Source organism: Corythoichthys intestinalis, chromosome 1 (genome assembly GCF_030265065.1).
Source record: "Corythoichthys intestinalis isolate RoL2023-P3 chromosome 1, ASM3026506v1, whole genome shotgun sequence".
Classification (NCBI taxonomy): domain Eukaryota; kingdom Metazoa; phylum Chordata; class Actinopteri; order Syngnathiformes; family Syngnathidae; genus Corythoichthys; species Corythoichthys intestinalis.
Window position 1 is genome coordinate 10553884 of NC_080395.1, and position 144179 is coordinate 10698062.

The 144179-nt window shown below is 39.7% G+C and overlaps 8 protein-coding genes across 10 annotated transcripts; all 8 read right to left on the reverse strand.

Annotated features, from left to right (window-relative positions):
• Positions 1-4998: 4998 nt before the first annotated feature.
• Positions 4999-14106, reverse strand: LOC130921431 (zinc finger protein OZF-like). The gene is made up of 2 exons (XM_057845320.1): positions 14023-14106; positions 4999-6287 (listed from the first exon to the last, which is right to left on the reverse strand). The coding sequence occupies exon 2, from the start codon at positions 6273-6275 to the stop codon at positions 5202-5204; it is 1074 nt and encodes a 357-aa protein (XP_057701303.1). The 5' UTR covers positions 6276-6287; positions 14023-14106; the 3' UTR covers positions 4999-5201.
• Positions 14107-14151: 45 nt separating this feature from the next.
• Positions 14152-57222, reverse strand: LOC130920591 (gastrula zinc finger protein XlCGF8.2DB-like). Its single transcript, XM_057843917.1, has 2 exons — positions 57209-57222; positions 14152-16873 (listed from the first exon to the last, which is right to left on the reverse strand). The coding sequence occupies exon 2, from the start codon at positions 16790-16792 to the stop codon at positions 15662-15664; it is 1131 nt and encodes a 376-aa protein (XP_057699900.1). The 5' UTR covers positions 16793-16873; positions 57209-57222; the 3' UTR covers positions 14152-15661.
• LOC130920581 (gastrula zinc finger protein XlCGF57.1-like) lies at positions 29502-40203 on the reverse strand. Of its 2 annotated transcripts, XM_057843898.1 has the most exons (2): positions 38002-40203; positions 29502-33472 (listed from the first exon to the last, which is right to left on the reverse strand). In XM_057843898.1, exons 1-2 carry the CDS (start codon positions 38428-38430, stop codon positions 32084-32086), a joined length of 1818 nt encoding a protein of 605 aa, XP_057699881.1. In that variant the 5' UTR covers positions 38431-40203; the 3' UTR covers positions 29502-32083. The 2 variants fall into 2 exon arrangements, with proteins under 2 accessions (XP_057699881.1, XP_057699887.1); XM_057843904.1 differs by lacking the exon at positions 38002-40203 and having other exon boundaries at positions 29502-36156.
• LOC130920565 (oocyte zinc finger protein XlCOF6-like) lies at positions 47957-60486 on the reverse strand. Of its 2 annotated transcripts, none has more exons than XM_057843880.1 (2): positions 60299-60486; positions 47957-52029 (listed from the first exon to the last, which is right to left on the reverse strand). In XM_057843880.1, exons 1-2 carry the CDS (start codon positions 60374-60376, stop codon positions 49774-49776), a joined length of 2334 nt encoding a protein of 777 aa, XP_057699863.1. In that variant the 5' UTR covers positions 60377-60486; the 3' UTR covers positions 47957-49773. The 2 variants fall into 2 exon arrangements, with proteins under 2 accessions (XP_057699863.1, XP_057699869.1); XM_057843886.1 differs by lacking the exon at positions 60299-60486 and adding an exon at positions 60128-60261.
• A 939-nt stretch (positions 60487-61425) lies between these two features.
• LOC130916202 (gastrula zinc finger protein XlCGF8.2DB-like) lies at positions 61426-76623 on the reverse strand. The gene is made up of 2 exons (XM_057836759.1): positions 76555-76623; positions 61426-63269 (listed from the first exon to the last, which is right to left on the reverse strand). Exon 2 carries the CDS (start codon positions 63265-63267, stop codon positions 62143-62145), a length of 1125 nt encoding a protein of 374 aa, XP_057692742.1. The 5' UTR covers positions 63268-63269; positions 76555-76623; the 3' UTR covers positions 61426-62142.
• A 2880-nt stretch (positions 76624-79503) lies between these two features.
• LOC130927033 (gastrula zinc finger protein xLCGF3.1-like) lies at positions 79504-97050 on the reverse strand. Its single transcript, XM_057852514.1, has 2 exons — positions 96984-97050; positions 79504-83714 (listed from the first exon to the last, which is right to left on the reverse strand). The coding sequence occupies exon 2, from the start codon at positions 83703-83705 to the stop codon at positions 82638-82640; it is 1068 nt and encodes a 355-aa protein (XP_057708497.1). The 5' UTR covers positions 83706-83714; positions 96984-97050; the 3' UTR covers positions 79504-82637.
• Positions 97051-106034: 8984 nt separating this feature from the next.
• LOC130923269 (oocyte zinc finger protein XlCOF6.1-like) lies at positions 106035-118275 on the reverse strand. The gene is made up of 2 exons (XM_057848826.1): positions 118197-118275; positions 106035-110522 (listed from the first exon to the last, which is right to left on the reverse strand). Exon 2 carries the CDS (start codon positions 110508-110510, stop codon positions 109308-109310), a length of 1203 nt encoding a protein of 400 aa, XP_057704809.1. The 5' UTR covers positions 110511-110522; positions 118197-118275; the 3' UTR covers positions 106035-109307.
• A 13050-nt stretch (positions 118276-131325) lies between these two features.
• LOC130923272 (gastrula zinc finger protein XlCGF8.2DB-like) lies at positions 131326-141567 on the reverse strand. Its single transcript, XM_057848839.1, has 2 exons — positions 141267-141567; positions 131326-133924 (listed from the first exon to the last, which is right to left on the reverse strand). The coding sequence occupies exon 2, from the start codon at positions 133910-133912 to the stop codon at positions 132773-132775; it is 1140 nt and encodes a 379-aa protein (XP_057704822.1). The 5' UTR covers positions 133913-133924; positions 141267-141567; the 3' UTR covers positions 131326-132772.
• Positions 141568-144179: the final 2612 nt, after the last annotated feature.

The window sequence follows — 144179 nt, forward strand, 5'->3', positions numbered from 1 at the left end:
CAGACCACTGCAAATCTACCAAGACCCGGCCGTCCTTCCAAACTTTCTTCTCAAACAAGGAGAAAACTGATCAGAGATGCAGCCAAGAGGCCCATGATCACTCTGGATGAACTGCAGAGATCTACAGCTGAGGTGGGAGAGTCTGTCCATAGGACAACAATCAGTCGTACACTGCACAAATCTGGCCTTTATGGAAGAGTGGCAAGAAGAAAGCGTTTAAAGTTTGCCACAAGCCACCTGGGAGACACACCAAACATGTGGAAGAAGGTGCTCTGGTCAGATGAAACCAAAATTGAACTGTTTGGCCACAATGCAAAACGATATGTTTGACGTAAAAGCAACATAGCTCATCACCCTGAACACACCATCCCACTGTCAAACATGGTGGTGGCAGCATCATGGTTTGGGCCTGCTTTTGTTCAGCAGGGACAGGGAAGATGGTTAAAATTGACGGGAAGATGGATGCAGCCAAATACAGGAACATTCTGGAAGAAAACCTGTTGGTATCTGCACAAGACCTGAGACTGGGACGGAGATTTATCTTCCAACAGGACAATGATCCAAAACATAAAGCCAAATCTACAATGGAATGGTTCAAAAATAAACGTATTCAGGTGTTAGAATGGCCAAGTCAAAGTCCAGACCTGAATCCAATCGAGAATCTGTGGAAAGAGCTGAAGACTGCTGTTCACAAACACTCTCCATCCAACCTCACTGAGCTCGAGCTGTTTTGCAAGGAAGAATGGGCAAGAATGTCAGTCTCTCCATGTGCAAAAGTGATAGAAACATACCCCAAGCGACTTGCAGCTGTATATGGAGCAAAAGGTGGCGCTACAAAGTATTAACGCAAGGGGGGCGAATAATATTGCACGCCCTACTTTTCAGTTTTTTATTTGTTAAAAAAGTTTAAATTATCCAATAAATTTTGTTCCACTTCACGATTGTGTCCCACTTGTTGTAGATTCTTGACAAAAAATTAAAATCTGATATCTTTATGTTTGAACCTTGAAATGTGGCGAAAGGTTGCAAGGTTTAATGGGGCCGAATACTTTTGCAAGGCACTGTATTTATGACACATACTTGTTTCCTGACTGGTCCTCATAGTTTTGCCTGTAGGTATAGTAGGCTGTCTGAAGAACGTCTGTGTGCAAGCAGACGGGCTGAAATCCAGGGTGCTGGGTGATACACTGGACCCCAACCCATCTTCTCTCCTGTTTACCACAGCAAACACACTCGTCCACGGTGGGCATCACTGCACAGTATTCACATGAACATCTTAAAAATCCCCCAACATATTTAAATGCGGAAAATGCAGTGAGTAGTGAAAGACTTTTTGTAAGAAAAATATAGGAAAAATAATGTTCCCAGGTGTCCACAAATAAAATTCAAAAAATGAAAATGTCTTACTATATTAAATGAACAGATATATGTGAATAAAACACAATATACCTAAACAGTTTGGGCTCGATGCGAGAGCTGCCTGACAGGCTGACTCCGCTGACGTCATCAGCAAGATGGCGGTGCCAGAGGGCTATAATGGGAGGAGGGGCTGAACGGCAGATTCAAAGACGCATTTCTCGTCACCTGCGCTTCTCCAAATTGTCGTATATAGTCAAATCGTCTCAAAATATGATTTTAATTCCAATAATAATGCTATTTAAGATTTTTTTTTTGGGGTGTCACAGGCACTGAAATAAATGAAGTATATAACTGCTTCAATATTTTCAGGGGGAAAATATTACATTTGTATATTTTTTATTCAATTCTATGCTATAAATGAATTGATAATACAATGGAAATTAAAAACAATTCAAAATACAATCAGATTACACATCAGCCACGTCCGCAAGTGACACTCAAAAATGGATTTTTATATTAAATAGAGAAGAGCTCTAATAATGGTTCACAATAGAGGAAGTTGGGGGGAAATGCATAGTAATAAAAAAGGTCAAGTAAATCTAAAATGATTCAGAGTGGAAAATAATACAACGCACAAGACAAATAAAGCCGTCTTTCCTGAAACCATTCAAATAAAGTTTGGAAACTGACCAAACAATAAACAAAAGGAAGCACAGCATCAAAGTTTTTCCAATAATAACACAGGCCTATTGTTGAAATAAATTGTTCTTGTATTTATCAGCCTTTTGTGTCCTAAAGGAAATGTTCAATATATACCTTTAAAATACTCATATTGAGAACCTTTAAAACTGTATGAACTTGCAAACTAGAAAATTTCTATATTCTGACACTTGTAATCCATTCAATGACCTCAAGTTAGTAACAAATACATAAATATTTCACACGCTAATTTGACTGTTTACAAGTGTAATACATATTATTTCAAAGCGCCTTTCAAGACACTCAAGATCACTTTATAACAGGGTTTAGAAAAGCAACAAATAGAGGAGACAAAAGCTGAATCGGAGTAAATCAAATAAGCAGGAAAGAAGTCATAATATAGACCCCACTCACCAACGTCACAGAATGACGTGTCGCTGTATCCGGCCGCCATATTGTCCGTCATTTTTTATCCGTATTCTCAATGGTCGTGCAATTTATAGAGCAATTCATGGAAGCCCCAGTGCTTTCAGACGCTGTAAACTCATTGGATGCGTTGCATAAAAGGCGTTATGTGGAAAAGCTTCAGTCTATCCATTCGCCAGATCCATATTTGATGCCTAAATCGATATTTTTCGACCCGCTGTCTTCGCCCTCTCTGCCTGACATCTGCTACCCTGATATCCACAACTATCTTGTCCACATAAAATCAGCCTATTCTCACGAAAGTTTGAATAACTTTAAGAGCAGCACTCTAAGCAACGTTACCCCGTGTGACCCTTTACTTCCAATTTTCCAAAATGGCGACAATCAACAAAAAAAAAAAAGTTGACTGCGATGGCCGACGCTTCAAGGATAGGTGGATATTGGACAATTTCTTCAATAAAACACGCAACAACTGTGTCTGCCTCATTTGCAAAGAGACAGTCGCTGTTTTCAAAGACTTCGATGTGACGCGATAATGATATTACCGAACAAGACACGCTGACATGTACGACAACATTACAGGGAAGATACGCAGCGAGAAATTATAGCAATTTGAAGCTAGTTTAATTTCACAGCAGTATTATTTCGCAAGAGCCCGAGTGTCGAAAGAGAACGCCACAAAGACGAGATTGTTGAAATTATGAATTAAAAAATAATAATAAAGCAAATGTGACACACAGAAGGGCTTGCTAATATTTGTTTAAATACATTGTTCTATGTAAATCAGCCAAGGTAGCCCCCCGCATTTTTACCACACCAAATCTGGCCCCCTTTGCAAAAGGTTTGGACACACCTGTTTAACCGATGATCCGTGGACGAGGCCAGCTTCTTTCACTTGGTACCAGCTAAATATTATTCAAAATATAATGACGGTGGAAGAAATAAGCATCTTGAATTTGAAACTGTATGTTGTCGGCGATTAGCCTGGCAATGATCTTAATTGTGGTTGTCAGCCCAAAACCCTCTAAATATATATTAAATGCATCTTACCAGATATAAAATGACTACGACGTAATCTGTGGTGATCGTTTGGTGCCCAGTTTTCTCGTCGAATTGCAACCAACCGCCACACACGCCTTCACCATTATGATTATTAATGTTAACAAGCAGAAAAACACGCCATAATGGGGAATTTACATAGCGGTAATGCGTAAACACGACGACCTGACGGACAATATGGCGCGGAGGCGTGGTTGTGACGTGAAGTGAGTGGGGTCTATAAAACAGATGATCATGCTTGATATGGCGTAACCTAACCTAAACTAAACCCAACTAATTTTGAAAAAAAAATCAAGAATATTGAATAGTTGTGAAAAGACCAGGACCTGCAAAATCATTTCAATAACTTTTTCAAAAGAGGCTCAAGGGGAAGTGAATAAGATAATTGAAAAGCTTTTTCCACTGTAAATGTGGCAGGAATGAGAATAGACCCTACTCACGTGACGTCACAGCCACGCCCCTGCGCCATGTTCTCCGTATACTCGTCATGTTAATGCATTAGCGCTTCGTAAATTCCTCCTATTATGGCATGTTTTTCTGCTCGTTAACATTAATAATCAAAATGGTGAAGTCGTGTGTGGCGGTCGGTTGCAAAAAGAGAGAAGATAAACAGAGACTTGAAGTTTTACCGTATTCCGAGAGACCCAGAGAGGAGAGCAAGATGGACTGCTGCAATTCGACGAAAAAACTGGGCACCAAACGACTACCACAGATTATGTAGTAGTCATTTTATATCTGGTAAGATGCAATTAATATATATTTAGAGGGTTTTGGGCTGACAACCACAATTAAGATCATTGCTAGGCTAATCGCCGACAACATACACTCAGACGTTGTGAATGAACAACCTGAAAATATATAATTATAAGGGGATAATAAGACAGTTGTCATACAATAATTTACAATTTCACTATTGAGGTCAAAAGCCAAAAAATAAATTCAACTAGGGACAATCTGGAGTAGTGCTATTGCACTTCATATTTATTACATATTATATATGTATGTAGTGAGAGTGCTATCGCTAAACTATTTAAACATTAAAAGCCCTAGCTCCATTGACAAATGACATGAAATACATTAGACTTGACAGTGGATGCTAGCAAGAACAAAAGATTTTGAATTGAAAATTTCGTAACTCACCTTCCCGAGCACAAGATTCCTGCCGAATTTTCGTGTACGAGGACCTGTTTCACCCAACCAGCAACGTAGCATTTATAAGCCCCCAAGCTCTTAAAGCTTTTTCAAACTTTCGTGAGAATAGGCCGATTTTGTGTGGACAAGATAGTTGTAAATACTGTATCAGGGTCAGGCGAAGACGGCGAAGACAGCGGGTCAAAAAACGTCGATTTAGGCATCAAATATGGATCTGGCGAATGGATAAACTGAAGCTTTTCCACGTAACGCCTTTTATGCAACGCATCCAATGAGTTTACGGTGTCAGATAACACCGGGGCTTCCATGAATTGCTGTATAACTTGCACGACTAATTGAAAACAATGAGAATAGGTCTAAAAATACGGACAATATGGCGTCATTTTGTGACGTAGGTGAGTAGGGTCTATATCTTGTCACATACTAAAATTCTTAAGTTTTTCCGCAGTGTGGCGTCTTCCGTGCGATACTAAATCTCCCCTCTGAGTGAATCTTTTACCATAAATTCAACTGTCAAAAGGTTTCCCTCTAGTGTGTGTTATTGCGTGTTTGTATAAAGATGCCCTGTGACAGAATCTTCTATGACAAATTGAGCAGGCAAAAGGCTTTTCTCCAGTGTGTGTACGTGTATGGTTTATCAAATTAGAACTATGAGAAAATCTTTTGTCGCAAAGTGTGCAGGCAAAAGGTTTTTCCCCAGTGTGGCTTCTTGTGTGCAATACTAAATCTCCTTTCCGAGTGAATCTTTTACCACAATGTGAGCAGCCAAAAGGCTTCTCTCCACTGTGTGTGCTTTTGTGTTTGTCCAAATTTCCCTTCTCGGCGAATCTTTGACCACAAAATTTGCAGACAAAGAGCTTTTCTCGACTGTGTGTACGATTATGTGTTGTTAAATGAGACTTCTGAGCAAATCTTTTGTTGCAATGTGTGCAGACAAAAGGCTTTTCTCCAGTGTGTGTACGCGTGTGGATTTCTAACAGTATCTTCTGACAAAACCTTTTATCGCAACGTGAGCAGGTGAAAGGCTTCTCTCCAGTGTGTGTTCTTGTGTGTGTGTTTAAACTTCCCTTCTGGGTAAATCTTTTACCACAATATGTGCAGGCAAAAGGCTTTACTCCAGTGTGTGTACGCTTATGCATTTCTAAATGAGTCTTCCGAGAAAATCCCTTGTAGCAAAATGTGCAGGCAAAGGGTTTCCCACCAGCACAGTTGAAGGATTTCAAAGCATTTTGGTCAAAGTCAACATCCTCCTCATTAGTATCAGTGTCAGAAGAGTGTGACGTTACGTCGTCGCTATCCGAAAGCGGAGCTAAGAAGCCGTCCTGTTGCGATCCTCCCTCTTCTTTTGTTGGCAGGTGTTGAAATGAGCTGTCGCTCGAAGGTGTCGCTGCTCCGTTCTCTTCGCTTGGATCTTCATCTTCTTTGCTCTTCACACCGACGATCCCTGCAATGATTTCATCTTCCTGTTCTTCTTTAACGGAGGGGGTGAGTGGCTCTTCCTGTTTGATGTACAACATCTCCGGCTCCTGTTTAAAGTGGAGGGGATTGTGTTTCTCAGGATGAAGATCTTCTTCAGTCATGTCTGCGGGACACTGGGTGGGAAGAAAAAAAAATCATGTAATTTCAAGTTTGCTGTGATTTATTCTCATTATTAATTTTATTCAGGGTTTTTTAACCGGTGTGCAGCGGCACACTAGTGAGCAAGGGCGTAGGTTTGGTCTCAATATTGGTAGGGACGATATAACAACACAACCTGCATGTACACTTTTTGCCGCGGACAGGACATTAATAAGACCTAACAGACTGGGTGAACGGCAGTCAGGGCTACATTTCTCACCAATAAGAACGTAATTTATTGATAGGCTAAGTGATTAATGCAAAATAAATCTGTATTCACTTATAGTTGGTCATTTTTCACCTGAAAAAAATGCTTTGAAATAATGTTTTCAACAATATCTATTGTTGAATTAAGAACATTTCTGACAAAAAAGTTTTTTTAAAGATTAAATATAGAATCTTTTTGCCTAAAATAAGTCTATTATTTTCAGGTAGCTATTTTTCTTATTTCAAGAAATCTGAGTAAAATTTACTTGAAGCACTGGCAGATAATTTCACTTATTTCTCGTAGATTTACACTGAAAACAAGGGAATTTACGTTTTTCATTTTGTCCGTTTTAAGGTGATGGTTTTTTGCAGTGCATACAGTTGTGATCAAAAGTTTACATACACTTGTGAAGAACATAATGTCATGGCTCTCTTGAGTTTCCAGTTATTTCTACAACTCAGATTTTTCTCCGATAGAGCGATTGGAACAGATACTTCTTTGTCACAAAAAACATTCATGAAGTTTGGTTCTTTTATGACTTTATTATGGGTTAACAGAAAAAGTGATCAAATCTGCTGGGTCAAAAATATACATACAGCAACACGAATTAGCAATTTCTTGTGAGTGATTATTGACTTGGAACAATCATTGACTTGAACAAGTCAGGAAAGTCACTTGGAGCCATTTCAAAGCAGCTGCAGGTCCCAAGAGCAACAGTGCAAACAATTGTTTGTAAGTATAAAGTGCATGGCACTGTTTTGTCACTGCCACGAACAGGAAGAAAACGCAAGCTATCACCTGCAGCTGAGAAAAAAATTGGTCAGGGGGGTGAAGATTAAACCGAGAATCGCCAAAAAGCAGATCTGCCAAGAATTAGAAGCTGCTGGAACACAGGTGTCAGTGTCCACAGTCAAGCGTGTTTTGCATCTCCATGGACTGAGAGGCTGCCGTGCAAGAAGGAAGCCCTTGCTCCAAAAGCGGCACCTTAAGGCTCGACTGAAGTTTGCTGTTGATCACATGGACAAAGATAAGTCCTTCTGGAGGAAAGTTCTGTGGTCAGACGAAACAAAAATAAATATATAAATAAATAAACAAAAATATATTTGTTTTATCCGATTACTCGATTAATTGATAGAATTTTCAGTCGATTACTCTACTAAAATATTCGATAGCTGCAGCCCTAATACAAAGCCAATATCCTGGCAACAGCTCTCAGTCTCGCTCTGTTTTTGTTTTTCATAGCAGTTCAAAAGCTCAGAATTATCAGACAGGGGGACTTTAGGCAATGTCTTTAATCGGATCAGGGCCGAACATCTCACTGACAATGCTTTGCAAACAAGTAGTATTAATGTCTCTGCCACTGTGTGGGACGTTTTGGATTTAGCAACAAAGTAACTGGCTTTGAGGGCTTTCTCATTATCTTTGTAGTTTTTCTCAAAAAAGTTGCCCGTCCCTCTTTATTTTCAAGAAGGTGAACAAAATAGTCCATCGACTTGTTTTGAAGCGACGGGTGTTTCGTTTGGAGATGACTTTTAAGCTTGCTCGGCTCCATGCCGCTATTAGAGAGCTGCTCGTGTCGCATTCAAGAACTGCTCGGATTTGTAGCCACCGGCCACCTTGCTGTCCTCGACATTGTGTTGTAATAAAACACGGGGAGGATTGGCCGTCGTCACATATGGATAAAATGGAAAGGAAACTTTTGTGTATATCAACACATGACCAGTCTAATCAAATGATGTACAGTAGACGAACTGGGGTCCACACTGCCTCGAACAGCAAGGTGGCTAATAGCTAGAAATCCGAGCAGTTTTTGAACAAGACACGAGCAATACCTTGCTCATCTGCGCACGACCGCAACCCTCTACCTACTCCTTCCTTTCTACTGCAACTCCACCTGACGACGTAAAAAAAAAAAAAAAAAGCGATATTGGATCATTTCTCGCGGCACATCTAACGATCTCTCACGGCACACCAGTCTACCGCGACACCGGTAGAAAAACACTGCTCTAAGCCAATCAGCGCATCCTTGTCATAGAGATGATAACAGAAGTAGGAAAATGGAAGATAGAGGTGTGCATCGCTACTGCCCTCACGATTCGATTCGATTACGATTCGGAGGGTCACGATTCGATTCGATTCAGAGGGTCACGATTCGATTCGGTTCGGCAATGCATCGCAATGCCTTAAAGCCTGGGATGCATTAAAATTCTAAAGCAAAGCATATTTTTCGTGAATCATGAGGCAACACAAGCGGTCAGACATTAGACAACTTTTTATTGGCTCTTGTGTCACTCCTGGTTGAAGTCAAATGAAAATACTTTTAGATATATATTTAAAAAAAAAAACAAAAAAAAAAAGATCACAGCATTTAATTGGTGCTTTGAATGAGACCAGGGCTTTCTCTTTTTTTTTTTTTACACACAGTAGCAGCCTTTCACACAGTGCAACATCTTAACTCCTGTGCAAAATCAGTAATAACAGTCACTGTATTTTAGTCACAACAACCCATCGATAAAAATATTCAAGTAAATATTAAAGAAAGCAACAAAGAAAATATTGTAGTGCAGCAGGATCTTTATCGCAATATCAATCCAGGGATCAGTTCAGTTGCAAACAAAACATCCAACTAAATTGCAATGTAGATCAAAAGTAAAATGTAGGCCTAGCCCACTATATATGTGCAATCAACTTAGAAATGCAATCAGTAACTACCACATAACAATAAAAAATAATGAATTAAAATGAAGTGCAGCAGCATTTTAGCAGCCATAACAATCAGTTTCAACATGAAGAAATATCTTTTTTTTTTCCAATTGAGAGAGTAGAGAGATAGTAGAGGTTAGATGGGGCCTAAAAAATCCAGCCCGACCCGACACGGCCCGGTAGTATTGAAGCCCAACCCGGCTTGGCGTGACGCGAAAAAAAAACAAAAAACGCAGCAGCAGCAGCAATTTATTTTCATTTCTTCGAGATGGCAGAAAAAACGCATGTTTCTTAATGTTTAAATAGTCCACATATTTTTGTGATCATTATAGAAGCATTTACACAACGAAATAACGCGGGGGAAGTTTAATATTAAAAAAAAAAAAACATGCTATTTTGCAGACACACAGAGGAGAAGATTCAAAAGGATCACATTTGTGTTGCCTTTGTGTGCATAAAAAAGTGTCTTTCGTAACGAATTCTCAGTTGGCAGAAAAAAAACTTAAGTTTTCTTAATGTTTAAATAGTCTACATATTTTTGCGATCATTATAAAATCATTTACTCAACGAAATAACGCTGGGAAAGTTTAATATATAAAAAAAAAAAAAAACGAGTTTGCAGACACACAGAGGAGAGGATTCAAAAGGATCACATTTGTGTTGCCTTTGTGTGCATAAATAAAAGTGTCTTTCGTTAACGAATCGCAAGCGCCACAGCGGAGCAGAAGAAGAAAAAGCGGGCGGCGCCACTGCTTCATGTGAGTGTACAAGCAAATGCACAATACGGAGAGCCTGCTCTCGGTTTTACCCCTTTTTTAAAATTTTTAATTTATTTTAAATATAATTTATTAGTCCGGCGCGGGGCGGCCCGACCCGACCCGAACGTGAATGCTGAACATTTTGGGCCCGACCCGTTCAGGTTCGGGCACAAGATCTAACCTCTAAGAGATAGGACATAACATAACAATGGCTGAAGCGGAGAAAGAGGGAGCAAGAAAGATTCTTGATGCACCTAAGACATTGAAAGCTGACATCTGGAGACATTTTGGCTTCTATGAGGCTGGTGGGAAACTTGACCAGAGTTATGCAGTGTGTAAAAAATGAAACATGACAGTAATAATACAAATGGGGAAACCAAATCCATTGCATCACCGGAATTGCGCAGGGAAGATTTTTGAACGTACTTATATATTTTAAAATGCGCTGAATCGATTCGACTTGTTGCCCGCATCGAATCGAATCGTCCATGCCCCGCATCGGGATGCATCGCCGCATCGATTATTGTTGACACCACTAATGGAAGATATTAAACTAAAAATGAAACTGAATTTTGTGATGGAATAGTAGATAGATAGATTGGTGATTCATACAAATAATATATTTTTAAAAAGTTGTTTTTTTCCTTTTTTTTTTTAAAGTGCCTTTTGCTCAGGGTCTGCAGAGAGGTGTGCCGTGGTCCGGTCGTGGACCGCGGTCCGCTAATTGAGGATCCGGGCTATGTGTCTTTTTTTTTTTTTTTTTTCGTAAAACTGATTCTCTATCCAGATGGAGAAGGCACACTTTAAATGTATTAAAGTGATATAGGCACCTTTGAGTGAACTTCCGAGTAAAATTCAAGTATCCCAAGGCCGGGGCGAGTGTCCTCTTTTTTGGAAATCAAAATATGGTCACCGTATTATACAATTAAATGTAATTACTCTAATGTTAGCCGAGCGACCCCCCGCCACCTAAAAATAAAATCTAAATCAGAAGTGGCGTTAAATTGCCTGTGACACGAAAAAGCATGTTTATTTTGTAATACACGCAGTATTTTATGCTCCTGAATGTAATGGACTGCTTGGATGTGTGTGGAAGCGATCGCTATATTTATTTAGTTTTTTGAATCCCGCCCCAAGAAAATGAGTGACTTCCGGCAACAGTCTGAGAAAGAGGGCGCTGTGACGTGTACGGAGGAAGGAGTCCTCTTCACTATACAGCCGTACTGTTGTATGAGAAAGACTAAGGATTCAGCTGATTTTGCGGATTAATACGTTTATTTTTTGCATCACGCCAGCCAAACGGCTACAGAAAAATCTTGCTGTAAGAGGGAGAGGCGTGTGCGCCTTTTTGGGGTTTCAAAAGGTTCCCATTCACCGGTGGATATTGGCCAAAACAAGCCCTACTACTGTGGGACCATTGGACTTACCAGGGATTGAGTAAAATATCGTGTTTTGTATTACAGTGGGGCAAATAAGTATTTAGTCAACCACCAATTGTGCAAATTCTCCTACTTGAAAAGATTTGAGAGCCCTGTAATTGTCAACATGGGTAAACCTCAACCATGAGAGACAGAATGTGGAAAAAAAGCGAAAATCACATTGTTTGAATTTTAAAGAATTTATTTCCAAATTACAGTGGAAAATAAGTATTTGGTCATCTACAAACAAGCACGATTTCTGGCTGTCAAAGAGGTCTAAATTATTCTAACGAGGTTCCACTCGTTACCTGTATTAATGGCTCCTGTTTTAACTCATTATCGGTATAAAAGACACCTGCCCACAACCTCAGTCAGTCACACTCCAAACTCCACTATGCCCAAGACCAAAGAGCTGTCGAAAGACAACAGAGACAAAATTGTTGACCTGCACCAGGCTAAAAAGACTGAATCTGCAATAGGTAAAATGCTTGGTGTAATGAAATCAACTGTGGGAGCAATTATTAGAAAATGGAAGACATACAAGACCACTGAGAATCTCCCTCGATCTGGGGCTCCATGCAAGATCTCACCCTGTGGCATCAAAATGATAACAAGAACGGTGAGCAAAAATCCCAGAACCACAAAGGCTACTATCAGTAACACAATGCACCGCCAGGACTCAAATCCTGCACTGCCAGACGTGCACTGCTGTAGCCAGTACACCTCCAGGCCCGTCTGCGGTTCGCTAGAGAGCGTTTGGATGATCCAGAAGAGGACTGGGAGAATGTGTTATGGTCAGATGAAACCAAAATAGAACTTTTTGGTAGAAACACAGATTTTCGTGTTTGGAGGAGAAAGAATACTGAATTGCATCCGAAGAACACCATGCCCACTGTGAAGCATGGAGGTGGAAACATCATGCTTTGGGGCCGTTTTTCTGCAAAGGGACCAGGACAACTGATCTGTGTAAAGGAAAGAATGAATGGGGCCATGTATTGAGAGATTTTGAGTGAAAATCTCCTTCCATCACCAAGGGCATTGGAGATGAGACGTGGCTGGGTCTTTCAGCATGACAATGATCCCAAACACACAGCCAAGAGAGTGTGAAGAGTTACAGAAAACGTTTGGCTTCCGTTATTGCCAACATTGCCAACAGACGGTACATAACAAAGTATTGAGATGAACTTTTGGTATTGAACAAATACTTATTTTCCACCATGATTTGCAAATAAATTCTTTAAAAATCAAACAATGGGATTTTCTGTTTTTTCCCCCCGCATTCTGTCTCTCATGGTTGAGGTTTACCCATGTTGAAAATTACAGGCCTCTCTAATATTTTCAAGTGGGAGAACTTGCACAATTAATGGTTGACTAAATACTTATTTGCCCCACCGTATGTGAAATATTGGGATCATTTTAATATGTAGGTGGCTTGCATTTTGTGACTGACATGCTCCCTGCCCCCTCGGCGGCTTGTCGCACATCCCCCCGCCGGGAGAGAACTATACTCGGCTTATTCCTCTCTTCATGTGTCCGGTTTTTCTGTCAATTTTTCCGACCGATCAGAAATTGCAACTTTGAGTTAAATATAGCCCTGAATACAGAAATTACAAAGTAAACACTACAAACTTTCTTTAAATAAAGGACTACTTATGTTTGATCATGGATGTGCATGTAAAAAGCTCTCCTCATTCACATTAGCTGCAGTAGCAAGGGAACGAGCTTTAAATTGCTCTCCGCCGGGCGGTTTGCCGATCGGCGGAGACAATCGACAACCCAGTCGCCATGTGAAATGATACGGGCTAGTTATGTGTCATTTTCTGCTTCGAAGACTTTGAAACATCACTCGGTTCGGGTTAGCGTGTCGGCTAGCTGTCACGCCTCTTGGTTTGTTTACATTCTCCGAAGCCAGGGAAGGGAAATGACATACGTCTGATTTAAGTGTCATAAAATATCGTTCGGGAGGTGCGACAGTAAAGGTGAAGTCAACAGTTTCGACCATTATGGAGTAATTTTGCCATGGCGTCTTGAATATGCATTTTTATTATTTCATATTCCATTTAGCACAAGACTTATTTGTCATGGCATGCCATTTATTTAGCAAATGGGGAAAATACTTGGATAAAAAGAATATCCTGTAAAAATATTGGAGTAGAGAGACTGAAACAATGACATTTTGCGGCTCTCTTCGTCATGTTTTCCTCATTGTGAATAATTCCCCCTCAGTGTGCTACATACTAAATCAGATGAAATCGTGACTCAGCTGACGTCATCCACCTGTTTGGGACTCTAGGGCCCTATAATGGTCGGCATGGCTAACCGGCAGATTAAAAGACTAATTTCTCGTCATCTTCGCTTTGCTAAATTGTTGTATATAGTCAAATCGTCTCAAAATATGATTCTATTTCACATAATGATCATATTTAAGACTTTTTTTCCCCCTCGTGTCGTACGCACTTTAAGCCAAAGCTTTCAAATTATGTTAACGTTTCGTGGCTAGCGAGTTAAGCTAACAAAAACAAAGTTGTACAACCATGGGAAGCTATTACATAAAGCCAAACGACTTCCACGAAGCCTTAAGACAGGACGGTTTAGTCCATTAAATTCTTACTTGGGTACTTACCCGATGAGAATGCTTTAAAGGAGCTTGTTTTGTTAGAAGAAGGGAACATGAAGGAATTGCAAGAGTGGCGAGGGTACATGGACGGACGCTGCGTCATGTGAACCGGAAGTAGAAACGTTCAGGCAATGATTTTTTTTTTTTTAATAAACTTTATTTACACAAAAACAAATACACGTAATGGGCGACCAATTCACAAACAACAGATTTACAACAAAAACAAAATAATAAATAAAATGGTCGGGTGTCATTTTTAAGACATGCCGTACTGTTTGCAAAGTCTTTTGGTCCTTATAGCTTTGGGATTCAAAGAGGAACTCAAATCGTCCAAATATAAAGAAAACCCAAATTGCGTCATAACTATCAGTGACTCAAATCTGAAGGCTCAGAACATAGTCCATAAATATATACAGTACTTTGAAAGTTCGGTCTTTCTCCAACTTACTGTACTGCTTCCGCTGCACTTCTCCCATCAAGGAACATAACAAGGAATTCGCTTCATTTTAAAACATTGAAGCTTCTCACGCTCACTTGGTTGAGCTTTACTCGAAAGCCATGAGCCGTAAGTTTTCAAAAATACGGAATAAAAGAAGAGTGCAAGGAAAAACGACATCGAGGCGCAAAGAACGGCCAGGAGAGGTCGCTGTTGGCAAGAAGCCGCCACTCAAAGCAAATTGTGTCAATGGAGTTTAATAAGTATATAACTGCTTCAATATTTTCAAGGGGATAAATACATTTGTATATTTTTTTCAATTCTGTTATAAATCAATTGATAATACAATGGAAATAAAAATAATTCAAAATACAATCAGATTACACACGTCGCCAAGTGACACTCAAAAAAATATCGAATAAAGAAGAGCTCTAATAATGGTTCACAATAGAGGAAGTTGGGGGGAAATGAATAGTAATAAAAAAGGTCAAGTAAATCTATAACGATTCAGAGTGGAAAATAATAACGCACAAGACAAATAAAGCCGTCTTTCCTGAAACCATTCAAATAAAGTTTGGAAACTGAACAAACAAACAAAAGGAAGCGCAGCATCAAAGTTTTTCCAATAATAACACAGGCCTATTATTGAAATAAATTGTTCTTGGATGCATCAGCCTTTTGTGTCCTAAAGGAAATATTCAATATATACCTTTAAAATACTCGTATTTAAAACTGTATGAACTCGCAAACTAGAAAATTTCTATATTCTGACACTTGTAATTATTGAATGACCTCAAGTTAGTGACAAATACATAAATACTTCATGCACTAATTTGACTGTTTACAAGTGTAATACATATTATTTCAAAGCGCCTATCAAGACACTCAAGATCACTTTACAACAGGGTTTAGAAAAGCAACAAATAGAGGAGACAAAAGCTAAACCGGAGTAAATCAAGCAGGAAAGAACTCATAATATAAAACAGATGATCATGCTTGATATGAAATAACCTAACCTAAACTAAACCCAACTAATTCGGTTTTTAAAAAAAAATCAAGAATATTGAATAGTTGTGAAAAAGACCAGGACCTGCAAAATCATTTCAATAACTTTTTCAAAAGAGGCTCAAGGGAAAGTGAATAAGATAATTGAAAAGCTTTTCCGTGCGATACTAAATCTCCCTTCTGAGTGAATCTTTTACCATAAATTCAACAGTCAAAAGGTTTCCCTCTAGTGTGTGTTATTGCGTGTTTGTTTAAAGACGCCTTCTGACAGAATCTTCTATGACAAATTGAGCAGGCAAAAGGCTTTTCACCAGTGTGTGTACGCGTATGTATTATCAAGTTAGACTTCTGAGAAAATCTTTTGTCGCAAAGTGTGCAGACAAAAGGTTTTTCCCCAGTGTGGCTTCTTGTGTGCAATATTAAATCTCCGTTCCGAATGAATCTTTTACCACAAAGTGAGCAGCCAAAAGGCTTCTCTCCACTGTGCGTGTTAGTGTGTTTGTCCAAATTTCCCTTCTCGGCGAATCTTTGACCACAAAATGTGCAAACAAAGGGCTTTTCTCCATTGTGTGTACGATTATGTGTGATTAAATGAGACTTCTGAGAAAATCTTTTGTCGCAAAGTGTGCAGACAAAAGGCTTCTCCCCAGTGTGGCTTCTTGTGTGTTTGATTAAATGTTCCTTCTGTGTGAATCTTTTGCCACAAAGTGAGCAACCAAAAGGCTTCTCTCCACTGTGTATGCTTGTGTGTTGGTTCAAAAGTCCCTTCTGGGTGAATCTTTTACCACAAAATGTGCAGACAAAAGGCTTTTCTCCAGTGTGTGTGCGATTATGTGCTATTAAATTAGACTTCTGTGTGAATCTTTTGCCACACAGCGAGCAGTCAAAAGGTTTCTCTCCAACGTGTGTACGCTTATGCACTTCTAAATTCGTCTTCCGAGAAAAGCCTTTGTCGCAAAGTGTGCAGGCAAACGGTTTCCCATCCGCACGTTCTTTTTTGTCTCTTTTCAATGATGACTTGTTTGAGGATTTCGAATTATTTTTGTTAACGTCAATATCCTCCTCATTAGTGTTAATGTCAGAAGAGCGTGACGTTACATCATCGCTGTCTGAGAGCGGAGCTAAGAGGCCGTCCGGTTGCGATTGTCCCTCTCCTTTTGTTGTCAGGTGCTGAACTGAGCCGCCGCTCGATTCTTTCGCTGCACCGCTCTCTTCGCTTGGACTTTCATCTACTTCACTTTTCACAATGACGGTCAATGGAAACTTTTCATCTTCTTGTTCTTCTTTTTTAACGTCGGAAGTTTCTGGCTCAGCATCCTGTTTGATGAACATCATGCTCGACTCCTCCTCCTGTTTAAAGTGGAGTGGATCGTGCTTCTCTGGGTGAAGAGCTTCTTCAGTGACGTCTGCGGGACACTGGTGGGGAAGAAAAAAAATCATGTGATTTTCTAAAGATTTTTAGCTCTCTCGGTTCTGCCGTGATTTTCACGTTAATTGATGGGGAAATTTCTAAACTGTATTATATGGGGCTTTGCAAGGCAAAAATTGATAATCAAATTGTTTGTCAATAATCCATTGAATTTAATCATGAACATAAAAGGTGGAAGTGGAAAAAAATAAATAAATAAAACAGGAGTGGGGAATAAGTTTGATTTTGACCGGGAGTGATTCCTCGTGACCGCGCCCCCTGATGTAGCTATAGAACCTACTCACGTGACGTCACAGCCACGCCCCCGCGCCATGTTGTCCGTATAATCGTCATGTTAATGCATTTGCGCTTCGTAAATTCCTCCTATTATGGCGTGTTTTTCTGCTCGTTAACATTAATAATCAAAATGGTGGAGTCGTGTGTGGCGGTCGGTTGCAAAAACAGAGAAGATAGACGGAGAGACTTGAATTTTTACCATATTCCGAGAGACCCGAAGAGGAGACCGAGATTGACTGCTGCAATTCGACGAGAAAACTGTGCTCCAAACGACTACCACAGATTATGTAGTAGTCATTTTATATCTGGTAAGATGCATTTAATATATATTTAAAGGGTTTTGGGCTGACAACCACAATTAAGATCATTGCTAGGCTAATCGCCGACAACATACACTCAGACGTTGTGAATGAACTACCTGAAAATATCTAATTATAAGGGGATAATCAGACAGTTGTCATACAATTAATTTACAATTTCACTATTGAGGTCAAAAGCCAAAAAATAAATTCAACTAGGGACAATCTGGAGTAGTGCTATCGCACTTCATATTTATTACATATTATATATGTATGTAGTGAGAGTGCTATCGCTAAACCATATAAACATTAAAAGCCCTAGCTCCATTGACAAATGATATGAAATACATTAGACTTGACAGTGGATGTTAGCAAGAACAAAAGATTTTGAATGGAAAATTTCGTAACTCACCTTCCGAGCACAATATTCCTGCCGAATTTTCATGTACGAGGACCTGTTTCACCCAACCAGCAACGTAGCATTTATAAGCCTCCAAGCTCTTAAAGTTTTTCAAACTTTCGTGAGCATAGGCTGATTTTGTGTGGACAAGATAGTTGTAAATATCAGGGTCAGGCAGAGACGGCGAAGGCAGAGGGTCGAAAAAACATCGAGTTAGGCATCAAATACGGATCTGGCGAATGGATAAACTGAAGCTTTTCCACGTAACGCCTTTTATGCAACGGATCCAATGAGTTTACAGCGTCAGATAACACCGGGGCTTCCATGAATTGCTCTATAACTTGCTCGACTAATTGAAAACAATGAGAATAGGTCTAAAAAATAGGTACAATACGGCGGCCGGAAACAGCGACACGCCCATTTTGTGACGTAGGTGAGTAGGGTCTATTAGCAGTGCAACGTTTTGCGGTTCAAAGCCGAACTGTACGGTTCGCCCTGTACGGTTCAATACGCCTTTATGAACCGTGCCTTTTCGGTTTTGCAATTAATTTGTACAAGTGAGCACTGATTTTTAAATGTGTACTTTTTCGTGCATTACGTCTTTTTCCTCCGTTCGGATTTTGCCACCGTTTCGGCAACGAGACAATGTGCGTAGCTATGTCAGTTGAATGACGCGGGAAAAAAAAGTCAGAGACAAGGAAAGGGAAGAGTGTTTGTTGTGACCCTGTAGCAAACGCGATGCTAGGCTAGGTGGCTCCAATATTTCCTGACTGTAGCCGACGCCGACAGCCTACAATCTACGCCCACTTGATGTTAATCTAGATATCACATGCATATAGAACTAGATTCGAAATGACAGACTGGGCGGCGTTAGTAAACAGCCGCCATCTTAAAGCAGTAAACCTCTCAGAAAGGCTCTGTTGTGAACCTTTCTAGTGAAACTAAGTCATTTTTTATCTAAAATACTTCTAAATCGGCAAAATCTTGACTTGAGTCTATCTTTAAAGGATGAAACAGTTTTAAATTTTCACATGTCGAAAGTAGACAGAAGGGAGCTAATGCAAAAACGGGAGCAATTTTATCAACTTTAACGGTTGATTCACAACATTAATTGACCTCCAAACATAACAAAGGTGTTTTTTTTTTTTTTGAAAAAATGAAAAATAAATAAAAATATAAAAGGTAACACCAGTTCCTTTGCCAAGTAACTTTTTTACTACTGTGTGTGTATTTCAGTAGTCAGTCACTACACTAGCCTAAGGGCTAAGAGGCATTTTAACAGTTGAAAATGTTTACATTTTAAGTGTTTATTTCATTTTCTTAAAAGAAAAATAAAGGCTTTTTTTTTTTTTTTTTAAAGCAAAACGCGAACCGAAACCAAGATCCCAAAACCGAGGTTCAAACCGAACCGTGGGCTAACTGAACCGTTGCACCCCTAGTAGCTATCAGAAACTACAAACAGAGACATGTTGCCATCCAGTACGATAACGCTACCTCGAATGTGATGGAGACCCATAAAATTGAAACAGCTACCAGAAGCCAAGCCACAATACAGGAGTTGACGACGCGTTGGTGCCCAAAAAAACCTCAACGTCAGTTGTATGGAGGTATTTTGGATACTAGAAGGACGACGTGGATCAAAAGCACACACAGTGCAACCTGTGCCGGAAAGCTGTTGTCACGAGCCAGGGGACCACTTCGAACCTGTTCCACCACCTACAGCACAACCACAATACGGAGTTCGAAGCAGTTAAACTGGCGAAGAACCAGGGCGACATTATAGGGGTGTGCCATCTTAGGCACCCTATGATTCGATTACGATTCAGGATGCTACAATTCGATTCTTGAACAAAGATCACGGCATTGACGATGATCACGGTTATCACGATTATCGATGCATCGTACATTAATAATTAATATAGTAGCCAAACAAATTTATGTCCGTTATTTATTTAAAATATCCTAATGATTCAGGAACGCTGCAAACATGCCCATACAACAAAAAGCTGCCCTTAAGCTGCTTTTTATTTATTTATTTTTTTCAAGAAAGTGCAAAACATTAACCATTTTAAAGGGAGTACTTATTTCTCTCAACAATACAATAAAATTTAAACAGGTGGAATAAATTCCACATTTTCTGGAAACAAAGTGTCTTCAGAAAAACTTCTTTTAACCAATATACTTTGTTTTTACAGATTTCTGTACTATTTCACATGTTTGTAGTGTTACCGCTGTACTTAATCATGGTTTTACAAGTTCTGCATATGAAATACTAGGAATGTAACGTACACAAAAATCTCGGTTCAGTACGTACCTCGGTTTTGAGGTCACGGTTCGGTTCATTTTCGATACAGTAAGAAAACAAAATGCAAAATATAAATGTGCTAGTTGTTTATTACACACCTTTGTGCTTTCAACAATAGGAACATTAGCCGAAACAAAGCTAGAACTCTGCTCAAAAAGTAGCGGGTATTTAAAGATAATCCAACAACAATTTGCCTTTCAGACCCGCGCATTGGTCAGCCTTCTTTCTGAAAGAAAGAAGAAAAAAAGTGCTGTGCTAAAGAGAAAAGCAATCCCAATGACAAAGATTTTAACATGTATTTTACAAATGAAATGCCTCAATGAATTTTATTTTTTCGTATGAACGGTTTACAAAAGCTTTATTGGGAGATTTTCTCAAGTTAAAGCGCCACACAGAAATTGATCAATTTAATTGTGTAAGCAGGATCTGTGTATTATTCTTATTATTTAATTACAGGTGTTTTAGGTCATTTCAATTTATTTTATTTAAATGGGCTATTATTTATTTTATTATGTGTTTATACTTTACAAATATGACGTAGCATATACATATTTTATGTTGTATAACTTTAGTTCCTATGTGAATATTAGCTCCTACTTGTTTTGTTGTGGTAGGAGGGTTTTGTATTGAACACGGGGGCCGTGTTGGTTATTATTAGAGCAGAGAAGACAGCAGTAAATCAACAAAGACAAGTCAACTGTGCCCCGATCTACCACTCAAGAGAACTGATGGACTCAAAAGGTGGGTTACGATTAGGGCTGGGCGATATGGCCTTAAACATGTATCACGATAAATTGAGCAGATTTATCTCGATAACGATAAATGACGATAAATTCGCCCAAGCGGACTGTTATATAATTTGAAAATCTGAATCAATGCATGAAATACAGATTAACTATTTCTTGTTGATTTATTTACCAGCATTCAATTTGATATACTGTATTTAACAATTGTACATGCAGTCTAAACATTAAATTTATAAAAATTAGGGCTGTCAAAATTATCGCGTTAACTGGCGTTAATTAATTTTTTAAATTAATCATGTTAAAATATTTGACGCAATTAACGCACTTGCCCAGCTCAGACATATTTAAATGTCACTGGAGTGAAAGGCCCACCTGTTAATTGTGTTTTGCGGAGTTTTGCTGCCCTCTGCTGGCGTTTGGGTGCGACTGATTTTATAGTGTAAGTAATTATTGCCATCAACAATGGCGGGCTACTAGTTTATTTTTTGATTGAAAATTTAACAAATTTTATTAAAACGAAAACATTAAGAGGGGTTTTAATATAAAATTTCTATAACTGATTTAGAACTGATTTATTGTTATAATAAACAAATACAGTCCTTATGTACCGCATGTTGAAAATATATATCCATCTTGCGTCTTATCTTTCCATTCCAACAATAATTTAGAGAAAAATATGGCATATTATATAGATGGTTTGAATTGCGATTAATTACGATTAATTAATTTTTAAGCTGTAATTAACTCGATTAAAAATTTTAATCGTTTGACAGCCCTAATAAAAATGTATTGTAAGCAATAAGAATCCAAGTATGAACATTTATAACAGCGTGTATGACTTGAACAATGTACATTGTCAAAATCAATATGCCTGTGCAAACATGTAATTGTAACAAATGACTTGCAGCTTGAACAGTACACTTCAAATAGACAACTTATTGTTAATGGCTGCTGTGATATAATTATTAAATACAAGTGTTTACTTTATGGTTTAAGGTTTTTTTTCCCCCCCAGTACATTTTTTCATAAATGCACGCACAATAAAAATAGCTGGGGCCATTTCTCGGTCATTATAAGTTTCGCCGTTGGATTGTACTTTATGCAGAATTCTTTACCATCACAAAAGCTATCAGAGGAATCACACACACAGACAGATACAAAATAACGCCACATAGTAATTGCTAGATGCAGTCCGTGCCCAATCCACTCATTAAGTTCAGCCGTTTCGACAAGGTTAGAACCACTATCCGACTCCATAACGTTCATTTGTAGCGTTAGCCGCTAGCTAGCGTTAGCCTGGCTACCAGTAGAAAGCACTGAAAGCACCATCTCCGGAAATCGTGAGAACAAAGGAGGACAGCGGGTGAAAGCCCGTCTGGATGCCACCAAGAGTCTACTAAATGTCGGTTGAAAGTTTGGTGAACCTCCCTTAAGCCACACTCCATCACGTTTTGCTTGTAGCGTTAGCTGCTAGCGTTAGCTTATCGGGCTTTTGTTTGATTGGCTTCCTGATGATCACGTGACTCCCTACGTAAGCACATTCACTGCTTTCTTAAAGGGGAATGAACATAGACGAACAACACAGAATCAAAGCGGGATGAAAAGACTATTTTCTTGTTTTATTAATTTACCGAATTTACCGACATGGTCAAAATTACGTCGGTCATCGTTAAGAATTTCGGTGACGGTAAATTTTCGGTTCACCGCCCTGCTCTAGTTACGATTGCATATTAGTTTGAAATCGACCAATCCACCGTATTTTTACACGACTGACTTCCGGCCCGATCCTAGCTACCGGTAGTAGTATTGACGCAGGAGGGTCGCGTCTCGCGTCAAATAATAAACTCGGCCGTTCTTTTCGCTTCTGGGACGCGTCTAACACGCGGCCGCACTGCGACTGGTGTGCATTGGCTGATTGACTTTAACGCCCGCGTTTCACTGCGTTCTCGCGGCGGCCACGTTGTCGTGCCGTTGACGTTTCTGGGTTATACTGCCCTACCGTGTTGGTCCTCATTTTAGTAGCGAAGACGGAGTAAATATATTCTTCACAAAGAAACTGGAACCCGATTGGCTCACAGCCTCGAAAAGTAAGGGTTACATTACGTCAGAAACTCGCTCGGTACGCCTCTGTTCTGAACCGAGCAGCACGTACCGAAACGGTCCAATACAAATACATGTTCCGTTACACCCTTATGAAATTAGCGGATTAGCTAATTAGCTTAGCGTTCGGCGCTAACTATTAACCTCTCAAAAACAACAACAATAAAGGCTAAACAGTACAAGAGGGTTCGTGTACTCATCTCTTATAGTTGCACACAGGTCTTAGCAACACACTCAGGACATTTTTCAATTGAAATGCCTTAAAACTACTCCTGGACATCTGAAAGACAAGGAGCAACGAACTATTTCTCTTCCCCTCTCACTCTAAAAAGTAACTTGCCTGGTTCATACTAGTGCTGCAACGATTAATCGATTAACTCGAGTATTCGATTAGAAAAAAAATATTCGAATTAAATTTTATTGCTTCGAGTATTCGTTTAATTAAAGTGGCATTGTAATGGTTTGTTTTGAAAGTGTTTGCATATAGTTTTATTGATTAGGGTGGATACACTGCCCTCTGGTCTGCCTCATTTCACATGGCTGAATCCAACTGCTCCCTGTTAAGACCAACGTAAGCTAAGTTTTTGTTTGAGCTAGTTTTTTAATGCATTCATAATTTAGTTTATAGGTATATTTAGCTGATTTGTGGGAATGTGTCTGAACCGTTTGTTAAGGGCATTGTTAAAAAAAATAAATAAATAAATAAAGTATTTTATAGCATTTAAGCTGGTGGACTTTTGCTATGTAAGTTAGCCAATTGTTCTTTTGAGGTACATAACTCCTCATTTTTTATTTTATTTTTTTTAATACCATTTGAGGCTCAGCTCAGGTATTTTAGTTTTTCATGTTCCTTATCCGATTACTCGATTATTCGAACTAACTAGTTCATCGATTAATCAACTACTAAAATAATCGATAGCTGCAGCCCTAGTTCATACACAAATTTATTTTCCAGTCTTTTAAAAAGGAGTAAATCTTTCTCTCAGTACCCGGCAGCATCCATCATAACGTGCGTGTGCCCGTTAACGGTGCCCGAGCAGCAGACGTGTCTTGAATTTCGTTCTGCTACAAGCGGCTGCCATTAAGTTATGAGGGAAAAATCATCGTTTTTGAAGCTTTATGAATCGTAATCGGATCGTCACGTGTCGAATCGCGATGCATGTAATAATCGATTTTTTGGAACTCCTCTCGGCGACAATGTATGTATGTGTATTACAGCTGTCCCGACTAGTCGACATAGTCGACGTCATCGATGACGTAAATCCGTCGACGAGCACAACATCCCGTCGACGGTTAATGAAGGGTTAAAAAAATATATGCGTGGAAAGTTAGAATGTCGGATGCTCTGTTTGCAAGCGGGGAAAGCGGCACAAAGCCAAAAAAAAGCGCACCAGAGTGTCCAAAACATTGCCTTATTTCAAAGAAACAAAGGAGAGTACACTCTTCTGTCCTGTCTCTTCAATGCCAAGCTTGGCTGCACGTCGGCCGTGAATAAACACCTCAAGCGCCTTCACGCAGTTTGTAATTTTTTTTTTTTTTTTTCATTTTTTGTACACCAGAGGGTGCTGTCGCCTTACTAAATAATAATGTTTCATTGACAATGGGCCTATAAGTGCTATTAGTATTGTTCTTAATGCTAATTGAAAGGTTTATTTCATGTTATGGTTTATTTTATGGTATAGAAAATTAGGTTAAAATAAGGTTAAAAGGTCATAAATACATACAGTATATACAGTGATTGCACTCAAGGGAGAGATTGTCAATGATAAGGTAATAAGGTAAAGGCAATTCATATAGGCAATTCATTGATATATAAATAAGGTTTAAAAGGAAAAAGGTGAAAAGTTTTTGTTAATTTCTAATTGTGTTGCTTTATTTGTGTGTACCGTAGCTCTTACAGTGTGTTTACATCAAGGATGGAATAAAAGTTGTAAACCATCAGTTTAAGAGACCATCTTTTCAATCGGGATGCTCCACTAGTTAATTCTATCAGCATTTGAACTCATTGTTTATTTGTGATTTATTATTGTTATTTACGTGTTTATTTGTACTTTAATAAATAATTTGAGTGTTCCAATATGTTTTTTGTGAATTGATAAGCATCAACAAAAATTTCATTGCTAAATTAGTAAAAAAAATAATAATAATAATTAATTATTAGATTAGTCGACTAATCGTAAAAATAGTCGGCTGACTAATCGGGAGAAAATTAGTCGTTTGGGACAGCCCTAATGTGTATATATATATATATTTGCTGCTGTTGAAGTGTAAAATACAGTGTTCAATAAATGATCCATTTTGTGCTGACATGGCTTCCTGGATCCCTTCATACAGCAATCTTCATCATTAAAAAATTGAAACGGTATTATATGAATACACTGTGGTCACGGTGTGTCATCCAAAGTATTTCCAAACAGCTATTCAAGTCATCTAGTGAAAATTTCTTAAAAAAAGGTATATATATTTTTTTCTAATATCGCAAACCCCCCAAAAAGACGCAATAATAGTTTTTTTCCAACATCGTTCAGGCCTAATGCCAACTATGATGCAGGTTGGACTTTCAGTAGCAAAATTAGTTGTGTGTTCCCCACCTCCACAACATTGACATCTTTTTACATTACTTGCAGTGGCTGATGCTGCTGACCCCAAAAAAACCTCTTCATATCCCTCCTCTTCAAAGGGGGCGGGATATTAACATGCATTTCTGTCGGGATTGTGTGAATGTGGGGGTTCTGGTCATCAACCAATAAACGTGCGTTTCAGGAGAAAAAAATGGACCGGCACTATTAAATAGCAAGTGAAAAGGGGTAAAAGTCTGAACATAGTGAAATTAATTCACTTAATAATGGTAGGGTCAATTGTATCCTAACAACACACGGGAAGACAATCTAAATTACCTTTACAGCTGAACTCATTGTATAATGCAAATAAAGTTGCTTAGAAGTTGGTTGGGACAATTTGAGCATCCTGAAAAGTTGGTAGTGTTATGTCCCTACCGTCCCTATGCAAACCTGCGACCTTGATTTTACTGAAACTTTTTTCGAATAGAAATTTGAAAAAAAATCCTTTTTAAAGGACATATGAGCTGATAGCACTCAAAAATAATAATAAGATAAATACTGTCAAAAACAACAGAACAGTGCGTATTGCAAATGTGCAAAATTAACAATTATTTTACAGAAAAATAAGCATGTCTGCTTTTTCAGGTAGGATACGTGATCTTTCTGGACTTACGGTGTCTCCAACAGTGGAGAACACCCTCTCAGATGGGGTGGAGAAAGCCTGCACACACAAAAAGTGTTCAGCTAGTCCAGACAGCAGGGGCAAAAGTATCTTTTTTGTTGTCCCAAATATTAACAAGTTTACAATTAGGTTGGTGTAATTACAAAAGGACGGTTGGATCTCATACAACATAAGAGAAATTTTAGCACAACCCTCCGTTAACTTGGATTTGTAAACTTCCTAGACATAGTTGGGGTACTCTATGGAAAGGCCTTTTGATACTGAGTAGAATAAAAGTGGTTTGGGACCAATGGGACCATCCTATCTCGAATTATGGGTGAAAATACGCTGATTGAATGTAGTCGTCTGGTAAATTTCAGGAAGTAATTTAGAACATCCACTTCCGTTAGTCGTAGCATCACAAAAATACCACCATCAGATGCGGAGGTATATACTTTTGGTGTGAAATCAGTAGTCAAATTGGCCTTACGACCCACTAAATTGAAATTACCCCCCCCCCCCCCAAAAAAAACAGACTACCAACCGAAATGAGTATTAAAACTGCTAATAAAATCGTTTAGATTTATTTTAGATGCATATATGTTATATTTTTCTTATAGAATACTCGACGAGGAATACGATCGACCTATTAATGGACTTTTTTTGGCAAAAAAAAGCACCATTCCTGTAAGTAGTCTCATGAATAATGACCTGGCCTGTAAAAATCGACGCATAATCACTTGGTGACGACTCTCCAGATTTTACTTGGTGAATGATCACTCTTTATAATCACCTGGTTTTTCTTGCTGAATCGAGCATGTGTAACATGCTTAATTAATTGACGTAGTTCGTGCTGGTTGGAATCTATAAAAGAATTGTTAGACAAACTGCCAAACGATTCCATTAAATTCAAACACACGGAACCGGTGTTCAGCCATTCATTCCTACGCGGCGAAACGTCCTACACCACAGGTGTCAAACCTATTCTAGAAAGGGCCAAGTGGGTGCAGGTTTGCTTTCCAACCAATGAAAAGGACACCTTTTCACCAATTAGATCTTTTACATGTGTACTCAGTTAAACTTTGTCAGGTGCTCCTTGTTTCAGCAGGAAGTTCATTGGTTAAAAACTCTCTGCGCGTTATCGGTTGGAACAAAATCCAGCACCCACTTGACCCTTTCTGGAATCGGTTTGACACCCGTGTCCTACACAATGCTCAGAGCACTTGCGCAGGCATCCACACGCCTGCGCACATCGGTTAAAAGCAGCGAGTACTCACTATTTGTTCTTATTTAGTTTTTTAGAACCTTTTCATCGCCTCAAAAATACTTTTTGCATGTATTACCCTCTCATACGTTTAACCATTGTTTTTTGTGTTAGCTTTGAAACAGTTGACCACATTAGTCACGTAGCGTAAACCGATGTACGTTTAACCATTGTTTTTTGTGTTGGCTTTGACACAGTTGACCTCATTAGTCACGTAGCGTATTTAAACCGATATAACTACGTTTAAGTATTTTCTCAATGCAGTTTTTAGTACGTTCTGCCTGTATACATCTAAACAAAACAAGTTTAGAGCGCACGGTAGTAGTTGGGGTGTCAAATTCGACTAATTCGACATTTCACCGATGTAGGATATTTTGGCAGACCACCGTTTCGATTTCTATCCCAACAAGGAAGTGACCCAAAAAGGCCCCGAAACTAGAGGTAAGATTGGGCCGGAAAAAATCCAGCACGACCTCGCCCCAATCAATTAACTTGATCTGCAGGTACGAGCCCGACCCCCCCTTGAAATCTTATGTTTTGTTTCATTATTATCATTATTATTATTATTGTTATTATTGTGAAGCAATGCCACGAAGTGCCACGAGTCTCGCAGTGTCATGTTCATGTCATGTTCGAATCTAAAGCAGGATTGCAAGCATACGAAAACGCCACAGCTAGTCTTCACTCAATAGTATTTTGTAGCATCTTTAAGACAAGTAGAAAAAAGTCCTATACAATTAAATGTAATCACTCTAATATTAACAGAACGAGCCCCCCTCTAAATAAAATCAACAAATCAGAAGTGGCGTTAAGCCAAAGCAATCGAAAGGCGTTAGCTTGTCTTGGCTAGCGAGCTGAGCTAAGCTAAAAAAAATAAGTTTTGCAAGCCTGCGGAGCTATTACACAAAGTCAAACGACTTCCACTAAGCCTTAAAATGGGACGCTTTGGTCTACTAAATTCTTATTTGGGTACTTACCCGATGAGAATACTTTGAAGGAGCTCGTTTGATTAGGAGACGGGAACAGAAAAATAACTGCATGCGTGGCGAGGGTACACGGACGTTGCGTCAAGTGAACCGGAAGTAGAAACTTCAGGCGCCGAAACTTCAGTGTAAAACGTCGAGCGTTTGTAACCAAAACTACTCCACATCAGTAGTCACCAAAAATATTGTGTAAATATGATAAACAAATCCGAATTTGAGTCATAACCAGGGGTGAAAGTGGCTAGAATTTCTTGCCGGAACTCCCTAACATAAAGTTCGGCACAGAGCCCCCCCCCCCCCCCCCCCCCCCCGGTGTGTGTGTGTGTGTGTGTGTGGGGGGGGGGGGGGCTTAAACCTCCTAAAATCACCAAAATGCAAGAACTTTAGGCACAGTTATAAATATAACACACAATAAAACACAACAGGTTTCACAGTGGTTAGCAGGTTCCCCTCACAGTTGTGATATCAAGGGTTCAATCCCGGGCTCCGGCCTTCCAGTGTGGAGTTTGTGTGTTCTGACCTTGCTTGCGTTGGTTTTCTCCTGGTGTGTGTGAAAGCAGGGCTATAAACAGGGCAAGCTGGAAATGGCTAAATTAAACTGAAAACATAACGAAATTAAAATGTCAATCATTACGTTCGGGTCGGGCCGGGGTTCTCGCTAAATTTTTAAAATGTATATATATTTATATACGTATACCAAAACGATGTATGGATGTTAAACAAAGGAATACTTGTTATCAAATAAATTATTTGGATAAAAAAAGACAAGCCGCTGTATGGTCATTGCAGAGCCAGAGCGTGCCATGCGCCCTCTTTTTGCTCTTTCTCCTCTGCGATGCAAAACCGCATCTGTTTATCTACATTTTACAAACTTTTCCAGCGTTATTTCGTTGTGTAAATGCATTTAAAATGATCAGAAAAATATGTAGACTATTTAAACATTAAGAAAAGTTGCGGGTTTTTTCTGCCAACTGAGAATTCGTTACAAAAGACATTTTGGCAGATCCGGCAGCTCTCGTGCATATATAATAATATAAAAACGTTGGGGGGGAAAGAAGGAGATGAGTCGTCGATGGCTTTCTCCACTTTATTGTGACAACAATAAGAAAACAAAATAATAGCGGATTGCCGCCACATTCGACCGCGAAGTTTTGCCTCTCGCTGATCTCTTCCTCGCCTCCTACTCCAGCGTCTCTTAAACGGATCGTGCATAGTGTCTTGTTATGAGCTTTTTGTTTACAAATGTATCCAACACAAGACGTGCTGACAACTTTCTCTTTATAAACACATGGAGCTAACAGTAAGAACACAGCTCGGCACAGCTCTCGGCGTTTTTTCACACAAGCGAACAGATTACAAAGCACCACTTCAGTGTTGTCCTGAGACTTCATTTCTCATGATTCACTGCGTGACTTGAGCCGCTCGCTGATTCGCTGCGAGATTGACTTAATGCCAACACGCTAAATTGTCACATGTCAGCGGCTCTCACGAAACACAAACTAGAAGGCTATCAAGCGATCACCGTGAAAGAAACGCCGAACCACACAAATGCAATGCAATGCCTGAAGCATGAAGGTGGAAATACATGATACAAATACAAATAAATGTGCACAAACTCACCGGCGGTGTGTCTCTTACCGATACGTGACCGTGAATTACCGCGACGCTATATGCATATCCACACCCCTTTCCCGATTGACAGTGGATTAACCCTTTCGGACAAGATCGTAGATGACGCACAATTTAAACACGCTTAACCTAGCGAACGCAACAACAACTATGATCGGGGATTGCCACGAGTTAACTTTCAGCTAACGTCGCTAGCTTATACTGTTCATTCCACGACAGTAGGCAGCTCTGCTTTGACAAAGTCATCAGTCAACTATCCAAAAATCACACTCACTTTATGGCAAATCCTTGATCATTAGCAGATCGGTTAAGGAAGCAGGCATTTTCGAAGTGTTTGCAGCAGAGGACACTACTCGATGATGGCGTGAAATTAATTCGCTTCGTGCGAACGAAAGATGTCCATTTACGTGCCCTGCTATCCTTTGGCCACTCATACAACTTTTCGTTTGAGTGAGAACAAAACATCGCCACACACCGCTGTGGCATCTTACCGAGAAGCAATGCAACAAACAATACTGTTCTATGGCGGACTTCCCTCGCAATTCTAAGTGTGACGTAATTTCCGAAGATTGCCGAAGTAAAGCATTTTCGTTGTCAAGGGTGTTGCTATGGGTTAAACAAAGAATCTGGAAGGGTTGCGTTAAAAAAAAAAAATATATATATATATATATATATATATATATGCTTCTAACCGTTTAGCCATTGACATTATTCAAAAACATGGTTGGCCAACCTTACTTCACATTACTGCTTTAAAGACTGGAATGGGGTACCGCACGCTACACGTCACTTCTGCTCATTAATATTTATGACGTTAGCTTCTGTGGCTCTTCCATTAGCTAAGGGGGAACAAGCTCTTGTTTGTCCCCAATAGGAAATGAATGGGAATAATGTACAACTGAGATGATAGATGACAGAGCTAAACCTACCAATTCTGTCCGAAAATGATGTCCCTGGTGCCAAATTCGCTGGTAAAGATGCGGAAGAACATGTTCAGTTAAAGAGATGGCTTGAGTGTCGACGGCTAAAAAAGACGGGGGAAAAAATCAAGCCGACCTAAGCTTCCCTTAGCTCTTAAGCTTTGCCTTTTTCTTACGCCACTGGCAATGACATTTTCCTGTTTGAAAAATCTATCCTTTACCACCATAAACCCCATTTTTCTTCAATATTATATCACCTGGTTGTCTTACATCTCTGACCGTTCTTTTGGGGGACATTGCTGTTTTGTGTAGCGCTCGCAAATGCTACTCGTTGACAGCCAACGAACACTTCATTTTTTCATTAATAACAAATCTTAATTCTATTAATTTATTTACACTTCCCCCTTATCAAAGTTGTTTCTTTACAACAGAAAAGGTAACAACGGTGGCAGTCAGATACTACTTTAATTTTGTTTTCAGGTCATTCATTGTCAGACATTGTACCTCATGGCCCAAACAAAATATTTACTGCATATGAAATGTGAACGGCTTCACTTTGCTGGCATTAAACTGGTCTTTTAGACGTCCGGGTCATAGTAGCATAGTCGCTCCATTCGTCACATTTTTTGTTTGCGGCAGAGTATGAAGAAAACATCCTTTATATGTCGTAATGTCTAGAGTCGTTTCTACAAGTTCCATAGTAGCAATGAATAATCGGCATGTCAGTTTTTAAAAGATTACCGGAGAAGGAAGGCCGAAATACAATGGTTTGCATGTGAAGGCGTGTATATGTCCTACTTACGCTTTACGATGTGACGTCATGGTCTAAAAATAGCCTGCGTGCGGTACACTATTCAAAGGTCTTTCCTCAGTGTGGCTACTTGCGTGCCATACTAAATGTTCCTTCCGAGTGAATCTTTTACCACAAATTCAGCAGCCAAAAGTTTTTTCTCCAGCGTGTGTTCTTGCATGTCTGTTTAAAGTTCCCAGCTGATGGAATCTTTTTCGACAAACTGAGCAGGTGAAAGGCTTCTCTCCAGTGTGGGTACGCTTTCACTTCTCTAAATGAGTCTTCCGAGACTCTCCTGTGTGTGTCCTTGCGTGTCTGTTTAAATCGTTCATCTCTGTAAATCTTTTACCACAACATGTGCACACAAAAGGTTTTTTTCTAGTGTGTTTACGCATATGCGTTATGACCGTACTCTTACGGAAAAATCTTTTGTGGCAAAGTGAGCAGGCGAAAGGCTTCTCTCCAGTGTGTGTTCTTGTATGTGTGTTTAAACTTCCCTTCTCAGTGAATCTTTTACCACAGCATGTGCAGACAAAAGGCTTCTCTCCAGTGTGTTTGCTTGTGTGTTTGTCCAAATTTCCCTTGTGGGTGAATCTTTTACCACAAGATATGCAGGCAAAAGGCTTTTCTCCAGTGTGTGCTCGCGTATGCTTTTCTAAATTAATCTTCTGTGAAAATCGTTTATCGCAAAGTGAGCAGGCGAAAGGCTTCTCTCCAGTGTGTGTTTTTACGTGTCTGTCTAAATTTTTCTTCTCGGTGAATCTTCTACCACAACATGCGCAGACAAAAGGCTTTTTTCCAGAGTGTGTACGCTGATGCACTTCTAAACATGTCTTCCGAGAAAATCCTTTGTTGCAAAGTGAGCAGGCGAAAGGCTTCTCTCCAGTGTGTGTTCTTGTATGCACGTTTAAACTTCCCTTCTGGGCGAATCTTTTACCACAACATGCGCAGACAAAAGGCTTTTCTCCAGAGTGTGTACGCTTATGCACTTCTAAATTAGTCTTCCGAGCAAATCCTTTATCGCAAAGTGAGCAGGCAAAAGGCTTCTCTCCAGTGTGTGTGTTTGCGTGTCTCTTTAAACTTCCCTTCTGGGCGAATCTTTTACCACAACAAGCGCAGACAAAAGGCTTTTCTCCGGAGTGTGTGCGCTTATGCACTTCTAAATGAGTGTTCCGAGAGAATCCTTTGTCGCAAAGTGTGCAGCGAAACGGTTTCCCACCCGCACATTCTATTGCGTCTCTTTTCAATGATGACCTGTTTAATGATTTCAAAGCATTTTGGTCAAAGTCAGAATCCTCCTCATTAGTGTCAGGGTCAGATGAGTGTGACGTTACGTCGTCGCTGTCCGAAAGAGGAGCTATGAAGCCGTCCGGTTGCGATCGTCCCTCTTCTATTGTTGTCAGGTGCTGCAATGAGCTGTCGCTCGAAGGTGTCGCTGCTCCACTCTCTTTGCTTGGACCTTCATTTTCTTCGCTCTTCACACTGACAGTGACTTTAAACTTGGTGATTTTCTCTTCCTGTTTTTCTTCTTTAATGTGGGGGGTGACTGGCTCTGCTTCCTGTTTGATGTACATCTCCGACGACTCCTGTTTTAAGTGGAGGGGATTGTGTTTCTCAGGATGAAAATCTTCTTCAGTCATGTCTGCAGGACACTGGGTGGAAAGAAAAAAAAATTGTGATTTGCTGAAGTCACGCTTTTGCTGTGATTTGTTCTCATTATTAATTTCATTCAAGGTTTTTTAACCGGTGTGCAGCGGCACACGAGTGAGAGTTTATCAGGTGTGTCGCAAGAAATTATCCAATATCACTTTTTTTTAACGTCATCGGGCGGGGTTGCAGTAGAAAGGAAGGCAGAGGTAGAAGGTTGCTGTTGTTTGCAGATAAGTGATGAAGCATTGAAGCTTCTTAGGCTCACTTGGTTTCGCTTTTCTCGCTAATCGTAAGCCCTGATTACAGGGTCCCCCCAGGATTGATAAATCTAAATTCAAGACTTTTAAGACCTTTTTTAATGCCATTTCAACTGAAAATTAATACTTTTCTCGCACCCATTATTTAGATCATATTGAATCATATTAAATAAAGCACTGAACATCAAATTTAACCTCAATTAATAAGTCTTTGATAAAAGTGCACTTACATTGAAGATACAATTAAAACTAGCGGTGTCAAACAATTAAAATTTTTAATAGAGTTAATTACAGCTTAAAATAAATTAATCGTAATTGCAATTAATCGCAATTCAAACCATCTATAAAATATGCCATATTTTTCTGTAAATTATTGTTGGCACAGAAAGATAAGACAAGATGGATATATACATTCAAAATACAGTACATAAGGACTATTTGTTTATGATAACAATAAATCAACAAGATGGCATTATTAACATTCTGTTAAAGCGATCCATGGATAGAAAGACTTGTCGTTCTTAAAAGATGTTAGTACAAGTTATAAAAATTTTATATTAAAACCCCTCTTCATGTTTTCAATAAAATTTGTAAAATTTCCAATCAAAAAATAAACTAGTAGCCCGCTATTGTTGATGTCAATAATTACTTACACAATGCTCATGGGTGCTGAAGCCTATAAAATCAGTCGCACCCAAGCGCCAGCAGAGGGCGGCAAAACTCCGAAAAACACAACAAGTACACCTTTCACTGTGCTGTCATTTTAATCTGTTTGAGCGGGGCATTTGTGCGTTAATTGCGTCAAATATTTTAACGGGATTAATTTAAAAAATTAATTACCACTCGTTAACTCAATAATTTTGACAGCCCTAATTAAAACACATTTAAAGGAACATTATAAAGTCTGTCAGAATTTATTTAAACACACACACGCACAAAATAATTATGGACAAAAAGAGGAGGAGGACAGGACTCAGACCAGCCATCTTCTGTAACAGGCTAGCCGCTAGTGCACCTGCCAAGACCCCAGTGAACATGGATAACTCTCGAGTTAAAACGGCGAAATTCACATTCATTCGAAATGCAAACCGAAATGTCTAAGCAGGTCCACTGCCTTCGCATGACCCATCAACTGCAACCTGGATGTAACTTGAGCCCCTATCACATACTCCAAAACAATGGGAATATCGCGGGACTTAAACGTGGAGCAGTTATGTGTGAAAACAATTTCCAGTGTCGACTGACATGGGAAGCACTGTGCGTGAAAGCAGGCGTTAAATTCCTGGGTCACAGCAGATGGCTGATGACTTAAATATCATAGCGGCGGCCGATGTCACTTCCTCCCTCTTCGCAGTAAGAGGAAAAGCGGTAAACAAACATCACAATTATAAAAATAGCAAGCTGGAAACAGCTAAATTAAACTGAAAACATGACCAAAATTAAAATGTCAATTATTACATCGGGCCGGGCCAGGGTTCTTTCTCGCTAACTTTTTGAAATAACTATATATTAACGATGTATGAATGATAAACTAAGGAATACTTGTTATAAATAATTTGGATAAAAAAAGAAGGCACTGTATGGTCATTGCAGAGCCAGAGCGTGCCTATATAACCTTTTTAATCTTCCCCTCTGCAAGTCCGCAAAACCACATGTTTATTTATATTTAACAAACTTTTCCAGCGTAATTTCGTTGTGTGAATAAATTTATAATGATCATAAAAAAAGGGAGTCTATTTAAACATTAGGAAAATGTGCGTTTTTTTCTACCAACTGAGAATTCGTTATAAAAGACAGGCTTTTATGCAGACATCGTCACAAATGTTATCACACAAAACGCGGGTCAGGCTTTAATACCTGCGGACCAGTTCAGGTCGGACTGGACTTTTTAGGCCCGATTTTACCTCTACTTTAAAGTCTTGATGAGCATAAATTGGCTGCAGTTACGAAGTCGGGAATGCTTCCGCCGGAAAAAAAACACGATTTGAGCAACATTATGTTTAACAAACTTTTCCAGCGTTATTTAATTGTGTAAATGCATTTATAATGGTCATAAAAATATGTAGACTATTTAAAAAATTAAGAAAATGTGCGGTTTTTTTCTGCCAACTGAAAATTCGTTACAAAAGACAGTTAAGACATCGGGAACGCTCCCTCTGGAACAAAACGCAATCTGACCAACATTGTGACAGCTGATGCCGACCAAAAATGACGTAATATCCAAAACAGATCACCAATGGACTCATTTGAAATATATGAATGGTGGTCTGTTTTGGTGTTCAGAATCCACAATACTTCTGCCTGCAGGGTTTTCATTCCACCGACGAACGGACGCATTCCTGATGAAGAGGTGGATGAATGCTCCGTTTTGCCGGTTGTGGTGGTTTGGAACACACGAGTTGCATTTCGATTTGTAGTGCAGTGCATCGTAAAAATTCTATGCCTCATCTTCGTTATGGATTCAAAAAAAAAAAAAAAAAAAAAAAAAAAAAAAAAAAAACTGATATAATTTGGGTTGCACTGAGATGTTCTTAAAAATTAAAACCACGGTGAAAAAATTCCAGACTTACAACAGCTAATTTAATACTTTTAATACCTTTAATAATGGAAAACTAAATTCAATGCTTTTTTAATACTTTTAATGACCCGCGGGTACCCTGTAATTACTAAAGATGATAATAACATCGGTTACCGATAACTGTCAGTTGATAATGGCTATTATGACGCCACACAGATAATCCAGACAAAAAAAATTCAACTGATAATAACTGATCGGCATCCCGATCGATCGGCTCCGATCACGTCATTTTGAACGTATCGGAATCGGCAAAAAAATATCGGGCATGCCTTTTTTTTATTAAATCATTTTGTAATTGTATTTAACGTTACAGACAAAATGTCTTACGCTCAGCCAGAGTCTTATAGTTTTGGCTTAAAGTAGGGCTGTCAAATTTATCGCGTCAATGGCGGTAATAACATTAAAATATTTAACGCAATTAACGCATGCGCTGCACTACCCACTCACGCATTGTCGCATTCAATCTATAATGGCACCGTATTATATATACACAAAGCTAAAAGGCAACGTAAAATGAGTAGAGAGAATTTTGGCAGCCTTTGAAGCCTTTTTTAATTGGCTAAAGCCTTACAATCCCTCTCTCAACGATTAGAAATATCATGGGAAGCAATGTGGGGAAGTAGAAGTTGATCTTTTTCTTAACACCCTATTTTATTTCCCAACACTGAGAAGATATATGGTATATATGGTTGCACTTCCCATCATGCATTTTGGCAGAAATTAAATGGCTGCAGTATCGTTTACTTAAAGCTCATAAAAATCTACTAGATGGCAATATTTAGTCACAATACACAAAGTCACTTTTATCCTTTAAGAATTACAAGTCTTTCTATGCGTGTATCCCTCTCACAGAAAGAATGTTAATAATGTAAATGCCATCTTGAGGATTTATTGTCATAATAAACAAATACAGTGCTTGTGTACTGTATGTTGAATGTATATCTTTGTCCGAGTTTTATCTTTTTTTTTTTTTTTAATGCATTGCCAAAATGTATAAGATCGGGAAAAATTATCGAGAATGATTGGAATTGAATCGGGAGCAAAAAAAAAAAAGCAATCGGATCAGGAAATATCTGGATCGGCAGATACTCAAACTAAAACGATCGGGATCGGATCGGGAGCAAAAAAACATGATCGGAACAACCCTACTAACAAGTTTATAATTAGGTTGGTGTCATCATATAAGGACGGTTGGACCTCATACATTATAAGAGGAATGTTAGCACAATCCTCCGTTAACTTGGATTTGTTAACTTCCCAGACATACTTGGGGTACTCTATTGAAAGGCCTTTTGATACTGAGTAGAATAAAAGAGACTTAGGACCAATGGGACCATCCTATCTCGAATGACAGGCGAAAATACGCTGATTGGCTGTAGTCGTCAGGTATATTTTGGGAAGTAATTTGGAACATCCACTTCTGTTAGTCGTAGCAAGACAAAAATACCACCGTCGGATGCGTATGTATATACTTTTGGTGTGAAATCAGTAGTCAGGTTGGCCCTACGGCCCACTAAATTCAAATTACCCCCCCCCCCAAAAAAAAAAAAACACTGATTGGTGGACTACCAACCGAAATGAGTATTAAAATTGCTTATAAAATCCTTTAGGATTATTTTAGATGCATATAGGTTTTTTTTTTTTTTTTCAACAAGGAATACGATAGACCCATAATGGACTTTTTGGGAAAAATCACCATTTCTGTAAGTACTGTAATATCCGGACAACAAGCCGCTACTTTTTTCCCCTCATTTTGGGTCCTGCGGCGTGTGCAATGATGCGGCCAATTTGTGTATTTTTCTGACGGCCGCCAGGGGCGCTCGAGCATGGAATGTGGGAGTGAGACACGTGGAATATATGTGTGGAGGAAGACGCTAGTTTGCACAATTACCGGTAGTTTAACTTTGTGCGTTGTGCATCCGCCTTTGTGCATGAGTAGAATTGGCATACCTGCATCATGGAAAATGCTTGAAGAAATTAAATTGGCCATCCGAGTTGTGTGGGAAGCTTTGATGACGAGCGGAGAGAGATCGTTTGCCAAGACTCGCCGCATGCAAACAGCAGCTTTTGCACAGGTTTGCCGGGGGAGCCTGGTAGTGTGAAGCGCTGTGAAAGAGTCCGCCATCACCAACGGGTTTCGAAGGGGCCATTCTGCTGCGTGACGAGGACAGCACGGGCTAGGAGTGAATTTGCCTCATTATGGGAGACATTGAAGGCGACAGCGAAGGAGACTGAGTAGGTGCGTGGCAAAGTGCATCTGAGCGTCTTCATATCCGACACTGAGGGTGAAGACTTCCATGGTTTGAATGCACAAGATGAAGATTGCTAACAAAGACAATTAGTGCTGCACCGCCATGCTGATGCTATGTAAATTCCGTGCCGCTGCTATATAACTGCCGTGTCTGTAGGCGCTGTTTGGAACGAAAGTTAAGGTGTGTTATTAAAATTTTGAAAACCGTATATTTCTTCATCAATGTCTCTTATCACTGAGTGGGCACACACGGCTTATAGGCAGGAGAGGCTTATGTATGTACAAAATGGTTTTTCCTTTAAAAATGTCCTGGGTGAGGCTTGTAATCAGAGGCGCCGAATGGTCTAGAAATTACAGTAGTCTCATGAATAATGAATGACATGGCCTGTGAAAATCAATGCATAATCACTTGGTGACGACTCCCCAGATTTTAGTTGGTGAATGATCACTATTTTAATAATCGTCTGGTTTTTCTTGCTGAATCGAGCGTATGTAACATGCTTAATTACTTGACGCAGTTCGTGCGGGTTGGAATCTATAAAAGAATCATTAGATGAACTGCCAAACGATTCCACTGAATTGAAATGCACGGAACCGGTGTTCGTCCATTCCTTACTACGCGGCGAAACGTACTACACAATGCTCAGCGCGCAATAATCCGTACCCATGCACACATCGGTTAGAAGATGTGAGTACTGAGTAGAGGTGTGCAAAATTTCCGATTCTTAGATTATTCGCGATTCGGCCGTGGAAGATTCGAGAACGATTCACAAACATCCAAATTCCGATTATTGAAATATGCCAAGTAAAGCGGAAGTACAACACACTCAGCGCGCCGCGCGGGCTTCGGGACAGAACGGAGCGGGAGTAGCTAAACATTATGCTTCTCATTAACCGGCCCCTTGGGTAACGCCAACGCTCAACTCACGGCTCTAGAGATAAAAAAAACACAACAACATACCTGCCTGCTGCCGAAAAGCTGCTACAAGTACAGCTAAGCTACATAATGTTACGGTAGATATCATTTATATAGGACTAGATGGATTATAGACGCGGTAGCAGCACATCTGCAAAAAGCTAGATGCGGGCGTTAGTAAACGGCCGCCATCTTAAAGCAGTAAACTTCCCTGCAATGCTGTTGTAGCGAACCTTCCAAGCAAACCTAATTAACTTTTTATCTAAAATACTCCTAAATCGGTAAAATATTGACTTGAATCTATCTTTAAAATAGTTTTAAAACTTTCACATGTCAAAAGTAGACAAAAGGGAATTTATGGAATAACGGGAGCAATTTTAACAACTTTAACGGTTGATTCACAACATTAAATTAATTGAATGTAGTTTAAAGCTGCTGATACAGAATGGGGACTGGAGTTTTTTTTATTTAATGTTATTTTTGTATATTTGTTTACTGCTATATGTTAACTTGATACTGAAATAGTAGTTTGGTTTAGCCTGAGAGTATTTTTGAACAATTTTGGAACTAATGTACAAAACTTTATTAAAAAAAAAAAAAAAGGAGGGGGGTGCATCAATAATCGTTTTATAATCGAATCGGAGCCTCTGAATCGTAATCGTAATCGAATCGTTTGGTGCCCAAAGATTCCCAGCTCTAGTACTGAGTACTCACTATTTTTGTTTTTATATAGTTTTTTAGAACCTTTCCATTGCCTCAAAAATACTTTTTGCATGTATTACCCTCTCATACTTTTAACCATTGTGTTTTTTTAGGGCTGTCAAAATTGTCGCGTTAACGGGCGGTAATTTTTTAATTAATCACGTTAAAATATTTACGCATGTGCGGAACGGCCAACGCACGCATTGCCGCGAACAGACTACAATGGCGCCGTTTTAAGTATATTGAGAGCAAAGAGGCAGAGACAAGCGTGTGGAGTGGACACAGGCATTCACACGAGCCGCGCTATTTATTGCGATAAGGTTTGGCATCTCTTCCACAACAACTATTGTGGCGAGCGACGTGGGGAAGAATGACAGGAAATGATCTTTTTCCTAACACCCTGTATTGTAAATAACGCAGAGAAGATATACCATTAGCAGCCACCACTGACAGTCATGTTTGCCCAACTTCCCATCATGCATTTGGGCAGTTAAATTAAGAACAGTTAAGTCGCTACAGTATCATTTAATGAAAGCGCAACAAAAATAATATTCCTATCTCTTGAAAAAAAATAATGTTCACAAAAAAGAAATGCGCTCAATGCAAAGAGAACTGGCATTCCCAATCAAAATAGCTATGCAAAATAAAACTCACAAACTCTTTTCATTTCTTTTAGCTCAACAAAACACTAGATGGCAATATTTAGTCACAATATCCAAACTATCAAAATTACTATAACTTGTACTCACATTTACCTTTTAAGAATTACAAATCTTCCGTGGATCCCTTTCACAGAAAGAATGTTTATAATGTTAATGCCATCTTGTGGATTTATTGTTATAATAAACAAATACAGTACTTATGTACAGTATGTTGAATGCATACATCCGTCTCGTCTTAGCTTTCCATTCCAACAATAATTTACAGAAAAATATGGCATATTTTAGAGATGGTTTGAATTGCGATTAATTATTAAGCTGTGATTAACGCGATTAAAAATTTTAATCATTTGACAGCCCTAATTTTTTTAAAGATTCCAATGTTATGGAGGTGGGGAACACACCACTAATTTTGCTACAACCTGCATCAGTTTGCTTAAGAATTACAAATCTTTCTAACCGTGGATCCCTTGGCAGAACACCGGTGTTCTGCCAAAATATCCTACATCGGCGAAACGTCCTACATTAGTCGAATTTGAGACCTAAAGTACTACCGTGCGCTCTAAACTTGTTTTGTTTAGATGCATACAGAAATAAGGTACTAAAAAAATGCCTGCAGAAAATACTTAAATGTAGTTATATCAAATAAGGACGGTTTAAACACGCTACGTGACTAATGTGGTCAACTGCTTCAAAGCCAACACAAAGAAACAGAATGGTTAAAAGTATGAGAGGGTAATACATGCAAAAAGTATCTTTGAGGCTGTGAAAAGGTTCTAAATAACTAAATAAAAACAAAAATAGTGAGTAATCGCCGCCCCTAACCGATGTGCGCATGCGTGTGAATGCATGCGCAAGCGCCCTGAGCATTGTGTAGGACGTTTCTCCATAGGAACCGGTTCTCGATTCCCATCCCTGCAAGGAAGTGACCTCAAAAGACCCCGAAACTAGAGGTAAGATTGGGCTGAAAAAAATTTAGCCCGACCCCGCCCCAATCAATTAACTTGATTTGCAGGCACGAGCCCGAACCCCCCCCTCCTGAAATTTTGTTTTATTTTTATTATTATTGAGAAGCAATGCCATGAGTCTCGCAGTGTCCAATGTTCTAATCTAAAGCAGGATTGCAAGCATACGAAAACGCCACAGCTAGTCTTCACTCAATAGTATTTTGTAGCATCTTTAAGACAAGTACAAAAAAGTCCTATTCAATTAAATGTAATCACGCTAATGTTAACAGAACGAGCCCCCCTCTAAACAAAATCAACAAATCAGAAGTGGCGTTAAGCCAAAGCAATCTAAATTCGTTAGTGTGTCTTGGCTCGCAAGCTAAGCTAAAAAAAAAAATGTTTAGCAAGCCTGCGGAGCTATTACACAAAGTCAAACGACTTCCACTAAGCCTTAAAATGGGACGTTTTTGTCTATTAAATTATTACTTGGGCACTTACCTGATGACAATGTCTTGAAGGAGCTTGTTTTGTGAGAAGAAGGGAACATGAAAGAATTGCAAGAGTGGCGAGTGTACACAGACGTTGCGTCAAGTGAACCGGAAGTAGAAACGTTCAGACGCTGAAACTTCAGTGTCATATATGGAAGCGTTTGCACTTTGCAGGGCCGTGAGTGTTTGGAACGAAAAGTGCTTCACATCACTCAACTCGAAAAATATTCAATAAAGATGTTAAACAAATCCGAATTTGAGTCATAACTATCAATGCTTCAATTTTGAAGGCTCAGAACTCTAAAATCTAAATCTTTACTTTGAAATTTCGTTTTTTTTTACCCCAACTTACTGGAGCCCACGGTTCCCGCTGCACTTCTATCAATGAACTCGCTTCATTTTAAAGCATTGAAGCATTTCAGGCACACTTGGTTTAGCTTTACTCGCTAGCCATGAGCACGAGTTATTCCAAAAATACGAAAAAAAGGAAGAGTGCAAGGAAATATTACATCGAGCCGCAAAGAACGTCCAGGAGAAGTCACTGTTGGAAAGAAGCCGCCACTCAAAGCAGTTTGCGTCACTTGACTAAAATTTAAAATATACATGTTTCAACATTTACTAGGAAAAAAAACCCATAAAATAATACAAACAGACTACACATTGGCGTTGTCACAAAGTGACACTCAAAAAATGATTTTTATTTTAGAGAAGAGCTATATAAAATGGTTCACAATAGAGGAAGTATAGGGGGAAATGACAGTGATAAACAAGGGTGTTGGTTGGGGCTCAGCATTGGTAGGAACGATATAACAGCATAACATGCATGTACACTTTTTGCTGGGGACGGGACATTAATAAGACCAAACAGATTGGGTAAACGGGGGTCAGGGCTACTTTTCTCACGAATATGAACCTAGTTAATTGATAGGCTAACTGATCATCGCAAAATAAATCTGTATTGAGTTATACCAGTGCTTCTCAATTATTTTCTGTTACACCCCTCATAGGAAGACACTATGCCCTCATGCGCTGGTCCTCATGGAAAACGCATTCTCCAAAAAACTACTGCTTTTGTCCACCAGCGTCGCTAAAATCAACCAAAACTGTAAAGTTACCAAGTGTTCCTTTAATACCACATAAACAAAACGAAAATGAAAATTGGGTAGAAGGGGGTAAACTTCAATTCACTACATTTCTCACAGTTTAATTAACGTCAACAGCAGAAAATACATACAAAAGTGGAGGAAACTTCTCTCTAAGCAGCTTCCTACTCGAGTGTTGCCGGTTAGCAAATTCACACAGTGTAATGTTAAGCAAACTGATGCAGGTTGTAGCAAAATTTGTGTTTTCCCCACCTCCATAAAATTGAAGTCTTTTTACATTACTTATATTAGCTATTGCTGGCTGAAAAAAACCTAATATCCCTCCTCTATGCAGGGGGAGGATGAGGCGGCATGTTGGCGACATTTTTTATTTTCGTCGGGTCAGTGCGTGTGTTTGTGTGTGTGGGGGTCAAGTCATCAGCCAATTAAACGTGAGTTTGAGGGGGAGAGATGGACTAGCACATTCAGCAAGTAAAAAAGTGGGAAATATAAGTCTGAACATAATGGAAAGAATTCACTTAATAATGGTAGGGTCAAGTGTATCCATACAACATATGGGAAGGCAAGTGAAATTACCTTCTATAACCTAACTAAAATGCAAATCAGGTTGCTTAAAAGTTGGTGGGGACAATTTGAACATCCTGAAAAGTTGGTAGTGTTATGTCCCTACCGTCGCTTTGCAAACCTACGCCCTTGGTAATAAAACAAAAAAGGTCAAGTAATTCTATCATGGATTAGGGTGGAAATTGGTACAATGCACAAGACTAATAAAGCCATCTTCCCTGAAACCATTGAAATAAAGTTTGGAAACTGAAAAAACAAAAACAAAGGGAAGCACAGAGTCAAAGATGTTAAAATAATAACACAGGACTACTGTTTCAATAAATTGTTCTTGGATACATCAGCCTTTGTGTCCTGAAGGAAATTTTCCATTCAGATACTTTTAAAAATATTTTTACTCAGAACATTTAAACTGTATGAACTGGCAAACTAGAGACAATTTCTATATATTCTGACACTTGCAATGCACTCAAAGCCTCAATTTATCTACAAATAGTATGCATATTTCATGCACAAATTTGACTATTAACCAGTGGAATACATTTTATTTCAAAGTGCCTTTCAAGAAACTCAAGGTCAATTTACAATAGTTTACAAAAGTAACAAAATGATGAGACGAAAGCCAAATATTAGTTAAAAAAAAAAAAAAAAGCAGAAAAATCATAAAACAGAAGATCAAGTTTGATATGGAGTAACCTAACCTATACTAAACCCAATTCCTTCAATTAAAAAAAAAAAAAAAAAAAAAAATCAGGAATATTGGATATTTGTAGGGCTGCAGCTATCGATTCTTTTAGTAGTCGATTAATCGATGAACGACTTAGGTTTTTCCAGCCAACTGAAAATTCGTTACAAAAGACAGTTAAGACATCGGGAACGCTCCCTCTGGAACAAAACACAATATGACCAACATTGTGACAGCCGATGCCGACCAAAAATGACGTAATATCCAAAACAGATTACCAATGGACTCATTTGAAGTATATGAATGGTGGTCTGTTTGGTGTTCAGAATCCACAATACTTCTGCCTGCAGGGTTTTCGTTCCACCGACAAACGGACGCATTCCCGATGCAGAGGTGGATGGATTCTCCGTTTTGCCGGTTGTGGTGGTTTGGCACGCACGAGTTGCATTTCGATTTGTAGTGCAGTGCATCGTAAAAATTCTATGCCTCATCTTCGTTATGGATTCAAAAAAAAAAAAAAAAAAAACCGTCACGGATATAATTTAGGTTGCACTGAGATGTTCTTGAAAACAAGCAGCACCTGACAAAGTTTAACTGATTAGACATGTAAAAGATCTAATTGGTGAAAAGGTGTCCTCTTCATTGGTTGGAAAGCAAACCTGCACCCACTTGGCCCTTTCTGGAATCAGTTTGACACCTGTGCTTTATACTATTGTTGATGAACAGGAATTAGCTGCAGGTGCGATGTCGTGAACGCCCCTACAGCCGGCTCTGTAACAACACAAAATCTGACCAGGAGCAGAACGTAACATAGGACCTGCAAAATCATTTCACCAACACCTTCAAAAGAGGCTCAAGGGAAAGTGAATAAGAAAATTGAAAAGCTTTTTGAGCTGTAAACGTGTGGCACGAATTTGAATATCTTGTTAAAGACTGCAATGGTGTACCGCATGCTACACGTCACTACCGCTAATTAATATTTATGACGTTAGCTTCTGTGGCTCTGCTAGTAGCTAAGGGGGAACAAGCTCGTTTGTCCCCAATAGGAAATGAATGGGAATAGTGTATGACGGAGATGTTTACAGAGCTAAACCTACAAATTCTGTCCGAAAATGATGTCCCTGGTGCCGAATTGGCAGGTAAAGATGTGGAAGAACATAAAAATGTTCAGTTAAAGAGATGGCTTGAGAATCGACTGCTGAAAAAGACAGGGAAAAAACGAGCCGACCTAAGCTTCCCTTAGCTTTTTCTTCGACACCTTTTTCTTACGCCACTGACAATGACATTTTCCTGTTTGAACAATCTATCCTTTACCACCATAAAACCCATCTTTCTTTAATATTATATCCCCTGGTTGTCTTACATCTCTGACCGTTCTTTTGGGGGACATTGTTGTTTTGTGTCGCGATCGCAAATGCTACTCGTTGACAGCCAACGAACACTTCATTTTTTTCATTAATAACAAATCTTGATTCTATTAATTTATTTACACTTCCCCCTTACCAAAGTTGTTTCTTTACAAAAGAAAAGGTAACACCGGTGGCAGTCAGATACTACTTTAATTTTTTTTCTTCAGGTCATTCATTGTGAGACAGAAGCAGCACGAAAAACGCCGCGCTAAAAAAATAACTCAAAATATCAAAATGGCTTACCTCATGGCCCAAACAATATGTTTACTAGAGCTGGAAATCTTTGGGCACCTAACGATTCGATTACGATTCAGAGGGTCCGATTCGATTATAAAACGATTATTGATGCACCCCCCCCCCTCCCTTTTTTTTTTTTTTTTTTAAATGTTTTGTACATTAGTTCTAAAATTGTTCAAAAATCCTCTCAGGCTAAACCAAACTACTATTTCAGTATCTAGTTAACATATAACAGTAAACAAATATACAAAAATAACAGTAAATAAAATACTCCAGTCCCCATTCTGTATCAGCAGCTTTAAACTCCATTGAATTAATTTATTTAGGGCTGCAGCTATCGAATATTTTAGTAAACGAGTAATCGTCTGAAAATTCTATCGATTAATCGAGTAATCAGATAAAACAAATACATTTTTAGGTGAAGAGCAGAAAACAAGAAATTTGATCTAATCTTGAACCATTTTCAGTCAATTAATGTCTTTATTTTCAATGTACTGTACAACTGCATCTCAAAATAATAATTCACTACTTTCACTCAAAAAACCTTTAGATCTTATTAAAAAAAAAAATATATATATATACAGTATATATACCTAAAAATGCCATTACGCTTGATAACACACATCACTTACAAGTTAGGATTTTTTCCCCACGTGTTTCAATTGAATTTCTAATTGTGTCAATCCATTTTTAAGCTCTGATTAAGTTTTAAGTTAGTCTAAACTAAGTCCTGATAGGATTTTGAGTTTTTGCAGTGTTCAAAATAAATGTATGATACAGGCTGTATTGGAGCACATTAGGGACCAGTGCTACTTGGTGTTTTATGCAGCAATGACTACTGAGCTAAAATTGATAGTTAGCATTATTGAGTTTTTATTTTACACCCTCATCATTCCACAACGCTATGTTATGTTAAAGCCTGTATGTAAGACCCGTTAGCCACGCATCGAAAGTGGTCATAATTAATAGAAACCTAGCCCTCCGCAGGGCTAACGTTACTTGAGCTAGTGACAGTAACAAACTTTCGCATCTAGTTCAACATACATGTGATCTCTATGAGACTCAACAGACGGTATCTGCTACCAACATAGCATCGTGCGGGCTAGTATTTAGCAACGTCGGCGTTGTTTGTAGCGGCTGTCGGCTGCAGTAAGTTTTTTTTTTTTCTTCCTCTACGCATGTGACATCAGCGCGTTGTCCCGCATTAAAAGTAGTCAGAGCAAAACGTGATGCTTAGAGCTGTCAAAATAAACGATTACTCAAGGTGACTAAAATTACTCGGATCAGTTTTTAAACTTGAGTTACTCAAGTTGCTCGAGTATTCGTTTCAGCTCTAAATTTACTGTTGTGAATCAACCGTTACAGTTGTTAAAATTACTCCTGTTATTCCATAATTTCCCTTCTGTCTACTTTTGACATGTCAAAGTTTTAAAACTGCTTCATCATTTAAAGATAGATTCAAGACAAAATTTTGCCCATTTCTAGAAAAGTCTGCTTTAAAATGGCGGCTGTTTACTAACGCCGGCAAGTCCATCATTTCAAATCTCTGTTCAAGAATACATGTTCTAACACCGCTGTCGTCTGTCATTATGCATCTAGTTCAGTGCTTCTCAATTATTTTGTTACGCCCCCGCCTTCCCCAAGGAAGACGTAAATGTTTCGCGCCCCCCCCAAACTCTCTGCCACCACTGTAAATAGTATCATTTGTCTATAAAATTACTATTATAAATACGCATCTGCCTAACATTGTCCTTTTTTTTCTTATAAAGAAGTAACATAGATCAACTTATAATAAAGTATAACTTTATTAACATTGTTTTGTTTGCAACAGAGAAGACTTGACGCGCATCAATTTGCCTGAATTAAAAAAAAAAAAAGTCAAATCCAAACTGTAAAAAATACACTCAAGGTACATTTTTGACCATTTGATACAGAAAAATAAAATCAGTAAATAATAACAAATTAAAAATGATTAGAAACATTCACTCATGAGGACAATATGCCAAAAAATTTGACCGAAAAAACAAAACTGAATAAAAGAAAAAAAAGAGTGTCCTTGGACAGAAGGACAGTTTTTATTTTTGCTGCTCACAGTATTTACCTCCTTTGCAATGGTGTTGCGTTATTTTGCAATGAGCATGCTAACAATGCTCACTGGTTTACTGATGTAACACTGACAAGGCAGGACGATTGTTGGCAATATTCGGCACGTTTTCACTGAAAAACAATTAAGCGGCTTATTAATGAGATTGGGGTCTAATGTCTTTAAGGGGCGTCTTAATTGATTTGGCTTCTGGCTTTCCGCTATAATTATTTTTAGACACAGTAAACAGTGGTCTTTCCTCATCACGCACTGTATTAGTCAAAGCTAAAAGGCAAACAGCACGAAAAAAGCGCATTCTCGGCGGCCGAGGTAGAACCGTAGGTGAGGGCGGTCGTCGTGACGATCCCAAGCCGAAAATGGCACTTCTCGGGCGGCGACGTGAGAACCGGACAAGACAGTGGGTCGCTGCGTGAGTGAGTCCGGTCGGAAAACAGCTTTTGATAACAGCGGTGGCACACTGCTCTTCATATCTGTTTTCTGTGTGTGCTGAGTGCTCTTCCTTAGTTCAAAAATACTGCACACACTCTGAAAATGAGAGCACCACTGCCACCCACTGAGTGGATGTGCAAGTACACTTTATTCCAGTACGGCAAAAAAAAAAAAAAAAAAACATGTTCCCCAAGGTCACATGCGCCACCCCTGGCATCGCTCTGCGCCCCCCTAGGGGGCGCCCCACTATTTGACAAGTACTGATCTAGTTCTACATATATATGATATCTACTGTGCCCGTTTGTTTGGAGCAACCGGGCGTTGTTTGTAGCGGCTGTCGGCCGCAGTCAGGTATGATTGTTTTTTGTTATCTAGTGGCAAGAGTTGAACATGATATTTACTCTCGGTCCGTTCCTCATTGCGTCCCAAAGACCACGCTGACTGTGTTTTACTTCCGCTTTACCTGGTATAATTCAATAATCGGAATTTGAAAGTTTGTGAATCCTTCTCGAATCTTCCACGGCCGAATCGCGAATAATCTAAGAATCGGAAATTTTGCACGCCTCTAATGTTTACTGCATATGAAATATGAACGGCTTCACTCTGCTGGCGTTAAACTGGTCTTTTAGAAGTCCGGTCATAGTAGCATTGTCGCTCCATTCTTCACATTTTTTGTTTCTGGGAGTATGAAGAAAACATCCTTTATCTGTCGTAATGTCTGGAGTCGTTTCTACAAGTTCCATAGTCGCAGTTAATAATCGGCACGTCAGTTTTTAAAAGATTACCGGAGAAAGAAGGCCGAAATATTATGGTTTGCATGTGAGGGCGTGTAGATAATGTCCTACTTCCGCTTTACGATGCGACATCACAGTCTAAAAATAGCCTGCGTGCGGTACGCTATTCAAAGGTCTTTCCTCAGTGTGACTTCTTGCGTGCCATACTAAATGTTCCTCCCGAGTGAATCTTTTACCACCAATTCAGCAGCCAAAAGGTTTCTCTCCAGCGTGTGTTCTTGCATGTCTGATTAAAGTTCCTTCCAGATAGAATCTTTTTCCACAAACTGAGCAGGTGAAAGGCTTCTCTCCAGTGTGGCTACGCTTACACTTCTCTAAATGAGTCTTCCGAGACTCTCCAGTGTGTGTCCTTGCGTGTCTGTTTAAATCGTTCTTCTCGGTAAATCTTTTACCACAACATGTGCACACAAAAGGCTTTTCTCTAGCGTGTTTACGCATATGCCTTACAACAGTAGTCTTCCAGGAAAATCTTTTGTGGCAAAGTGAGAAGGCGAAAGGCTTTTCCCCAGCGTGTGTTCTTGTGTGCAAGTTTAAACTTCCCTTCAGGGCGAATCTTTTACCACAACATGCGCAGGCGAAAGGCTTCTCTACAGCGTGTGTTCTTGTGTGCAAGTTTAAACTTCCCTTCAGGGCGAATCTTTTACCACAACATGCGCAGACAAAAAGCTTTTCTCCATGTGTGCTTGTGTGTTTGTCCAAATTTCCCTTGTAGGTGAATCTTTTACCACAAGATATGCAGGCAAAAGGCTTTTCTCCAGTGTGTGCGCGCGTATGCTTTTCCAAATGAATCTTCCGTGGAAATCGTTTATCGCAAAGTGAGCAGGCAAAAGGCTTCTCTTCAGTGTGTGTTTTTGTGTGTCTGTCTAAATTGTTCTTGTCGGTGAATCTTTTACCACAACATGCGCAGACAAAAGGCTTTTCTCCAGAGTGTGTACGCTTATGCACTTCTAAATATATCTTCCGAGAAAATCCTTTGTCGCAAAGTGAGCAGGCGAAAGGCTTCTCTCCGGTGTGTGTTCTTGTGTGCACGTTTAAACTTCCCTTCTGGGCGTATCTTTTACCACAACATGCGCAGACAAAAGGCTTTTCTCCAGAGTGCGTACGCTTATGCACTTCTAAATGAGCCTTCCGAGAAAATCCTTTGTCGCAAAGTGAGCAGGCGAAAGGCTTCTCTCCAGTGTGTGTTGTTGTGTGCACGTTTAAACTTCCCTTCTCGGCGAAGCTTTTACCACAATAAGCGCAGACAAAAGGCTTTTCTCCAGAGTGTGTACGCTTATGCACTTCTAAATGAGTCTTCCGAGAAAATCCTTTGTCGCAAAGTGAGCAGGCGAAAGGCTTTCCAGTGTGTGTTGTTGTGTGCACGTTTAAACTTCCCTTCTGGGCGAATCTTTTACCACAATAAGCGCAGACAAAAGGCTTTTCTCCAGAGTGTGTACGTTTATGCACTTCTAAATGAGTCTTCCGAGAAAATCCTTTGTTGCAAAGTGAGCAGGCGAAAGCCTTATCTCCAGTGTGTGTTGTTGTGTGCACGTTTAAACTTTCCTTCTCGGCGAATCTTTTACCACAATAAGCACAGACAAAAGGCTTTCCAGAGTGTGTACGCTTGTGCGCATCTAAATATATCTTCCGAGAAAATCCTTTGTCGCAAAGTGAGCAGGCGAAAGGCTTCTCTCCACTGTGTGTTGTTGTGTGCACGTTTAAACTTCCCTTCTGGGCGAATCTTTTTCCACAATAAGCGCAGACAAAAGGCTTTTCTCCAGTGTGTGTACGCTCATGCACTTCTAAATGAGTCTTCCGAGAAAATCCTTTGTCGCAAAGTGAGCAGGCGAAAGGCTTTCCAGTGTGTGTTGTTGTGTGCACGTTTAAACTTCCCTTCTGGGCGAATCTTTTTCCACAATAAGCGCAGACAAAAGGCTTTTCTCCAGTGTGTGTACGCTCGTGCACTTCTAAATGAGTCTTCCGAGAAAATCCTTTGTCGCAAAGTGTGCAGCGAAACGGTTTCCCACCCGCACATTCTATTGCGTCTCTTTTCATTGATGACTTCTTTAAGGATTTTGAAGCATTTTGGTCAAAGTCATTATCCTCCTCATCCGTGTTAAAGTCAGAAGTGTGTGACGTTACGTCGTCGCTGTCCGAAAGAGGAGCTATAAAGCCGTCCGGTTGCGATCGTCCCTCTTCTATTGTTGTCAGGTGCTGCAATGAGCTGTCGCTCGACGGTGTCGCTGCTCCACTCACTTTGCTTGGACCTTCATTTTCTTCGCTCTTCACACTGACAGTGACTTTAAAATTGGTGATTTTCTCTTCCTGTTTTTCTTCTTTAATGTGGGCGGTGACTGGCTCTGCTTCCTGTTTGATGTACATCTCCTCTGACTCCTGTTTTAAGTGGAGGGGATTGTTTCTCTCAGGATGAAAATCTTCCTCCGTCATGTCTGCAGGACACTGGGTGGGAAGAAAAAAAAATCGTGATTTGCTGAAGTCACGCTTTTGCTGTGATTTGTTCTCATTATTAATTTCATTCAAGGTTTTTTAACCGGTGTGCAGCAGCAAACGAGTGAGAGTTTATCAAGCAATTATCCAATATCACTTTTTTTTTTCTCACGTCATCGGGCGGGGTTGCAGTAGAAAGGACAGCAGAGGTAGAAGGTTGCTGTTGTGTGCAGATAAGCGATAAAGCATTGAAGCTTATCAGGCTCACTTGGTTTCGCTTTTCTCGCTAGCCATAAGCCCTAACTACTAAAGACGATAATAACATCGGTTACCGATAATTATCGGCTGCTAATGGCAATTATGACGCCACACAGATAATCCATACAAAAAAAAATTCTACTGATAATGCAATCCGATAATTATATACTTGATTTTGCCTCCAAATGTGCGCAACCGAAGAATTCAGCACCGCCGCCTCCTCAACCCCTCCCCTCTCTGAAGCTCCTGAGGGGGGAGGGGTTGAGGAGGCGGAGTTACACAACAGAAGCAGTTTGAGATAATGGCAGCTCTGTCACTGGCGTGGCTGGATTTATCCTTGTGTAAAAAAAAAAAAAAAAAAAACAGACGCTCTCACCATCTGCAAAACATGCACTGCAGTTTCACGAGGCGGGAAAAAAGCGTCCTCATTCACCCCGAAGCGGGTGGTAAACTCCATCTAATGCTAAACAACGGCACGAGACCGATAGTCGACAAGTAGCCGCCTTCCGACGGAGCCTGCCGCTCTAGCCAGTCTATGGCGAGGCGGGCCGAGCCCCGGTTCCCCGGCGGCGGGACCTCCAGCGAACACTCCGGTTTCTCGAGCGTTCCCCCACTGCGTGCGGGACGCGAGGCTTGCGCCTCTGTCCAGATCAGAGCCAGGCTCCGAATATGCCGCGGCAAGCTGGCTGGATATCCGTTACGAACGGAGCTGCCACCGCCACTCCGGTTCATCTAGCACCATGGTCAGACAGAGGCCTGGCGCTGATGCTAATTTGGCGGCTGGAAGGACTGAAGGGCAAAGGCGGGAGGAGATGCCGGACGATAGAGGTTTTTTTAACACAAGGATAACTCCGGCCACGCTGCCATTATTTTCGGCTTAAAAAAACTTGGGAACACGCACGGGGATGCGAGCTCCAACTCCAACATATGTAAAGCAAGTGTTGTGAGTGCCGCAAATGTAAACAAAGCGCTGTACAATGGATACATGATAGGGGTCTAACGGTACACAAAAATCTCGGTTCGGTACGTACCTCGGTTTTGAGGTCACGGTTCGGTTCATTTTTGGTACAGTAAGAAAAAATGCAAAATATAAATGTGCTAGTTGTTTATTGCACACTTCTGTGCTTTCAACAATAGGAACAGTAGCCTATACAAAGCTAGAATTCTGCTTAAAATTTAGCGGCATTTAAAGATAATCCAAAAACAATTTGCCTTTCAGACCCCGCATCAGCTTGGTCGGCTTTCTTTCTGAAAGAAAGAAGAAAAAAGAAGTCCTGTGCTAAAGAGAAAAGCAATCCCAATGACAAAGATTTTAACATGTATTTTACAAATGAAATACCTCAGATTTTTTTTTCTTCTTATGAACGGTTTTCAAAAGCTTTATTGGTGGATTTTCTCAAGTTAAAGCACCACTCAGTAATTTAATTGTGGTCTGTGTATTATTGTTATTTAATTACAGGTATTTAGCTCATATCATTTTATTTAAATGGGCTATTACTTATTTTATTATGTGTTTGTATTTTACAAATGTGATGTAGTATTCATTTATATTGCATATTTTATGTAGTATAACTTTAGTTCCTATGTGAATACTAGTTCCTACTTGTTTTGTTGTGGTACGAGGGTTTTGTATTGAACACGGGGCCGTGTTGGTTATTATTATAGCAGAGAAGACAATTGTAAATCAACAAAGACAAGTCAACTGTGCCCCGATCTACCACTCAAGGGCACTGATGGACTCAAAAAGTAGGTTACGATTGCATATTCGTTTGAAAATTGACCGGATCCACCGTATTTTTACACGAGTGACTTCCGGTCTGCTAGCTAATAGTATTGACGCAGGAGGGCCGCGTCTCACGTCAAATAATAAACTCTGCCGTTCTTTTCGCGTGCGCTGCGTTGAGCCACTTTTGGGACGAGTCTAACACGCGGCCGCACTGCGACTGGTGTGCATTGGCTGACTGACTTTAACGCCCGCGTTTCATTGCATTCTCGCGGCGGCCACGTTTTCGCGCCGTTGACCTTTCTGTGTTATTACTGTCCTACCATGTTGGTCCTCATTATACTAGAGAAGACAGAGTAAATACAATCTACACAAAGAAACTAACCCGATCGACTCACAACCTCGAAAAGTAAGGGTTACATTACGTCAGAAACTCTGACGTAACTTTGAAATAATATATATTCCACTGGTTAACAGCCAAATCTGTGCATGAAATATACATACTATTTGTAGATAAATTGAGGCTTTGAATGCATTGCAAGTGTCAGAATATATAGAAATTGTCTCTAGTTTGCGAGTTTATACAGTTTAAATGTTCTCAGTGAAAATATTTTTAAAAGTATCTGAATGGAATATTTCCTTCAGGACACAAAGGCTGATGTATCCAAGAACAATTTATTTAAAGAATAGTCCTGTGTTATTATTTGAACAACTTCGATGCTGTGCTTCCCTTTGTTTTTGTTTTTTTAGTTTCCAAACTTTATTTAAATGGTTTCAGGGAAGATGGCTTTATTACTCTTGTGCTTTGTATCGATTTCCACTGTAATCCATGATAGAATTACTTGACCTTTTTTGTTTTATTACCAAGGGCGTAGGTTTGCAAAGCGACGGGAGGGACATAAGACTACCAACTTTTCAGGATGTTCAAATTGTCCCCACCAACTTTTAAGCAACCTGATTTGCATTTTATAATGAGTTACAGTAAGTTATATAGGTAATTTAATTGCCTTCCCATATGTTGTCAGGATACACTTGACCTTACCATTATTAAGTGAATTTTTTTCATTATGTTCTGACTTGTAAATATAAGTCAGAATGAATGTGCTAGTCCATCTCTCCACCTACAACTCACGTTTGATTGGCTGATGACTTGATGCCCCCCCCCCCCCCCCCCACACACACACACAAACACACGCACCGACCCGACGAAAATAAAAAATGTCGCCAACATGCCGCCTCATCCGCCCCCTTCAAAGAGGAGGGATATTAGGTTTTTTTTCAGTCAGCAGCCGCTAATATAAGTAGTGTAAAAAGATTCCAATGTTATGGAGGTGGGGAACACACCACTAATTTTGCTACAACCTGCATCAGTTTGCTTAAGAATTACAAATCTTTCTAACCGTGGATCCCTTTCACAGAATGTTAATAATGTTAATGCCATCGTGTGGATTTATTGTTATAATAAACAAATACAGTACTTATGTACAGTATGTTGAATGCATACATCCGTCTTGCCTCATCTTTCCATTCCAATCATAATTTAAAATAAATTTTAAAAAATATGGCATATTTTAGAGATGGTTTAAATTGCAATTTTTAAGCTATGATTAACTCGATTAAAAAATTTTAACAGTTTGACAGTCCTAGTTTTTTTGTGTTAGCTTTGAAGCAGTTGACCACATTAGTCACGTAGCATATTCAAACAGTCCTTAACTGATATAACTACATTTCAGTATTTTCTTAAGGCATTTTTTTTAGTACGTTCTGCCTGTATGCATCTAAACAAAACAAGTTTAGAGCGCACGGTAGTAGTTTGGGTGTTATATTCTACTAATTCGACGTTTCGCCGATGTAGGATATTTTGGCAGAACACCGGTTCTCAATTCCCATCCCTACAAGGAAGTGACCCCAAAAGGCCCCGAAACTAGAGGTAAGATTGGGCCGAAAAAATTCATCCCGACCCGGCCCCAATCAATTTACTTGATTTGCAGGCACGAGCCCGGACCCCCCCTGAAATTTTATGTTTTACTTTTGTTGTTAATTATTATTGAGAAGCAATGCCACGAAGTGCCACGAGTATCGCAGTGTCCTATGTTCTAATCCAGACATGTCCAAAGTGCGGCCCGGGGGCCACATGCGGCCCGTGGTCAAATTTCATCCGGCCCCCAGCCTGTGTCATAAAATCAATAATGTCTGGCCCGTACAGACCTAATAAATTGGGCAGTAGTACTGCTACCAGCATATGAAGTAGCTTACACACTAAATGCTGCTCCTCATTTACCCACTAAAAGACAGCAGCACTCTAAGCAACATTACCCCGCGTGATGCGTTACTCCCAATTTTCTAAAATGGCAACAAACAAACAAAAACAAAAAAAAGTTGACTAACGGCCGACGCTTCTAGGATATGTGGAAATTGGACTATTTCTTCACTAAAATACGCAAAAACTGTCTGCCTCATTTGCAAAGAGAAAGTCACTGTTTTTAAAGAGTTCGATGTGAGGCGATATTACTAAACAAGACAAGCTGACATGTACGACAAGATTACAGGGAATATACGTAGCGAGGTATTGAAGCAACTTAAAGCTAGTTTAATTTTACAGCAGCAGTATTTTGCAGGAGCCCAAGAGATGAAAGAGAATGCCACAAAGGCTAGTTGCAAGAGTTTATGGAAATTATTATTATTATTTTTAAATTAAGCAAACGTGACACACAGAATGGCATGGTAAAATTTGCATAAATATATTGTTCTACGTAAAGGATGTCAGCCAAGGTCGGCCCCCCACATTTTTACAACACCGATTCTGGCCCCCTTTGCAAAAAGTTTGGACACCCCTGTTCTAATCTAAAGCAGGGTTGCAAGCATACGAAAATGCCACAGCTAGTCTTCACTCAGTAGTATTTTGTAGCATCTTTAAGACAAGTAGAAAAAAAGTCCTATACAATTAAATGTAATCACTCTAATGTTAACAGAACGAGCCCCCCTCTAAACAAAATCAACAAATCAGAAGCGGCGTTAAGCCAAAGCAATCGAAATGCGTTAGCCTGTCTTAGCTAGCGAGCTAATCTTTAAAAAAAAAAAAAAAAAAAAAAAAAAAAAAAAAAAAAAAGGTTGCGCAAGCCTGAGCAGCTATTACACAAAATCAGACGACTTCCACTAAGCCTTAAAATGGGACGTTTCAGTCTATTAAATTCTTACTTGGGTACTTACCCAATGAGAATACTTTGAAGAATACTTTGAAGGAGCTCGTTTGATTAGAAGACGGGAACAGAAAATTAACTGCGCGCGTGGCTCGGGTACACGGACGTTGCGTCAAGTGAACTGGAAGTAGAAACGTTCAGACGCTGAAACTTCAGTGTTATACATGGAAGCGTTTGCACTTTGCAGGGCCATGAGCGTTTGGAACTAAAAGTGCTTCACATCACTCAACTCGAAAAATATTCAATAAACATGTTAAACAAACCCGAATTTGAGTCATAACTATCAATGATTCAATTTTGAAGGCTCAGAACTCTAAAATCTAAGTCTTTACTATGAAATTTCGTTTTTTTTACCCCAACTTATTGGAGCCTATTGTTCCCGCTGCACTTCTATCAATGAACTCGCTTCATTTTAAAGCATTGAAGCATTTCAGGCACACTTGGTTTAGCTTTACTCGCTAGCCATGAGCACGAATTATTCCAAAAATACGAAAAAATCAAGAGTGTAAGGAACATCGAGCCGCAGAGAACGTCCAGTAGAGGTCACTGTTGGAAAGAAGCCGCAACTCAAAGCAGTTTGCGTCACTTGACTTCAATTTAAAATATACATGCTTCAACATTTACTGGAAAAAAAAAAAAAATCATAAAATAATAAAACTAAATTCAAAATACAAACAGACTACACATTGGCGTTGTCACAAAGTGACACTCAAAAGATGATTTTTTATATTAAATAGAGAAGAGCTCTATAAAATGGAGGGGGGGTATAGGGGGGAAATGACAGTGATAAACAAGGGTGTAGGTTGGGGCTCAGCATTGGTAGGGACGATATAACAGCATAACATGCATTTACACTTTTTGCTGGGGACGAGACATTAATAAGACCAAACAGATTGGGTAAACGGGGGTCAGGGCTACATTTCTCACGGATATGAACCTAGTTAATTGATAGGCTAACTGATCATTGCAAAATAAATCTGTATTGAGTTATACCAGTGCTTCTGAATTATTTTCTGTTACACCCCTCATAGAAAGACACTATGCCCTCATGCGCTGGTCCTCATGGAAAACGCATTCTCAAAAAAACTACCGCTTTTGTCCACCAGCGTAGTTAAAATCGACCAAAACTGAAAAGTTACCAAGTGCTCCTTTAATACCACATAAACAAAACAAAAATGAAAACTGAGTACAAGGGGGTAAACTTCGGTTCACTACATTTCTCAGTTTAATTAACGTTAACAGCAGAAATACATACAAAAGTGAAGAACACTTCTCTCTAAGCGGCTTCCTACTCGAGTGGTGCAGGTTAGCAAATTCACAGTTTAATGTTAAGCAAACTGATGCAGGTTGTAGCAAAATTAGTGGTGTTTTCCCCACCTCCATAACATTGAAGTCTTTTTACATTACTTATATTAGCTACTGCTGGCTGAAAAAAACAAATATCCCTCCTCTTTGAAGGGGGAGAATGAGGCGGCATGTTGGTGACATTTTTTATTTTCGTCGGGTCAGTGCGTGTGTTTGTGTATGTGGTGGGGTCAAGTCATCAGCCGGACCTGGAAGGAAGATGCAGTTTGCGCAGTTGATAACAAGGAATCCGAACTTTTAACAGCATGTCTGCCACACGCACGCACGTGCACACGAGGTGATAAATCGCAGCGGATAAATTATCGCCTTCATTTTTATTTATCGTACGTTTGTTTTACGAAATTTCCGTGTTCGCAGTTTGTCAGTAACACACACACTTTTGTGAAATATATGACGTTTAATATAGGAAAAGGAAGAAAAACACAATAACAACGCTAGCGCCAGTTATAGATTTTCACTTCTAGGATACCCGCGCTACTGTTAAAGAACAAGATATTCCTTTGAGTAGGGGGAGTTGTGCCAGTTTTTACTTAAAGTGACTTTAAAGTGAGGTCATGATAGTAATCTATCCAACTGCAATATGAACATATATTTCAGAATGTGGTGCATCTTTGGGAGCAATCATTTTGGATCTGAACTTTAGTATTTAAGAAATATAGCTTTCTCAAAAAAAGTGGTCTTTTGGCACAACTTGCCCCCAGTGCAGGGTAAGTTGTGCCTTTGGAGAGAATGCATTGGGGTAAATTGTGCCATTGATTATTGAAGTAAAACAGAATATTTAATCTCTGCTAGAAAAGTAACATTCAAAATTATTCATTTAAGGTTTATTTAAACTTATTTTGCAACATCAAAGGCCAATTTTCTACAAGCCCATTGCGCCAAATGAGCACATCAGAGGTCAATTTTCAACAAGACCTAGCGCTCCATGAACAAATCAGAACAAAGTTTAGTCAAAAGAAACAAAAAAAAAAAAAGAAAAAAAAAAAAACAAACAATCACCAATTCTATTTAAAGGTAATTTATGAAATTGAAGGCAAATTTTCTGAAACAAGGCCTTGCGCCACATAAACATATGTTCAGAATCAAAACAAAATGAAATTCTAATAAAGACCAAATATAATGCAATCCGATTCACAGATCTGGCCTACTACATAACATCCCACTTGCTTATGCTACTGAGCAATATAAATTTCTGCTCCCTTATGGATGTACCACCAAGTGTTTGTGGTGTGGGTAGTTTTATAGATTTTATGAGTTTAGTTTGATTCTTTAAGAGCCCTTTTCATCTACCTGTGAGTTGTGCTACTGGCACAACTTACCCCAGGCCCTGTGGCACAAATCACCCCAACCCCACCTTTTTGGAAAAATTGCATCATCCATCAATTTTGAGCTAACATTGTGCTAGCTGTACAGATTCATAGAGTAGCTTACCAAAGCACTAAAACATGAGTGAAATGTTTTCAAACTTAACATAACTGTTCAGACACAACAATAAAAAAAACCTGATCATAGAAATTTTACTTTGAAAGGCAAAAAACAGTTTTCTTAACTTAAATGTGCCTACCTCTCATGCAATAAGGCTCTCTTCTTTTCAGGATGAGTGAAATGACTGAGTCTTCAAAAATGTGTGGTCACATGACCATTTTTTCCCCCTATGGTTGCCTAGAAACGGGGTGGCACAACTTCCCCACTGGCACAAATCACCCTTCCCCCCCATAGCAATCAAAATCCTCACCATTTGATAAGCGGGCGGAGAGTCGACACCCTCGGTAGAGTTTACAGAGGAATATAGGCTAGGCGACCGTATGAACATCCACGGCTCTAACTGGAGGGAAAAACTCCCCAGCTTACATAGTGGTACATCACGTGAGGTTGTTCCAAGAGATTGTCAGTCTCTTATCTCAATGAGGACGCGCTACTCGCCCCTTGTTACACGTGTCTTTGTAATCACGCATCACAGAGGAGCCTAAGTGGCAGAGCTCTAATACGGTTACTAAGGTTACGGTCATGCTAATTCAATCCGGGGCATATTTATCGTGCGTTAAATGGAATTATTGCATATTGCGACAGGCTTAATTGGCACGTCAGTTTTTAAAAGAAAGCGAAAGAAGGCCGAAATATAATGGTTTGCATGCGAGGGCGTGTATATAATGTCCTACTTCTGCTTTACGATGCGAAGTGACGGTCTGAAAATAGCCTGCGTGCGGTACGCTATTCAAAGGTCTTTCCTCAGTGTGGCTTCTTGTGTGCCATACTAAATGTTCCTACTAAGTGAATCTTTTACCACAAATTCAGCAGCCAATAGGGTTCTCTCCAGCGTGTATTCTTGCATGTCTGTTTAAAGTTCCTTCCTGAAGGCAGAGTTATACTTCCGCATCAGACCTGCGCCGTCAAGGACCCGAGTTACGACCCTACGCCGTAGCCTGACGCGCGCTTCTCGAATTATCTAACCTTCGCGTCGTGTTGACGTGTATGACGTGGCGAAAACGGACTGTGATTGGTCCGCTCAGACTGTTGTTTCCGGTTTAGCGCCAAATCACCGCCATTGTAGAATAGAATCAAACATTATTTATTTTCTACACGCAAAAATGGAACAAGCCGACGGGAGTATCATCGAAGAGCAAGTCTCATCAAGACATTATTGTGATTGCCAAATGGCAAGGTCGGCGATTGAAAAAAAACAACAAAAATGGAAGAACCACCAATACGTTATGTGTTTGGAATCGAGTGGCCACACGAAGCGGTGACCCAGTCGGCCAAAAACTGCCGACTTTTTATCACTTTATGTCGTATTTTTGGTTGGTGCACTTCATCATTTATTGTGTACATATGTTTTCTGTGAGTCTGTGACTTATTTACGTGTCACACTTCAAGTATATGAAGAATAAAGCACAGGTTTGGTGTCAAAAGAGTTGTTTTGATCTTTAATTTTCAATAACAGACAGTTCACACACGATACATCATCACTGATTGAGAGTGCCTCGGTGCTATTTATGATAACGTTAAAATCAAGGCTCCCAACGCAGTTTGGGAAGTTCCATAGACGCCAGAAATCTGCTATGGCTTCCCACTGGCTGGTTGTAGGACACGGCAAACAAATCGGGCTGGAGGGCTTTGCAGACCTTGAACGCAGTGCTCGACGCCAGTTTGAAGCTAGCCGCCACAGCTAGCTCTCTCCACCCGAGTCTAAAACTCTGTGCGGCATCAAAAGTCGACCAGATCGCCTCGAAACCGTCTTCTGCGTCGCCTGCCCCTCAACATTTGTATTTTCAATATTTATTCAGCGTTGATGAGCAGAATATTTACTTTCAAGAGTTCTATCTTGCATTGTTTATTTTTTCTCTGACTAGCGGAAGTCAACAAGCATGCCCCAAAACCGTACAAACATAACGCCACATCCCTCTAGTGGCTTGGTGGTGAATTACAGAGCAACGCGTTCCCTCGCCGCAGAACCATCGAATGTCGAATGACGCCGTAGTCGCTGCGCCGTCACCTCAATGCGGGAGTGTAACTCGGGCTTGATGGAATCTTTTTCGACAAACCGAGCAGGTGAAAGGCTTCTCTCCAGTGTGGGTACGCTTACAACTTCTCTAAATGAGTCTTCCGAGACTCTCCAGTGTGTGTCCTTGCGTGTCTGTTTAAATCGTTTTTCTCGGTAAATCTTTTACCACATGTGCACACAAAAGGCTTTTCTCCAGTGTGTGTTCGCATATGCCTTACGACAGTAGTCTTCCGGGTAAATCTTTTGTGACAAAGAGTGCAGGGAAAAGGCTTCTCTCCAGTGTGTGTTCTTGTATGTGTGTTTAAAGTTCCCTTCTCAGTGAATCTTTTACCACAGCATGTGCAGGAAAAAGGCTTTTCTCCAGTGTGTTTACGCTTATGTGTTATTAAATGAGACTTCTGAGAAAATCTTTTGTCGCAAAGTGTGCAGACAAAAGGCTTCTCTCCAGTGTGTGTGTTTGTGTGTTTGTCCAAATTTCCCTTGTGGGTGAATCTTTTACCACAAGATATGCAGGCAAAAGGCTTTTCTCCAGTGTGTGTGCGCGTATGCTTTTCTAAATGAAATTTCTGTGAAAATCGTTTATCGCAAAGTGAGCAGCCGAAAGGCTTTTCTCCAGTGTGTGTTTTTGCATGTCTGTCTAAATTTCCTTTCTCGGTGAATCTTTTACCACAACATGCGCAGACAAAAGGCTTTTCTCCAGAGTGCGTACACTTATGCACTTCTAAATGAATCTTCCGAGAAAATCCTTTGTCGCAAAGTGTGCAGGGAAACGGTTTCCCACCCGCACATTCAATTGCGTCTCTTCTCAATGATGACCTGTTTAATGATTTCAAAGCATTTTGGTCAAAGTCAAAATCCTCCTCATCCGTGTTAAAGTCAGAAGAGTGTGACGTTACATCGTCGCTGTCCGAAAGAGGAGCTATGAGGCCGTCCGGTTGCGATCGTCCCTCTTCTATTGTTGTCAGGTGCTGCAATGAGCTGTCGCTGGAAGGTGTCACTGCTCCACTCTCTTTGCTTGGACCTTCATTTTCTTCGCTCTTCACACTGACAGTGAGTCTAAACTTGGTGATTTTCTCTTCCTGTTTTTCTTCTTTAATGTGGGGGGTGACTGGCTCTGCTTCCTGTTTGATGTACATCATCTCCGACTCCTGTTTAAAGTGGAGGGGATTGTGTTTCTCAGGATGAAGATCTTCTTCAGTCATGTCTGCAGGACAATGGGTTGGAACAAAAAAAAAAATTGTGATTTGCTGAAGTCACGCTTTTGCTGTGATTTGTTTTTATTAATTTCATTCAAGGTTTTTTAACCGGTGTGCCGCGTAAATTTCAATGTGTGTTTAAATGGGCTATTATTTATTTTATTATGTGTTTATACTTTACAAATGTGATGTAGTATTAATTTATATTGTACATTTTATGTTGTATAACTTTAGTTCCTATGTGAATATTAGTTCCTACTCCTTCCTGTTGAGGTAAAAGGGTTTTGTATTGAACACCGGGCCGTGTTGGTCATTAGTATAGCAGAGAAGACCGTAGTAAATCAACAAAGACAAGTCAACTGTGCCCCGATCTACCACTCAAGAGATCTGATGGACTCAAAAAGTAGGTTACGATTGCATATCAGTTTGAAAATCGACCGGATCACCATATTAATACACGAGTGACTTCTGGCCCGATCCTAGCTCGTAGTATTGACGCAGGAGGGCCACGTCTCGAGTCAAATAATAAACTCTGCCGTTCTTTTCTCGTGCGTCGCATTGTGCCGTTTCTGGGACGCGAAACACGCGGCCGCGCTGCGACTGGTGTGCTTTGGCTGATTGATTTTACGCCCGCGTTTCACTGCGTTCTCGCGGCGACCACGTTGTCGCGCTGTTGACGCTTCTGGACTGCCCTACCGTGTTGGTCCTCATTATCGTAGAGAAGACTGAATAAATATAATCTACACATAGAAACTAACCCGATCGACTCACAGCCTCGAAAAGTAAGGGTTATATTACGTCAGAAACTTGTTCGGTACGTGTCCGTTCTGAACTGACTACCACGTACCGAAACGGTTCAATACTATTACATGTACCGTTACACCCTTAATATATATATATATGTGTGTGTGTGTGTGTGTGTGTGTGTGTGGGTGTGTATATATATAACAGCGTTAGAAAGTACAACAGTAAAGTGGAAAATGGTATTTCAAAGTTATAACCACAAACCCAAACTTGTTGGGAAACATAAGTTTTCATGTGTCAATGCGACGAAACAAACTAGGAACTACCACATAAAACTTGGGAACAAAAGATGTGCTACATAGTGTCATTTTTAACGTATTACCACAGGTAGGTGACTCAAGGAAACCTTGACATCCCATGGAAACGCACTATTCTAGTTGTGAAAAAAAGAAACGGCTAAATCAACTTGCATTTTAATTTAAAAGTCGATTTCCTTTGTTAATGCTCACACAAACATGAAACTTTCTCTCCACAACATGGGAAAATTCCCTCCTGTGTAACAGTTAAAATGGTTTTAAGTTGTCGCCTTACCACTTCAAATGTAAAACTAAGTTATATATGTTAAATAAGCCAAACAACCTATACCTGATTTATTGAGCGCATGCACGCACGCTGGTATGTATGTGGTTGTGAGAATGAATGGCAGACGTATTCAAGAACAGTGGCTGTTGTTGTGGAGCAACGCCACGAAAGAGTCTCACAGTGTGCAGTCCGCTATTATTTTGTTTGTTTCCTTATTGTTGACACAATAAAGTGGGGAAAGACATCAATGACTCATCTCCTTCTTTCCCCCCAACATTTTTTATATTATTATTTTATATGCACAAGCGCTGCCGGATCTGCCAAAATAAGTCCCGGAATACAGGGAGGCCAAAATCAAGAGGTGCCGGATGTTTCGGCTCAAATTAACCCCTGGTCTTATACAATTAAATTTAATCACTGTATTGTTAACCAAGCGAGCCCTCCTAGAAAAAACAACATCCAAAAATCACAAGTGACCTTAAGCCAAAGCAATCAAAATGCGGAAACGTGTCTTGGCTAGCGAGCTAAGCTAAAGTTTTGCCAAACAACTTCCACTTAGCCTTAAGATAGGACGTTTTAGTCCATTAAATTCTTACTTGGGTACTTACCCGATGAGAATGCTTTGAAGGAGTTTGTTTTGGTTAAGAGAAGGGAACACGAAAAAACGGCAAGTGCAACGAGGGTACACGGACGTTGCGTCAAGTGAACCGGAAGTAGAAACCAGGCTCTGAAACTTAAGTGTCATCGGTTGAAGTGTTTCGTACCACAACTAATTCAAATCACTCGACTCCAAAAATATTCAATAAATATAGTAAACAAATCCGAATTTGAGTCAGAACAGTCAATGACTTGCCTTGAGTCCTAAATATTCCCCAAATACGAAAAATATGAAGCGAGCAAGGAAAAATTATATCGTGGCGAACAGAACGGCCAGGAGAGGTCGCTGTTGGCAAGAAACCTCCACTCAAAGCAGGTTGCGTCGACTTTGATAAATGAAATATATAACTGCTTCATTATGTTCTTTTTTTTTTATTCATTTGTGTATTTTTTTTTTAAATTCTATGCTGTAAACGAATTGATAAATTAATACAATTGTAATAAAAACTAAATTAATTCAAAATACAACCAGACAACACATTGGCTGTACCCAAGTGACACCCTAAAGTTGATTTTTATATCAAATAGAAAAGAGCTCGTAAAATGGTAGAATATAGGGGAATTGTGGGAGTATATAAAACAAAAAAAGATCAAGTAATTCGATTATGATTCAGAGTGGAATACAATGAACAAAACATCAAATAATCAATACATCTTCCCAGAAACCATTAAAAAAAGAACAAACAATAAAGGGAAACACAGCGTCAACATTTTTCAAATATTATTATTATTATTGCATTATTATTGATTTTTTTTTTCTTGGACATATCAACCTTTTGTTTCCTAAAGGATATATTCCATACAGATATTTCAAAATACTGTAATCCCTCGCTACTTCGCGCTTCGAATTTCGCGGTTTCAGTCAATCGCGGATTTTTTTTCAGTCAAAAAAAATATATATCCATGCATAGAAAATTAAAATAATGGAGAAAATAGGACGTACAATCTGTCCATTCCCTAACAGAAGGCAAGGAGAACCCGCCCAACTCATATTCCGCCGCTCTGATTCGCTGGCCAGCATCACTCGGGAATATCGCAAGCTGATTGGCCGAGATTTTTAACCCTGTTGCTATCAAAGGAAAATGGCTCCAACGCGTCCTCCGTCCGCTCAATCATCTAACGAACCCAAAAAGAAAAAAATTATGACAGTGCACGAGAAAGTTCAATTATTGGACATGCTTAAAGTTGGTCACAGCTATGTGTCTGTTGCACGCCATTACGGACTAAACGAATCAACCGTTTGTTATATAAAAAAAGATGAGGCGAAAACCCGAAAGACCGCCTCAATGTCTTTTTCCAGGGATACTAATGCCCCTTTCCCACTGAAACTAGTGGGTGAACGCGCGTTTTTTCCAAGCTGATGCAACCCACTAGCAATTGGCATTTGACACCTTTCCCATTTACAAAAAAAAGCCGTCTTTTTTTTCCCCCACCCGTCTAACCCCCCACCCCTCCTCAGCGGTGCGTAAGATTACGTTACGTCACCACTCTAAAATGCGTGTCAACAATTCATTCAGTTCAAGGAAGTAAACAATGCAGAGCAACATGGAAGCCTTCTTTCCGTTTGTGTTCTCTGTTTTCATGCTTTTTACTGCCCTCAAAATGATCGAAATGCAGCAAAGGATCAACACTCTGCTTGTGCTTCTTCTACTAGCTTTGTTATGAGCATCGACGTAACTACGGTTGTGGGGCGTGTTAAATGGGAGGTGACTGGCACGTTGTTATGACGCATCACGTAAGAGCCTACGTTACCACGTAGATTAGGGTGTTGACTAATGACCCGGGGTTTTGCTTTCACACTGCATGACAATCAGAGCCGAGGGGATTTTAACACGGGTCGCTTGGCGGGTTGATTGACACGGGTCGAGGCGGGTCGCTGCACCTTTCCCACTGCCACCAAAAGCCGATTGTTAGTGGGTTGACATGGGTTTTTTGGCCAGTGGGAAAGGGGTATAAGTGAGTCATGACTTCTCGCAACAAGACGATTGTAAAAATGGAAAATGTACTAACAATGTGGATATCGGACTGTCGGGAAAAGGTGAGTCTCGACACAAACATGATCTGGGCAAAAGCCAAAGCGATGAGTATGATAGCCTCATTCTTGAAAGAGAGTTTAATGAAGGTGGCGGCTATACTGACAACGACGACGAAGATGAACCACAATCTAGTACAAGTGAAGAAAATTGTGGTTTTGTTGCCAGCATGGGCTGGTTCGAAAAATTCAAAAAGAGGTGTGGACTTTGCAGTGTTACGTTGCATGGGGAACATGACGCAGCTGTTCGTTACGGCGAGGACGAATTTCCCAAATAAATCGAAGAGGGTGGGCATCTCCCGGAGCAGGTGTTTAACATGGACGAGACTGGCCTTTTTTGGAAGTTGATGCCATCCAGAAAAACAACGGTCACAAATCCCCATCACGATGTTCCTTGTGCGCAGGACACCTCCTGTAGAAGCTTCTCAGTAAATCATCTTTATCTTCATATCCATTGTTCTGGAGTTTTTTCTTCATTTATCAAATTTATCAAGATTTCAGTGTGGTGAGTACATTTCATTCATCTTATGCATGTTATCGTATACAGTATTAATATTGCATTTACGTTTCAAACTAGTGTACTGTATACACAAAAAAATATATACAGAATGTAATATACATAAAATAAAATTCTCCTGTATCCAAGCAGCTGAACAGGACAGGTTTAAAAAAAAAAAAAAAAAAAAATCATTTAAAAAATTTAAAAATTGGGGGCGCTACTTCGTGGTTTTTCACTTATCGCGATGGCTTCTGGTCCCCATTAACCGCGAACAACGAGGGATCATTGTATTCTCATCAGTGTTGTCACAGATTACTTGAAAAAGTAAGTTAATTACTGATTACTCCTCAAAAAAGTAATCTAGTTACTTTACTGATAGCTTTATTATCATAGTAACTAAGTTACTTTAAAAGTAATTTGTCAGTTACTTTTCCCAATTTTTCTCCCTTTGCTACCTCAACAGAAAAATTTCATCGCATGTAATTGAATTTTTCAGATAAGGCTTTATCTTCGAGTTAGCAGGGGTTTAGTTAGTCGATGGAGTTGATTTCAACCACCATTGACTTGCGCTAGCTCAGCCACTCCGGAGCCCTGAAACTAACAAATAACTGACAAACTGCACGGAATTTGTTCAAAACAACTCCAACGACTAATTAAACCCCCGCTAACTCAACGATTAAGCCTAATGTAAAAAATTCTGAACTCCCCCTTAAAAATAAAGACCTAGCCGTTAAAATGCTGTCTATCAAAGTTGTAAAGCAATAAAACAAACAACAAAAACAAATGAAATGAACAAGAATCTTACAAAGTATTTCATAATGCATGCAGTATAGGCCAAAAGTTTGGAGACACCTCAAGGGTGGATGCTTTGAAGAATGTAGAATATAAAACCTGTTTTCAAGTACATAATTCCTCATGTTCATTCATAGTTTTGATATTTTCAGTGAGAATTTATGATAGTAATGAAAATATATAAAAAGCACAAATGATGAGGCGTGTCCAGACTTTTGACTCGCTCTTTTGCCCTCCCACCCCACACACACACACAAAGTCACACTCCGCCTATGGTTACAAACTATAACTATAAAATGTACGTAAAGGTGTTTCGATTTTTGTCGCGTTACGCTGTAATTCCAAGTGGTTCCTTGAATTAGATGTACAGTTATTAGCGGTCGACTGCCCTTTTGAGCCAGCGCAAAGTTTGCCACGCACGGGGATATTTTTGGTCATCTTTACTGGAGAGAAATGTGAAGTCATGGCTGTATGTCCAATAAGCAAATGCAGCGGTTTGTGCTTCTTCTCCTACGTCTTCCACTTTTAGCATCCTAAGAGGACGCCAGTTGTTTGCTGGCCACCAACAGCGCTCATAGCATGGTAATAAACGCGACCCGTTCTTTTTCCCCCGATGAGAAAACGTGACATCCGATGTCACTGCCAAACTCAAGAGCAATATTTTCTATTCAGATTCTCTTCGTACATGACTACAGTGTTCTTTATAATAATAATAATACATTTTATTTATAACGCACTTTACATTTGAAAACAAATCTCAAAGTGCACATCGCCAGAAAAAAATAAAATAAATAAAAAGACTAAGAATAAAAGAGGAAAAGCAAAACAGGCAGAAGCACAGATAAAATCAGATACCAATCAGATAAAAATAAGATAGTCAAATAAAATTAGCTAGAATAAGCTTTTTTTAAAAAGGTGAGTTTTTAGTCCTTTTTTAAATGCATCCACCGTCTGCGGGGCTCTGAGGTGGTCTGGGAGGGCGTTCCACAGACGGGGAGCAGCAGCTGCAAAGGCCCTGTCGCCCATAGTCTTGAGCCGAGTCCTGGGCGGGAGTAGACGGTGCTGTTGGCCTGACCGGGTTCTAGCTGAATTATGTAATGTGAGGAGTTCGGTGAGGTAGGTGGGGGCTACACCATGTAGACAGCGATGGGTGTGAAGGAGGATTTTGAATTCAATACGGAGGTGAACAGGGAGCCAGTGTAGGGTGTGAAGGATGGGGGTGATGTGCTCGTGTTTACGCACCCTCATCAGGACCCTGGCAGCGCTGTTTTGGACATACTGAAGCCTTTGTAGGCTCTTGCCAGGGATCCCGATGAGGAGTGCGTTACAATATAATTTTGGTCTTTATTCTACATACATCATGAGGAAAAAACAAAATAGTAACGCACAGACACTAAGGAAACAAACTTTAATCAGATTACTGGTTTCGAAAAATGAACACGTTAGATCACTCGTTACTGAACGAAAGTAATCAGATTACAGTAACATATTATTTAGTAACGTGTTACTGACAACACAGATTCTCATTGAGCACATTTAAACTGTATGAACTCGCAAACTAGAGAGAATTTTGTTTTTCTGACACTTGCAATGCATTCAATGACCTGAAGTCGGCTACAAATAGTACAAGTATTTCATGCACGAATTTGACTGTTAACCAGAGCAATATTTTTTTATTTTAAAGCGCCTTTCAAGACACTCAAGGTCACTTTACAATGGGGTTTACAAAAGCAACAAACAGACACAAGCTAAATCTGTGTAAATCAAAGTATCAGAAAAGTCAGAAAACACAGCAGAAGATCATGATATGAGGTAACCTAGTTTTTATTTTTATTTTTTAAATTTTTAATTTTGCCTACACGTATGGATCAGTTGAAAATGTCTCTATTCCAGACAATTGTTTTAAATAACTGACATGTTTCAGCGACTACTTCTGCCTTAATCAGAGAGTCACTGGTGTTGGCGTAACGTGTCTTTATCAGCTGACGGATGAAGGCATAACTGACCTGAAAAATCATTTCAACACCTTTTTCAAAAGAGGCTCAAGGAAAACTGAATAAGAAAATTGAAAAGCCTTTTCCACTGTAAATGTCTGGCAGGAATTTGAATATCTTGTCAAACACTGCAATTCAAAGGTTTTTCCTCAGTGTGCATTCTTGCATGTCTTACTAAATTCCACTTCTGAGTGAATCTTTGACTACAAAGTGAGCAGCCAAAAGCTTTCTCTCCAGTGTGTGTTGTTGCGTGTCTATTTAAAGGTTCCTTCTGACAGAATCTTTTTTGACAAACTGCTGGAAAACGGCTATTCTCCAGTGTGGGTACGCATGTGTTTTGTCAGCTGAAGCTTCCAACGAAACCTTTTCTCACAAAGCATGCAGGCGAAAAGCTGTCTAGTGTGTGTTCTTGCGTGTCTGTTTAAATTTCTCTTCTCGTAGAATCTTTGACCACAACACGTGCATAAAAAAGGCTTTTCTCCACTGTGTGTACGCATGTGTATTGTCAACTGATACTCCCAATTAAATCTTTTCTCACATAAGGAGCAGGTGAAAGGCTTCTCTCCACCATGTGTGCTTGCATGTTTAAATTTCCCTTCTCTGTGAATCTTTTACCACAAACTGAGCAGGGAAAGGCTTCTCTCCATTGTGGGTTCTTGCGTGTCTATTTAAAAATTTCTTCTCGGTAAATCTTTTACCACAACATGTGCAGACATACGGCTTTTCTCCAGCGTGTGTACGCTTATGCACTTCTAAATGAGTCTCCCGATAAAATCCTTTGCCGCAAAGCGTGCATGCAAAAGGCTTCTCTCTAGTGTGGCTTTTTGTGTGTTTGTTTAAAATTTGCATATCGGTGAATCTTTTACCACAACAAGCGCAAACGAAAGGTTTCTCTCTCCAGTGTGTGTATGCGTGTGTTTTGTCAACTGAGATTGAAAATAAAATCTTTTCTCACATAAGGAGCAGGCGAAAGGCTTCTCTCCACCGTGTGTGTTTGTGTGTTGGTTTAAATTTCCCTTCTCGGCGAATCTTTTACCACAATGTGTGCAGACAAAAGGCTTTTCTCCTGTGTGTGTACGCATATGCCTTTCTTGATTAGTCTTCTTAGAAAATCTTTTGTCGCAAAGTGTACAGGCGAAAAGTTTTCCAGTGTGTGTTCTTGTGTGTCTGTGTAATTTTCCCTTCTTGGTGAATATTTGACCACAACATGTGCAGACAAAAGGCTTTTCTCCAGTGTGTGCGCGCTTATGTTTTTCTAAATGAGACTTCTGAGAAAATCTTTTGTCGCAAAGTGAGCAGGTGAAAGGCTTCTCTCCAGTGTGTGTTTTTGAGTGTCTGTTTAAATTTTTCTTCTCGGTGAATCTTTGACCACAACATGCACAGTAAAAAGGCTTTTCTCCAGAGTGTGTAAGCTTATGCACATCTAAATTAGTCTTCCGAGAAAATCGTTTTTCGCAAAATGTGCAGCCAAACGGTGTCCCACCTACACATTCTTTACTGTCCCTTTTCAATGACGAATCGAAGGATTTCCATGCATTTTGGTCAAAGTCAACATCCTCCTCATCAGTATTAAAGTCAGAAGAGTGTGACGTTACGTCGTCACTGTCCGAGAGCGGAGCTAAGAGGCCGTCCGGTTGCGATTTTAACTCTCCTTTTGTTGTCAGGTGCTGAAATGAGCCATCACTTGATTGTTTTGCTGCTCCGCTCTCTTCGCCTGGACCTTCATCTTCTTCTCTCTTCACACTGAGAGTCATTGAAAACTTAATTTTATTTTCATGTTCTTCTTTTTTAATGTTGGGAGTGTCTGGGTCGGCTTCTTGTTTGATGTACAACATCTCTGACTGCTGTTACTCAGGGTGAAGATTTTATTCATTGACGTCTGCGGGACACTGTTTGGGAAGAAAAAAAAAATCACATGATTTGCTAAAGTTGAGCTTTTGCTGTGATTTTCCTATTAATTTATGGGAAAATAACGTTACTAAGTAACGCGTTACGGACAACACTGATGGTAAGACACTAAGGGGTCATGGTTTAAAATCATGCATGGCTGAAATGTTCGCCTGCTTAAACCAGCACATGTTGAGGCCCCTTTTATGTTTGCCAATGACCATTTGGATGATCCAGAGGAGTCATGAGAGAAAGTCATGCGGATTTATGAGATTAAAATGGAACTTTTTGGTCAAGTGTCATATACATGCCAAACTACCTATGTCTAATTTATTGTACGCATGCGCGCACGCCGGTATGTGTGTAGTTGTGAGAATTAAAGTGCATGTGACACGAAAAAGCATGTTTATTTTATAATACACGCGGTATTTTGTGCTCCTGAATGATATGGACCGCTTGGATGTGTGTGGAAGCGATCGCTATATTTATTTAGTTTCTTGAATCCCACGCCATGAAAATGAGTGACTTCCGGCTTCGGTCTTGCATTGAGGAGGAGGGCGCTGTGACGTGTACGGGAGAAGGACTCCTCTTCACTATACAGCCTACTGTTGTGTATGAGGACTAAGGATTCAGCTGATTTTGCGGATTAATACGTTTATTTTTCGCATCACGCCAGCCAAACGGCTGTAGAAAAATCTCGCTTTATGAGGGAGAGGCGTGTGCGCCTTTTTGGAGTTTCAAAAGGTTCCCATTCACCGTGGATATTGGCCAAGCCCTACTACTGTGGGACCATTGGACTTACAAGATAGTGAGTAAACATCTTGTTCTGTGCGATTACAAAGTAAACACTACAAACTTTCTTTAAATAAAGGACTACTTACGTTTCATCATTGATAGGCTTGTAAAAAGCTCTCCTCGTGCACAATAGCTGCACAACAACTGCAGCCGCCCTCCTCCGGGGAACGAGCTGTAAATTGCTCTCCGCCGGGCGGTTTGCCGATCCGCGACGACAATCGACAACCCAGTCTTCATGTCAAATAATCCGGGCTAGTTATGTGTGATTTTCCGCTTTGAAGACTTTGAAACATCACTCGGTTCGGGTTAGCATGTCGGCTAGCTGTCACGCCTCTTGGTTTGTTTACATTCTCCGAAGCCAGTGAAGGGAAATGACATACGTCCGCTTTAAATGTCATAAAATATCAATCGGGAGGTGTGACAGTAAAGGTGAAGTCGACAGTTTTGACCATTATGGAGTAATTTTGCCATGTTGTCCTGAATAAGTGCATTTTTATTATTTCATATTCCATTTAGCACAAGACTGTTATTTGTCATGGCTATGCTATTTATTTAGCAGTTGGGGAAAATACTTGGATAAAAAGAATATCCTGTAAAAATATTGGAGTAGAGAGACTGAAACAATGACATTTTGCAGCTCTCTTCGTCACGTTTTCCTCGTTCTTAATAATTCCCCCTCAATGGGCTGTATAGACCCTACCCACGTGACGTCACAACTCCGCCCTCCTGACTGGTGCCGCCCAATTGTCCGTCAACACATCGTGTTTACCTGTTACGGCTACGTACATTCCTCCTATTTACGGCGTGTTTTTCTGCTCGTTAACATTAATAATCAAAATGGTGAAGGCGTGTGTGGCGGTCGGTTGCAATAACAGAGAAGATAGACGGAGAGACTTGAAGTTCTACCGGATTCCGAGAGACCCGGAGAGGAGAGAGCGAGATGGGCTGCTGCAATTCGACGTGAAAACTGGGCTCCAAACGATTACCACAGATTATGTAGTAGTCATTTTATATCTGGTATATTTAGAGGGTTTTGGGCTGACAACCACAATTAAGATCATTGCTAGGCTAATCGCCGACAACATACACGTGTGTATGTAGTGAGAGTGCTATCGCTAAACCATATAAACATTAAAAGCCCTAGCTCCATTGACAAATGACATGAAATACATTAGACTTGACAGTGGATGTTAGCAAGAACAAAAGATTTTGAATTGAAAATTTCGTAACTCACCTTTCCAAGCACAAGATAGATTCCTGCCGAATTTTCGTGGACGAGGACCTGTTTCACCCAACCAGCAACGAAGTATTTATAAGCCTCCAAGCTCTTAAAGTTTTTCAAACTTTCGTGAGAATAGGCTGATTTTGTGTGGACAAGATAGTTGTACAGTTCAGGGTAGCTAGCAGATGTCAGGCAAATACGGCGGAGACAGCGGGTCGAAAAACATCGATTTAGGCATCACATATGGATCTGGCGAATGGATAAACTGAAGCTTTTCCACATAACGCCTTTTATGTAACGCATCAAGTGAGTTTACGGCATCCGAAAGCACCGGGTCTTCCATGAAATGCATTATAAATTGCTTGATCAATTGAGACCATTGATAATACAGACACAAAATGACAGACAAGGGGGCGGAACCATACAGCGAGCACGTGATTTTGTGACGTCGGTGGGTAGGGTCTATAGACCCTACTCACGTGACGTCACAGCCACGCCCCCGTGCCATGTTGTCCGTATACTCGTCATGTTAATGCATTAGCGCTTCGTAAATTCCTCCTATTATGGCGTGTTTTTCTGCTCGTTAACATTAATAATCAAAATGGTGAAGTCGTGTGTGGCGGTCGGTTGCAAAAACAGAGAAGATAGACGGAGAGACTTGAATTTTTACCGTATTCCGAGAGACCCGAAGAGGAGATCGAGATTGACTGCTGCAATTCGACGAGAAAACTGGGCTCCAAACGACTACCACAGTTTATGTAGTAGTCATTTTATATCTGGTAAGATGCATTTAATATATATTTAGAGGGTTTTGGGCTGACAACCACAATTAAGATCATTGCTAGGCTAATCGCCGACAACATACACTCAGACTTTGTGAATGAACTACCTGAAAATATATAATTATAAGGGATAATCAGACAGTTGTCATACAATTAATTTACAATTTCACTATTGAGGTCAAAAGCCAAAAAATAAATTCAACTAGGGACAATCTGGAGTAGTGCTATCGCACTTCATATTTATTACATTTTATATATGTATGTAGTGAGAGTGCGATCGCTAAACCATATAAACATTAAAAGCCCTAGCTCCATTGACAAATGACATGAAATACATTAGACTTGACAGTGGATGTTAGCAAGAACAAAAGATTTTGAATTGAAAATTTCGTAACTCACCTTTCCAAGCACAAGATAGATTCCTGCCGAATTTTCGTGTACGAGGACCTGTTTCACCCAACCAGCAACGTAGCATTTATAAGCCTCCAAGCTCTTAAAGTTTTTCAAACTTTCGTGAGAATAGGCTGATTTTGTGTGGACAAGATAGTTGTAAATAGGCAGATCAGGCAGAGACGGCGAAGGCAGCCGGTCAAAAATCATCGATTTAGGCATCAAATATGGATCTGGCGACTGTATAGAACGAAGCTTTTCCACATAACGCCTTTTATGCAACACATCCAGTGAGTTTACGGCATCAGAAAGCACCGGGTCTTCCATGATATGCATTTTAAATTCCTCGATCAATTGAAACCAATGCTAATACAGAGACAAAATGACGGACAAGTGGGCGGAACCATACAGCGAGCACGTGGTTTTGTGACGTCGGTGGGTAGGGTATATAGTAAAACCGATGAGCCTAGTCTCCCGCTGACGTCATCCACCTGTTGGGGACGCTTGAACCCTATGATGGTAGGCGTGGCTAACCAGCAGATCAAAAGACTAATTTCTCGTCATCTGCGCTTTGCTCAATTGCTGTGTATAGTCGAATCATGTCAAAATATGATTCTAATTCACATAATAATGCTATTTAAGAAGTGAATTTTTTTTCTCCTGTCGTATGCTCTTTAATGGCAGACATAATGGATTGATGTGGTGGAGCAACGCAACAAAAGAGTCTCGCAGTGTCCTATGTTCTAATCTAATGTAAGATTAGAACAGTTAGCCTTCCCTCAGTTGTATTCTTGGCTAGCATGATAAGCTAAAAAAAAGTTTTGCAAGCTTGGGAAGCTATTACATAAGTCAAACGTCTTCTACTCAGCCTTAAGATGGGACGTTTTAGTCCATTAAATTCTTATTTGGGTACTTACCCGATGAGAATGCTTTGAAGGAGCTCGTTTGGTTAGAAGAAGGGAACACGAATAAACTGCAGGTGTGGGGAAGGTACACGGACGTTGCGTCAATTAAACCGGAAGTAGAAACGTTCAGGCTCTGAAACTTCAGTGTACTCTTTAGAAGCGTTTAGAAACAAAACTATTTCAGATCACTCGACTCCAAAAATATTATATACTGTATATGGGAAACAAATCCAAATTTGAGTCATAACTGTCGCTGCCTTTCCTTGAGGCCTAATGATTCCAAAAATACGCGAAAAAGAAGAGTGCAAGGAAAAATATTAAAATTATATAAACTTATAAACTCCCCTAATTGTCGGACTATAGGCCGCTACTTTTTTCCTTCATTTTGAATCCTGCGGCTTATTTGTTGATTTATTTCGGTTAAAATGGAACACTTTATTTGACAGCGGTGTCATAAGACTGTCATAAGACCATCATAATTGTGACATGACACTGTCACTGGCATTACTGAATGCTTATGTCATTAAGTGTCATCTGGCAAAAGATGTCAGTAACTCCATTTATGTCCAGCTTGAATTTTTACATTCAAAAGTGAGATAATTTGCCGGATAACACTAAATGACATCTGTTATGAGCATTCATAAATGCTCATGACAGTGTAATATCATAATTATCATTGTCTAATGACAGTCTAATGGTGCCACTGTCAAATATAGTGTTACCAAATACCATAGCTAGCAATAATGAAACAACTGGACCAGTAACTGAAGAAGTAATTAGCACAGAACATGAATTTTGATAGTTATTTGCATCTGTCACGCTGCAATGCATGCTAGGAGGCATGGTTGGACAACAACAAGTGTTGACCGCAGGTGTTAGCAGAGGTTGACTGTCTCGCCCGAGGGAGCAGTGATGACCAAATGAAGCTTTGCAACCAAGTGGTTCAAAGCTTCATGGGGGTTCATTTGGTCTTATGAAAGTTGATTTTGCTGTCAAATGAAGTATTACCGGTTAATATCTTTTGGTGTTAATATCCCATAATGCAGTGAGGACAGCTGCGGTTTATAGTCCGGTGTGGCTTATCTATGAACAAATGCCGTTTTCATGCCTCTTTTTGTGGGTGGCGGCTTATAGTCAGGTGCGCCTTATAGTGCGAAAATTTGGGTATATATATTCTATGATATACATACATACTAGGCCTGAACGATATTGGAAAAAACTATTGTTGGGATTTTTTTTAGGTTTGCAATATATTGCGATATTATATTGCGATATTAAAAAAAAAAAAAGATCTATCTTTTTTAAAGAAATTTTCAATAAATGACTTGAATAGCTGTTTGGAAATACTTTACATAACACACCGTGACCACAGTGTATTCATATAATACCGTTTAATTTGTGAATGATGAAGATTTCTGTATGAAGGTATCCAGGAAGTCATGTCTGCACAAAATAGATCATTTATGGAATACAATATTTTACACTTCAACAGCAGCAAATACATTAAATGATAAATAAAAGAGCAGGTGCATTAGTCCCCTAAGTTTTTGACAAAATATAACAATAAATAAAAACTTCTGTAAAATAACAACAAAGTTGTCAACATATTTGAACAAAAATATTAAATATGACAAATAAAAGAGTTGTTCACAAACTATAACAATAAATAAAAACCTCAGTAAAACAACAAAGTTGTCAACATATTTGAACAAAAATATTAAATATGACAAAAGAGTTCACAAACTATAACAATACATAAAAACCTCAGTTAAACAACAAAGTTGTCAACATATTTGAACTTAAATATTAAATCTGACTAATAAAAGTGCAAGTGCATTAGTCCCCTGAGTTGTTTACACAAAATATAACAATATAAAACTGCAAAACGGCAACAAAGTTGTAAAAATATTTCAACAAAAATATTAAGTATCAAAACTTTATGTGCAGCTGTACTATATATAGTTATTTGAAAAATACGGTTTACAATAAATTTAAATATAAAAGAAAAAAACTCAATTGAACTTGTAAATAATTGAACTGAATAACTGCAAATAACTGTGATGAATAACAGAACCATTTTAACTCCCAAATTTCCTGCCTTCCTGATAGCTGTCACATGAATAAAAAGAAAAGACATTCCTTCAGCTGTGTTATGTATTTGTCTGCATATCGTCCACCTTCCTTGCTCAGCAATTCTCAACTGGGTCTCATAGGTTTTTGGCCAAGACTATTAGTTTATCCACTATAGCAGGCTTGAGACAAGAACGTTGGCATTTAACAATGTTCCCACCTGTGCTAAAAAGCCTCTGATGGGGAGCTCGTAGCAGGAATGCATAGATACCTGCGTTTTAAATGGTCCCACATGTTTGACAGATTACTTCTTGTTGAGGCAACCATGGCGAGGCACTGTCGACAGGGCTGTTTTTTGTCCCTTATAGTCTTGTTCTTGCCAAAATACTTCCAAAACTCCTTTTGGATACAGTCTTCCTTGCTCCTCCAACGTGTTGATTGCTTGCTTTCACTTTGAGAACGGGCCCTCCTCCCTCCGCTCTGCTGTTCGGCCCCTCCTCCCTCCACTCCGCTGTTGCAGGGGGAGGGGGAGGAGCCGATGACTTGCTGGAGAGAAAGAGAAACTGCGCTTTTTCCCCCTCTCCTTCCTCAAAACAAACGTTTGTGGATTAAAAAAAATGAAATTAAAAAACTATCGCACGTCCTTGCGATGGGACTATTGCACATGCGCACATCGCGATGGCTATGTTTAAACGATATATCGTTCAGGCCTAATACATACATAAATAAAAGCAAGAGTAATAAAAACCAAACTAATTATACAGACTACACATTGGCTATGTGCCCAAATGACAATCTAAATTTTATGTAATATGGTGAAGAGCTCTAAAAAATGGTTCACAATAGAGGAAGCATGGGGAGAAAATGAAGTTTTAGAATGAATCAGTTCAGATGCCTCCCTGGAGAGGTGTTCCGGAAATTGTCCCACCGGCGAGAGGCTGGGGAGAGGGAAGTCTGGGATTCCCTGCTAAAGCTGCTGCCCCCGCGACCTGACATTGGATTAAGCGGGGGATGATAGATGGATAGCTTTTATTGTAATCATACAATTTACAATGAAATTGTGGGTAGATTCTACTATACAGTGCAAAGGTAGTAGGTGAAAAAGATACTTAAAAATACAAAAATATTATTGTTGAAATAAACTGTTCTTTGATATGTCAGCCTTTTGTGTCCTAAAGGAAATACAGAAATATTAAAATATTCTCTTTGAGACCATTTAAACTGTATGAACTCGCAAACTAGAGACAATTTCTATATTCTGACATCTGCAATGCATTCAGTGACCTCGATTTAGCTGCAAATAGTATCAATATTTCATGCACAAATTTGACTGTTGACGAGTGTAATACATATTATTTCAAATATCCTTTCAAGATACTCAAGTTCACTTTACAAGAGATTACAAAAGCAACCAACAGATGAGACAAAGGCCAAATCTGAGTATAATAAAAATTCCAGAAAAGTCATAATATCAACAGAAGATCAAGTTTGATATGAAGTAACCCAGTGACGTGCGGTCAGGGGAGGCAGGTGAGGCAGAGCCTCACCTGTCATCATGACAAAAAAAATAATCATAGCATCAAAAATTTATATTAATATTTGTCCATTGCTCTTTATGTATGACTCATTTCAAACATTTTTTATAGTCAAAATCGCTGAATTTGCCTATTTCCTGTTCAAATAAAGAAATGAAACGAGAGGTGCGGCAGCAACGAGTAAAGCCTCACCTCTGATTGCGCAATCCTTAACAAACTGGGTTGATACATGGAATTGGAGCGTGCTGGTTGCCGTACATCTGCATGTCGCCATTATAATGTTTCCAGATACGTTTATTTGACCTGATTTTCCTCAGTCTGGCTAATGTCTTTAACCCTTAAAGTTTAATGTTTGTTAGCGACATATTTAGTTTTGCTGATGGGAAATAAAACCGCAGTGAAAAGGCTCAGGTTGCGGCAGATAGTACTCTGCCGCACTGCAAGGGGGCGTACGTGAAACTGGACTTTCCGTTAAAAGTGGACGCGGTTACACAAGGTTGAGGCAGATAGTACTCTGCCGCACTGCAAGGGGGCGTACGTGAAACTGGACTTTCCGTTAAAAGTGGACGCGGTTAACACAACACGGAGCTAAAAGGTTTGCTTCAAACTACGGGACAGAGGATAACTCGCGCTTTTCAAATGGACTGGTACACCCGAAAAGACTGGCTATGTGGCTGTCCTTCGAAAAATCGCCTTTGCTGCTTTCCCTTCCTTTTCTTCCCAACTTGTGCCAATGTCTGGACTAACACGAGATATTGTGACATTAAAAAACTACCACGAAGCCTCAGCAAACATGAGAGCTCGACCACTCACATTCAAAGCCTGTTTGCTTTAAAAACTTTTGGAAACTCAAGGATCGATTTGGCTTTGACGAACAGCAGAAGCTCAGCGGTAGCATCCTCAATTCTAAGGTAAAGATAAGAGTTTGAAAGACCTCATTAATGCAACCTGCATCCTAGCTAAACAGGAGTTAACATTTCGTGGTAACGATGAGCGTGGAGCTCTTCTAAACGTGGCACATATGTAGAACGATTACAAGGTTTTGCTGAGAAAGATGAAAGGTTAGCTAGACATTTGGACACATCCAATGTGTTTTCTGGCTTGTCAAATAGAACACAGAACGATCTAATTGAAGCAATCCTCTCCATTGAGGCGGAGAATTTTTTTTAAAGTAAAGGAAAATAAGGAGGACTTTTACTAAAAGGGCGTCGGTTTGCATAGGGACGGTAGGGACATAGCACTACCAACTTTTCAGCATGCTAAAATTGTCCCCACCAAACTTTTAAGCAACCTTACCTTTTTTGCATGATATAATGTTCAGTTATATAGAGAATTTAGATCTTTCAATAGTTCCATATGTTGTAAGGATAGAATTGACCCTACCATTATTAAGTGAATTATTTTCACTATGTTTATGTTTGCTAATAAAAAACAGACATTTATTCAGGAAGTTTTCAAAATGTTTCTTGAGTATTTTTTGAAAACAAAGGTTTGAATCGAACAGTGTATCATCTGAACCAATGCACGTAAAAGTTATTATCAGTAGATAAGGATTTATTTTGCATTGATCATTTTGCCTATTAATTAATTAGGTTCATATACATGAGAAATGTGGCCCTTTGCCCCCTTCATCCAATCTGTTTGGTCTAATTAATGTCCCGTCCCCAGCAAAAAGTGTACCTACATGCAGGTTATGCTGTTATATCGTCCCTACGAATGTTGAGACCAAACCTATGCCCTTCCAAAGTAACGCCGGTTTTTGTGGTGAAGGACAGGTGCAAGACCACAAACAGTTTTCATTTCAATCTTATTTTAAAAAAATAAAATAAAAAAAAAGAGCTTGGACCAAGAAAAATACAATAGAATATTTAAAAACTAAATTTTGGCCTTAAATAAAATATTCTTTGTTTTTCTTTTCACACTTTTTGTTTAGCAATCTGTAATAAATTGATTAAAGTTTCAGAATTAAAAGTTTTAAAAACAACGGAATATTTCACTAAAGGTCAGAATTGAATTCCGTGGTTTTGTACACCACTCTTTACTCTCATTTATGTTGCATGAATTATAGAATGGCGACGGCCAACACATTGAGGGTGTGGAGCAAATGCATGTTATTTTCTTACTTTTACGTATCGATAATATGTACCGTGTGTGCGCGTTTTGTGAAGAATGCTGATGAGATATGAAATAACCAGTAGCCAATTGAATAAGCTACCCTTTTTGGTTTATATATTTGGAAATCTGACACTAAAGGAGTCAGTGCCTCACCAACCATGAACCTCACCGCACGTCACTGAAGTAACCTCACCTAAACTAAACTCAATTCGCTCAATCAAAAAAATAAAATAACTCAAGATAATTGGATAGTAGTGAAAAAGACCAGGACTTTAGTCAACATTTTCTTTTATCCCAGACAATGGTACGTGATTTAATTACCTGACATGTTTCGGCTAACACTTCTGCCTTCGTCAGATCTTTTGATTAGACTCGTCAAGTGTTGATATACACCACAACATGTGCAGACAAAAGACTTTCTCCAGTCTGTGTACACTTATGCATTGTTAAATTACACTTCTGAGAAAATCTTTTGTTGCAAAGTGTGCAGACAAAAGGCTTTTCCCCAGTGTGTGTACGCATATGCGTTATAACATTAGCCTTGCGAGAAAATCCTTTGTCGCAAACTGTGCAGACGAAAGGCTTCTCTCCAGTGTGTATACGCTTATGTGTTGTTAAATGAGACTTCTGAGAAAATCTTTTATCGCAAACTGTGCAGACAAAAGGCTTTTCTCCAGTGTGTGTACGTGTGTGATTTTCTAACAGTACCTTCTGAGAAAATCTTTTCTTGCAAAGTGAGCATGTGAAAGGCTTCTCTCCAGTGTGTGTGCTTATATGTTTCTTTAAATTTCCAGTCTGGGTGAATCGTTGACCACAACATGTGCAGGCAAAAGGCTTTTCCCCAGTGTGTGAACGCTTATGCGTCTCCACATAACTTTTGTGATAAAATCTTTTATCACAAAGTGAGCAGGTGAAAGGCTTCTCTCCAGTGTGTGTTCTTGTGTGCACGTTTAAACTTCCCTTGTGGGCGAATCTTTTACCACAATATGTGCAGGCAAAAGGCTTTTCTCCAGTGTGTGTACGTATATGGTTTTTCAAATCAGACTTCCGAGAAAATCCTTTGTCGCAAAGTGAGCAGGAAAACGGTTTTCCACCCGCACATTCTTTTGCGTTTATTTTCAATGATGACCTGTTTAAGGATTTTAAAGCATTTTGGTCAAAGTTAAAATCCTCCTCATTAGTATCAGGGTCAGAAGAGTGTGAGGTTATGTCGTCGCTGTCCGAAACGGTAGCTAAGAAGCCGTCCGGATGCGCTCGTCCCTCTTCTTTTGTGATCAGGTGCTGAAAGGAGCTGTCGCTTGTAGGTGTCGCTGCTCCGCTCTCTTCGCTTAGACCTTCATCTTCTTCGCTCTTCACACCGACGGTCACTGCGATGATTTCATCTTCCTGTTCTTCTTCTTTAATGGAGGGGAAGACTGGCTCTGCTTCCTGTTTGATATACATCTCCGACTCCTGTTTAAAGCGGAAGGGATGGTGTTTCTCAGAGTGAAGAATTTATTCATTGATGTCTGCGGGACACTGGGTGGGAAGAAAAAAAAATTACGTGATTTGCTGGAGTCGAGCTTTTGCTGTGATTTATTCTCATTATTAATTTTATTCAGGGTTTTTCAAAACTTTGTGCCGCAACACACGAGTGAGAGATCGTCAGGTATGCCGCGAGAAATTATCCAATATCGCCTTTAAAAAAAAAAAAAAAAAAAAAAAAAGAAAAAAAACGTCGTCGGGCGGAGTTGCAGTACGAAGGAAGGCAGAGGTAGAAGGTTGTGATTGTGTGCAGATGAGCGAAGTATTGCTCGTGTCGCTTTCAATAACTGCTCGGATTTCTAGCCATCAGCCACCGTTTGGATTGGGCATTGTTTGAAATTGAAAGATTCCGATTCCGAACGATTCTCAATTCCGATTCCTTTGAGAGGCAGGGTAAAAAAAAGGCAGGGTAAAAAAATCTATAGTTTAAAAATGTTTTAGTTTATATTAATGTCTTAACTTCAGTTTTTTTTTAATTATATGAATTAAAAATTATTATTATTAATTATATGAATTAAAAAATTATTATACAATTAATATGAAATTTATGAATTATATAAACTTCTCACAGGGTTATTTTTAACTTGTACATATCAGTCTTTGAACTCGAATGTGTTTCTTTCCACAGGAGTGCACTTTCACAAATTATAATTTGATTATAATTAGGGCTGTCAAACGATTAAAAATTTTAATCGAGTTAATTACAGCTTGAAAATTAATTAATCGCAATTCAAACCATCTATAAAATATGCCATATTTTTCTGTGAATTATATATAAATTATGTAAAATAAATTGTTGGAATGAAAAGATAAGACACAAGATGGATATATACATTCAACATATGGTACATAAGGACTGTAGTGGGCATTTCACTCTACTGTCATTTAAATCCGTCTATGCCAGAGGTGTCAAACCGATTCCAGAAAGGGCCAAGTGGGTGCTGGATTTTGTTCCAACCGATACCGTGCAGAGAGTTTAACCAATGAACTTCCTACTGAAACAAGCAGCACCTGACAAAGTTTAACTGATTACACATGTAAAAGATCTGATTGGTGAAAAGGTGTCCTCTTCATTAGTTGGAATGCAAACCTGCACCCACTCGGCCCTTTCTGGAATCGGTTTGACACCTGTGGTCTATGCTGTCCTCACTCCGAAGCGTCTTTTTCCAAAGCTAGACAGTTAGTGAACAACGCCTTAATAATCAGACTTCTTCCTTTTTCATCTGATTTATTAATGAAATGGCCTCAAACCATTGTACTCTTTAGACCGTCGTAAAACTACAAAAAAAAAAGTACACAAGCATTGCATTAGCAACAACGTTAGCTCAGCACGCAATACAGGTTAACTGAACATATACAAAAAGCGTCTCATACAAAAAATATGACATTTCGCTTATTAACATAATATGTACATTCTTCACAACAACCAAACTTACGGACAAATCTTGTCCAAGGATCATGTAAGCAAAACAGAGACGTCGTGCAGCCATATTGAACTGGCAAGATAACAATAAATCATGTCGCAAAGTGACCAAAAGAGTTCGCTGTTAGACAGCACAAAAAGCCTTGCTGTAAAACTTACCAAAAGGCAGAATACTGTCTGAGCGGGACATGTGCGTTAATTGCGTCAAATATTTTGACGTGATTAATTTTAAAAATTAATTATTGCACGTTAACGTGTTAATTTTGACAGCCCTAATTATAATTTGATGTAGATGAGGCAAAACAAGGTTTCCTTATTTGTAAAATTGATTCTGTTGTGTTTACAGACACGTGCAATGTTTATGTTGTGACAATACCAGTTAGGCCAGTAAGTGGCGCTGTAGGAGTGAGTACGTATAATGGCGTACCCCAAGCAACGTGTCACTTCCGTTCATTAATATTCATGACATTAGCTACTGTTGCTAAGTAGGGACAAGCCACCGTTAGTCCCTAATAGGAAATGAATGGAAATAGTGTACGACGGAGACGTTTACAGAGCTAAACCTACCAATTCTCTCCAAAAATGATGTGCCTGGTGCCAAATTCACTGGCAAAGATGTGGAAGAACATAAAAATGTTCAGTTAAAGAGCTGGCTTGAGTGTCGAAGGCTGAAAAAGACGGAAAAAAAAAACGAGCCGACCTAAGCATAGCCTTAGCTTTTTTATCGACGCGACTGACAATGACATTCTCCTGTTTCAACAAGGTATCCTTTACCACCAGCCCTGTCTTTCTTATATATCCTCTGGTTGTCCTACGTCTCTGACCGTTCTTGGGGGGTTATTTATATTGTTTGTTTTGCGTAGCCGTAAACCGGAGTGGCAGCAGCAGCTACATTCCTAACGGGTATCCAGCCGGCTCGCCGTGGCAAATTCGGGGCCTGGTTCTGCTCCCTGCAGCGTCTCTCCGTCAACACAAGCCCTGTAGTTTAGCTTTGTTTATGTGTGTTTACATTAACAGTAGCATTTGCGCTAGCAGCAGCCTCGTGTTTGTTCCAAAAATTTTTGTGATGCAGGTTTAAATGGCTGATCGGGTTAATGTTGAATGAGGACACTTTTTTCCGCCTCGTGGAACTTATGCAGTGCATGTTTTGCAGATGGCGCGAGCGTCGTTTTTTTTCACATACGGAAAAATGAGCCATGATCTCCAATCCAACTGCCTCTTTTGTGTAACTCCGCCTCCTCAACCCCTCCTCCCTCAGGCGCTTCAGAGAGGAGAGGGGTTGAGGAGGCGGCGGTCCTGAATTGGTTGCGCACATTTGGAGGCTAAATCAAGTATATAATTATCGGATTGCATTATCGGTTGAATTTTTTAATATCTGTATTATCTGTGTGACGTCATAATGGCCATTATCGGCCAACAATTATTGATAACCGATACTATCGTATATCTTTAATATAAATATCCGTCTTTGAATTCGATTGTGATGAAGTTTCTTTCCACAGGAGTGTACTTTCACAAAGACGTTTATTTTTCAAAAGGTCACGGAGAAAACATTTACTCATATTCTTTTGCCGTACATGTGCTTTAGTTGGGAGCTACATTGAAGCATTCGTATAAATTCTTCTATTGATTATAATTTGATGTAGATAAGGCAAAATAATAAGGTTTCCTTATTTGTAAAATCGATTCTGTTGTGTTTACAGACACATGCAATGTTTATGTTGTGACAATACCAGTTAGGCCAGTAAGTGGCGCTGTAGGAGTGTGTACGTATAATGGCGTACCGCAAGCAACACGTCACTTCCGTTCATTAATATTCATTACATTAGCTACTGTTGCTAAGTAGGGACAAGCCACCGTTAGTCCCTAATAGGAAATGAATGGAAATAGTGTACGACGGAGACGTTTACAGAGCTAAACCTACCAATTCTCTCCAAAAATGATGTGCCTGGTGCCAAATTCACTGGCAAAGATGTGGAAGAACATAAAAATGTTCAGTTAAAGAGATGGCTTGAGTGTCGAAGGTTGAAAAAGACGAAAAAAAACGAGCCGACCTAAGCATAGCCTTAGCTTTTTTATCGACGCGACTGACAATGACATTCTCCTGTTTCAACAAGCTATCCTTTACCACCAGCCCTGTCTTATAATTATATAATCTGGTTGTCCTACGTCTCTGACTGTTCTTAGAGGTAATTTAGTTAGTTTTCTGTAGCGATCGCAAATGCTACTCAGTGACACCCAACGAACACTTTTAATTTTTTCATTGATAACCAATCTTAATTCTATAATTTACACTTCCACCTTACTAAAGTTGTTTTTATATATATATAACAAAAACGCTAACAGTGGCAGATACCATTGTAATTCTTTTCAGGTCATTCATTGTCAGACAGAAGCAGTACGGCACAACGTTAGGCTAAAAAAATAAGTTAAAAATATATAAATGCCTTACCTCTTTGTCCTCTGAAAGACCATGCCAACCCAACAAAATGTTTACTGCATATGAAATGTGAATGGATTCACCGAGCTGGTGTTAAAGTCTGCGCAAGTTGATTCGGTCTTCACATTTTTTCCACCCGAGTTTTTGGTTTCCGGAAACGTATGAAGAAAACATCCTACATGTGTTGTCTAGTCATGTTTAGAGTCGTTTCTACAAGTTCCAAAAAAGTCATGTTTAGAGTCGTTTCTACAAGTTCCAAAAAAGCAATGTGTGATTGGCATGATCGTTTTTTAAATATTACCGGCGAAAAGTTGCACAAATTATGTTGTTTCTATGCGAGGGCGGGTCTATAATGTCCCACTTTGGCTTTACTTCCGCTTTACGATGCGACGCCACGGTCTAAAAATTGCATGCGTGCGGTACGCCATTCGGAGAAGAGATGAGAACGTCTGGCTTGGTTGCTATGTTTTCACTGCTACCAGTTCATTAAAAAAAGTAATCGATTGCTTCATATGGCTGCTGCTTTCTAAATAAGCAACACAACAGATTCCGAAACAAATATCCTTTTAATACTGTTGATTTTAACGGCGGCGTCTACTGCTTTAAGATGGTGGCTGTTTACAAACGCCAGCGGGTATCATTTCGCATCTAGTTCTATTTACATGTGATATCGACCATAGCCCGACGTAATAATACAATTTATTGTCATACTATTTAATCCATCCATCATCAACTGCTTAATCAGAGGTTGGGTCGCTGGATAGCAGAAGACAGACGTAATGTATTGTTTTACTTACAGTGCCCTGCATAATTATTGGCACCCCTGGTTAAGATGTGTTTTTTAGCTTCTAATAATTTATTTTTTTATTCAAATAATATGGGACCTTAATGGAAAAAAAGAGAAAAATCCAACCTTCAATATAAGTGCATTTATTCAGTGGGGAAAAAATCCCACATAAAGAAATAATTATTTGACATCAAATATTGTGTGTCACAATTATTAGCACCCATGGTTTTAATACTTTGTACAACCCCCTTTTGCCAACAAACCAAGGTCTGGGGACTGAGATGGCCATGGGAGGAGCTTGATTTTGTGTCTGGTGAACCATTTCTGTGTAGATTTGGCCATCTGTTTAGGGTCATTGTCTTGCTGAAAGACCCAGTGACGACACATCTTCTGCTTTCGGGCAGAGGGCAACAGATTTTGATTTAAAATGTACTGGTATTTCAAAGCATTTGTGATGCCATGCACCCTAACAAGGTTCCCAGGGCCTCTGGAAGCGAAACAGCCTCACAGCATCACTGACCCACCCCCATACTTCACAGTGGGTCGTGCAGCCACCTTTACATGATATAGTTGTGTTGCAAATGTTTCACTGAGCTGACTGGTCGTTTTTTGTTTTTTTTGCAAGGTAAGCCAAACTTTTGAGCACCACCGCACCATGTCCATAGTTGTAATCAAGTTGCAATGCACAAACACGCGCTTCTTGTGGCTTCTTCTTCGTGGTTTTCGGCAGCATTTTTTTTCACTCGGCGGTCAGGGCATCGAAACATGGAATCGAAATTTTAAAATTCGAACGGTTACAGGAGAACAGGAGTGTTAGAACCGGGTCCCATCGATGCTTAATGTTCGATGCCCAACCCTAGCCACCCTGCTGTCGGTGACAATGTGGACCCCAGCCAGTCTACTGTACATCATTTGATTAGACTCGTCAAGTGTCGATTAGGCAAGTGCCGGTATGAGATTTTGCCAGAATGGCAACTTTAAGCAAAAATACCGCGGTTTCACGGTATTGCAATTGTAGCTCTAAAATGTGGTATTTCAAGATGTATGGGTTAAAAAAAAAAAAGGAAAAAAGTTTTTTATTTAACAGGATTTTTAAATTTTCCACTATGTATTTGCAAATTGGCGGATATATACAATGGCAGAAGACTTTACAAAAGTAGGCTAATGGTAGAGAGGAAATTAGTTAGCTGTCATGGCATGGTAACTAGCCACGTTATCGTCCTCGTTAACAAGCTTACGCTATAGCACTAATCCAGCTTGAGTGAACTCTCGTAGCTGGTTGGAAACAATAACAATAGCATTTTCTTACTCCCTTACGTAAATGTGAAATCATGTTGAAGGTGTTGCCTGCACGTCAGCTGTCCTTCCTCTTCTAAGCTGCATCCGTTTGTTTTTTTTTTGGTAGCCGAAGTACTCTCATACTAGCGACTTTGTCTATTTTTGAGCAGGGAAAAGGCTCAGTGACAGACACAGGACAGAGCAACAACTGTAAAGGAATGGGCGAGCACTGAAGTTCCAAGCCACTGATTTCTCGTTACATTTTTGGGACCTCGAAAATGGCTAATACCGTAACTATGCTATGACGAAAAAAATTTTGTGGTTTTGAAACCGTGACGTTTTCATACCACTGTATATATATTATATAAGTATTCGGAGTGACGAATTAGATGGTTGCTGGCTGGTTGTCTTTTTATTTTCTATCATCTGACACAATTTGGGGTCAATAGGTCAAATTTATCTACAGGCTACTGGCTCAGAACCTTTTAAATCTATATGTTGAAAGTTCAGTCTATATCTGACTTGCTGCACTTCTTCCATTAAGGAATATAAAAATAAACTTGCTTCAGTTTAAAGCATTGAAGCTTCTCAGGCTCACTTGGTTTAGCTTTTCTCGCTAGACATGAGCCCTAGGTCCTCCAAAACAACGAAAGAAGAAGAGTGCAAGGAAAAATAAGATCAGGGTGAGAACGGCCGTTGGCGAGAAGCCTCCTCTCCAAGCAGGTTAAGTTACATGACTTTGATAAATAAATGATTATTGTTATACACTGCTCAGAAAATAAAGGGAACATTAACGAAGCATGTTGTAGACCTGAATGAATGAAATATTTTTTTTAAAATACTTTGTTCTTTCCATATTTGAATGTGCTGACAAAGTCACACAAAAACTATCCATTAAAATCAAACGCATCAACTCATGGATCGCAGTTTACGAAGCGTACCAACTATCTCAATAACAGAGGGGTGTCCCAACAACTAGCACAAACGTAGCACAAACGAATGGCACCCAGTTGGGTCCATTTTGCATGTATTTTGCATCTTAAAGCAGCCCAAAGAAGCTTTCATTTTTTGTTAAGTTTGGCTGTGCTTGTGAACAAAAGCAGCAGTGTTTTACCGGAAGGAAAGTTGCATTTTGATTTATTTTTGTAATTCCCTGAGTTTTTTCAGTTACATTTAATTTCATTATTTAGACAAAGTGGAGGTGTCTGAAGACAAATGTTTATTTTTTGCATTCCTGGATAGTTAAGAGATTATTAGCAGGTTTGTATTTATTGTGAATGTTAATATAATTGAAGTTATGTCCAAATATTCCGTTTAAATTTGCGAATAAATCCAGAAATTTATTCTGTAAGTTTTCAAAATGTTTCTTCAGTAGTTTTTGAAAACAAAAGTTTGAATCGAATGGTGTATCACCAAAACCAATTATTGCTCTATAGACCCTACTCACATAATGTCACAACCACGCCTCCGCGCCATATTGTCCGTCAGCTCGTCGGGTTTAAGCATTACAACTACGTAAATGCCCACTAATACGGCGTGTTTTTCTGCTCGTTAACATTAATGATCAAAATGGTGAAGGCATGTGTGGCGGTTGGTTGCAATAACAGAGAAGATATACGGAGAGACTTGAAGATCTACCGTATCCCGAGAGACCCGGAGAGGAGAGCGAGATGGACTGCTGCAATTCGACGAGAAAACTGGGCACCAAACGATCACTACAGACTATGTAGTAGTCATTTTATATCTGGTAAGATGCATTTAACCCTTTAACACCTAAGCCTATTTTGGCCGAATTTGCATACATTTGATGTTGCCTTTATATTTCAAAGAAAAAAATTGTTCACAATGGCCAAGTTGGGTCCCTTTTTTAAGGACACCTTGAACTTCATGTCCAAACTGTTGTTTTCTTCACTGACCAATTATAATCCACATTTTGGACCCAAAAAGACAAAAAAATCCCAAAATATTTTTTCAAAATTTGTAATGTTGATATCCCATTGACAACCAAACATGCTCGACCAACCGTTTTGAAGCTTGATAATATTTATTCAACTTGTTAGGATAAACATTCAATAGAAAAAAATAAGATTGAATAGTTTTATGTTTGACAATTCAACACAAACAGCAAGTATGGTCATACGCGTTTTTGGCCTTTACACATACTATGGTCAAAACAGGTTATATACAGTGCAAAATAGTGAGGAAAAAAAAAATCATCTAACACAAAAAAGGGTTTGGAGGATATCTCTTTGTGAAGTTCGGTATTATACCCATCACCTTATCTAAAGTATATACGTACATGCAATCAAGCTTCTCAAACACTCATCTTTCTAAAAATTGAAAAGATTATAGTGAAGAAAAAATATATATAACATTGAAAAAAAGTATTTTCAAAAAATATTGACAAGTAGTTCAGTTCAATTTAAATTTTTCTGGCATACGACTCAATAAAGTTTTTTTTTTTTTTTTTTTTTTTTTTTGCTAACTCAATAAAGCTTCTGCATGAACAGGTCACGGAGCTGCGTCACACACAACGTCACACAGCCTACTCTTTAGCGCGCTGCTGTCACTTCTACTCGCCGAGACGCCGACTCATCCCAGGAAAACAACGACAAATACGGCTCATCGTCTTCCTTGAGTTAATGAAATAATGCATTAGCTTATGCTAAATTTAGTTTTAGATTCATTCTGCACGTTTCAAAGTCGCTCGCTCAATCGAACCGGGAACACCGGCCGTTGCTTGCTTCGCATGCATCCTTTTCCTTAGTTGGCACCTCGCTCGGAAATTTATTAAAAATGTCCACATTCGGTTCGTCCTTCTTGACATTACAACGGTCTTGGGATCTATAGTTTTTTTGTGCTGCTTTCGGTTTTGGAAAAGGACAAGAAATGATGGAAATATGGAGATTGATACATGGTCCATGCAGCGTTTTAATGCATATTTACGAGTGCAATGGAACTATAAAACTCAAATGACATTATCTCCCGTTTTTCTTGGTCGATTGACTTCAAATAAAAACTGGTGTGGACATCAACTTCCACACGTTCAAATGAGACCAACCAGCGGCACGTGGGTGACGTAATTACAGCGTGACGAAGCTTCAAAGACGGCATGCGTAAACGCGTCGCTACCGACACGTTCGGTGTTAAAGGGTTAATATATATTTAGAGGGGTTTGGGCTGACAACCACAATTAAGATCATTGCGAGGCTAATCGCCGACAACATACAGTTTCAAATTCAAGATGCTTATTTCTTCCTCCATCATTATTTTTTTAATAATATTTAGCTGGTACCAAGTGAAAGAAGTTAAACAGGTGTGTCCAGACCTTTTGCAAAGGTGGCCAGATTTGGTGTGGTAAAAATGCAGGGGGCTACCTTGGCTGATTTACATAGAACAATATATTTAAACAAATTTTAGCAAACCCTTCTGTGTGTCACATTTGTTTTATAATTTTTTTAATTCATAATTTCAACAATCTCGTCTTTGTGGCGTTCTCTTTCGACACTCGGACTCTTGCGAAATACTGCTGCTGTGAAATTAAACTAGCTTCAAGTTGCTATAATTTCTCGCTGCGTATCTTCCCTGTAATGTTGACGTATATGTCAGCGTGTCTTGTTTGGTAATATTGCGTCACATCGAACTCTTTGAAAACAGCGACTGTCTCTTTGCAAATGAGGCAGACACAGTTGTTGCGTGTTTTATTGAAGAAATAGTCCAATATCCACCTATCCTTGAAGCGTCGGCCATCGCAGTCAACTTTTTTCTTATTGATTGTCGCCATTTTAGAAAATTGGAAGTCAGGCAGAGAGGGCGAAGACAGCGGGTCAAAAAATATCGATTTAGGCATCAAATATGGATCTGGCGAATGGATAGACTGAAGCTTTTCCACATAACGCCTTTTATGCAACACATCCAATGAGTTTACAGCGTCCGAAAGCACCGGGGCTTCCATGAATTGCACTATAAATTGCACGACAAATTGAAACCATTGAGAATACGGACAAACACTGACGGACAATACGGCGGCCAGATACAGCGACGTGTCATTCTGTGACGTTGGTGAGTATACGCTGTATGTTTACTTAAATATTTTCATTTTAAAGTGATGCAGAAAATGCACAAATTAGTGTGTAAAGAGTCACCAGAATGCAGAAAATTACGTAGTTGATCCTCTAAATGCGTGTATGTGTGTGTCCCGGCACTGGTGGTGGGGCCCAAAGTGATATCTTTTCAACTGGCCCAAAATCCCTGGCAGCTAGTGACGGGAAAAGTCGTTCACCTGAGGAAACGAATCAATTCCGGTTCGTTCAGTAAAAAGATTCGTTCAAACAAATCGTTCAACGAATCGTTCGCCCTCCTCATCCTCCCCACCCACAACCGCCCAAATGAATAGTTCGGTCAGTGAACGGGAAGTGACGTTGCCAAACGAATCACCAAAAGACCGCTTAGCATATATAACTGAACAGGAAGGCTTGGTCCCTCCCCCTCTTGCACAGTACACGGGCTTTTCATTGGCCGCTCTCTTCGTAAATTCAGAAGTGAGTGACAGACTGTGTTTTTCTGTTTATTTTTTTTCACTGTCTCGTCTCTGCCGGCGCCCGGGTCTCCCCAGCCGCTGCAGCAATGAGAATTTCCGTGTCTATCATATTTCTATGGGATCAAAGCCATGGCTTGTGCTTGCTTCACTTTGATATAGGAAACGGTTAAACATTTCCCCTTTTTTTAAGCACAAACTTTTTCAATCACGCTAAGTTACGTGTACGCTCCTTTCCGTATTCGTAGTTTAAATGCGTGTTTACGTGAGCTGGCTGCTCGTGAAAGCCATTTGATATACCACCAAATCATTTCGGCTGAAGAACAAATAAAAGTGGAATTTAAATAAACTGTCTTCGGCTATTTTTTCCGGTTGAGTGAGATTTATTGCACACAAATAAGAAAATATAAAAAATATTAATAAATAATCAATTTATTATGTATATTAATAAATATTAAATCAGCGTTATAAATAAAATGTATTATTATTATTTGGCTTCTCTGACACGAAAATAAATAAATAAAACAACACTCGAAAAAATATTACCTAAAAATCGTGTTGAAATGTCATTTTTGCACTGGTATTAATATATAAATAATCCCATCAACTCCACGCAGTCATCCCCTCCCGATCTCAGATCGCCAAATGCTGACGAAAAGAGAATCGTTTGCTCTTTACAATGTAACCATTCCACTCTCATTGCTATGTTAAGAAAATGGAGATATACATGTATATATACATCCTACGTCCCCGCGTTTAATTTTTGGACGCTTTAGTCGCACAGGATGGACTGATGGACTCAACGTTAATTAATTTGCGCCCCAACCCGACAAGCTGTGACACGAAAAAAAAAAAAACTCGGAAAAATATGTCATGAAACTACCGTTTCATTGCAAATCAGTATTATGGTGATCATACTAAAAAGTCATTTTCCATGGGCACAGATTAGATAAATTTCGCTGCCATGAAGTCCAGCTAGTCTCTTGACAGCTTTCTCGCCCGCCCCTGCGACGTATCCATAGCTCAGCCTTATCGCCTTGTAGCTACTGGCGAAAGTTTTAACGTACTGTAAAGTAGGAGTGGGAACCTCAGGGCACCTCACGATACGATACGATTCGCGATACAAGGCTCACGATAACGATTATATCACGATACAGCGATTATCGATATATTGGTCAGAAATTGGATACATGACATTCTACGATACAACTGTTGAAACGGAAAAAAAAAAAAAAAAAAAAGATATTTAAAAATAGAAAAAATACTGTTTAAGTCATTTATTAAACAGTGACACCTTTTCTGTGCAACATTGCTGTAAAATATAAATCTACTGCAAATTGTGCCCCTGCACATATAGAGGAAACCAACCACGACCACTGATATCGCTTGGAGAGATCATGATGAATGGCACCCTTAATTTCTTTAAAGTTTTAAATCTTTAAAAAAATAAATAAATAAAAAGTGCCGTAGGTGTCAGCAGTTGAGCTTGGAGTGGGGCAATGATAAAATTGGTGGGTCTTTTCTTCGTATATGACCTTTGTTGCTTGGTTTGAGCACTTCCGCTATCTGGCCAATATGTTAAATAAAAGTATCGATTCTTGGCGGGAGCCTATCGATAACCCATCGGGTTGCAAAATATCGCGATATATCGCTGTATCGAGATATTGTCACACTCTTACTGTAAAGTGGATACAATGTCGTCATATGTAGTCTCGAGTCTGTTGAGAAAAGCACAGTAAACTTTGCTCACTGTGTTTATGTGGTGATTTTTGTGCATTTGAGTAGCATATGATAGGCTCAACATGAAAGAATATATGATAAAGCCCTTTCCTTTTAGTCCTTAGCTCGTTTACTGCCGCAGCGCTGCTGCGTGACTGCCGGTGTAGCGTAGCAGTCTCGCAGAACGAATCATCTAAGCATTCTCGGTAGGACGGAGAGTCAGTGAATGGGAAGTGACATAACTCAGTCTTGCCCCCTGCCTGCATGCTGGCTGCTTATTGGCCACACGTGGAAGTGAGTGACAGACGCCCTGATTCTGTTTCCGCTCCCTCCCCTGCCCGCGATGAGGCTGGCGTCTGATTGGTCGTGTGCTATGTCAGTAGACGCTGCCGCTTGCTCAACGCCCTCCCACGCAGATAACAAGGCAAGCCCCAACTTCATAGAACGAATCAGTGCAGAAGATGATTAGTTCGGTCTCGTTCACCCAAACAATTCGTTCAAAAAGAACGAATAGTTCACTACCGATACAACACTACTGGCAGCACTCCTGCCCTTGGTGCCCGATTTACTGTGCGCATGCGTGCACGCCGGTATGTGTGTGGTTGTGAGAATAAATGGCAGACATAATAAAGAACAGTCGTTGTTGTGAGGCAACGCCACGAGAGTCTTACGGTGCCCCATGTTCTAAAGTAAGATTCCAAGCGTACGAAAACGCCAGTTAACTTTAGTCAGTATTTTGTAGCATCTTTAAGACAAGCCGAGAAGCGTCTTATACAATTAAAAGTAATCACTTTAATGTTAACCGAGCGAGCCCCCTGAAAACAAAATCTACAAATCGGAAGCGGCGTTAAGCCAAAGCAATCGAAATGCGGACACGTGTCTTGGCTAGCGAACTCAGCTAAAAAATAATAATGTTTTGCAAGCCTGGGAAGCTATTACTTTAAGCCAAACGACTTCCACTAAGCCTTAAGATAGGACCTTTTAGTCCATTAAATTCTTACTTGAGTACTTACCAGATGAGAATGCGTTGAAGGAACTCGTTTGGTGAAGAGAAGGGAACACGAAAGAAGTGCAAGTTTAGCGAAGGTAGACGGACGTTGCGTCAAGTTAACCGGACGTAAAAACGTTCAGGGTCTGACCCTTCAAACGCTTGAAGAGTTTGGGACCAAAACTACTTCAAATCACTTGACTCCAGAAATATACTAAATAAATCCAAAGTGAGTCATAACTGTCAATGACTTGCCTTGAGTCCTAATTATTCCAAAAATACGAAAAAAATGAAGCGTGCAAGGAAAAATTGTAACGAGACGAGGAGAACGGCCAGGAGAGGTCGCTGTATGACGGAAGCCTCCACTCAAAGCAAGTTTTTTCTCTTGACTTCAATACATGAAATATATAACTGCTTCAGTATTTTCTAAAAATAAAAATATTTTTTTTCCATGCTGTATATGAATTGATAATTTTTTACAATGGTAATAAAAACTAAATTATTGCAAAATACAAACAGACTACACATTGGCTACGGTATCTCCCCGAGTGACACTCTAATGCTGATTTTTAAATCGAATAGAGATGAGCTCTAAAATGGTTCACAATCGAGGAAGTATGGGGGAAAATGAATATTCATGAAACAAAAAAGGTAAAGTAAATCTATCATGAATGAGAGTGGAAAATAATACAATGTACAACACGAATAAAGAAGTCTTCCCTGAAACCATTAAAATTAAGTTTGGAAAATGAACAATAAACAAAAGATAGCGCAGCATCAAGCTTTTCAAATATTAACACAGGCCTATTATTGGGAAAAAAATGTTCTAGGATATATCAGCCTTTGTGTCCTTTAGGAAATATTCTATAGTTATATTAAAATATTCTCATTGAGAACATATAAACTGTATGAACTCGCAAATAAGAGACAATTTCTATATTCTGACACTTGCAATGCATTCAATGACCTCAATTCAGCTACAAATAGTATAAATATTTCATGTACAAATTTGAATGCTGACCAGTGTAATGAGTGTTATTTCAAAGCGCCTTTCAAGACGCTCAAGGTCACATGACAAGAGTTTACAAAAGCAACAAATAGAGGGGAGAAAAGCGAAATCTGGGTCAGTCAAGTAGCAGAAAAGTCAGCGACAGAAGATCAAGCTTAATATGAAGTAACCTAACCTAAACTTAACCAAATTTATTTGATTAAAAAGAAAAACCAAGAATATTTGATGGTGGTGAAAAAAGACCTGGACCTGCAAAATCATTTCAATAACTTTTTCAAAAGAAGCTCATGGGAAACTGAATGAGAAAATTGAAAAGCTTTTTCCACCGAAAATGCGTGGCAGGAATTTGAACATCTCGTCAAACACTGCAATTCAAAGGCTTTCCCCCAGTGTGGTTTCTTGCATGCGATACTAAATCTCCCTTCCAGGGGAATTTTTCACCACAAATTGAGCAGCCTAAAGGTTTCTCTCCAGTGTGTGTTCTTGTGTGTTTGTTTAAATGTGCCTTCTGTGTGAATCTTTTGCCACAAAGTAAACAGCCTAAAGGCATTTCTCCACTGTGTATGTCTGTGTGTTGGATTAAATTTCCCTTTTCAGCGAATCTTTTACCACAAAATGTGCAGAAAAAAGGCTTTTCTCCATTGTGTGTTCTTGCGTGTCTGTTTATTAATTATTAATTTTATCTTCTCTGTGAATCTTTTACCACAACATGTGCAGACAAAAGGCTTTTCTCTGGTATGTGTATGCATGTGTCTTGTCAACTGAGACTGAAAATAAAATCCTTTCTCACATAAGGAGCAGGCAAAAGGCTTCTCTCCAGTATGTGTTCTTGCGTTTCTGTTTAGATTTTTGTTCTCGTTGAATCTTTTACCACAACAAGTGCAGACAAAAGGCTTTTCTCCAGTGTGTGTATGTTTATCCACTTCTAAATGATACTTCTCAGAAAATCCTTTGTCGCAAAGTGTGCAGGCAGACGGTTTCCCGCCCGCACGTTCTTTTGCACTTCTTTTCAAAGATGACTTGTTTAAGGATTTCCAAGCATTTTGGTCAAAGTCATCCTCCTCCTCATCAGTGTTAAATTCAGAAGAGTGTGACGTTACGTCGTCGCTGTCCGAGAGCGGAGCTAAGAGGCCGTCCGGTTGCGATCGTCCCTCTTCTTTTGTTGTTAGTTGCTGAAATGAGCTGTCGCTCGAATGTTTTGCTGATCCGCTCACTTCGCCTGGACCTTCATTTTCTTCACTTTTCACACTGAAGGTCACTGTCCACTTGGTGATTTCTCTTCCTGTTCTTCTTCTTTAATGTAGGGGGTGACTGGCTCCTCTTTCTGTTTGATGGACAACATCTCCGACTCTGACTACTGTTCAACCCTTTAACACCTAAGCCTATTTTAGCCGAATTTGCATGCATTTGATGTTGCCTTTATATTTCAAAGACAAAAATGTTTACAATGGCCAAGTTGGGTCCCTTTTTTCAGGACACCTTGAAGTTCATGTCTAAACTGTTGTTTTCTTCTCTGACCAATTATAATCCACATTTTGGACCCAAAAAGACAAAAAAATCCCTAAATTATTTTTCAAAATTTGTAATGTTGATGTCCCATTGACAACCAAACATGCTCAACCAACCGTTTTGAAGCTTGATAATATTTATTCAACTTGTTAGGATAAACCTTCAATAGAAAAAACTAAGATTGAATAGTTTTATGTTTGACAATTCAACACAAACAGCAGGTATGGTCATAGGCGGTTTTGGCCTTTACACATACTACGTACTATGGTCGAAACAGGTTATATACCGTGCAAAATAGTGAGAAAAAAATATATATATATCATCTAACACAAAAAGGGTTTGGAGGATATCTCTTTATGAAGTTAGGTGTTGTACCCATCACCTTATCAAAAGTATATACGTACATGCAATCAAGCTTCTCGAACACACATCTACATAAAAATTGAAAAGATTATAGTGAAGAAAAAATATATATAACATTGAAAAAAAGTATTTAAAAAAATATTGACAAGTAGTTACACGGGTATTGCGACAACTAGATTGTAACATTAGCTATATTTGTGTTAGGGCCTCCGCCCCTTCCTCCTGAGGCCTGTCACTCCTTGGGCAGGTGCATGTTTTTAGCTGATTGCAGGTCAGACGAGTGGAGCGGCCACAGCTGAGAGCAATGAACATCAGCCAGCTTTAAAAGCCCAGCAGACGCTCCACCTCGTCGCCCGATCAACTTGTCTGCTTCACACGTCAGTTGTATCTCGCCTTGTATATGATATCTTTTGATCTCCGGCTTACGACTACATTGCTTTCGTCCCAGGTTCTGCCTTTTGCGCGCCCCTCATCGGATTACACGCCTGCCTCCCTTCCGAGCCTCCGCTTCCTACGCCAGCTCCCCGACGCCGTGCCCAGCGAGCCACACCCGTGACAGCCTTGTGATCATCAATAAAAGATTACTCATTTTATCACTGTGTGTCCACTCTGGGATCCCCTCTTGCTCCCGCACTTTACATATTTGGAAGTCATTTAATGTTGTAAATCAGGGGTGGGAAACCCTGGTCCTCGAGATCCGCAATCCAGCTTGTTTTCCATGTCTCCCTCCTTTAACACACCTGAATCAAATGATCAGCTCTTTAAAACTGTTTCATCATTTAAAGATGTATTCTAGTCAAGATTTTGCTGATTTAGGAGTAATTTAGATAAAACGTTAATCACCTTAGGTTTGCTACAACAGGATGGCGGCTGTTTACTAACCCGCTGTCATTTCGCATCTAATTCTATATACATGTGATATCCATGAGACATATCAAGACGCTACCACCGTAGCATCATCTGGGCGTACTTTGTAGCAACGTGGGCGGAGTTTGTAGCTGCTGTCGGCTGCGGTCAGGTATGATTGGAAATGTCCTCAAATCAACAGGAAGTGACTCCAAAACGCCCCAAAATCTAGTGAGCGGGTCTTAGGTCTGTTTCTTCCACACCAAAGTTCCAATACAATTTCTCAAGAAAGTGCAATTTCGAGTAATAATAACGCATCTTATTTGAAATGCCTTTCGAAACACCCAATTCAATTCAGTTTTATTTGTATAGCCCTATATCACAACAAGGTTGTCTCAAAGGGCTTTGCAGAGGCAATATGATACACAGTCAGAAACAGCAGATGAAATAAATAAAGTTCAAGTCCTGGGTATCTCCCATCCTTAGACCCTCCATGTCGGCAAGGAAAAACTCCAGAAACTCTATGGGAGAAAATGAGAAACCTTGGGGAGTACCAAAGTCACCAGTCCAAATCGTTTTACAACAATTAGCGGAAGCCGTACATTTGCCGTTGCCGACAGGTGACAACTCGCTCCGGGCCTTCTCCCTGCAGCTAATGACAATTACCAGACATATTGACAAGTTCATCTGACAACAACATTCAAGTCAGAGTGTCTTGCTCAACAACAACTTCAAAAACATGCTCTATTACCTTGATACTGTTGTTTCTTTTCTTCTCTGATTTTTTTTGTTTCCTTTCTCTGCTCCAAAGAATAAATTCTCTTCGACGTATTCGTGCGTCTATTTTCCAAGCAAGTTTGAGCACCAATCATTGCAAAGCAGGTTCAACGTCACTCCCCAGGTTGCCAGATTGTAATAACAAGAAAATGGATATTTTTGCATAGATAAACGGCAATGCGCGCCACATTATTCACGATAGTGTATTAACAACGTATAAAATGCGGTTGCCAAATTGGGGCCCCCTAGTGGTGGCTCTAAGCAGCTGCGTAGTCTGCGTATAGGCTGGGCCGGCCTTGAGTGCTGCGTCAGTTAGAACAAAGACCAGGACCCACTGCGGCCCTCGAGGACCGGTTTGCCCACCCCTGCTCTAATGTTAAGCAAGCGAGCCCCCCGAAAACTAAATCTACAAATCCGAAGTGGTTTTAAACCAAAGCAATCGAAATGCGTTAACCTGTCTCGGGTAGCGAGCTAAGCTAAAAAAAAAAAAAAAAGTTTTGCATGCCTGGGAATCTATTACATAAAGTCAAACGACTTCCACTAAGCCTTAAGATTTTTAGTCCATTAAATTCTTACTTGGGTACTTACCCGATGACAATGCTTTGAATGAGTTTGTTTGGTTAAGAGAAGGGAACACGAAAAAACGGCAAGTGCGACAAGGGTACACGGACGTTGCGTCAAGTAAACCGGTGTTCTGCCAAAGTACTACCGCGCGCTCTAAATTTGTTTTGTTTGGATGCATACAGGAATAACGTACTAAAAATGCCTGCAGAAAACACTTAAATGTAGTTATATCAAATAAGGACGGTTTAATATGCTACATGACTAACGTGGTCAACTGCTTCAAAGCTAACACAAAAAACACAATGGTTAAAAGTATGAGAGGGTAATACATGCAAAAAGTATCTTTGAGGCAGTGAAAAGGTTCTAAATAACTAAATAAAAACAAAAATAGTGAGTACTCGCTGCTTCTAACCCATGTGCGCATGCGTGTGGATGCATGCGCAAGCGCGAAGCATTGTGTAGGACGTTTCGCCGCGTAGTAAGGAATGGCCGAACACCGGAAGTGGAAATGTTCAGGCGCTTAAACTTCCTCTTCTTTAGAGGAACAAAGAACTCGCTTCATTTTAAAGCATTAGCTTCTCAGGCTCACTTGGTTTAGCTTTACTTGCTAGCCATGAGCCCTAATTTTCCATAAATACGAAATACAAGTGCAAGGAAAAACTATCGCGGCGTTGAGAGGTCGCAATAAGCCTCCACCCAAAGCAGGTTGGCAATGTTTTTTGAAAAAAAAATAAAATACAGTGGGCCAAATAAGAATTTAGTCAACCACTAATTGTGCAAGTTCTCCCACTTGAAAATATTCGAGAGGCCTGTAATTGTCAACATGGTTAAACCTCAACCATGAAAGACAGAATGTGGGAAAAAAAAAACAGAAAATCACATTGTTTGATTTTTAAATAATTTATTTGCAAATCATGGTGCAAAATAAGTATTTGGTCAGTACCAAAAGTTCATCTCAGTACTTTGTTATGTACCCTTTGTTGGCAATAAGGGAGGCCAAACGTTTTCTGTAACTCTTCACAAGCTTTTCACACACTGTTGCTGGTATTTTGGCCCAATTCCTCCATGCAGATCTCCTCTCGAGCAGTGATGTTTTGGGGCTGTCGTTGGGCAACACGGACTTTCAACTCCCTCTGCAGATTTTGTATGGGGTTGAGATTTGGAGACTGGCTAGACCACTCCAGGACCTTGAAATGCTTCTTACGAAGCCACTCCTTGGTTGCCCTGGCTGTGTGTTTGGGGTCATTGTCATGCTGAAAGACCCAGCCACGTCTCATCTTCAATGCCCTTGCTGATGGAAGATTTTCATTCAAAATCTCTCGATACATGGCCCCATTCATTCTTTCCTTTACACAGATCAGTCGTCCTGGTCCCTTTGCAGAAAAACAGCCCCAAAGCATGATGTTTCCACCCCCATGCTTCACAGTGGGTATGGTGCAATTCAGTATTCTTTTTCCTCCAAACACGAGAACCTGTGTATCTACCAAAAAGTTCTATTTTGGTTTCATCTAACCATAACACATTCTCCCAGTCCTCTTGTGGATCATCCAAATGCTCTCTAGAGAACCGCAGCCAGGCCTGGACGTGTACTTTCTTCAGAAGGTGGACACGTCTGGCAGTGCAGGATTTGAGTCCCTGGCGGCGCATTGTGTGACTGATAGTAGCCTTTGTTACTGTGGTCCCAGCTCTCTGTATGTCATTCACTAGGTCCCCCCGTGTGGTTCTGGGATTTTTGCTCACCGTTCTTGTTATCATTTTGACGCCACGAGGTGAGATCTTGCATGGACTCCCAGATCGAGGGAGATTGTCAGTGGTCTTGTATGTCTTCTGCATGGAGGAATGGGCCAAAATACCAGCAACAGAGTGTGAAAAGCTTGTGAAGAGTTACAGAAAATGTTTGGCCTCTGTTATTGCCAACAAAGGGTACATAACATTTCCACCATGATTTGCAAATAAATTCTTAAAAATCAAACAATGTGATTTTCCGGGTTTTTTTCTCCAAATTCTGTGTCTCATGGTTGAGGTTTACCCATGTTAACAATTACAGGCCTCTCTAATATTTTCAAGTGGGAGAACTTGCAATTAGTGGTTGACTAAATACTTATTTGCCCCACTGTATGTATGCATGTATGTATATATATACATGTTGTATACATTAATTGAATTAATACAATGATAATAAAAACCAAACTAATAAAAAATACAGACTACAGATTGGCTATGTCCCCAAGCGACAGTCTAATTTTATGTAAAATGGTGAAGAGCTCTAAAAAAATGGTTCCTCAAAAAAAGAGGAGGTATGGGCAGAAAATGAATTTATTAAAAAAAAAAAAAAAAAAAAAAAAGGCCAAGTAATTTTAGAATGAATCAGGAGTTCGGATGCCTCCTGGACACTTCCCTGGAGAGGTGTTCTGGGCATGTCCCACCAGCGAGAGGCTGGGGAGAGGGAAGTCTGGGATTCCCGAGTAAAGCTGATGCCCCCTCGACCCGACCTTGGATTAAGCAGGGGATGATGGATGGATAGCTTTTATAGTCATCATACAATTTACAACGAGATTGTGTGTAGATTCTACTATACAGTGCAAAGGTAAAAGGTGAAAAAGATGCTTAAAAATACAAAAATATTATTGTTGAAATAAACTGTTCTTGGATATGTCAGCCTTTGGTGTCAGTATTCCATACACATACCTGTCAACCCGAGGCCGTTGGCAATCTTACAAATAGTGACGTATGCCCTTACAAATTGGTGACTAATCTTACCTTTTATATAGCGTGCAATATGAAACAAAAATAAAACTCAATTTTTAAAATGATATGGATTTATTGATAATATTGTCACATATAACCTGGTGCAATCAAAGAACAATCAATACCTTCAGCTACATCATGATGACTAAGATTTAACATCGACCTTTGTTATAATTGTATGTAGCACTTTTGGCAATTTCTATCATGTCTTTTAATGGCTGCACTTCATGGCACTTCTGCTCGCAATTCAGCTCGACTTGAATGTGGGCCGTTAGTGTGTCCAATTATAAATTCAAAAGGTCAATTGATAAAATTAACTTACCGATGCAATCTTTGAGTCAGGGAACATTTCTTTTGTTAATTGTGAGAAGTGATCAGCAATAGTTGCCGGCAAATTGTGCTTGGCAACAAATTGGCAGAATAAAATCTTCGCTTTCATCACAGAATAGTTTTTCATTTGGCAGACTGCATCTTTATGACCAGTGTTAATCTTACTTTTAAAAAAAGTTATTACAGTTACAAATTACTTCTCCCAAAAAGTATTTGAATTAGTAACTCAGTTACCTGAATGTAAGCGTAATTACTTACTCGGCAAAGAAATGCACATTGTCCCGTTGCTGAAACGGCGACAAAATCCCAACGGATAAAAAAAAAACGTAATGCCCGAAAAACATAGATTTTGAATGTACGGCGTACACGTTTAAAAATCAATGTTCACTTGTACAAATTACGCCGAAACCATACAACTTGACAGGTATGCATACAGAAATATTAAAATATTCTCATTGAGACCATTTAAACCAGGGGTGCCCAAGTTCAGTCCTCGAGAGCCCCGATCCAGCTTGCTTTCCATGCCTCCCTCCTCCAACACACCTAAATCAAATACTCAAGATTGTTATCAGGCTCCAGCAAAGCTTCCTGATGAGCTAATCATTCGATTCAGGTGTGTTAACGGAGGGAGACAACATGGAAAAAAACTGGATAGGGGCTCTCGAGGACCGGACTTGGGCACCCCTAATTTAAACTGTATGAACTACAGACAATTACTATATTCTGACACTTGCAATGCATTCAGTGACCTCAATTTAGCTGCAAATAGTATCAATATTTCATGCACACATATTATGTAACACATATTATTTCATATATCCTTTCAAGATACTAACGTTTACTTTACAAGAGTTTACAGAAAACAACAAACAGATGAGACAAAAGCCAAATCTGAGTAGATAGATTTTTATTAACAGACTCAAGGTCCAACAACACAACACAGTAATCTATTAAGAAAAAAACAATAAAAATAAAATAAGAATGAAGAAATAGTACAACAAAAACACAGCACTGGGTCTCCTAGCGACCCACATTCAGAAGGAACGTATACCAGTGCCTCCAAAACCGTGACAAGTAGCGTGTACAGCTGTACAAAATGTTGGTCAGGCCCAACACATTCACATTTTTTGAACCATTCAGACGACTGATAAACTTAAACATGTATACCCTTAAAACAGACTGGAGGGTATCCACCCGAGCTGCTACCAACATTTCTGAAGCACTGGTCTATCTGGGCCTTTTCAACAAAATTCTCAGGGAATCGTCATATGCCATTTGTAATCTCTGGAAATTTGCTTTGTTATAATTAGACCACAGATGCGCAGTGTACAATAGGCCTTAAAAAGGACCACCTTGACCTCATCAGAGCACTGACCAAATTTACGGGAGAGGATATTAGCTTGGACATATAGAGAATGGCATTGGCGAAATATGTCCTCATTGTCTGTCAGCGTGTCGGTGATCATATGGCCGATTTCACCTGACTGCAGGACTTTTAACACTTGACCAGCCAACTTAAAGTCAGGGAAGACCAATCGTTTATCCCCATCTGACCTTACAATCATGACGACACTCTTAGCATCATTATATTTAATATCGTCTAGTTCCCCGTACTTGGCACACATAGTGAGCAGCTGCTGGAGACCAGCTGAACTTGGACTAAAAAGCACACAGTCGTCGGCATACATAAGATGGTTCACCACCAACCCACCAGCCATGCAGCCAGTTTTACATCTACTTAACTGCTTTGACAAATCATTCATATAAAAATTGAATAAAATTGGAGATCAAATGCTTCCCTGTCTAACCCCATTGTTAACGTGGAAGGGGGCAGACACACAGTCATCCCACTTCACCTGGATTGTTTGGTGTGTTTACCAATATGACAAAATTCTTAGAATATCATTAGACACACCCGCTTGGCTTAATTTATTAAACATCTTCCCATGGTTCACACGGTCAAAAGCCTAGGAAGCGTCTAAGAAACACATTAGCACAGAGGAGTTTTTACTTATACATGTATTAACCAAATCTTTTAGAACGTAAATACACATATCTGTGCCATGCTTAGATTTAAAACCAAACTGATTATCTATTGAGCTTATTAATATTAGGGATTTCCCGATCCAGGTTTTTGCACTTCCGATCCGATACCAATATTGTTTTGCACTTCCGATCCGATATCGATACTGGCCGATACCGGCCTATCTGAGCATGTGTTAAAGTTTAAAGTTATTTAGCCTCCTTACTTAGTTGTCAGACTCAAGTTGAAAAAGGTTTTAGTACTCTTGATAACAACTAGCCAGCTGAATTAGGTGAGTTTGAATAACACACAACGGTTGGTCACAAGAAACCGACCTGTTTATTCAGTGACAAACACAAAACATTATAAATAACAAACAGAAATGGCATAGTCAGTCAGCAAAACGTGCAAATAATATTGAAAACTGTCTTAAAAAAGCAAAACACACCAACATCCTCAGTGGAAAATCCCACAAATCCCCCAAGCTATTAGATGCTTTTAATGTTTTGTGCATTAGTTAAAAAAATTGTACATAAAGCCTCTCAGGTTTAAATAAACGACTATTTCAGTATCAAGTTAACGTTTTAAAACAGTAAATAAAATACTCAAGTCCCCATTCTGTATCAGCAGCTTTAAACTACATTCAATTCATTTAATTTTGCGAATAAACTATTAAAGTTGTTAAAATTACTCCCATTCAGGGGTCGCGTTAACCGAATATTTTCCGTCGTTGACCGATTTTTTAAAACGGTGACGGAAAAAACAAATCCATCCGTCATTTTGACCGGTTGCAAGTCACACCCCAGACCACAGGGTGGCGAGTGAGCTTATTAATTAGCTATTGTCTCTCTTGATGCATGACGTCGTTAGCCTTACTCTGAAAAATGTCAAGGCAACTGAGTGTCCGAAGTTTCTTCAAAAAGCCCCAAAACGACGATGGTGTTGATAAAAGAGGTGAAAAAACAGGGACTGCACAAGCGGGCACGCAATTCAAGTCCATGCGCACCAGGAGGAAAGTGTGAGACTACGTTCAAGCCACAGCAGGTGAACTGTTAATTTCATTGTTCCATATGCTACATATGGTAGGCTACCTAACTACTGGGGCCACAGTTAGCTGTTTTTGTCACTGCGGAGAAAAAGTTACATATTCATCTGCTTGATGTGTGATGGCACGGTGTGGATTCTCTGTTAAGCTTGTTCGGACAGAATATTAATTTAAAATGAATGAAAACTAAATACTATTGAATATGTTGAAGCGGTATGCAATGTTAAGAGTCTTGTTAGCTGTAGGCGCACTATCCTAGACCCCTCACTATCCACTCGCGGGGGCCTGCGCTTGTCAGTGACGTTCCTTATTCTCGCTATATGATTATACAACTTTAACATTTGTTAATAATACGCTCTGTGTGTAGTATCATCCATCGCTTTTCTATCGTACAGGGTAAGGAGGGCTTGCAATTATTAGCAAGCCTCACCTTCCAAAAGTCTTTAGAATTTTTACGTAAAAGCTTCTTGGCCATGGAGTCAACCCTCAATTTTTGCTCATTCTTTTTAACGTACCGAATTGCATACTTATATTTTGCATTTGTGAGCTTCTTGTATTTAAATATAGGGCCCTGTCTGGGTCTACCAGCCAGAGCCCAAGACTTGGTAGCTTCACAGGCTTCAACATAAAATTCAGCTACAAAAGTGTTCCAGCCAGGCTTGACTTTACACATCTTTTTAAGTTAGTAGTGAGTATATCAAAATAGCAGACAAGTCATAATATCAACAGAAGATCAAGTTTGATATGACGTAACCTCACCTAAACTAAACTCAATTCCTTCAATCACAAAAAAAAAAAATTAAAGATAATTGGATAGTTGTGAAAAAGACCAGGACCTTAGTCAAAATTTTCTATTATCCCAGACAATAGTAGGTGGCTTATTACCTGACATGTTTCTGCGATCACTTCCTCCTTCGTCAGAGGGTCACCCTCGGTACATCTTTTGATTTGACTCGTCAAGTAGCGATATACACCACAACATGTGCAGACAAAAGGCTTTTTCCAGTCGGTGTACACTAGGGGTCTCCAAACCAATTCTCAAGGGCCGCTGTGGGTCCTGGTTTTTGTTCATACTGATCAATCACACAATTTAACAAATGAAGTTTCTTCTAAAACAAGTAGCACCTGACTGCAATCAACTGATTATACTTGTAAAACATAAGATTGGTGCAAAGGTGCTGTCTTGTTTTGGTGGAACAAAACCCTGCACCAACTGCGGCCCTATGTGGAATAGTTTGGAGACCACTGGTGTACACTTATGTATTGTTAAACTACACTTCTGAGAAAATCTTTTGTTGCAAAGTGTGCAAACAAAAGGCTTTTCCCCAGTGTGTGTACGCATATGCGCTACAACATTAGACTTCTGAGAAAATCCTTTGTCGCAAAGTGTGCAGGCGAAAGGCTTTTCTCCAGTGTGTGTACGCTTGTGTGTTGTCAAATGAGTCTTCTGAGAAAATCTTTTGTCGCAAAGTGTGCAGACAAAAGGCTTTTCTCCAGTATGTGTACGCGTGTGGCTTTCTAACAGTACCTTCTGAGAAAATCTTTTCTTGCAAAGTGAGCAGGTGAAAGGCTTCTCTCCAGTGTGCGTGCGCATGTGTTTCTTTAGAGTTCTTAACTGCATGAATCGCTGAGCACAACAAATGCAGGCAAAAGGCCTTTCTCCTGTGTGTGAACGCTTATGTGTCTCCAAATCACTTTTGTGATGAAATCTTTTATCACAAAGTGAGCAGGTGAAAGGCTTCTTCTCTCCAGTGTGTTTTCTTGTATGCACCTTTAAACTTCCCTTCTGGGCGAATCTTTTACCACAATATGTGCAGGCAAAAGGCTTTTCTCCAGTGTGTGTACGTCTATGCCTTTCTAAATCAGACTTCCAAGAAAATCCTTTGTCGCAAAGTGTGCAGAAAAATGGCTTTCCACCCGCACATTCTTTTGCGTCTATTTTCAGTGATGACCTGTTTAAGGATTTCAAAGCATTTTGGTTTAAGTCATCATCTTCCTCATTAGTATCAGTGTCAGATGAGTGTGACATTACGTCGTCGCTGTCCGAGAACGGAGCTAGGAGGCCGTCCGGTTGCGATCGTCCCTCTTCTTTTGTTGTTAGGTGTTGAAATGAGCTGTCGCTCGAAGGTGTCGCTGCTCCGCGCTCTTCACTTTGGCCTTCGTCATCTTCGCTCTTCACACCGACGGGCACTGCAATGATTTCATCTTCCTGTTCTTCTTCTTTAATGTAAGGGGTGACTGGCTCTGCTTCCTGCTTGATGTAAAACATCTCCGGCTCCTGTTTAATTTGAAAGTGGAGAGGATTGTGTTTCTCAGGGTGACGATGATCTTCAGTCATGTCTGCGGGACACTGGGTGGGAAGAAAAAAAAATCGTGTGATTTGCTGATGTTTGCTGTGATTTATTCTCATTATTAATTTCATTCAGGGTTTTTCAACCAGTGTGCCATAGCACACTAGTGAGAGATCGTCAGGTGTGCCGCTAGAAATGATCCAATATTGCTTTTTTTTTTGTTTAACGTCAGGCGGCGTTGCAGTAGGAAGGAAGGCTGAGGCAGAAGTTTGCTGTTGTTTGTAGATGAGCAAGGTATAGCTCGTGTCACATTCAATAACTGCTCGGATTTCTAGCCGTCAGCCACCGTGCTTTCCGCGACAATGTGGACCTCAGCACGTCTATTGTACATCATTTGATTAGACTCGTCAAGCATCCAGATACAACAAAGTGTCTTTTCCATTTTATCCATGTTTGGCGACCATCAATCCTCCACCTGTGTTTTATTCCAACCCATTGTTGAGGACAGTAAGGCGTCTGATGGCTACAAATCCGATCAGTTCTGAACGCGACACGAGCAGTTGCAGTCGCTTCAAAACAAGTCCAAACCCTATAAAAAATATTTGGAGAGAGGAATTACATGTTTGCTGCCTGGTTGTCCTACACCTTTTTATTTTCCATCATCTGACATAATTGGGGGTCAATAGGTCAGGTGGCCTACAAGCTATTGAGCTAATAAAATGCTAAGACCAGTAATAAATCAATAATAAATAATAAATATTGGGAATGATGTATTAGAAAACAAAAAGGTGTAGGACAACTAGGCAGCAACCATCTTTCATCTAACCCATTTCGGGGTCACCAAGTCAAATGGCCAACAAGCTATTGAGCTAATAAGATGCAAATAACAGTAATAAATTAATAAATATTAAAGCTCGGCTTCTTCCCACTCCTTTTCGAGCTACACGTGTATGTATTGTTATAATTTTTGTTACATTCATCATGACTGTTTAATTTTTTATTGTATTTTATTTTTTCCATACTTGTTGTTTTTTGTTTTTTGTTGTTATTGCTCGAAATAAAATCAATCAATCAATCAATCAATCAAATATTTAGGGCTGTCAAACGATTAAAAATTTTAATCGAGTTAATTACAGCTTAAAAATTAATTAATCGTAATTAATCGCAATTCAAACCATCTATAAAATATGCCATATTTTTCTGTAAATTATTGTTGGAAGGGAAAGATAAGACACAAGATGGATATATACATTCAAAATACAGTACATAAGGACTATTTGTTTATGATAACAATAAATCAACAAGATGGCATTATTAACATTCTGTTAAAGAGATCCATGGATAGAAAGACTTGTAGTTCTTAAAAGATAAATGATAATACAAGTTATAGAAATTTTATATCAAAACCCCTCTTAATGTTTTCGTTTTAATAAAATTTGTAAAATTTTTAATCAAAAAATAAACTAGTAGCCCGCCATTGTTGATGTCAATAATTACTTACACAATGATGGGTGCTGAAGCCTATAAAATCAATCACACCCAAGCGCCAGCAGAGGGCGGCAAAACTCCATAAAACACAATTAACAAGCAGTTCAATGTACTGTCAGTTAAATCTGTCTGAGCGGTGCGAGTGCGTTAACTATGTCAAATATTTTATTTTTTTTATTTTTTATTTTTTTTAAACCTGTCCTGTTCAGCTGTTTGACACAGAGAATGAAAGTCTAAGTGCCCGGATTCTGAACAGTTTTAATGTTTCACATTGAGAGTCTGACATACTCCCATTGTGATCATTCAAAATACCTTTTTATTATGACAAAGCAGCGAACAGGAAGAGATTATGGGGGGACAGAAGACAAGAAATACAAGAGAAGAAAGAAAAACACATACACAACAGAGCTGGGCGGTAAACCGAAAATTTACCGTCACCGAAATTCTTCACGATGACCGACGTAATTTTGACCATGTCGGTAAATTCGGTAAATTAATAAAACAAGAAAATAGTCTTTTCATCCCGCTTTGACTCTGTGTTGTTCGTCTATGCTCATTCCCCTTTAAGAAAGCAGTGAATGTACTTACGTAGGGAGTCACGTGATCATCAGGAAGCCAATCAAACAGAAGCCCGGTAAGCTAACGCTAGCAGCTAATGCTACAAGCAAAACGTGATGGAGTGTGGCTTAAGGGAGGTTCGCCAAACTTTCACCCGACATTTAATAGACTCTTGGTGGCATCCAGACGGGCTTTCACCAGCTGTCCTCCCTTGTTCTCACAATTTCCGGAGATGGTGCTTTCAATGCTTTCTACCGGTAGCCAGGCCACAGGCTAACGCTAGCCGCTAACGCTAGCGGCCGCTAGCGGCTAACGCTACAAATGAACGTGATGGAGTCGGATAGCGGCTCTAACCTTGTCGAAACGGCTGAATTTAATGAGTGGATTGGGCATGGACTGCATCTAGCAATTACTATGTCGCGTTATTTTGTATCTGACTGTGTGTGATTTCTCTGATAGCTTTTGTGATGGTAAAGCATTCAGCATAAAGCACAAATGGCCCCAGCTATTTTTCTGTATGTGTTTAATTCTGTGTCATTATTGCTATCATAAAATCTTAAGTGTTTCATTTGCAGAAGATCAATATAGCTTTAATGTGTGTCTGTCTGTCTGTCTGTCTGTCTGTCTGTCTGTTTGGGGGTTCATGTATGTGTGCATTTATTTAAAAATGCACTGGGGGGGGGGGGACCCTGAAACCATAAAGTAAACACTTGTATTGAATAATTATGTCACAGCAGCCATTAACAATAAATTGTCTTTTTGAAGTGTACTGTTCGAGCTGCAAGTCATTTGTGTTACAATGACATGTTTGCACAGGCATATCGATTTTGACAATGTACATTGTTCAAGCCATACACTCTTTTATAAATGCTCATACTTGAATTCTTATTGTTTACAATTCATTTGTATAAACCTAATGTCTAGACTGCATGTACATTTGTTAAATATATCAAATTGAATGCTGGTAACTAAATCAACAAGAAACTGTTAATCTGTATTTCATGCATTGATTCAGATTTTCAAATTATATAACAGTCCGCTTGGACGACTTTATCGTCATTTATCGTTATCGAGATAAATCTGCTCCATTTATCGTGATACATGTTTAAGGCCATATCGCCCACCCCTAATACACAAACAACAACAAGAAATACATTGAACATCTAAACTAGTTACTAATATGCTGGTGCTATCGTCAGCGAGATGTATTTCCGGTTTACACCATGTGGGGGCCTATTGGCCAGTGAAAGAGGAGAATGGGGGTGGGGGTGTCTATAAGACTATAAGCTAAGTGATTGAAAGGGGTAGAGTGTACACAAATCAGTTCTGTGATCTAGAACCCAGTAATCGTGTGAATCTCTTATGAGTGTAAGCCTGTTGCCGACCAACCCTACGCCGCCGCATCGCCAATCCCGGCACCGGAACCCCCAACCCGAGCATGCCCTACCACATCCAGCAGCACGCAAGCCCAACCGGGCGCGCGACAGCCACGCAGACGGGCGGAGAAACCGCGCGGGCGCCAACCCAGGGCCACGGACCCCACCCAATTAGTCGTGCAATTTATAGAGCAATTCATGGAAGCCCCGGTGTTATCTGACGCTGGTAACTCATTGGATGCGTTGCATAAAAGGCGTTATGTGGACAAGCTTCAGTTTATCCATTCGCCAGATCCATATTTGATGCCTAAATCAATGTTTTTCGACCCGCGGTCTTCGCCGTCTCTGCCTGACATCTGCTACCCTGATATTTACAACTATCTTGTCCACACAAAATCAGCCTATTCTCACGAAAGTTTGAAAAACTTTAAGAGCTTGGAGGCTTATAAATGCTACGTTGCTGGTTGGGTGAAACAGGTCCTCGTATACGAAAATTCGGCAGGAATCTTGTGCTCGGGAAGGTGAGTTACAAAATTTTCAATTCAAAATCTTTTGTTCTTGCTAACATCCACTGTCAAGTCTAATGTATTTCATGTCATTTGTCAATGGAGCTAGGGCTTTTAATGTTTATATGGTTTAGCGATAGCACTCTCACTACATACATATATAATATGTAATACATATGAAGTGCGATAGCACTACTCCAGATTGTCCCTAGTTGAATTTATTTTTTGGCTTTTGACCTCAACAGTGAAATTGTAAATTCATTGTATGACAACTGTCGTATTATCCCCTTATAATTATATATTTTCAGGTAGTTCATTCACAACGTCTGAGTGTATGTTGTCGGCGATTAGCCTAGCAATGATCTTAATTGTGGTTGTCAGCCCAAAACCCTCTAAATATAAATTAAATGCATCTTAACAGATATAAAATGACTACTACATAATCTGTGGTTATCGTTTAGAGCCCAGTTTTCTCGTCGAAATGCAGCAGTCCATCTCGCTCTCCTCTCCTGGTCTCTCGGAATACGGTAGAACTTCAAGTCTCTCCGTCTATCTTCTCTGTTATTGCAACCGACCGCCACACACGCCTTCACCATTTTGATCATTAATGTTAACGAGCAGAAAAACACGCCATAATAGGAGGAATTTACGTAGCGGTAATGCGTCAAAACGACGAGTTGACGGACAATATGGCGCGGGGGCGTGGTTGTGACGTCATGTGAGTAGGGTCTAATGGCCACACGTGGAAGTGAGTGACAGATGCCCCGATTCTGTTTCCGCTCCCTCCCCTGCCCGCGATGAGGCTGGCATCTGATTGGTCGTGTGCAATGTCAGAAGACGCTGCTGCTTGCTCAACGCCCTCCCACGCAGCTAACGCAGCCCCAACTTCATAGAACGAATCAGTGCAGATGGTGATCAGTTCGGTCTTGTTCACCCAAACAATTCGTTCAAAAAGAACGAATCGTTCGCGACCGATACAACACTAGTGTGTGGTTGTGAGAATGAATGGCAGACATAATTAGGCTCGAGCATTTACGTCACAGCAGCACGGGATCATGCGAGATTTGCGACAACGCAGCCATTTCGGAAGCACGTCTGCATCACGGGACATTTAACCTTAACAGCAAATACAATTCAACTACAAGTGCCAAAGATGGAAAAAAGTAAGGAAAACTTGCCAGTTTGATACAGAGACAAACTTGTTACCACGGCGCAGGACAGAAATGTGAGCAATTTTAAGGATGTGAACAACGTTGACCCTTACAAGCAAGCCGAACACAAATGGAATAGAGATGTCGACAAGCTTCCACCACTACGCGAAATGGACATCATGCTGTATTTAGTGTTTGGTCTAAGTTATTACACTCATCAGCAATTCCGAAACTACAAATCGCAACAAAGCTACGAACAGTTTTGCTGCGGATGGGTGCAGGACCTGCAAATTAGTACCATAGCAAACGGCAACATCATCTTTCTAGCAAAGGTAGGCAATGTGTGTTTACATTAGTCTGTGACCACGGATGTACAAATTTTTTGTTGCAGAAAATGTAGCCTGTGTACAAATTCTTTGCCACTCTCTTACGTCAACATATTACAGCTTTTTCATTTAGCAACGACAGGAATTATGTCTTATGAAGACAATGGACATGTATGCATGCTAGTTGTTTAGCTGTAGCTATAGCTAACAACAGGCCGATTTAGGGCATAAAGCTACCGAAATTTGCGTTAACAAACGAAATTAACTTACCGGAGTGGAAGTTAGAGCTGGGCGGTAAACCGAAAATTTACCGTCACCGAAATTCTTCACGATGACCGACGTAATTTTGACCATGTCGGTAAATTCGGTAAATTAATAAAACAAGAAAATAGTCTTTTCATCCCGCTTTGACTCTGTGTTGTTCGCCTATGTTCATTCCCCTTTAAGAAAGCAGTGAATGTACTCACGTAGGGAGTCACGTGATCATCAGGAAGCCAATCAAACAGAAGCCCGGCAAGCTAACGCTAGCAGCTAATGCTACAAGCAAAACGTGATGGAGTGTGGCTTAAGGGAGATTCGCCAAACTTTCACCCGACATTTAATAGACTCTTGGTGGCATCCAGACGGGCTTTCACCCGCTGTACTCCCCTTGTTCTCACGATTTCCGGAGATGGTGCTTTCATTGCTTTCTACTGGTAGCCAGGCCACAGGCTAACGCTAGCGCCTAACGCTAGCGGCTAACGCTACAAATGAACGTGATGGAGTCGGATAGCGGCTCTAACCTTGTCAAAACGGCTGAACTTAATCAGTGGATTGTGCACGGACTGCATCTAGCAATTACTATGTCGCGTTATTTTGTATCTGACTGTGTGCGATTTCTCTGATAGCTTTTGTGATGGTAAAGCATTCAGCATTAAGCACAATCCAACAGTGAAACTTGTAATATGACCGAGAAATGGCCCCAGCTATTTTTCTGTATGTGCTTAATTCTGTGTCATTATTGCTATCATAAAATCTTAAGTGTTTCATTTGCAGAAGATCAATATAGCTTTAATGTGTGTCTGTCTGTCTGTTTGGGGGTTCATGTATGCCTGCATTTATTAAAAAATGCACTTGGGGGGGGCTGAAACCATAAAGTAAACACTTGTATTGAATAATTATGTCACAGCAGCCATTAACAATAAATTGTCTTTTTGAAGTGTACTGTTCAAGCTGCAAGTCATTTGTGTTACAATGACATGTTTGCACAGGCATATTGATTTTGAAAATGTAGATTGTTCAAGCCATACACGCTGTTATAAATGCTCATACTTGAATTCTTATTGTTTACAATACATTTTTATAAACCTAATGTCTAGACTGCATGTACAATTGTTAAATATATCAAAATGAATGCTGGTAACTAAATCAACAAGAAACTGTTAATCTGTATTTCATGCATTGATTCAGATTTTCAAATTATACAACAGTCCGCTTGGGCGACTTTGTCGTCATTTATCGTTATCGAGGTAAATCTGCTCCATTTATCGTGATGCGTATTTAAGACCATATCGCCCACCCCTAGTGGAAGTGCATAGAGCAAACTCAGTGTGTAACTGGAGAATCAAACGTTATGCCCTTCCTTCTGATCGAGGCCACCCATGCCATTCTTCGACGTTTGGTAAATTCAGATATGACCTTTGCCTCGCCTTTTCTCCATGTAGGGATCTGGAAGAAACACAATGGGGTTCCGTCGAGCTGTACATTCTCCTTTCTATTCGATCGGTTGTTGCAATTCTTTACCGCTCAATAATTTCCAACCATTTCTAAGGAGCGACCCGTGTTGAAATGCCTCACTGTTTATGTTTCCCGGGGTTCTGACACCGAACTTCCCGCTTCCAAAATGGCGATAGCGGCGGAAACCTCGCGAGTGCCACGTCATACGCTCGAACCTAATAAAGAACAGTCGTTGTTGTGGGGCAACGCCACGAGAATCTCACAGTTTCCTGTGTTCAAAAGTAAGATTTCAAGCGTGCGAAAAAGCCACAGTTAACTTAAGTCAGCACTATTTTGTAGCATCTTTAAGACAAGTCGAGAAGCGTCTTATACAATTATATAAAATCACTCTAATGTTAACCGAGCGAGCCCCCCTGAAAACAAAATCTACAAATCAGAAGTGGCGTAAAGACAAAGCAATCGAAATGCGGACAGGTGTCTTGGCTAGCGAGCTAAGCTAAAACAAAACAAAAATTGTTTTGCAAGCCTGGGAAGCTATTACATGAAGCCAAACAACTTCCACTAAGCCTTAAGAGTCCATTTAGTCCATTAAATTCTTATTTGGGTACTTACCAGATGAAAATGCGTTGAATGAGCTCGTTATGTTTAGAGAAGGGAACACGAAAGAGGTGCAAGTTAGCGAGGCTACACGGTCACGGACGTGACGTCAAGTGAACCGGAAGTAAAATCGTACAGGCGCTGGCGCTTCAAAAGCTTGAAGCGTTTGGAACCAAAACTACTTCAAATCACTCGACTCCAAAAATATTCAAGATGTACTAAATAAATCCAATTCTGAGTCAAAACTGTCAATGACTTGCCTTGAGCCCGAATTATTGAAAAAATATGAAACAAAATGAATCGTGCAAGGAAAAACTGAAATCGAGGCGAAGAGAACGACCAGGAGAGGTCGCTGTTTGAAGGAACCGTCCAGGTTTTGTCACGTGACTTTAATAAATGAAATACATAACTGTTTCAATATTTTCTGAAAATAAAAAGTGTTTTTTTTAAATTCTATGCTGTATATGAATTGATAAATTATTACAGTGGTAATAAAAACTAAATTACTGAAAAATACAGACTACACATTGGCTACAGTATGTCCCCAAGTGGCACTCTGCGCAGGGGTTTTCAACCCAGTCCTCAAGGCACACTGTGGGTCCTGGTTTTTGTTCCAGCCGATCCAGCAGAGACAGTTGAACCAATGAGGCTTCTGCTAAAACAAGCCACACCTGACTGCAATCAACTGATTGCACTTGTAAAACACCAGATTGGGGAAAAAGTGTTGTCATCTTGTTTGGTAAGAATGAAATCCTGCACCCACAGTGTGCCTTAGTGGAATAGGTTGGGAACCCTGAGATCTAAAATGGTTCACAAGAGGAAGTAGTAGGAATAGTAATAAAACAAAAAAGGTCAAGGAATTCTATTATATATCAAGAGTGGAAAATAATACAATGCACAACACGAATAAAGACGTCTTCCCTGAAACCATTTAAATTAAGTTTGGAAACTGAACAATAAACAAAAGATAGGACAGCATCAAAGCTTTTCAAATATTAACACAGGCCTATAATTGGGAAAAAAATGTTCTAGGATATATCAGCCTTTGTGTCCTTAAGGAAATATTCCATAGATACATTAAAATATTCTCATTGAGAACATATGAACTGTATGAACTCGCAAATAAGAGACAATTTCTATATTCTGACACTTGCAATGCATTCAATGACCTCAATTTAGCTACAAATAGTATAAATATTTCATGTACAAATTTGAATGTTGACCAGTGTAATGAGTGTTATTTCAAAGCGCCTTTTAAGACGCTCAAGGTCACATGACAAGAGTTTACAAAGGCAACAAAAAGAGGGGACAAAAGCTAAATCTGAGTTAATCAAAGTAGCAGAAAAGTCACAATATAGAAGAGAACAGAAGATCAAGCTTGATAAGAAGTAAGTCTAGTGATGGGATTTTCGTCTCTTTTCGGTGATCCGGTTCATTTGGATCGGCTCAGTGAAAAGCGGCAGCTCTTTTTGGCTCTCATACGGCTCTTTTAACTTTAGCTTTTCTTTTAAATATTGATGACAAATGTAGCATACATTTTGATAAATTACTATGTGAACTAAATATTGCACTCTACTGACTGCAAATAACAACAATTATCAAGCAAAGAATAGGGTTTTTAGTATTTTTACTTATTTTATTGTACATTAAAAAGGCTCCATACAATAAACAAACAAAATTAAACTTCAACCAACAACAATCAAACATGCTGCATCCTAACAAAAATAGTGAGTAGTAACTGCAACAGCAGCAGTGAATTAAACAAACATAAGCTACTCCTTGCTATATTTTAAATTTGCATTCAAGAAAACTAAATACTTCAACTTGGACGGGCTGATCCAGCTCCTTCTTTCAGTAGTTATTTGTCCAGTCTTTGAGAACACCCTCTCTGACAGTTTGTAGTACAAACCGCGTTCGTGTGTCATCCTTTCCTCTTCCTGTGTCTGTCTGTGGCTGCGCAGACGCGACAGAGCATGTGCTCAGCGTGCACTCCGTGCAGTACCTAGCACCAAGCCCCTCGCCCCTCCTCTTTCTCTTCCTGTCTCCCTCTCTGAGCACGGCAGCTGAGCCACTGCCAAACCTCTCTTCAGACACATGAAAAAGAGAGAGCGAGAGCCCTGTTAAAATGAAATTGCTGTCAACGGCAGCCAATGAACTGACCTAAAAAGGCACAGAAACTAATAGGAAGTGACCTGAGATTAACAGAATGTACGTGCGTTAGTGTCACCATCACGTAAAGTGAAATATACATGCCAAAGTACCTATGCCTGATTTATTGTGTGCATGGCTCTGTGTGTGTGTGGTTTTGAGAATGAATAGCAGACATAGTAAAGAACCGTTGTTTTTGTTGTGGATCAACGCCACGAAAGGGTCTCGCAGTGTCCCATATTCTAATCTAAAGCAGGATTGCAAGCGTACGAAAACGCCACAGTTAGTCTACACTCAATAGTATTTTGTAGCATTTTGAAGGCAAGTCGAGAAGCGTCTTATACAGTTACATGTGATCGCTCTAATGTTAAGTGAGCAAGCCCCCCTGAAAACAAAATCTACAAATCCGAAGTGACGTTAAACCAAAGCAATCAAAATGCGTTAACCTGTCTTGGTAGCGAGCTAAGCTAAAAAATTTAAAACAAATTTTTTTAAGTTTTGCATGCCTGAGCATCTATTACATAAAGCCAAACGACTTCCACTAAGCCTTAAGATAGTACGTTTTAGTCCATTAAATTCTTACTTGGTACTTACCCGATGAAAATGCTTTGAATGAGTTTATTTGGTTAAGAGAAGGGAACACGAAAAAACGGCAAATGCGACGAGGGTACACGAACGTTGCGTCAAGTAAACCAGAAGTGGAAATGTTCAGGCGCTTAAACTTCATCGTCCATCGAGGAACAAAGTAATGAACTCGCTTATAATGTCAAACGATTAAAATTTTTAATCGAGTTAATTACAGCTTAAAAAATAATTAATCGTAATTAATCGCAATTCAAACCGTCTATAAAATATGCCATATTTTTCTGTAAATTATTGTTGGAATGGAAAGACAAGACACAAGACGGATATATATACATTCAACATACGGTACATAAGTACTGTATTTGTTTATTATAACAATAAATCAACAAGATGGCATTAACATTATTAACATTCTGTTAAAGCGATCCATGGATAGAAAGACTTGTAGTTCTTTAAATCTTAGTACAAGTTATAGAAATTTTATATTAAAACCCCTCTTAATGTTAGGTTAAACTAGTAGCCTGCCATTGTTGATGTCAATAATTACACAATGCTCATGGGTGCTTAAGCCCATAAAATCAGTCGCACTCAAGCGCCAGCAGAGGGTGACAAAACTCCCAAAAATACAAGTACCATGTTGGCATTCCACTGTGCTGTCATATTAATCTGTTTGAGCTGGGCATGTGCGTTAATTGCGTCAAATATTTTAACGTGATTAATTTTAAAATTAATTACCGCCCGTTAACGCGATAATTTTGACAGCCCTAGTATTTTTTAATCATGTGTATTAATTGAATTGATAAATACAATGGTAATAAAAACCAAACTAATAAAAAATACAGACTACACATTGGCTATGTCCTCAAGCGACAGTCTAATTTTATGTAAAATGGTGAAGAGCTCTAAAAAAAAAAGGTTCACAATAGAGGAAGTATGGGGAGAAAATGAATTTAAAAAAAAAAAAAAAAAAAAAGGCCAAGTAATTTTAGAATGAATCAAGAGTTTGGATGCCACCTGGACACTTCCCTGGAGAGGCTCTGGGCACGTCCCACCAGTGAGAGGCTGGGGAGAGGGAAGTCTCGGATTCCCTAGTAAAGCTGATGCCCCCCCGACCCGACCCCGGATTAAGCAGGGGTTGATGGATGGATAGCTTCTATTGTCATCATACAATTTACAACGAGATTGTGTGTAGATTCTACTATACAGTGCAAAGGTAATAGGTGAAAAAGATGCTTAAAAATACAAAAATATTATTGTTGAAATAAACTGTTCTTGGATATGTCAGCCTTTGGTGTCCTTTTTTTTTTTTTTTTTTTTTTTTTTTTTTTTTTTAAACTTTGTTTATTGAAGCAATATAGTACAAGCCAAAGAGGTAACAACATTCGAGCATTTTTTTCCCCCCATTGAACCTTAAAAAAAAAAAAAAAAAAAAAAAAAAAAAACAACAACAGAAAAAACCCTCACCCAACCAATACCCATAGCACATATCCTCAAAAAGCAATATATTGTTAATATAGTTATTTCCCTTTAAAGGGGAAAAGAGCACAGACCAAGAAACGGGAGAAAAAAAAAAAAAAAAAAAAACATATATAAATATATATACACCTTTATATTGGTGTAATTTTTCAGGCATAGTTCAAGAATCCACACAGAGATGGCAATTTGTGCTTCTGACATATGCAAAAAACGGGTTCCAAGCGTTCTCAAAGGACGCAACTGATCCACAGAGTGTCAGTCTTATCCTTTCCAATTTGAGAAAAAAAAACATCTCCTTGATCCAATATGATTGCGTAGGTGGAACTGAAGATTTCCACCTCAAAAGAATTAGCCTTCTGGCCAGCAAGGTTGCGAATGCTATGAGGTCCCCCTTCTGAGGAGGTAGACCATATGCAGAAGGAACCACACCAAACAAAGCAGTCAAGGCATTTGGAGCAATATCTATCTCTGTAATCTTTGATAGAGCAGTAAAAATATCAGACCAATATGAAGTTAAAGACGTACAAAACCAGAACATGTGTGCATAATCGGCTGAGGCCTGCTTACAGCGATCACACGTGGAGGAGACTGTATGAAATATTTTAGCTAGCTTAGCTTTGGTATAGTGAGCTCTGTGTAGAATCCTACACTGAGTGAAACTGTGTCTGGCGCAGATTGAAGATTTGTGTGTCCTACATAAAATTTTCCTCCAGACCTCTTCAGATATACTCATTCCCAAATTTGATTCCCAGACTGCCTTAAGGGCATTTACAGTACTATCTGAGCTGATTTTATAAATATTAGAATAAACCGTAGTTATTGCACCCTTTGACGATAATAAGGGTTTTAAAAAGATATCTAAGGCAGAGGCAGCAGGGAGTGTTGGGAAACTTGGCCAAATAGAGCGAGCATAACTGCGAATTTGGAGATACCTGAAAAAATGACAATTGGGCAATGAAAACTTTTCAGCTAGCTGTTGAAAGGAGGCAAAAGTTGAGTTCAGATATAAATCCTCAAATGTTTCTAAGCCCAGCCTAGACCATATTGTGAATGTGTTATCCAATAGAGAAGGGGGGAAGGCATGATTTAGTGAAATTGGAGCTCGAACAGAAGGCGCCTGTAAACCAAAGTATCTCTTAAATTGGTTCCAAATCCTAATACAAGATAATACCACAAAGTTTTTTGAATACGAGGATGTAGGTGACATAAGCGGTGAAAACAATAAGGATTTCAATGTCACCGGTTTAACAGAGTTGGCTTCAGCAACTAGCCACAATGGGGTGGTATCAGTACTCTCACCATGGAGCCAGTATGACAAGTTCTTAATGTTTGCTGCCCAATAATAGAACAAAATGTTTGGAAGAGCCATTCCACCCAATTCTTTGGGTCTCTGCAGTGCCTGATAGCGCAGTCTGGGTTTCTTTTTGTTCCATATAAAATCAGTAATAAGGCTGTCCACCGATTTGAAAAAAGAAAGCGGGAGAAATATTGGAATGCATTGGAATAAATAAAGGAAGCGGGGGAGAATGTTCATTTTAACCGAATTTATCCGAGCCGGGACGGAGAGATTAAGCAAAGACCATCTTTCGAAGTCTTGTTTGAGCTGCACAAGCAGTGAGTTAAAATTCATCTTACGCAGGTTTTTTAGTGTGTCAGCCACATAAACCCCCAGGTAGACAAACCCTGATTTAGATACTGTAAATGGAAAGTTCTCTAATGGATAAACCTTGGCTAACTGATTTACAGGAAATATTTCACTCTTCCCCAAATTCAGTTTGTACCCTGAAATTTTACTAAAATCATTTAAAACGGAGAGTGCTGCAGGAATGGAGCGAGATAAGTCAGACAAAAATAACAGAAGGTCGTCCGCATAAAGTCCAACTTTCAGCTCCACTCCATGTCGCACTATACCACTTAGGTCAGGGCAACACTTCAGTGCAGCCGAAAGAGGTTCCATAGCCATTGCAAACAGCAGCGGGCTCAAAGGGCAGCCCTGCCTGGTGGATCGGGATAGGTGGAAATATTCAGAATTAGTATTATTAGTTCTAACTGACGCTTGCGGGGACGAGTACAGCAGTCTGATCCAAGACACAAATTTGGTTCCAAGCCCAAATTTTCCCAAACAGTAAAATAAATAATCCCATTCCACTCGGTCGAAAGCCTTCTCAGCATCCAGGGCCACCAAGGCCTCCGACCGAGCTTTTGATGAACGGTTGTACACAACATTAAAAACCCTTCTAAGATTGGAAAAAGAGTGTCTATCACGAATAAAACCAGTTTGGTCTTGCGAAATGATCAATGGTAGGACTCGCTCTAAGCGAAGAGCCAGCAATTTAGACAGAAGTTTAAAATCCACGTTCAGCAAACTGAGAGGGCGATATGAGCTACACTGTAATGGGTCTTTACCCTTCTTGAGAATCAGAGATATACATGCCTGATTTAATGTTTGGGGAAGTTGACCAAGTTCAAAAGCCTCTGTAAACACCTCCAACAGGTGCGGAGCTAATGGCTTCCAAAATGTTTTATAGAACTCAGACGGAATTCCATCCAATCCTGGGCTCTTCCCGCTTTGTAAGGATTTGACTGCCTTTTCCAGTTCAAGTCCTGTAATAGGGCGTTCCAGCTCCTCTCTCAATGTTTGATTCAAGACAGGGAGCGTTATTTTGCCAAAAAATGGCTCAAATTGTTCAGGACCAAGAGAGTGGTCCGATGTATACAATAGTTTATAGAACTCTAAAAATGTTTTGTTTATTTCTAATGGGTCTGAAGTAATACCCGAGTCGGTACACACACGTGAAATTAGCTGAGAGGATGACCTTTGACGTAGTTGGTGAGCGAGGAGTTTATTGGCTTTATCTCCCTGCTCATAGAATCTTGACCTTGATAGGAGTAAGAGCCTTGTAGTATGTTGAGAAGTGATGAAATCATACTCTGCCTGTAGAGACATCCGCTCCTTATAAGTTTCTGGTAATTTAGAGATGGCATACTGAGAATCCAGCACAGCTATATTGTGAGATAATTTGGCCAATTTTGAGCTCATTGTCCTCTTTTGATGTACTTCATATGAAATAATTTCCCCCCTCATAAATGCCTTCATGGATTCCCATAGCACCGCAGCCGAAATACCTGGAGTTCTGTTAACTTGAAAGTAAAAATTCAATCGCTCTGTCATATGTTCAACAAAGTCTTTGTCCAGTAAGAGTTGGGTATTAAGGCGCCACGGTGGGCGAGTGTTTATAAATTTGCGAAAATGTATCTTCATAGAAACTAAGGCGTGGTCAGATAGAATAATAGAGTCATATTTACAGCCAGAGCAAGCCGTAAGTATAGAATTATCTAATAAGAAGAAATCAATTCGAGTGAAAGTTCGATGTACATGCGAGAAAAAAGAATATTCCTTTTTATCCGGATTAAAAAAGCGCCAAGGATCAGAAACATCAAACTCATCCATAAAGGCTCTAATCGTTCTAGCTGATTTTGACTGTGGCACTGAGTTTAAAGAGGAGCGATCTAATGAGGGATCTAACCAACAGTTAAAATCACCACCCAGAATTAATTTATATTGTGCCAAGTCCGGTAACATTGAAAAAATCTGTTTAAAGAAACCCACATCATCCCAATTTGGCGCGTATATATTCGCAAGGATAACCTTGACCTCATAAATGTGGCCAATGACATTAATGAACCTGCCATTAGAATCGGAAATGGTTTTGGTATGGGCAAATGGAATGTTTTTATGCAAAACTATAGCCACCCCTCTTGCTCTACTGGTAAAGGAGGAAAGAAATGTCTGGCCAACCCAGCTCCGCTTCAGTCTGAAGGCATCTGTATTTTTAAGATGAGTCTCCTGTAGATAGACAACATGAGCATTAAGTTGATGAATATGATGCAGGACCTTACTCCGTTTAATAGGATTGTTTAGACCTTTGCAATTCCAGCTCACAAACTTGACATCTCCACCTAGTCTAGCATTGGCCATTGCAGACAAGGGGAAATATTGGAAAAGAATATATCTGAAACTGTCTGTGACTCATAAACTTGACCATATGCATACAAAAAGAGATATGTGCTTCCCTCCCCATGTTGAAAACCCAGCGCACCCTGGGTCTCAACTCCCATATCACACATAAAAACAAAAACAAAACAAAACAAGAACAAAAAAAAAAAAAAACCTACAACAACAAAGGAGATGAAAACGAAAGAAAAAACGCTCCCTTAGCAGAAGCATCCCAAAAGGGGAGCATGCTACCTTACCTAATGACAAGCTAATTGCAGTCATAGCTTAACTAACTACCGTTCACTCTAACGGCCTGGGGAATGCTAGTATGAACTGTCTAACAACGTTAAGATATTAGTATTAAACACACACTACTCGGAATGAGGAACTAAAACTTCAAAGTATTAGGACCGTGCAAGTAACTATGCCCCATGTAACTCATAGTCGCACAGATGATGAACGATGACCAGGGTTCAACGGGTTCAAAATACACACAGAGAAAGCAAAACAATGCAAAACAAGTCTGTGCCCATTCCCGATCGTAATATAAACTTGGTATAATGTACATACAAACATGGTCGGAGCACAAAATAATGATCCCCATTAGTATTGTCATACCGGGACAACATACCTTGTAGGCACGGAAGAAATAGACTTTACTTATCTCGAGTCTGTCCCTCCACAGCACCATCCAGATGAGAAGATAAAAAAAGACAGGAAAGGAAAGAAAAAAATGTAGCAGGTGGGAAAAGCCGGGCTCTTCCAAGATGATCAGCAGGCCAACGCTGCTGAGATGTTACCCCCCCCCCTCCCCCCCCCAAAAAATAATCCTATAATCCCACCAGCGCAACATCTGAGCAGAAGAAAAAAGGAGGCAGACGAAAAAACACAGAAAAAGTCAGGTTCCCTCTTGATCCTGGGGCTTCAAGAGAACTTTGTTGACGAACTCCAAAGCTTTATCCGGATCTTCGAACCGATGAGTTGAACCACTAGGCAACGTGATGTGTAGCGTGGCGGGGTATCTGAGACCGAACCTCACATTAGCACACGAGTGAAGCTCCCGCTTCACCCTCGCAAAGGCTGCCCTCTGTTTAGCCACGGTAGGAGTGAAATCTTGAAAGATGTGGAGCCTTTTTCCATTGTGCAGCAACGGCGAAGCTTCTCCAGCCCGACGCAGGATTGTACTCTTCTCCTGAAACATGTGGATTCTGATGACCAAGGGTCGCGGAGGTTCGCCACTCTTAGGTTTAACACGCAGCGTGCGGTGGACCCAATCAGGCCCGGAGTGACTAATCGGGAGCTTCTGGACGATTCCAGAAGGGCCGGCCGGCCAGATGGGCCGGTCCGCGTTTTATTAAAAAAAAAAAAAAAAAATTACACTGTTATCATTTTTTGTTTGGTATTTATTTATGACAGTGTCACTGAGTATAACTTACATTCTGTTACCGCTGTCCCTGTGGGCCGTCTTAAAAAAAAAAAAACAGTATTATTTTTTTTTCCAGACTCATCCTCACGTGTGCAGACGAAAAATACAGCATGCAGCTCCGCCCCCTAATTGTAGTCTGTATTGAGCCAAATTAGCTGCTATCTCGGTGCTCGGATGGATAAAAAGAGCAAGGGTGGCGCTGAAAAATAAGAATTAAAAAGAGAAAAGCACTCGTGAAAGAATCGGCAAAATGCGCGAAAATAGCTAATTTTTTTCATGCAACGACCTTGCTGCCTCAAACTACAGAGGATTACAACGAAAGTGGTAAGGCCAGATGGCGAATAAAATGCAACTTGCACCGTGTGATACGACAATATGTAATTGTGGAAACTTTGGCTTCTTGTAGCACCTCTCAAGGGATATGTAGCAGCAAGCATTAGCCATAATGAACACACCACAGGTGCAGAGCTGGAAGGTAGGATTGCCATGTCGTTCAGCGAGTGAACATTAGAATTAATATAATCAATTACGTGGCGTTTTTAAAGTGGAAATGGAAAATGGATAATAGTATCATTAGAAGTTGTTACAATGTGCAATACGTATTCTTTATTTTTCATATTGTTATGTTGCTATGTTTGTTTTATCTGTAAGCACTCATTTTGTTAATATTTGATGTTGCAGAAAAGGTCTTATTTATTCATTTATTTTGGGGCTGCCAAAATTATCGCGTTAACGGGCGGTAATTAATTTTTTTAATGAATCACGTTAAAATATTTGACGCAATTAACGCACATGCCCTGCTCAGACAGATTTAAATGACAGTACAATGACATGCCCACTTGTTAATTGTGCTTTATGGAGTTTTGCCGCCCTCCGCTGGCGTTTGGGTGCGACTGATTTTATAGGCTTCAGCACCCATGAGCATTGTGTAAGTAATTATTGACATCAACAATGGCGGGCTACTAGTTTATTTTTTGATTGAAAATTTTACAAATTTTATTAAAACGAAAACATTAAGAGGGGTTTTAATATAAAATTTCTATAACTTGTACTAACATTTATCTTTTAAGAACTACAAGTCTTTCTATCCATGGATCGCTTTAACAGAATGTTAATAATGTTAATGCCATCTTGTTGATTTATTGTTATAATAAACAAATACAGTCCTTATGTACCTTATGTTGAATGTATATATCCATCTTGTGTCTCATCTTTCCATTCCAACAATAATTTACAGAAAAATATGGCATATTTTATAGATGGTTTGAATTGCGATTAATTACGATTAATTTTTAAGCTGTAATTAACTCGATCAAAAATTTTAATCATTTGACAGGCCTAATTTATTTTTCAAATGTATCATTTAATATAGTTTTTTAAAAAATCCATTTTTAAATTTGTTCAAAATATGTTGTGTTGCACTTGTTAAAATAAAGCCACCTTGTTAAACAACCATGACCTGCACTGAATTGGAATACACAGAATTACAGTACACGGCTTTAGAGAACACTGAACTTAACACGTGTATGCATAATGACATAATTTTAAATGAGTGGGCCGGTCTGAGGCATGAAATTCCAGGGCCGAAAATGAGTCCCACTCCGGCCCTGGACCCAATCCAGCTCAGGTTCGTTCTCGAGACGCAACATTTTGCTCAAGAGTTTAGCAACAAACTTGGTTGGTTCGGGACCCTCGGCGCCTTCAGGTAAGCCCACAAGTCTGATATTATTTCGCCGTGAGCGGGCTTCCAGTTCCTCACATTTTGTGCTAAGGGACGCCACCGTTTCCGATAGCTTGGCCACATTAGCCTGTAAATCAACTAGCTGGGCTTCGTGTGCATTAGCCGCGCTTTCAAGGTCCGAAATCGTTTCTCGCTGGGCGTCAACTTTCGCCTCTATGGGCTTCAGAGCCCGGGCCACTTCAGTTTTAACAGTTTCGGAGATTATTGCCTCAAATTTGGTGACAATTTCGGTTCGAAGCTCATCCATCATATCCTTGATGCTGCGTAGCATGTCTTCGTTAGCCATGGGCTGCGGAGGGGAATCAGACGCCGTAGGCAGTTGCTGCTTACCCCGGCCACTTTTCGATGAATCCGTTCTTTGTCGAAGGCTCGTCATTTCCAAAAAAAAAAAAAAAAGGGCTGTTCTCAAAATGCGTCGTAACACAGTGTGTTTTAAATCTAGTCGATTGACAGTTTAACGAGTTCATATAACAGAATGAGATATCGCATTCCCGCGGACCGCCGGCTACACACGTCCTACATGGCTGACTGGAAGTCCAGCCTTTGGTGTCCTAAAGGAAATACAGTATTCCATACACATACTGTACCTGTCAACCCGAGGCCATTGGCAATCTTACAAATAGTGACGTATGCCTTACAAATTGGTGACTAATCTTACGTTTTATATACAGAGGTGTAGCAAGGGTCCCCGGGGGCCCCACGCAACAAGTCAAGGCAGTTAATTGGTTTAGGACATAAAAATACTACTACTAGTCTGCAGTGCTTCTACTACAATGGGACACAAAACTACAGTAACATAGTACACTCACTGGTGTCTTGCTTCCTTTTCTCCTCTTCAGCTTTTTTTTCGTTTTTCGCTTCCAGAAGGATAACTCCCTTTCATTTTGCCAAAGAAAGGCCAGATCGCCACCCACTCTGAGTCACATGACACATACATACACGCGCAGTATAATGAACACAAAGGTGGGTGGGTGCGAGTGCGCGCTGTGTGCACGTGCAGTCATCTTGGCCATAAAAGTGGCGAAAACTAAGCACTTTACAGACTGACTCATATGGATGTATTTACATTCGTTCATGGACGCACTCAGATTACTCTCTGCTCGAAATACGCACCTTACGCCTATTCTCGCTCCCAGAATACGGAGCGCTTCTGACGTAGGACAATAACAGGACTGGTTGCTATGGGAACGTACGCACACCCAAGGAACCTTGCTAAAAGGAGTATTAAAATTGCTAATAAAATCGTTTAGGATTATTTTAGATGCATCTATATTTTTCTTATTATTCAACGAGGAATACGATAGACCCATTAATACACTTTTTGGGGGGGGGGGGAAAATCACCATTTCTTTAAGTAGTAGCATGAATAATGAGGTGGCCTGTAAAAATCTACGTGAAACAACTCGACAAGGACTTTCCAGAGAGTACTGGATGAGTCACTCTTTAAACAATCATGTGGTATTAATAGCTGACCGGACCTTCTTAAACATGTATAATCTACGTGACATGGTTAGTGCTAATTGGGATTGATAACAGAATCAATAGATAATCTTCCAAATGATTCCTTGGTGTTGAAACACTCCCTACACTTGTCGCTGCGAAAGGACACTAAAGCTGAATGTGCTAAATCTGTTGGCCCTCTGGGGGCCCCTGCTGGCTGGGGGCCCTAGGCAACTGCCTGGTTTGGCTAATGGGACGCGGCGCCTCTGTCTATATAGCGTGCAATATGAAACAAAAATGAAACTCAATTTTTAAAATAATATGAATTTATTGGTAATATTGTCACATATAACCTGGTGCAATCAAAGAACAATCAATATCTTCAGCTACATCATGATTACTAAGATTTAACAGTGACTTTTGTTATAATTGTATGTAGCACTTTTGGCTATTTCTATCATGTCTTTTGATGGCTGCACTTCATGGCACTCCTGCTCGCAATTCAGCTCGACTTGAATGTAGTTCGTTAGTGTGTCCAATTATAAATTAAAAAGGTCAATTGATAAAATTAACTTACCGATGCAATCTTGGAGTCAGGGAACATTTCTTTTGCCAATTCTGAGAAGTGATCCGCAATAGTTGCAGGCAAATTGTGTTCGGCAACAAATTGAAGGAATAAAATCTTCGCTTTCATCACAGAATAGCTTTTCATTTTGCAGACTGCATCTTTATGACCAGTGTTGTTACCCTTACTAAAAAAAAAAATTTTTTTAAAGTAATTACAGGTACAAATTCTCCCAAAAAGTATTTGAATTAGTAACTCAGTTACCTGAATGTAAGAGTAATTACTTACTCGGCAAAGAAATGCACATTGTCCCGTTGCTGAAACGGCGACAAAATCCGAACAGAGAAAAAAAAAACGTAATGCACGAAAAACGTACAGATTTTGAATGTACGGGGTACACATTTAAAAATCAGTGTTCACTTGTACAAATTATGCCGAAACCATACAACTTGACAGGTATGCATACAGAAATATTAAAATATTCTCATTGAGACCATTTAAACCAGGGGTGCCCAAGTTCAGTCCTCGAGAGCCCCGATCCAGCTTGTTTTCCATGTCTCCCTCCTCCAACACACCTGAATCAAATGATCAGGATTGTTATCAGGCTCCAGCAGAGCTTCCTGATGAGCTAATCATTTGATTCAGGTGTATTAACGGAGGGAGGCATGGGGGGAAAAAAATGGATAGGGGCTCTCGAGGACCGGACTTGGGCACCTCTAATTTAAACTGTATGAACTCGCAAACTAAGACAATTTCTATATTCTGACCCTTGCAATGTATTCAGTGACCTCAATTTAGCTGCAAATAGTATCAATATTTCATGCACAAACCTGACTGTTGACAAGTGTAATACATATTATTTCAAATATCCTTTCAAGATACTCAAGTTCACTTTACAACAGTTTACAGAAACAACAAACAGATGAGACAAAAGCCAAATCTGAGTAAATCAAAATAGCTGAAAAGTCCTAATATCAACAGAAGATCAAGTTTGATATGAAGTAACCTCACCTAAACTAAACTCAATTCGCTCAATTTAAAAAAAAAAAAAAAAAAATCAAGATAATTCGATAGTTGTGAAAAAGACCAGGACCTTAGTCAAAATTTTCTTCTATCCCAGACAATAGTAGGTGGCTTATTACCTGACATGTTTCTGCGATCACTTCCGCCTTCGTCAGAGGGTCACCCTCAGTACATCTTTTGATTAGACTCGTCAAGTAGCGATATACAACACAACATGTGCAGACAAAAGGCTTTTTCCAGTTGGTGTACACTTATGTATTGTTAAACTACACTTTTGAGAAAATCTTTTGTTGCAAAGTGTGCAAACAAAAGGCTTTTCCCCAGTGTGTGTACGCATATGCGTTACAACATTAGACTTTCGAGAAAATCCTTTGTCACAAACTGTGCAGGCGAAAGGCTTTTCTCCAGTGTGTATACGCTTATGTGTTGTTAAATGAGACTTCTGAGAAAATCTTTTGTTGCAAACTGTGCAGACAAAAGGCTTTTCTCCAGTGTGTGTACGCGTGTGGTTTTCTAACAGTACCTTCTGAGAAAATCTTTTCTGGCAAAGTGAGCAGGTGAAAGGCTTCTCTCCAGTGTGTGTGTTCATGTGTTTCTTTAGAGTTCCTATCTGGGTGAATCGTTGAGCACAACAAATGCAGGCAAAAGGCTTTTCTCCTGTGTGTGTACGCTTATGCGTCTCCAAATCACTTTTGTGATAAAATCTTTGACCACAAAATGAGCAGGTGAAAGGCTTCTCTCCTGTGTGTTTTCTTGTATGCACCTTTAAACTTCCCTTCTGGGCGAATCTTTTACCACAATATGTGCAGGCAAAAGGCTTTTCTCCAGTGTGTGTACGTAAATGCCTTTCTAAATCAGACTTCCAAGAAAATCCTTTGTCGCAAAGTGTGCAGAAAAACGGTTTTCCACCCGCACATTCTTTAGCATCTTTTTTCAGTGATGACCTGTTTACGGATTTCAAAGCATTTTGGTTAAAGTCATCATCTTCCTCATTAGTATCAGTGTCAGAAGAGTGTGACGTTACGTCGTCGCTGTCCGAGAGCGGAGCTAAGAGGCCGTCCGGTTGCGATCGTCCCTCTTCTTTTGTAGTTAGGTGTTGAAATGAGCTGTCGCTCGAAGGTGTCGCTGCTCCGCTCTCTTCACTTAGGCCTTCAACTTCTTCGCTCTTCACACCGACGGTCCCTGCAATGATTTCATCTTCCCGTTCTTCTTCTTTAATGTAAGGGGTGACTGGCTCTGCTTCCTGTTTGATGTAAAACATCTCCGGCTCCTGTTTAATTTGAAAGTGGAGGGGATTGTGTTTCTCAGGGTGAAGATGATCCTCAGTCATGTCTGCGGGACACTGGGTGGGAAGAAAAAAAATCATGTGATTTGCTGAAGTTTTATTCTCATTATTAATTTCATTCAGGGTTTTTCAACCGGTGTGCCATTGCACACTAGTGACAGATCGCCAGGTGTACCGCTAGAAATTATCCAATATTGCTTTTTTTTTTTTTTTTTTTAATAACGTCGACAGGCGGCGTTGCAGTGGGAAGGAAGGCTGAGGCAGAAGGTTGCTGTTGTTTGCAGATGAGCAAGGTATTGCTCGTGTCACGTTCAATAACTGCTCGGATTTCTAGCCGTCAGCCACCGTGCTGTCCGCGACAATGTGGACCCCAGCACGTCTATTGTACATCATTTGATTAGACCAGTGCTTCTCAATTATTTTCTGTTACGCTCCCCCAAGGAAGACATAAATATTTCGCGCCCCCCCAACTCTCTGCCCCCACTGTAAATAGGGATCATTTGTCTATAATATTACTATTATAAGTGCGCCTCAGCCTAACATTGTGTCCTTTTTTCCTATAAAAGAAAAAAAGTAACATAGATCAACTTATAATAAAGTATAACTTTATTAACATTGTTTTGCTTGTAACATAAAAGACTTAACGCGCATCAAATTGCCAGAAGTAAAAAAAAAAAAAAGTCACATCCAAACTGTAAAAATACACTCAAGGTACATTTTTGACCATTTTATACTGAAAAATAAAATGTAATAAAATCAGTAAATAATAACAAATTCAAATTGATTAGAAACATTTACTCTTCAGGACAACATGCCAAAAAATTTGACCGAAAAAAAACAAAACTGAATAGGGGGGGGTGGGGGGGGGTGTCTTTGGACAGAAGGAAAGTTTTTATTTTCGCTGATTCACCACAGTGCTCACTGGTTTACTGATATAACACTGACAAAGCGGGACGATTGTGACAATTGGCAATATTCGGCACGTTTTCGCTGAAAAACAATCAAGCGGCTTATCAATGAGATTGAGGTCTAATCTCTTTAAGTGGCGTCTTAACTGATTTGGTTTCAGACTCTCCGCTATAATCATTTTTAGACTCAGTAAACAGTGGTCTTTCCTCATTTCCCACTATATTAAAAGTCAAAGCCAAAAGGCAAACGGCCCGAAAAAAGCACATTCTCGTCGGCCGAGGGAGAACCGTAGGTGAGGGCGGTGGTCGTGACGATCCCAAGCCGAAAACGGCACTTCTCGGCCGGACACGTGAGAACCGGAGAAGACAGTGGGTCGCTGCGTGAGTCCAGCTCTGCATGAGTCTCTCCCGTGTGCTCTTGCTTACTTCAAAAATACTGCACGCACTTTGAAAATGAGAGCGCCACTGCCACCCACGGAGTGGATGTGCAAATACACTTTATTCTAGTACAGCAAAAATATAAAAAATAAAAAGCATGTTCCCCGAGGTCACTTGCGCCACCCCTGGCATCGCTCTGCGCCCCCCTGGGGGGGGCGCGCCCCACCATTTGAGAAGTACTGGATTAAACTCATCAAGCGTCCAGATACAACAAAGTGTCTTTTTCATTTTATCCATGCTTGGCGACCATCAATCCTCCACCTGTGTTTTATTCCAACCCATTGTTGAGGACAGTAAGGCGTCTGATGGCTACAAATCCGATCAGTTCTGAACGCGACACGAGCAGTTGCCGTCGCTTCAAAACAAGTCCAAACCCTAAAAAAATATTTGGAGAGATGAATCACATGTTTGCTGCCTGGTTGTCCTACACCTTTTTATTTTCTATCATCTGACACAATTGGGGGTCAATAGGTCATGTGGCCTACAAGCTATTGAGCTAATAAAATGCTAAGACCAGTAATAACTTAATAATAAATAATAAATATTGGGAAAGATGTATTAGAAAACAAAAAGGTGTATGACAACTAGGCAGCAACCGCCTTTCATCTGACCCAATTTGGGGTCAATAAGTCAAATGGCCGACAAGCTATTGAGCTAATAGGATGCTAATAACAGTCATAAATTAATAAATATTATATGAATATTTGAAATGATGAATTAGATGGTTGCTGCCTGGTTGTCATTTTATTTTCCATCATCTCACACAATTTGTGGTCAAAAGGTCCATTAATCTACAGCAGTGGTCTCAAACCGGTCCTCAAAGGGCCGCAGGGGGTACTGGATTTCATTCCAACCAAACGAGACAAATACCTTTTCACCAATCTGGTTTCTTACAAGTGTAATCAGTTGATTGCAATCAGGTGCTGCTTATGTTAGTAGAAACCTCATTGGTTGAACTGTTTGTGCTGGATCTGTTGGAACAAAAACCAGGACCCACTGCGGCCCTTTGTGGAGTCGGTTTGAGACCGCTGATCTACAGGCTACTGGCTCAGAACTTTTTAAATCTATACGTTGAAAGTCCGGTCTATATCCAACTTGCTGCACTTCTTCCATTAAGGAATATAACAATAAACTTGCTTCAGTTTAAAGCTTGGAAGTTTCTGAGGCTCACTTGGTTTAGCTATTCTCGCTAGTCATGAGCCCTAATTACTCCAAAAGAACGAAAGAAGAAGAGTGCAAGGAAAAACTACATCGGGGTGAGGAGAACGACCGTTGGCAAGAAGCCTCCACTCAAAGCAGGTTAAGTCACTTGACTTTGAGAAATAAGATATTAATTGCTTATACACTGCTCAGAATAAAGGGAACATTGACGAAACACACTGTAGACCTGATTGAATGAAATATTTTTTTAAAATACTTTGTTCTTTCCATATTTTAATGTGCTGACTAGGGGTGCAACGCTTCAGTTAGCCCACAGTTCGGTTTGAACCTCGGTTTTGGGATCACCGTTTCGGTTTGATTTTTGCTGTTTTTTTTTTTAACAGGCCTTATTTTGCTTTAAAAAAAATAAACACTTAAAATGTTAACATTTTCGACTGTTAAAATGCCTCTTAGCTCTTTGGCTAGTGTAGTGACTGACTACTGAAACACACAGTAGTAAAAAAGTTACTTGGCAAAGTAACTGGTGTTACCTTTCATGTTTTTATTCATTTTTTCAAAAAACAAAAACAAAAAACCATAGTAACCTTTGCTATGTTTGGATGTCATTTAATGTTGTGAATCAACCGTTAAAGTTGATAAAATTGCTCCCGTTTTTGCATTAGTTCCCTTCTGTCTACTTTCGACATGTGAAAATTTTCAAACTGTTTCATCCTTTAAAGATAGACTCAAGTCAAGATTTTGCCAATTTAGCAGTATTTTAGATAAAAAGTTACTTAGGTTTGCTAGGAAGGTTCACTACAACAAAGCCTTTCTGATAAGTTTACTGCTCTAAAATGGCGGCTGTTTACTAACGCTGCCGAGTTTGTCATTTCGCATGGAGTTCTATATGCATGAGATATCTAGGCGCAGATTGTAGGCTGTCGGCTACAGTCGGGAAATATTGGAATCACCTAGCCTAACATCACGTTTGCTACAGCAAACAATGACGTAGTACGTCCCATTCCCTATTGAAAACGGAAGTTGTAGGCAGACATTAGGAAGTACCTCAGAAACTTGTCTATAGGGAATGGGACGTACTACGTCATTGTTTGGACGCGCCTCCATGCTGATAATATGCTTTACTTCCGGTCCACCAAACTCAACGGGGATTGTAACGTGTGGTAGTGCTAAGCTAATTCCTTCGGTGTATTAGAAAGAAATTATGGGTGTGTATTGTTGTGTTACCGGGTGCAACAGCGTCTCCCACCCACGACAAAAAAGGGCAAGGAAAACTGGACTCACTTTTCACCGTTTTCCTGCATGGAAGACCAAATATCAGATCACGAAGGCACGACGGATGGCTTGGGTCGCAACGGTTGGTCGGAAAAGCATTTCTTTTTATCGTATTTCTGCTGGAATGAGAGTGTGTTCCCATCATCTCTACTCTTGTAAGTTGAACGATTTATCCACTGTTTTGGTTTCAATACGTTTTTTTTTTGTTGTTTTTTTTTTTTTGCCGTTGTGTAACCTGTTGTGTTCCTAGGTAAACCTGCATATGAAATGCTGACAACACATCCCGATTGGTCACCGTCTGTCTTCTTGGATTATTTGACAAAGAAATTTGTTCCATTTGTCTTGCGTCGGACTCAAACAAGCCCCTGCAGCAGACGCCATCTGGGTCTGCCCTTCTTGTCAATGGACTGCGGGCTTTTAACTTGTGAAAATGCAAGAACTTAAATGCACATATTTATTCTGCCTGGCTATTTAACTAAGGCCAGTGATTTTTTTTTTTTAACCACTTTGACAAAGACACGTTTCATTGTAATATTGTATATATTCTATTATTTCTTTATAATATATTCTTGTTTGCTCTAATGTAGACTTTAGAATGTCAATTCAAATAGTGTTGGAAAAGTTGCAATACTTAAAATAGAAATGCAAGAACTGTAATGTACATATTTATACACCTTTATTTACCTAAGGCTACTGAATTTTTTAAAAAACTGCTTTGAAAAAGACAGGTTTTGTTGTGATCTTGTATTTATATAGTATATAGCTTTTAATAATGTATTATATTATGTATTATAATATTTGCTGCCCCCTGTCAGAGTGTGGGCCATTTTGCACTAAAAGGATTTTAAACTGTCAGTTCAAATATTGTGTTGGAGAACTTGCAATACTTAAAATGGAAATGCAAGAACTTTAAAGCACACATTTATCCTGTCTGGCAATTTACCTAAGGCCAGTAAATAGTTTTTTTTTTAAACTGCTTTGACAAAGACACGTTTATTGTAATCTTGTATTTGTGTATTACTTATAATTTATTAAATAATATGTGCTGCCCCTGTCAGAGGGTGGGCCTTGTTTGCACTAATTTAAAGATTTTAAACTGTCAATTCAAATATCGTATTGGAGAAATTGCATTGCTTGAAATAAATCTATTGCAACTTATCAGTCCCAGTTCTTGTCTACAACACTGTCCAAACATTGTCAATGCATATTCCATATAGAATAACTAAATTAAATCACCTGACTTTGTAATTATTATACCTGTTTATTATGAAGAGCTGACTTAAACAAGCAATTAACAGTTTGTCAAGAACTTGTTCAAGTCATGTTTTTGTATTCACATTTTATTGACTTTTCACAACACTTGGGCTCATGTTTGGAAGAGCACAGCAAACAGAAGTTTCAGCGTGCACTCTTCGCCTTTCCAATCTCTCATAACGCTCTGATGTGGTGCTCTTGACCTCAGAATAACTCAAGAAGAGAGACGGTGACCAATCGGGATGAGTTGTCAGCATTTCATCGCAGGTTACCTAGGAACACAACAGGTTACACAACGGTAAAAAAAAAAAAAAAACGTATTGAAACCAAAACAGTGGATAAATCGTTCAACTTACAAGAGTAGAGATGACGGGAACACACTCTCATTCCAGCAGAAATATGATAAAAATAAATGCTTTTCCGACGAACCGCTGCGACCCAAGTCATCCGTCGTGCCTTCGTGATCTGATATTTGGTCCTCCATGCAGGAAAACGGTGAAAAGTGAGTCCAGTTTTGCTTGCCCTTTTTTGTCGTGGGTGGGAGACGCTGTTGCACCCGGTAACACAACAATACACACCCATAATTTCTTTCTAATACACCGAAGGAATTAGCTTAGCACTACCACACGTTACAATCCCCGTTGAGTTTGGCGCACCGGAAGGATAGGGGATACCCAGGACTTGAACTGTATCTATTCATCTTTGTTGCTTCATTTCTAATTGTGTATCATATTGCCTCTGTAAAGCCCTTTGAGACCTCTGTTGTGATTGAGGGCTATACAAATAAAATTTAATTGAATTGAATTGGAAGTAAAGCATATTATCAGCATGGAGGCGCGTCCAAACAATGACGTAGTACGTCCCATTCCCTATAGACCCTACCCACCGACGTCACAAAATCACGTGATCGCTGTATTGTTCCGCCCCCTTGTCTGTCATTTTGTGTCTGTATTTTCAATGGTCTCAATTGATCGAGCAATTTATAATACATTTCATGGAAGCCCCGATGCTTTCGGATGCCGTAAACTCACTGGATGCGTTGCATAAAAGGCGTTATGTGGAAAAGCTTCAGTTTATCCATTCGCCAGATCCATATTTGATGCCTAAATCGATGTTTTTCGACCCGCTGTCTCCGCCGTATTTGCCTGACATCTGCTAGCTACCCTGATATTTACAACTATCTTGTCCACACAAAATCAGCCTATTCTCACGAAAGTTTGAAAAACTTTAAGAGCTTGGAGGCTTATAAATGCTACGTTGCTGGTTGGGTGAAACAGGTCCTCGTCCACGAAAATTCGGCAGGAATCTATCTTGTGCTTGGAAAGGTGAGTTACGAAATTTTCAATTCAAAATCTTTTGTTCTTGCTAACATCCACTGTCAAGTCTAATGTATTTCATGTCATTTGTCAATGGAGCTAGGGCTTTTAATGTTTATATGGTTTAGCGATAGCACTCTCACTACATACATACGTGTATGTTGTCGGCGATTGGCCTAGCAATGATCTTAATTGTGGTTGTCAGCCCAAAACCCTCTAAATATATATTAAATGCATCTTACCAGATATAAAATGACTACTACATAATCTGTGGTAATCGTTTGGAGCCCAGTTTTCTCGTCAAATTGCAGCAGCCCATCTCGCTCTCTCCTCTCCGGGTCTCTCGGAATCCGGTAGAACTTCAAGTCTCTCCGTCTATCTTCTCTGTTATTGCAACCGACCGCCACACACGCCTTCACCATTTTGATTATTAATGCTCACGAGCAGAAAAACACGCCGTAAATAGGAGTAATGTACGTAGCCGTAACAGGTAAACACGATGTGTTGACGGACAATTGGGCGGCACCAGTCAGGAGGGCGGAGTTGTGACGTCACGTGGGTAGGGTCTATACATGCCAAACATCTAATGCCCGATTTATTGTGCGCATGCGTGCACGCCGGTATGGGTGTGGTTGTGAGAATGAATGGCAGACATAATAAAGAACAGTTGTTGTTGTGGAGCAACGCCACGAGAGTCTCACAGTTTCCTGTGTTCTAAAGATTACAAGCGTGCGAAAACGCCACAGTTAACTTCAGTCAGCAGTATTTTGTAGCATCTTTAAGACAAGTCGAGAAGCGTCTAATACAATTAAATGAAATCACTCTAATGTTAACCGAGCGAGCCCCCCTGAAAACAAAATCTACAAATCAGAAGTGGCGTTAAGACAAAGCAATCGAAATGCGGACAGGTGTCTTGGCTAGCGAGCTAAGCTAAAACAAAAACAAAAAAAATAGTTTTGCAAGGCTGGGAAGCTATAACATAAAGCCAAACAACTTCCACTAAGCCTTAAGAGTCCATTTAGTCCATTAAATTCTTATTTGGGTACTTACCAGATGAAAATGCGTTGAATGAGCTCGTTATGTTTAGAAAAGGGAACACGAAAGAAGTGCAAGTTAGCGAGGCTACACGGACGTGGCGTCAAGTGAACTGGAAGTAAAATCGTCCAAGCTCTGGTGCTCCAAAAGCTTGAAGCGTTTGGAACCAAAACTACTTCAAATCACTCGACTCCAAAAATATTCAAGATATACTAAATAAATCCAATTTTGAGTCATAACAGACAATGACTTGCCTTGAGCCCGAATTATTCCAAAAATATTAAACAACATGAAGCGTGCAAGGAAGAACTGAAATCGAGGCGAAGAGACCGGCCAGGAGAGGTCGCTGTTTGAAGGAAGCCTCCAGGTTTTGTCACGTGACTTTAATAAATGAAATACATAACTGTTTAGATATTTTCTGAAAATAAAAAGTGTTTTTTAAAATTCTATGCTGTATATGAATTGATAAATTATTACAGTGGTAATAAAAACTAAATTATTGAAAAATACAGCCTACACATTGGCTACAGTATGTCCCCAAGTGGCACTCTGATATTGATTTTTATATTGAATAGAGATCTAAAATGGTTCACAAGAGGAAGTAGTAGGAATAGTAATAAAACAAAAAAGGTCAAGGAATTCTATTATATATCAAGAGTGGAAAATAATACAATGCACAACACGAATAAAGACGTCTTCCCTGAAACCATTTAAATTAAATTTGGAAACTGAACAATAAACATGAGATAGGGCAGCATCAAAGCTTTTCAAATATTAACACAGGCTGATAATTGGGAAAAAAAATGTTCTAGGATATGTCAGCCTTTGTGTCCTTAAGGAAATATTCCATAGATATACTGTATTAAAATATTCTCATTGAAAACATATGAACTGTATGAACTCGCAAATAAGAGACAATTTCTATATTCTGACACTTGCAATCCATTCAATGACCTCAATTTAGCTACAAATAGTATAAATATTTCATGTACAAATTTGACTGTTGACCAGTGTAATGAGTGTTATTTCAAAGCGCCTTTCAAGATGCTCAAGGTCACATGACAAGAGTTTACAAAAGCAACAAATAGAGGGGACAAAAGCTAAATCTGAGTTAATCAAAGTAGCAGAAAAGTCATAATATAGAAGAGAACAGAAGATCAAGCTTGATAAGAAGTAACTAATGATGGGATTTTTGGCTCTTTTCGGTGATCCGGTTCATTTGGATTGGCTCAGTGAAAAGAGACGGCTCTTTTTGGCTCTCATAAGGGCTTTTCTTTTAAATATTTATGACAAATCTAGCATACATTTTGATAAATGACTTTGTGAACTAAATATTGGACTCTACTGAATGCAAATAGCAACAATTATCAAGCAAAGAAAAGGGTTTTTACTTATTTTATTGAACATTAAAAAGGCTCCATACAATAAACAAACAAAATTAAACTTCAACAACAATCAAACATGCTGCATCCTAACAAAAATAGTGAGTAGTAACTGCAACAGCAGCAGTGAATTAAACAAACATAAGCTACTCCTTGCTATATTTTAAATTTGCATTCAAGAAAACTAAATACTTCAACTTGGACGGCTGTTCTCTCAATAGTTATTTGTCCAGTCTTTGAGAACACCCTCTCTGACGGTTTGTAGTACAAACCGCGTTCGTGTGTCGTCCTTTCCTCTTCCGGTGTCTGTCTGTGGCTGCGCAGACGTGACGGAGCATGTGCTCAGCGTGCACTCCGCGCAGTACCTAGCACCAAGCCCCTCGCTTCTCCCTTATCTCTTCCGGTCTCCCTCTCTGAGCACGGCAGCTGAGCCACTGCCAAACCTCGCTTCAGACACGTGAAAAAGAGAGAGCAACATAGAGGGGGGGGGGGGTGATAGAGCCGGCTCTCGAGGGAGGGAGCTGGCTCTCATCGTTCACTTCAAAGAGCCGGCTCATTTTACCGGCTCGTTCACGACCAACAGATCACTCGAAGTAACCTAACCTAAACTTAACCAAATTCATTTGATCAAAAAGAAAAAATAATCAAGAATATTTGATGGTGGTGAAGAAGACCTGGACCTGCAAAATCAGTTCAACAACTTTTTCAAAAGAAGCTCATGGGAAACTGAATGAGAAAATTGAAAAGCTTTTTCCACTGTAAATGCATGGCAGGAATTTGAACATCTTGTCAAACACTGCAATTCAATGGGTTTTCCCCAGTGTCGCTTCTTGCGTGCGATACTAAATCTCCCTTCCGGGTGAATCTTTTACCACAAATTTAACAGCCTAAAGGTTTCTCTCCAGTGTGTGTTCTTGTGTTTGTTTAAATGTGCCTTCTGTGTGAATCTTTTGCCACTAACTAAACAGCCAAAAGGCTTTTCTCCACTGTGTATGTCTGTGTGTTGGATTAAATTTCCCTTCTCGGCAAAACGTTTTACCACAAAATGTGCAGAAAAAAGGCTTTTCTCCATTGTGTGTTCTTGCGTGTCTGTTTAATTTTATCTTCTCGATGAATCTTTTACCACAACATGTGCAGACAAAAGACTCCAGTATGTGTGCGCATGTGTCCTGTCAACTGAGACTGAAAATATCTTTTCTCACATAAGGAGCAGGAGAAAGGCTTCTCTCCAGTGTGTGTTTGTTTAAATGTGCCTTCTGTGTGAATCTTTTCCCTAGGGTGACCAAACGTCCTCTTTTGCCCGGACAAGTCCTACTTTCACATAGTATCCTCGTCATCCGGGCTGGTTTAATAAATTCATAAAAATGTCAGTTTTTTTATGATTTTTCATGGGACCAATTTGAAGAGAATCCCTCCGGCCGCTGGGTAGCAGCAGTTGACATGGCTCCTACTAGAAGGGAGGGAAGGAGTAGTTCTTCTTGTTTTTGTTGGCAGTGTACCCCTATCATGAGGCATTACCGCCATCTACTGGGGTGACGATTTGGCC

What these genes read in the sequence shown, in the direction of transcription:
- LOC130921431 (XM_057845320.1), bottom strand. Translation starts at nt 6,275, where the DNA reads ATGACTGAAGAAGATCTTCATCCTGAGAAACACAATCCCCTCCACTTT.
- LOC130920591 (XM_057843917.1), bottom strand. Translation starts at nt 16,792, where the DNA reads ATGATGTTCATCAAACAGGATGCTGAGCCAGAAACTTCCGACGTTAAA.
- LOC130920581 (XM_057843898.1), bottom strand. Translation starts at nt 38,430, where the DNA reads ATGGCGGACTCTTTCACAGCGCTTCACACTACCAGGCTCCCCCGGCAA. An exon ending in TTACAGTACTTACAGAAATG is followed by an intron (nt 33,473 to 38,001) that starts GTGATTTTTCCC and finishes CTTTCCACCCAG; the next exon opens with TGTCCTGCAGACATGACTGA.
- LOC130920565 (XM_057843880.1), bottom strand. Translation starts at nt 60,376, where the DNA reads ATGTTCATACGGTCGCCTAGCCTATATTCCTCTGTAAACTCTACCGAG. An exon ending in CTCCGCCCGCTTATCAAATG is followed by an intron (nt 52,030 to 60,298) that starts GTGAGGATTTTG and finishes CTTCCCACCCAG; the next exon opens with TGTCCTGCAGACATGACGGA.
- LOC130916202 (XM_057836759.1), bottom strand. Translation starts at nt 63,267, where the DNA reads ATGACTGAAGAAGATCTTCATCCTGAGAAACACAATCCCCTCCACTTT.
- LOC130927033 (XM_057852514.1), bottom strand. Translation starts at nt 83,705, where the DNA reads ATGTATATCAAACAGGAAGCAGAGCCAGTCTTCCCCTCCATTAAAGAA.
- LOC130923269 (XM_057848826.1), bottom strand. Translation starts at nt 110,510, where the DNA reads ATGACTGAAGATCATCGTCACCCTGAGAAACACAATCCTCTCCACTTT.
- LOC130923272 (XM_057848839.1), bottom strand. Translation starts at nt 133,912, where the DNA reads ATGACTGAGGATCATCTTCACCCTGAGAAACACAATCCCCTCCACTTT.